The 110,554-nt window shown below is 43.8% G+C and overlaps 1 protein-coding gene across 1 annotated transcript; it reads right to left on the bottom strand.

Annotated features, from left to right (window-relative positions):
• Nucleotides 1–25,752: 25,752 nt before the first annotated feature.
• On the bottom strand, nucleotides 25,753–109,458 carry MUC19 (mucin 19, oligomeric). Its single transcript, XM_043879082.1, is given in 48 exon segments — nucleotides 25,753–26,049; nucleotides 26,162–43,812; nucleotides 55,595–55,660; nucleotides 55,953–56,150; nucleotides 56,639–56,704; nucleotides 57,531–57,719; nucleotides 58,068–58,160; nucleotides 59,924–59,998; nucleotides 60,265–60,363; nucleotides 61,119–61,157; nucleotides 72,543–72,584; nucleotides 72,952–72,984; nucleotides 73,520–73,561; nucleotides 74,525–74,554; nucleotides 75,093–75,124; nucleotides 75,768–75,909; nucleotides 77,493–77,618; nucleotides 78,623–78,779; nucleotides 78,851–79,090; nucleotides 79,930–80,124; nucleotides 80,212–80,316; nucleotides 81,351–81,489; nucleotides 81,784–81,935; nucleotides 82,197–82,297; nucleotides 82,395–82,447; nucleotides 84,461–84,707; nucleotides 87,057–87,183; nucleotides 87,600–87,694; nucleotides 89,597–89,746; nucleotides 91,562–91,699; nucleotides 91,880–91,964; nucleotides 92,586–92,678; nucleotides 93,922–94,057; nucleotides 95,999–96,122; nucleotides 96,519–96,641; nucleotides 97,319–97,529; nucleotides 99,458–99,555; nucleotides 99,769–99,829; nucleotides 100,270–100,387; nucleotides 101,106–101,334; nucleotides 102,027–102,086; nucleotides 103,094–103,144; nucleotides 104,828–104,877; nucleotides 104,965–105,040; nucleotides 105,043–105,128; nucleotides 105,806–106,025; nucleotides 106,701–106,900; nucleotides 109,409–109,458. Coding segments are annotated over 48 exon segments (23,190 nt in total).
• Nucleotides 109,459–110,554: the final 1,096 nt, after the last annotated feature.

Raw genomic sequence — 110,554 nt, forward strand, 5'->3', positions numbered from 1 at the left:
GCCTTGATCCTCTGGCTGATGGCCCAGTTGTTCCAAAGCCTACAAAAGAGATTGTAGTGGTTCCTGTCAGTCCATCTGTTGATCCAGATGTCCCTCTTCCTTCAAGTGAAGATCCACTTGATCCTGATCTTATAAGAGTGGTATCTATTTTGGCAGATAATGGACCAGCTGTTTCTGAACCTACAACAGATGGTCTACTTGCCCCTGATGCTCTAGGTCTAGTGGTTCCTATAGCACTGGCTGAAAATACAGTGGTTGATGAACCTAAATCTCTGGGCTCAGTTGTCCATGATTCTACAGTTGATGGTTCTATTGTTCCTGCATCTACAACAGATACTTTAGTTGTTCCAGTCAGGTCAGCTGATGACCTAATCGTCCCTGATGTTCCAGATGATGGTTCATCTGTTCCTGAAACTACAACAGATGTTCTGGAAGTTATTGTCAGTCTACCTGCTGTTTCAGTTGTCTGTGATCCTTCAATTGAAGATCCACTGGTTGTTTCAGTAACACTGGTCCTTTTTTCTCCAGATGATAGTCCACTTGTCCTTGAAGCTACACCAGATGTTACAGTTGTCCTTGTCATTCCAGATGATGGTGCACTTGTTCCTGAAGCTACACTAGAAATCCTAGTGGTTGTAGTCAGTTCAGCAAGTGATCGAGTTATCCCTGATACTTCACCTGATTTTCCACTTGTTCCTGATCCTATAACAGTGGTCCTTGTTTCTCCAGATAAACGACCAGCTGTTCCTAAATCAACACTAGATATTCTAGTAGCTATTATCATTCCACCTGCTGATCCGGTTGTTCGTGATCCTTCAGCTGATGTTCTATGTGTTCCTGATTCAGTAACAGTGGTCCTTGTTTCTCCAGATAATGGTTTAGATGTTCCTGAGCCTACTACAGAGATTCTAGTGGTTCTTGTCAGTCCATCTGCTGATCCAGTTCTCCCTGATCCTTCACCTAATGATCCATTAGTCCTAGATTCAGTAATAGTGGTTTCTGTTTCTCCAGATGACAGTTCAGTTGTCCCTGAACCTACAACTGAGATGCTAGTGGTTCTTGTCAGTCCATCTGTTGACCCAGATGTCCCTAATCCTTCACTTGGTAATCCACTAGTTCTGGACTCAATAAGAGTTGTCCCGGTTCTTCCAGATGATGGTCCAGTTGTCCTTGAGGCTACACCAGATATTATTGTTCTTGTCACTGCAGATGATAGTGCATTTGTCCCAGAAGCAACAATAGATGTCTTAGTGGTTCTGGTAAGTCCAGTTGTTGATCCAGTTTTCCCTGATCCTTCACCTGATGATCCTCTAGTCCTAGATTCAGTATCAGTGGCCCCTATATCTCCAGATGGTGGTCTAGTTGTCTCTGAATCTGCAGCCAACAGTCTAGTGGTTTTGGTCAATCCAGCTGTTAATCCAGCTGTCCCTGATCCTTCACCTGATGCTGCACTAGTTCCAGATTTGAAAACAGTAGTTACTCTTTCTCCAGATGATGATCTAGTTGTCCCTGAACCTACAACTGAGATTCTAGTGGTTCCGGTCAGTCCAGCTGTTGGTCCAGTTGTCCCTGATCCTTCATCAGATGATCCACTAGTCTTAGATTCAGTAACAGTGGCTCCTGTTTCTCCAGATGATGGTCCAGTTGTCCCTGAAACTACAACAGAGATTCTAGTGGTTCTTGTCAGTGCAGCTGCAGACCCAATAGTTCCCGATCCTTCATCTGATGATCCATTAACTCTAGTTTGAATAATAGTGGTCTCTGTTACTACAGATGATGGTCTAGTTGTTCCTGAACCTACAAGTGAGATTCTAGTGGTTCTTGTTAATCCAGCTGTTGATCCAGTTTTCTCTGATTCTTCATCTGATGATGCACTAGTTCTAGATTCAGTAACACTGGTCCCTGTATCTCCAGATGATGGTCTAGTGGTCCCTAAATCAACAAGAAAGAATCTACTGGTTCCTGTAACTTCAGATGATGCCCCAGTGGTTCCTATATCAACAATGGATGTCTCAGCTCCTCCTGATGGTCCAGATGATGGACTGATTGTCCTAGAATCTACAACAGAGACTTTACTACTTCCTGCTAGTCCATCTGTTGATTTAGATGTCCCGATTCGTTCCGGTGATGATACACTTGATACGGACCCTTTAAAATTGGTCCTTGTTTTTCCGGAAGATGATCCAGGTGTACGTGAAAATACACTAGATGTAATACGTGCTGCACTCACTGTAGATGAAGGGGCATTTGTTGTTAAACTGAGTACAGATGACTTAGAGGTAGGTGTAAGTTCAGGTGTTGATCCAGTTATCTCCGAACGTTCAGGGGATGAAACATTTATTTCCACTCCTTTAAAATTAATCCTGGTTATTCCAGAAAATGGAACAGTTGTTTTGGAAATGACTCCAGGGCTTGCAGGTGCTGATGACCCTCCTGGGGATGACCCAGGGGTCACTGCTCCTCCAGGTGAAGGTACACTGGTTCCAGACCTTAGAAAACTAGGCCCTGTTGCTCCAGACAGTGTGACCGTTGACTCTGAACTTACAGGAGGCCTTCCCGTGGCTTCTGGGCTTACACTGGCTGACGCAGGGGTCACAGGCGCTCCAGATAAAGGTGTGCTGGCTCCTGATCCGATAACATTTGTCCCTGTGGCTCCAGACGATGGGGAAGCTGTCGCTGAACCTTCACCACGTGCTCCAGCTGCTTGCGGACTTCCCGGTGATGACCCAGGGGTCACTGCTGCTCCAGATACAGGTACGCTGGTTCCTGACCCAACACTGGCCCTTGTTTCTCCTGATACCGGGGCAGTAGGCTTTGAGCCTGCACCACTCCCTCCAGTTGCTGCAAATCCTCCTTGGGTGGAGCCAGGCAACCCTGACACTCCAGTTGAAGGTAAACTGGCCTCGGATCCTGTGGCCTTGGTGCTTGTAACCCCAGGCAATAGGGTGGTGGGCTCTGAAACCACACCAGGTGGTTGAATTGTTTCTGATCCCCCGGGCACTGATGAACTGCTCTCCGATGTCTGACCCGGAGGCAGGCCGGTTCCGAATCCGCCAGCAGTCGTCCTCGCAGCGCCCGACGGTGTGGCAGTTTGCTGGGAATCTACACCAGGTGTCCCAGCTACTGCTGACCCTCCTGTGGTGGATCCAGCTGTGGCTGGTATTCCAGATGAGGGGAAACGGGTGCCTGATTGTCCGGCATTAGTCCCTGTTGCTCCAGACGATGGGAGAGTGGGCTGAGACCCTTCACCAGATACTGCAGTTGCGCTTGACCTTCCTGGTGATGATCCAGGGCTCCCTGGTGCTCCAGATGAGGGTAAGCTGGCTCCTGATGCTGTGACATCAGTCCCGCTTGCTCCAGGGACTCGGACAGTTGTTTCTGAGCCTGCCCCAGGGCTTGCAGGTGCTGATGACCCTCCTGGGGATGACCCAGGGGTCACTGCTCCTCCAGGTGAAGGTACACTGGTTCCAGACCTTAGAAAACTAGGCCCTGTTGCTCCAGACAGTGTGACCGTTGACTCTGAACTTACAGGAGGCCTTCCCGTGGCTTCTGGGCTTACACTGGCTGACGCAGGGGTCACAGGCGCTCCAGACAAAGGTGTGCTGGCTCCTGATCCGATAACATTTGTCCCTGTGGCTCCAGACGATGGGGAAGCTGTCGCTGAACCTTCACCACGTGCTCCAGCTGCTTGCGGACTTCCCGGTGATGACCCAGGGGTCACTGCTGCTCCAGATACAGGTACGCTGGTTCCTGACCCAACACTGGCCCTTGTTTCTCCTGATACCGGGGCAGTAGGCTTTGAGCCTGCACCACTCCCTCCAGTTGCTGCAAATCCTCCTTGGGTGGAGCCAGGCAACCCTGACACTCCAGTTGAAGGTAAACTGGCCTCGGATCCTGTGGCCTTGGTGCTTGTAACCCCAGGCAATAGGGTGGTGGGCTCTGAAACCACACCAGGTGGTTGAATTGTTTCTGATCCCCCGGGCACTGATGAACTGCTCTCCGATGTCTGACCCGGAGGCAGGCCGGTTCCGAATCCGCCAGCAGTCGTCCTCGCAGCGCCCGACGGTGTGGCAGTTTGCTGGGAATCTACACCAGGTGTCCCAGCTACTGCTGACCCTCCTGTGGTGGATCCAGCTGTGGCTGGTATTCCAGATGAGGGGAAACGGGTGCCTGATTGTCCGGCATTAGTCCCTGTTGCTCCAGACGATGGGACACTGGGCTGAGACCCTTCACCAGATACTGCAGTTGCGCTTGACCTTCCTGGTGATGATCCAGGGCTCCCCGGTGCTCCAGATGAGGGTAAGCTGGCTCCTGATGCTGTGACATCAGTCCCGCTTGCTCCAGGGACTCGGACAGTTGTTTCTGAGCCTGCCCCAGGGCTTGCAGGTGCTGATGACCCTCCTGGGGATGACCCAGGGGTCACTGCTCCTCCAGGTGAAGGTACACTGGTTCCAGACCTTAGAAAACTAGGCCCTGTTGCTCCAGACAGTGTGACCGTTGACTCTGAACTTACAGGAGGCCTTCCCGTGGCTTCTGGGCTTACACTGGCTGACGCAGGGGTCACAGGCGCTCCAGATAAAGGTGTGCTGGCTCCTGATCCGATAACATTTGTCCCTGTGGCTCCAGACGATGGGGAAGCTGTCGCTGAACCTTCACCACGTGCTCCAGCTGCTTGCGGACTTCCCGGTGATGACCCAGGGGTCACTGCTGCTCCAGATACAGGTACGCTGGTTCCTGACCCAACACTGGCCCTTGTTTCTCCTGATACCGGGGCAGTAGGCTTTGAGCCTGCACCACTCCCTCCAGTTGCTGCAAATCCTCCTTGGGTGGAGCCAGGCAACCCTGACACTCCAGTTGAAGGTAAACTGGCCTCGGATCCTGTGGCCTTGGTGCTTGTAACCCCAGGCAATAGGGTGGTGGGCTCTGAAACCACACCAGGTGGTTGAATTGTTTCTGATCCCCCGGGCACTGATGAACTGCTCTCCGATGTCTGACCCGGAGGCAGGCCGGTTCCGAATCCGCCAGCAGTCGTCCTCGCAGCGCCCGACGGTGTGGCAGTTTGCTGGGAATCTACACCAGGTGTCCCAGCTACTGCTGACCCTCCTGTGGTGGATCCAGCTGTGGCTGGTATTCCAGATGAGGGGAAACGGGTGCCTGATTGTCCGGCATTAGTCCCTGTTGCTCCAGACGATGGGACAGTGGGCTGAGACCCTTCACCAGATACTGCAGTTGCGCTTGACCTTCCTGGTGATGATCCAGGGCTCCCCGGTGCTCCAGATGAGGGTAAGCTGGCTCCTGATGCTGTGACATCAGTCCCGCTTGCTCCAGGGACTCGGACAGTTGTTTCTGAGCCTGCCCCAGGGCTTGCAGGTGCTGATGACCCTCCTGGGGATGACCCAGGGGTCACTGCTCCTCCAGGTGAAGGTACACTGGTTCCAGACCTTAGAAAACTAGGCCCTGTTGCTCCAGACAGTGTGACCGTTGACTCTGAACTTACAGGAGGCCTTCCCGTGGCTTCTGGGCTTACACTGGCTGACGCAGGGGTCACAGGCGCTCCAGACAAAGGTGTGCTGGCTCCTGATCCGATAACATTTGTCCCTGTGGCTCCAGACGATGGGGAAGCTGTCACTGAACCTTCACCACGTGCTCCAGCTGCTTGCGGACTTCCCGGTGATGACCCAGGGGTCACTGCTGCTCCAGATACAGGTACGCTGGTTCCTGACCCAACACTGGCCCTTGTTTCTCCTGATGCCGGGGCAGTAGGCTTTGAGCCTGCACCACTCCCTCCAGTTGCTGCAAATCCTCCTTGGGTGGAGCCAGGCAACCCTGACACTCCAGTTGAAGGTAAACTGGCCTCGGATCCTGTGGCCTTGGTGCTTGTAACCCCAGGCAATAGGGTGGTGGGCTCTGAAACCACACCAGGTGGTTGAATTGTTTCTGATCCCCCGGGCACTGATGAACTGCTCTCCGATGTCTGACCCGGAGGCAGGCCGGTTCCGAATCCGCCAGCAGTCGTCCTCGCAGCGCCCGACGGTGTGGCAGTTTGCTGGGAATCTACACCAGGTGTCCCAGCTACTGCTGACCCTCCTGTGGTGGATCCAGCTGTGGCTGGTATTCCAGATGAGGGGAAACGGGTGCCTGATTGTCCGGCATTAGTCCCTGTTGCTCCAGACGATGGGACAGTGGGCTGAGACCCTTCACCAGATACTGCAGTTGCGCTTGACCTTCCTGGTGATGATCCAGGGCTCCCTGGTGCTCCAGATGAGGGTAAGCTGGCTCCTGATGCTGTGACATCAGTCCCGCTTGCTCCAGGGACTCGGACAGTTGTTTCTGAGCCTGCCCCAGGGCTTGCAGGTGCTGATGACCCTCCTGGGGATGACCCAGGGGTCACTGCTCCTCCAGGTGAAGGTACACTGGTTCCAGACCTTAGAAAACTAGGCCCTGTTGCTCCAGACAGTGTGACCGTTGACTCTGAACTTACAGGAGGCCTTCCCGTGGCTTCTGGGCTTACACTGGCTGACGCAGGGGTCACAGGCGCTCCAGACAAAGGTGTGCTGGCTCCTGATCCGATAACATTTGTCCCTGTGGCTCCAGACGATGGGGAAGCTGTCGCTGAACCTTCACCACGTGCTCCAGCTGCTTGCGGACTTCCCGGTGATGACCCAGGGGTCACTGCTGCTCCAGATACAGGTACGCTGGTTCCTGACCCAACACTGGCCCTTGTTTCTCCTGATACCGGGGCAGTAGGCTTTGAGCCTGCACCACTCCCTCCAGTTGCTGCAAATCCTCCTTGGGTGGAGCCAGGCAACCCTGACACTCCAGTTGAAGGTAAACTGGCCTCGGATCCTGTGGCCTTGGTGCTTGTAACCCCAGGCAATAGGGTGGTGGGCTCTGAAACCACACCAGGTGGTTGAATTGTTTCTGATCCCCCGGGCACTGATGAACTGCTCTCCGATGTCTGACCCGGAGGCAGGCCGGTTCCGAATCCGCCAGCAGTCGTCCTCGCAGCGCCCGACGGTGTGGCAGTTTGCTGGGAATCTACACCAGGTGTCCCAGCTACTGCTGACCCTCCTGTGGTGGATCCAGCTGTGGCTGGTATTCCAGATGAGGGGAAACGGGTGCCTGATTGTCCGGCATTAGTCCCTGTTGCTCCAGACGATGGGACAGTGGGCTGAGACCCTTCACCAGATACTGCAGTTGCGCTTGACCTTCCTGGTGATGATCCAGGGCTCCCTGGTGCTCCAGATGAGGGTAAGCTGGCTCCTGATGCTGTGACATCAGTCCCGCTTGCTCCAGGGACTCGGACAGTTGTTTCTGAGCCTGCCCCAGGGCTTGCAGGTGCTGATGACCCTCCTGGGGATGACCCAGGGGTCACTGCTCCTCCAGGTGAAGGTACACTGGTTCCAGACCTTAGAAAACTAGGCCCTGTTGCTCCAGACAGTGTGACCGTTGACTCTGAACTTACAGGAGGCCTTCCCGTGGCTTCTGGGCTTACACTGGCTGACGCAGGGGTCACAGGCGCTCCAGACAAAGGTGTGCTGGCTCCTGATCCGATAACATTTGTCCCTGTGGCTCCAGACGATGGGGAAGCTGTCGCTGAACCTTCACCACGTGCTCCAGCTGCTTGCGGACTTCCCGGTGATGACCCAGGGGTCACTGCTGCTCCAGATACAGGTACGCTGGTTCCTGACCCAACACTGGCCCTTGTTTCTCCTGATACCGGGGCAGTAGGCTTTGAGCCTGCACCACTCCCTCCAGTTGCTGCAAATCCTCCTTGGGTGGAGCCAGGCAACCCTGACACTCCAGTTGAAGGTAAACTGGCCTCGGATCCTGTGGCCTTGGTGCTTGTAACCCCAGGCAATAGGGTGGTGGGCTCTGAAACCACACCAGGTGGTTGAATTGTTTCTGACCCCCCGGGCACTGATGAACTGCTCTCCGATGTCTGACCCGGAGGCAGGCCGGTTCCGAATCCGCCAGCAGTCGTCCTCGCAGCGCCCGACGGTGTGGCAGTTTGCTGGGAATCTACACCAGGTGTCCCAGCTACTGCTGACCCTCCTGTGGTGGATCCAGCTGTGGCTGGTATTCCAGATGAGGGGAAACGGGTGCCTGATTGTCCGGCATTAGTCCCTGTTGCTCCAGACGATGGGACAGTGGGCTGAGACCCTTCACCAGATACTGCAGTTGCGCTTGACCTTCCTGGTGATGATCCAGGGCTCCCTGGTGCTCCAGATGAGGGTAAGCTGGCTCCTGATGCTGTGACATCAGTCCCGCTTGCTCCAGGGACTCGGACAGTTGTTTCTGAGCCTGCCCCAGGGCTTGCAGGTGCTGATGACCCTCCTGGGGATGACCCAGGGGTCACTGCTCCTCCAGGTGAAGGTACACTGGTTCCAGACCTTAGAAAACTAGGCCCTGTTGCTCCAGACAGTGTGACCGTTGACTCTGAACTTACAGGAGGCCTTCCCGTGGCTTCTGGGCTTACACTGGCTGACGCAGGGGTCACAGGCGCTCCAGATAAAGGTGTGCTGGCTCCTGATCCGATAACATTTGTCCCTGTGGCTCCAGACGATGGGGAAGCTGTCGCTGAACCTTCACCACGTGCTCCAGCTGCTTGCGGACTTCCCGGTGATGACCCAGGGGTCACTGCTGCTCCAGATACAGGTACGCTGGTTCCTGACCCAACACTGGCCCTTGTTTCTCCTGATACCGGGGCAGTAGGCTTTGAGCCTGCACCACTCCCTCCAGTTGCTGCAAATCCTCCTTGGGTGGAGCCAGGCAACCCTGACACTCCAGTTGAAGGTAAACTGGCCTCGGATCCTGTGGCCTTGGTGCTTGTAACCCCAGGCAATAGGGTGGTGGGCTCTGAAACCACACCAGGTGGTTGAATTGTTTCTGATCCCCCGGGCACTGATGAACTGCTCTCCGATGTCTGACCCGGAGGCAGGCCGGTTCCGAATCCGCCAGCAGTCGTCCTCGCAGCGCCCGACGGTGTGGCAGTTTGCTGGGAATCTACACCAGGTGTCCCAGCTACTGCTGACCCTCCTGTGGTGGATCCAGCTGTGGCTGGTATTCCAGATGAGGGGAAACGGGTGCCTGATTGTCCGGCATTAGTCCCTGTTGCTCCAGACGATGGGACAGTGGGCTGAGACCCTTCACCAGATACTGCAGTTGCGCTTGACCTTCCTGGTGATGATCCAGGGCTCCCCGGTGCTCCAGATGAGGGTAAGCTGGCTCCTGATGCTGTGACATCAGTCCCGCTTGCTCCAGGGACTCGGACAGTTGTTTCTGAGCCTGCCCCAGGGCTTGCAGGTGCTGATGACCCTCCTGGGGATGACCCAGGGGTCACTGCTCCTCCAGGTGAAGGTACACTGGTTCCAGACCTTAGAAAACTAGGCCCTGTTGCTCCAGACAGTGTGACCGTTGACTCTGAACTTACAGGAGGCCTTCCCGTGGCTTCTGGGCTTACACTGGCTGACGCAGGGGTCACAGGCGCTCCAGATAAAGGTGTGCTGGCTCCTGATCCGATAACATTTGTCCCTGTGGCTCCAGACGATGGGGAAGCTGTCGCTGAACCTTCACCACGTGCTCCAGCTGCTTGCGGACTTCCCGGTGATGACCCAGGGGTCACTGCTGCTCCAGATACAGGTACGCTGGTTCCTGACCCAACACTGGCCCTTGTTTCTCCTGATACCGGGGCAGTAGGCTTTGAGCCTGCACCACTCCCTCCAGTTGCTGCAAATCCTCCTTGGGTGGAGCCAGGCAACCCTGACACTCCAGTTGAAGGTAAACTGGCCTCGGATCCTGTGGCCTTGGTGCTTGTAACCCCAGGCAATAGGGTGGTGGGCTCTGAAACCACACCAGGTGGTTGAATTGTTTCTGATCCCCCGGGCACTGATGAACTGCTCTCCGATGTCTGACCCGGAGGCAGGCCGGTTCCGAATCCGCCAGCAGTCGTCCTCGCAGCGCCCGACGGTGTGGCAGTTTGCTGGGAATCTACACCAGGTGTCCCAGCTACTGCTGACCCTCCTGTGGTGGATCCAGCTGTGGCTGGTATTCCAGATGAGGGGAAACGGGTGCCTGATTGTCCGGCATTAGTCCCTGTTGCTCCAGACGATGGGACAGTGGGCTGAGACCCTTCACCAGATACTGCAGTTGCGCTTGACCTTCCTGGTGATGATCCAGGGCTCCCCGGTGCTCCAGATGAGGGTAAGCTGGCTCCTGATGCTGTGACATCAGTCCCGCTTGCTCCAGGGACTCGGACAGTTGTTTCTGAGCCTGCCCCAGGGCTTGCAGGTGCTGATGACCCTCCTGGGGATGACCCAGGGGTCACTGCTCCTCCAGGTGAAGGTACACTGGTTCCAGACCTTAGAAAACTAGGCCCTGTTGCTCCAGACAGTGTGACCGTTGACTCTGAACTTACAGGAGGCCTTCCCGTGGCTTCTGGGCTTACACTGGCTGACGCAGGGGTCACAGGCGCTCCAGACAAAGGTGTGCTGGCTCCTGATCCGATAACATTTGTCCCTGTGGCTCCAGACGATGGGGAAGCTGTCGCTGAACCTTCACCACGTGCTCCAGCTGCTTGCGGACTTCCCGGTGATGACCCAGGGGTCACTGCTGCTCCAGATACAGGTACGCTGGTTCCTGACCCAACACTGGCCCTTGTTTCTCCTGATACCGGGGCAGTAGGCTTTGAGCCTGCACCACTCCCTCCAGTTGCTGCAAATCCTCCTTGGGTGGAGCCAGGCAACCCTGACACTCCAGTTGAAGGTAAACTGGCCTCGGATCCTGTGGCCTTGGTGCTTGTAACCCCAGGCAATAGGGTGGTGGGCTCTGAAACCACACCAGGTGGTTGAATTGTTTCTGATCCCCCGGGCACTGATGAACTGCTCTCCGATGTCTGACCCGGAGGCAGGCCGGTTCCGAATCCGCCAGCAGTCGTCCTCGCAGCGCCCGACGGTGTGGCAGTTTGCTGGGAATCTACACCAGGTGTCCCAGCTACTGCTGACCCTCCTGTGGTGGATCCAGCTGTGGCTGGTATTCCAGATGAGGGGAAACGGGTGCCTGATTGTCCGGCATTAGTCCCTGTTGCTCCAGACGATGGGAGAGTGGGCTGAGACCCTTCACCAGATACTGCAGTTGCGCTTGACCTTCCTGGTGATGATCCAGGGCTCCCTGGTGCTCCAGATGAGGGTAAGCTGGCTCCTGATGCTGTGACATCAGTCCCGCTTGCTCCAGGGACTCGGACAGTTGTTTCTGAGCCTGCCCCAGGGCTTGCAGGTGCTGATGACCCTCCTGGGGATGACCCAGGGGTCACTGCTCCTCCAGGTGAAGGTACACTGGTTCCAGACCTTAGAAAACTAGGCCCTGTTGCTCCAGACAGTGTGACCGTTGACTCTGAACTTACAGGAGGCCTTCCCGTGGCTTCTGGGCTTACACTGGCTGACGCAGGGGTCACAGGCGCTCCAGACAAAGGTGTGCTGGCTCCTGATCCGATAACATTTGTCCCTGTGGCTCCAGACGATGGGGAAGCTGTCGCTGAACCTTCACCACGTGCTCCAGCTGCTTGCGGACTTCCCGGTGATGACCCAGGGGTCACTGCTGCTCCAGATACAGGTACGCTGGTTCCTGACCCAACACTGGCCCTTGTTTCTCCTGATACCGGGGCAGTAGGCTTTGAGCCTGCACCACTCCCTCCAGTTGCTGCAAATCCTCCTTGGGTGGAGCCAGGCAACCCTGACACTCCAGTTGAAGGTAAACTGGCCTCGGATCCTGTGGCCTTGGTGCTTGTAACCCCAGGCAATAGGGTGGTGGGCTCTGAAACCACACCAGGTGGTTGAATTGTTTCTGATCCCCCGGGCACTGATGAACTGCTCTCCGATGTCTGACCCGGAGGCAGGCCGGTTCCGAATCCGCCAGCAGTCGTCCTCGCAGCGCCCGACGGTGTGGCAGTTTGCTGGGAATCTACACCAGGTGTCCCAGCTACTGCTGACCCTCCTGTGGTGGATCCAGCTGTGGCTGGTATTCCAGATGAGGGGAAACGGGTGCCTGATTGTCCGGCATTAGTCCCTGTTGCTCCAGACGATGGGACAGTGGGCTGAGACCCTTCACCAGATACTGCAGTTGCGCTTGACCTTCCTGGTGATGATCCAGGGCTCCCTGGTGCTCCAGATGAGGGTAAGCTGGCTCCTGATGCTGTGACATCAGTCCCGCTTGCTCCAGGGACTCGGACAGTTGTTTCTGAGCCTGCCCCAGGGCTTGCAGGTGCTGATGACCCTCCTGGGGATGACCCAGGGGTCACTGCTCCTCCAGGTGAAGGTACACTGGTTCCAGACCTTAGAAAACTAGGCCCTGTTGCTCCAGACAGTGTGACCGTTGACTCTGAACTTACAGGAGGCCTTCCCGTGGCTTCTGGGCTTACACTGGCTGACGCAGGGGTCACAGGCGCTCCAGACAAAGGTGTGCTGGCTCCTGATCCGATAACATTTGTCCCTGTGGCTCCAGACGATGGGGAAGCTGTCGCTGAACCTTCACCACGTGCTCCAGCTGCTTGCGGACTTCCCGGTGATGACCCAGGGGTCACTGCTGCTCCAGATACAGGTACGCTGGTTCCTGACCCAACACTGGCCCTTGTTTCTCCTGATACCGGGGCAGTAGGCTTTGAGCCTGCACCACTCCCTCCAGTTGCTGCAAATCCTCCTTGGGTGGAGCCAGGCAACCCTGACACTCCAGTTGAAGGTAAACTGGCCTCGGATCCTGTGGCCTTGGTGCTTGTAACCCCAGGCAATAGGGTGGTGGGCTCTGAAACCACACCAGGTGGTTGAATTGTTTCTGACCCCCCGGGCACTGATGAACTGCTCTCCGATGTCTGACCCGGAGGCAGGCCGGTTCCGAATCCGCCAGCAGTCGTCCTCGCAGCGCCCGACGGTGTGGCAGTTTGCTGGGAATCTACACCAGGTGTCCCAGCTACTGCTGACCCTCCTGTGGTGGATCCAGCTGTGGCTGGTATTCCAGATGAGGGGAAACGGGTGCCTGATTGTCCGGCATTAGTCCCTGTTGCTCCAGACGATGGGACAGTGGGCTGAGACCCTTCACCAGATACTGCAGTTGCGCTTGACCTTCCTGGTGATGATCCAGGGCTCCCTGGTGCTCCAGATGAGGGTAAGCTGGCTCCTGATGCTGTGACATCAGTCCCGCTTGCTCCAGGGACTCGGACAGTTGTTTCTGAGCCTGCCCCAGGGCTTGCAGGTGCTGATGACCCTCCTGGGGATGACCCAGGGGTCACTGCTCCTCCAGGTGAAGGTACACTGGTTCCAGACCTTAGAAAACTAGGCCCTGTTGCTCCAGACAGTGTGACCGTTGACTCTGAACTTACAGGAGGCCTTCCCGTGGCTTCTGGGCTTACACTGGCTGACGCAGGGGTCACAGGCGCTCCAGATAAAGGTGTGCTGGCTCCTGATCCGATAACATTTGTCCCTGTGGCTCCAGACGATGGGGAAGCTGTCGCTGAACCTTCACCACGTGCTCCAGCTGCTTGCGGACTTCCCGGTGATGACCCAGGGGTCACTGCTGCTCCAGATACAGGTACGCTGGTTCCTGACCCAACACTGGCCCTTGTTTCTCCTGATACCGGGGCAGTAGGCTTTGAGCCTGCACCACTCCCTCCAGTTGCTGCAAATCCTCCTTGGGTGGAGCCAGGCAACCCTGACACTCCAGTTGAAGGTAAACTGGCCTCGGATCCTGTGGCCTTGGTGCTTGTAACCCCAGGCAATAGGGTGGTGGGCTCTGAAACCACACCAGGTGGTTGAATTGTTTCTGACCCCCCGGGCACTGATGAACTGCTCTCCGATGTCTGACCCGGAGGCAGGCCGGTTCCGAATCCGCCAGCAGTCGTCCTCGCAGCGCCCGACGGTGTGGCAGTTTGCTGGGAATCTACACCAGGTGTCCCAGCTACTGCTGACCCTCCTGTGGTGGATCCAGCTGTGGCTGGTATTCCAGATGAGGGGAAACGGGTGCCTGATTGTCCGGCATTAGTCCCTGTTGCTCCAGACGATGGGACAGTGGGCTGAGACCCTTCACCAGATACTGCAGTTGCGCTTGACCTTCCTGGTGATGATCCAGGGCTCCCTGGTGCTCCAGATGCGGGTAAGCTGGCTCCTGATGCTGTGACATCAGTCCCGCTTGCTCCAGGGACTCGGACAGTTGTTTCTGAGCCTGCCCCAGGGCTTGCAGGTGCTGATGACCCTCCTGGGGATGACCCAGGGGTCACTGCTCCTCCAGGTGAAGGTACACTGGTTCCAGACCTTAGAAAACTAGGCCCTGTTGCTCCAGACAGTGTGACCGTTGACTCTGAACTTACAGGAGGCCTTCCCGTGGCTTCTGGGCTTACACTGGCTGACGCAGGGGTCACAGGCGCTCCAGATAAAGGTGTGCTGGCTCCTGATCCGATAACATTTGTCCCTGTGGCTCCAGACGATGGGGAAGCTGTCGCTGAACCTTCACCACGTGCTCCAGCTGCTTGCGGACTTCCCGGTGATGACCCAGGGGTCACTGCTGCTCCAGATACAGGTACGCTGGTTCCTGACCCAACACTGGCACTTCTTTCTCCTGATACCGGGGCAGTAGGCTTTGAGCCTGCACCACTCCCTCCAGTTGCTGCAAATCCTCCTTGGGTGGAGCCAGGCAACCCTGACACTCCAGTTGAAGGTAAACTGGCCTCGGATCCTGTGGCCTTGGTGCTTGTAACCCCAGGCAATAGGGTGGTGGGCTCTGAAACCACACCAGGTGGTTGAATTGTTTCTGACCCCCCGGGCACTGATGAACTGCTCTCCGATGTCTGACCCGGAGGCAGGCCGGTTCCGAATCCGCCAGCAGTCGTCCTCGCAGCGCCCGACGGTGTGGCAGTTTGCTGGGAATCTACACCAGGTGTCCCAGCTACTGCTGACCCTCCTGTGGTGGATCCAGCTGTGGCTGGTATTCCAGATGAGGGGAAACGGGTGCCTGATTGTCCGGCATTAGTCCCTGTTGCTCCAGACGATGGGACAGTGGGCTGAGACCCTTCACCAGATACTGCAGTTGCGCTTGACCTTCCTGGTGATGATCCAGGGCTCCCCGGTGCTCCAGATGAGGGTAAGCTGGCTCCTGATGCTGTGACATCAGTCCCGCTTGCTCCAGGGACTCGGACAGTTGTTTCTGAGCCTGCCCCAGGGCTTGCAGGTGCTGATGACCCTCCTGGGGATGACCCAGGGGTCACTGCTCCTCCAGGTGAAGGTACACTGGTTCCAGACCTTAGAAAACTAGGCCCTGTTGCTCCAGACAGTGTGACCGTTGACTCTGAACTTACAGGAGGCCTTCCCGTGGCTTCTGGGCTTACACTGGCTGATGCAGGGGTCACAGGCGCTCCAGACAAAGGTGTGCTGGCTCCTGATCCGATAACATTTGTCCCTGTGGCTCCAGACGATGGGGAAGCTGTCGCTGAACCTTCACCACGTGCTCCAGCTGCTTGCGGACTTCCCGGTGATGACCCAGGGGTCACTGCTGCTCCAGATACAGGTACGCTGGTTCCTGACCCAACACTGGCCCTTGTTTCTCCTGATACCGGGGCAGTAGGCTTTGAGCCTGCACCACTCCCTCCAGTTGCTGCAAATCCTCCTTGGGTGGAGCCAGGCAACCCTGACACTCCAGTTGAAGGTAAACTGGCCTCGGATCCTGTGGCCTTGGTGCTTGTAACCCCAGGCAATAGGGTGGTGGGCTCTGAAACCACACCAGGTGGTTGAATTGTTTCTGATCCCCCGGGCACTGATGAACTGCTCTCCGATGTCTGACCCGGAGGCAGGCCGGTTCCGAATCCGCCAGCAGTCGTCCTCGCAGCGCCCGACGGTGTGGCAGTTTGCTGGGAATCTACACCAGGTGTCCCAGCTACTGCTGACCCTCCTGTGGTGGATCCAGCTGTGGCTGGTATTCCAGATGAGGGGAAACGGGTGCCTGATTGTCCGGCATTAGTCCCTGTTGCTCCAGACGATGGGACAGTGGGCTGAGACCCTTCACCAGATACTGCAGTTGCGCTTGACCTTCCTGGTGATGATCCAGGGCTCCCTGGTGCTCCAGATGAGGGTAAGCTGGCTCCTGATGCTGTGACATCAGTCCCGCTTGCTCCAGGGACTCGGACAGTTGTTTCTGAGCCTGCCCCAGGGCTTGCAGGTGCTGATGACCCTCCTGGGGATGACCCAGGGGTCACTGCTCCTCCAGGTGAAGGTACACTGGTTCCAGACCTTAGAAAACTAGGCCCTGTTGCTCCAGACAGTGTGACCGTTGACTCTGAACTTACAGGAGGCCTTCCCGTGGCTTCTGGGCTTACACTGGCTGACGCAGGGGTCACAGGCGCTCCAGACAAAGGTGTGCTGGCTCCTGATCCGATAACATTTGTCCCTGTGGCTCCAGACGATGGGGAAGCTGTCGCTGAACCTTCACCACGTGCTCCAGCTGCTTGCGGACTTCCCGGTGATGACCCAGGGGTCACTGCTGCTCCAGATACAGGTACGCTGGTTCCTGACCCAACACTGGCCCTTGTTTCTCCTGATACCGGGGCAGTAGGCTTTGAGCCTGCACCACTCCCTCCAGTTGCTGCAAATCCTCCTTGGGTGGAGCCAGGCAACCCTGACACTCCAGTTGAAGGTAAACTGGCCTCGGATCCTGTGGCCTTGGTGCTTGTAACCCCAGGCAATAGGGTGGTGGGCTCTGAAACCACACCAGGTGGTTGAATTGTTTCTGATCCCCCGGGCACTGATGAACTGCTCTCCGATGTCTGACCCGGAGGCAGGCCGGTTCCGAATCCGCCAGCAGTCGTCCTCGCAGCGCCCGACGGTGTGGCAGTTTGCTGGGAATCTACACCAGGTGTCCCAGCTACTGCTGACCCTCCTGTGGTGGATCCAGCTGTGGCTGGTATTCCAGATGAGGGGAAACGGGTGCCTGATTGTCCGGCATTAGTCCCTGTTGCTCCAGACGATGGGACAGTGGGCTGAGACCCTTCACCAGATACTGCAGTTGCGCTTGACCTTCCTGGTGATGATCCAGGGCTCCCCGGTGCTCCAGATGAGGGTAAGCTGGCTCCTGATGCTGTGACATCAGTCCCGCTTGCTCCAGGGACTCGGACAGTTGTTTCTGAGCCTGCCCCAGGGCTTGCAGGTGCTGATGACCCTCCTGGGGATGACCCAGGGGTCACTGCTCCTCCAGGTGAAGGTACACTGGTTCCAGACCTTAGAAAACTAGGCCCTGTTGCTCCAGACAGTGTGACCGTTGACTCTGAACTTACAGGAGGCCTTCCCGTGGCTTCTGGGCTTACACTGGCTGATGCAGGGGTCACAGGCGCTCCAGACAAAGGTGTGCTGGCTCCTGATCCGATAACATTTGTCCCTGTGGCTCCAGACGATGGGGAAGCTGTCGCTGAACCTTCACCACGTGCTCCAGCTGCTTGCGGACTTCCCGGTGATGACCCAGCGGTCACTGCTGCTCCAGATACAGGTACGCTGGTTCCTGACCCAACACTGGCCCTTGTTTCTCCTGATACCGGGGCAGTAGGCTTTGAGCCTGCACCACTCCCTCCAGTTGCTGCAAATCCTCCTTGGGTGGAGCCAGGCAACCCTGACACTCCAGTTGAAGGTAAACTGGCCTCGGATCCTGTGGCCTTGGTGCTTGTAACCCCAGGCAATAGGGTGGTGGGCTCTGAAACCACACCAGGTGGTTGAATTGTTTCTGATCCCCCGGGCACTGATGAACTGCTCTCCGATGTCTGACCCGGAGGCAGGCCGGTTCCGAATCCGCCAGCAGTCGTCCTCGCAGCGCCCGACGGTGTGGCAGTTTGCTGGGAATCTACACCAGGTGTCCCAGCTACTGCTGACCCTCCTGTGGTGGATCCAGCTGTGGCTGGTATTCCAGATGAGGGGAAACGGGTGCCTGATTGTCCGGCATTAGTCCCTGTTGCTCCAGACGATGGGACAGTGGGCTGAGACCCTTCACCAGATACTGCAGTTGCGCTTGACCTTCCTGGTGATGATCCAGGGCTCCCTGGTGCTCCAGATGAGGGTAAGCTGGCTCCTGATGCTGTGACATCAGTCCCGCTTGCTCCAGGGACTCGGACAGTTGTTTCTGAGCCTGCCCCAGGGCTTGCAGGTGCTGATGACCCTCCTGGGGATGACCCAGGGGTCACTGCTCCTCCAGGTGAAGGTACACTGGTTCCAGACCTTAGAAAACTAGGCCCTGTTGCTCCAGACAGTGTGACCGTTGACTCTGAACTTACAGGAGGCCTTCCCGTGGCTTCTGGGCTTACACTGGCTGACGCAGGGGTCACAGGCGCTCCAGACAAAGGTGTGCTGGCTCCTGATCCGATAACATTTGTCCCTGTGGCTCCAGACGATGGGGAAGCTGTCGCTGAACCTTCACCACGTGCTCCAGCTGCTTGCGGACTTCCCGGTGATGACCCAGGGGTCACTGCTGCTCCAGATACAGGTACGCTGGTTCCTGACCCAACACTGGCCCTTGTTTCTCCTGATACCGGGGCAGTAGGCTTTGAGCCTGCACCACTCCCTCCAGTTGCTGCAAATCCTCCTTGGGTGGAGCCAGGCAACCCTGACACTCCAGTTGAAGGTAAACTGGCCTCGGATCCTGTGGCCTTGGTGCTTGTAACCCCAGGCAATAGGGTGGTGGGCTCTGAAACCACACCAGGTGGTTGAATTGTTTCTGACCCCCCGGGCACTGATGAACTGCTCTCCGATGTCTGACCCGGAGGCAGGCCGGTTCCGAATCCGCCAGCAGTCGTCCTCGCAGCGCCCGACGGTGTGGCAGTTTGCTGGGAATCTACACCAGGTGTCCCAGCTACTGCTGACCCTCCTGTGGTGGATCCAGCTGTGGCTGGTATTCCAGATGAGGGGAAACGGGTGCCTGATTGTCCGGCATTAGTCCCTGTTGCTCCAGACGATGGGACAGTGGGCTGAGACCCTTCACCAGATACTGCAGTTGCGCTTGACCTTCCTGGTGATGATCCAGGGCTCCCTGGTGCTCCAGATGCGGGTAAGCTGGCTCCTGATGCTGTGACATCAGTCCCGCTTGCTCCAGGGACTCGGACAGTTGTTTCTGAGCCTGCCCCAGGGCTTGCAGGTGCTGATGACCCTCCTGGGGATGACCCAGGGGTCACTGCTCCTCCAGGTGAAGGTACACTGGTTCCAGACCTTAGAAAACTAGGCCCTGTTGCTCCAGACAGTGTGACCGTTGACTCTGAACTTACAGGAGGCCTTCCCGTGGCTTCTGGGCTTACACTGGCTGACGCAGGGGTCACAGGCGCTCCAGATAAAGGTGTGCTGGCTCCTGATCCGATAACATTTGTCCCTGTGGCTCCAGACGATGGGGAAGCTGTCGCTGAACCTTCACCACGTGCTCCAGCTGCTTGCGGACTTCCCGGTGATGACCCAGGGGTCACTGCTGCTCCAGATACAGGTACGCTGGTTCCTGACCCAACACTGGCCCTTGTTTCTCCTGATACCGGGGCAGTAGGCTTTGAGCCTGCACCACTCCCTCCAGTTGCTGCAAATCCTCCTTGGGTGGAGCCAGGCAACCCTGACACTCCAGTTGAAGGTAAACTGGCCTCGGATCCTGTGGCCTTGGTGCTTGTAACCCCAGGCAATAGGGTGGTGGGCTCTGAAACCACACCAGGTGGTTGAATTGCTTCTGACCCCCCGGGCACTGATGAACTGCTCTCCGATGTCTGACCCGGAGGCAGGCCGGTTCCGAATCCGCCAGCAGTCGTCCTCGCAGCGCCCGACGGTGTGGCAGTTTGCTGGGAATCTACACCAGGTGTCCCAGCTACTGCTGACCCTCCTGTGGTGGATCCAGCTGTGGCTGGTATTCCAGATGAGGGGAAACGGGTGCCTGATTGTCCGGCATTAGTCCCTGTTGCTCCAGACGATGGGACAGTGGGCTGAGACCCTTCACCAGATACTGCAGTTGCGCTTGACCTTCCTGGTGATGATCCAGGGCTCCCTGGTGCTCCAGATGAGGGTAAGCTGGCTCCTGATGCTGTGACATCAGTCCCGCTTGCTCCAGGGACTCGGACAGTTGTTTCTGAGCCTGCCCCAGGGCTTGCAGGTGCTGATGACCCTCCTGGGGATGACCCAGGGGTCACTGCTCCTCCAGGTGAAGGTACACTGGTTCCAGACCTTAGAAAACTAGGCCCTGTTGCTCCAGACAGTGTGACCGTTGACTCTGAACTTACAGGAGGCCTTCCCGTGGCTTCTGGGCTTACACTGGCTGACGCAGGGGTCACAGGCGCTCCAGACAAAGGTGTGCTGGCTCCTGATCCGATAACATTTGTCCCTGTGGCTCCAGACGATGGGGAAGCTGTCGCTGAACCTTCACCACGTGCTCCAGCTGCTTGCGGACTTCCCGGTGATGACCCAGGGGTCACTGCTGCTCCAGATACAGGTACGCTGGTTCCTGACCCAACACTGGCCCTTGTTTCTCCTGATACCCAGGCAGTAGGCTTTGAGCCTGCACCACTCCCTCCAGTTGCTGCAAATCCTCCTTGGGTGGAGCCAGGCAACCCTGACACTCCAGTTGAAGGTAAACTGGCCTCGGATCCTGTGGCCTTGGTGCTTGTAACCCCAGGCAATAGGGTGGTGGGCTCTGAAACCACACCAGGTGGTTGAATTGTTTCTGACCCCCCGGGCACTGATGAACTGCTCTCCGATGTCTGACCCGGAGGCAGGCCGGTTCCGAATCCGCCAGCAGTCGTCCTCGCAGCGCCCGACGGTGTGGCAGTTTGCTGGGAATCTACACCAGGTGTCCCAGCTACTGCTGACCCTCCTGTGGTGGATCCAGCTGTGGCTGGTATTCCAGATGAGGGGAAACGGGTGCCTGATTGTCCGGCATTAGTCCCTGTTGCTCCAGACGATGGGACAGTGGGCTGAGACCCTTCACCAGATACTGCAGTTGCGCTTGACCTTCCTGGTGATGATCCAGGGCTCCCTGGTGCTCCAGATGCGGGTAAGCTGGCTCCTGATGCTGTGACATCAGTCCCGCTTGCTCCAGGGACTCGGACAGTTGTTTCTGAGCCTGCCCCAGGGCTTGCAGGTGCTGATGACCCTCCTGGGGATGACCCAGGGGTCACTGCTCCTCCAGGTGAAGGTACACTGGTTCCAGACCTTAGAAAACTAGGCCCTGTTGCTCCAGACAGTGTGACCGTTGACTCTGAACTTACAGGAGGCCTTCCCGTGGCTTCTGGGCTTACACTGGCTGACGCAGGGGTCACAGGCGCTCCAGATAAAGGTGTGCTGGCTCCTGATCCGATAACATTTGTCCCTGTGGCTCCAGACGATGGGGAAGCTGTCGCTGAACCTTCACCACGTGCTCCAGCTGCTTGCGGACTTCCCGGTGATGACCCAGGGGTCACTGCTGCTCCAGATACAGGTACGCTGGTTCCTGACCCAACACTGGCCCTTGTTTCTCCTGATACCGGGGCAGTAGGCTTTGAGCCTGCACCACTCCCTCCAGTTGCTGCAAATCCTCCTTGGGTGGAGCCAGGCAACCCTGACACTCCAGTTGAAGGTAAACTGGCCTCGGATCCTGTGGCCTTGGTGCTTGTAACCCCAGGCAATAGGGTGGTGGGCTCTGAAACCACACCAGGTGGTTGAATTGTTTCTGATCCCCCGGGCACTGATGAACTGCTCTCCGATGTCTGACCCGGAGGCAGGCCGGTTCCGAATCCGCCAGCAGTCGTCCTCGCAGCGCCCGACGGTGTGGCAGTTTGCTGGGAATCTACACCAGGTGTCCCAGCTACTGCTGACCCTCCTGTGGTGGATCCAGCTGTGGCTGGTATTCCAGATGAGGGGAAACGGGTGCCTGATTGTCCGGCATTAGTCCCTGTTGCTCCAGACGATGGGACAGTGGGCTGAGACCCTTCACCAGATACTGCAGTTGCGCTTGACCTTCCTGGTGATGATCCAGGGCTCCCTGGTGCTCCAGATGAGGGTAAGCTGGCTCCTGATGCTGTGACATCAGTCCCGCTTGCTCCAGGGACTCGGACAGTTGTTTCTGAGCCTGCCCCAGGGCTTGCAGGTGCTGATGACCCTCCTGGGGATGACCCAGGGGTCACTGCTCCTCCAGGTGAAGGTACACTGGTTCCAGACCTTAGAAAACTAGGCCCTGTTGCTCCAGACAGTGTGACCGTTGACTCTGAACTTACAGGAGGCCTTCCCGTGGCTTCTGGGCTTACACTGGCTGACGCAGGGGTCACAGGCGCTCCAGACAAAGGTGTGCTGGCTCCTGATCCGATAACATTTGTCCCTGTGGCTCCAGACGATGGGGAAGCTGTCGCTGAACCTTCACCACGTGCTCCAGCTGCTTGCGGACTTCCCGGTGATGACCCAGCGGTCACTGCTGCTCCAGATACAGGTACGCTGGTTCCTGACCCAACACTGGCCCTTGTTTCTCCTGATACCCGGGCAGTAGGCTTTGAGCCTGCACCACTCCCTCCAGTTGCTGCAAATCCTCCTTGGGTGGAGCCAGGCAACCCTGACACTCCAGTTGAAGGTAAACTGGCCTCGGATCCTGTGGCCTTGGTGCTTGTAACCCCAGGCAATAGGGTGGTGGGCTCTGAAACCACACCAGGTGGTTGAATTGTTTCTGATCCCCCGGGCACTGATGAACTGCTCTCCGATGTCTGACCCGGAGGCAGGCCGGTTCCGAATCCGCCAGCAGTCGTCCTCGCAGCGCCCGACGGTGTGGCAGTTTGCTGGGAATCTACACCAGGTGTCCCAGCTACTGCTGACCCTCCTGTGGTGGATCCAGCTGTGGCTGGTATTCCAGATGAGGGGAAACGGGTGCCTGATTGTCCGGCATTAGTCCCTGTTGCTCCAGATGATGGGACAGTGGGCTGAGACCCTTCACCAGATACTGCAGTTGCGCTTGACCTTCCTGGTGATGATCCAGGGCTCCCTGGTGCTCCAGATGAGGGTAAGCTGGCTCCTGATGCTGTGACATCAGTCCCGCTTGCTCCAGGGACTCGGACAGTTGTTTCTGAGCCTGCCCCAGGGCTTGCAGGTGCTGATGACCCTCCTGGGGATGACCCAGGGGTCACTGCTCCTCCAGGTGAAGGTACACTGGTTCCAGACCTTAGAAAACTAGGCCCTGTTGCTCCAGACAGTGTGACCGTTGACTCTGAACTTACAGGAGGCCTTCCCGTGGCTTCTGGGCTTACACTGGCTGACGCAGGGGTCACAGGCGCTCCAGATAAAGGTGTGCTGGCTCCTGATCCGATAACATTTGTCCCTGTGGCTCCAGACGACGGGGAAGCTGTCGCTGAACCTTCACCACGTGCTCCAGCTGCTTGCGGACTTCCCGGTGATGACCCAGGGGTCACTGCTGCTCCAGATACAGGTACGCTGGTTCCTGACCCAACACTGGCCCTTGTTTCTCCTGATACCGGGGCAGTAGGCTTTGAGCCTGCACCACTCCCTCCAGTTGCTGCAAATCCTCCTTGGGTGGAGCCAGGCAACCCTGACACTCCAGTTGAAGGTAAACTGGCCTCGGATCCTGTGGCCTTGGTGCTTGCAACCCCAGGCAATAGGGTGGTGGGCTCTGAAACCACACCAGGTGGTTGAATTGTTTCTGACCCCCCGGGCACTGATGAACTGCTCTCCGATGTCTGACCCGGAGGCAGGCCGGTTCCGAATCCGCCAGCAGTCGTCCTCGCAGCGCCCGACGGTGTGGCAGTTTGCTGGGAATCTACACCAGGTGTCCCAGCTACTGCTGACCCTCCTGTGGTGGATCCAGCTGTGGCTGGTATTCCAGATGAGGGGAAACGGGTGCCTGATTGTCCGGCATTAGTCCCTGTTGCTCCAGACGATGGGACAGTGGGCTGAGACCCTTCACCAGATACTGCAGTTGCGCTTGACCTTCCTGGTGATGATCCAGGGCTCCCTGGTGCTCCAGATGAGGGTAAGCTGGCTCCTGATGCTGTGACATCAGTCCCGCTTGCTCCAGGGACTCGGACAGTTGTTTCTGAGCCTGCCCCAGGGCTTGCAGGTGCTGATGACCCTCCTGGGGATGACCCAGGGGTCACTGCTCCTCCAGGTGAAGGTACACTGGTTCCAGACCTTAGAAAACTAGGCCCTGTTGCTCCAGACAGTGTGACCGTTGACTCTGAACTTACAGGAGGCCTTCCCGTGGCTTCTGGGCTTACACTGGCTGACGCAGGGGTCACAGGCGCTCCAGACAAAGGTGTGCTGGCTCCTGATCCGATAACATTTGTCCCTGTGGCTCCAGACGATGGGGAAGCTGTCGCTGAACCTTCACCACGTGCTCCAGCTGCTTGCGGACTTCCCGGTGATGACCCAGGGGTCACTGCTGCTCCAGATACAGGTACGCTGGTTCCTGACCCAACACTGGCCCTTGTTTCTCCTGATACCGGGGCAGTAGGCTTTGAGCCTGCACCACTCCCTCCAGTTGCTGCAAATCCTCCTTGGGTGGAGCCAGGCAACCCTGACACTCCAGTTGAAGGTAAACTGGCCTCGGATCCTGTGGCCTTGGTGCTTGTAACCCCAGGCAATAGGGTGGTGGGCTCTGAAACCACACCAGGTGGTTGAATTGTTTCTGATCCCCCGGGCACTGATGAACTGCTCTCTGATGTCTGACCCGGAGGCAGGCCGGTTCCGAATCCGCCAGCAGTCGTCCTCGCAGCGCCCGACGGTGTGGCAGTTTGCTGGGAATCTACACCAGGTGTCCCAGCTACTGCTGACCCTCCTGTGGTGGATCCAGCTGTGGCTGGTATTCCAGATGAGGGGAAACGGGTGCCTGATTGTCCGGCATTAGTCCCTGTTGCTCCAGACGATGGGACAGTGGGCTGAGACCCTTCACCAGATACTGCAGTTGCGCTTGACCTTCCTGGTGATGATCCAGGGCTCCCTGGTGCTCCAGATGAGGGTAAGCTGGCTCCTGATGCTGTGACATCAGTCCCGCTTGCTCCAGGGACTCGGACAGTTGTTTCTGAGCCTGCCCCAGGGCTTGCAGGTGCTGATGACCCTCCTGGGGATGACCCAGGGGTCACTGCTCCTCCAGGTGAAGGTACACTGGTTCCAGACCTTAGAAAACTAGGCCCTGTTGCTCCAGACAGTGTGACCGTTGACTCTGAACTTACAGGAGGCCTTCCCGTGGCTTCTGGGCTTACACTGGCTGACGCAGGGGTCACAGGCGCTCCAGATAAAGGTGTGCTGGCTCCTGATCCGATAACATTTGTCCCTGTGGCTCCAGACGATGGGGAAGCTGTCGCTGAACCTTCACCACGTGCTCCAGCTGCTTGCGGACTTCCCGGTGATGACCCAGGGGTCACTGCTGCTCCAGATACAGGTACGCTGGTTCCTGACCCAACACTGGCCCTTGTTTCTCCTGATACCGGGGCAGTAGGCTTTGAGCCTGCACCACTCCCTCCAGTTGCTGCAAATCCTCCTTGGGTGGAGCCAGGCAACCCTGACACTCCAGTTGAAGGTAAACTGGCCTCGGATCCTGTGGCCTTGGTGCTTGTAACCCCAGGCAATAGGGTGGTGGGCTCTGAAACCACACCAGGTGGTTGAATTGTTTCTGATCCCCCGGGCACTGATGAACTGCTCTCCGATGTCTGACCCGGAGGCAGGCCGGTTCCGAATCCGCCAGCAGTCGTCCTCGCAGCGCCCGACGGTGTGACAGTTTGCTGGGAATCTACACCAGGTGTCCCAGCTACTGCTGACCCTCCTGTGGTGGATCCAGCTGTGGCTGGTATTCCAGATGAGGGGAAACGGGTGCCTGATTGTCCGGCATTAGTCCCTGTTGCTCCAGACGATGGGACAGTGGGCTGAGACCCTTCACCAGATACTGCAGTTGCGCTTGACCTTCCTGGTGATGATCCAGGGCTCCCTGGTGCTCCAGATGAGGGTAAGCTGGCTCCTGATGCTGTGACATCAGTCCCGCTTGCTCCAGGGACTCGGACAGTTGTTTCTGAGCCTGCCCCAGGGCTTGCAGGTGCTGATGACCCTCCTGGGGATGACCCAGGGGTCACTGCTCCTCCAGGTGAAGGTACACTGGTTCCAGACCTTAGAAAGCTAGGCCCTGTTGCTCCAGACAGTGTGACCGTTGACTCTGAACTTACAGGAGGCCTTCCCGTGGCTTCTGGGCTTACACTGGCTGACGCAGGGGTCACAGGCACTCCAGATAAAGGTGTGCTGGCTCCTGATCCGATAACATTTGTCCCTGTGGCTCCAGACGATGGGACAGTGGGCTGAGACCCTTCACCAGATACTGCAGTTGCGCTTGACCTTCCTGGTGATGATCCAGGGCTCCCTGGTGCTCCAGATGAGGGTAAGCTGGCTCCTGATGCTGTGACATCAGTCCCGCTTGCTCCAGGGACTCGGACAGTTGTTTCTGAGCCTGCCCCAGGGCTTGCAGGTGCTGATGACCCTCCTGGGGATGACCCAGGGGTCACTGCTCCTCCAGGTGAAGGTACACTGGTTCCAGACCTTAGAAAACTAGGCCCTGTTGCTCCAGACAGTGTGACCGTTGACTCTGAACTTACAGGAGGCCTTCCCGTGGCTTCTGGGCTTACACTGGCTGACGCAGGGGTCACAGGCGCTCCAGATAAAGGTGTGCTGGCTCCTGATCCGATAACATTTGTCCCTGTGGCTCCAGACGATGGGGAAGCTGTCGCTGAACCTTCACCACGTGCTCCAGCTGCTTGCGGACTTCCCGGTGATGACCCAGCGGTCACTGCTGCTCCAGATACAGGTACGCTGGTTCCTGACCCAACACTGGCCCTTGTTTCTCCTGATACCCGGGCAGTAGGCTTTGAGCCTGCACCACTCCCTCCAGTTGCTGCAAATCCTCCTTGGGTGGAGCCAGGCAACCCTGACACTCCAGTTGAAGGTAAACTGGCCTCGGATCCTGTGGCCTTGGTGCTTGTAACCCCAGGCAATAGGGTGGTGGGCTCTGAAACCACACCAGGTGGTTGAATTGTTTCTGATCCCCCGGGCACTGATGAACTGCTCTCCGATGTCTGACCCGGAGGCAGGCCGGTTCCGAATCCGCCAGCAGTCGTCCTCGCAGCGCCCGACGGTGTGGCAGTTTGCTGGGAATCTACACCAGGTGTCCCAGCTACTGCTGACCCTCCTGTGGTGGATCCAGCTGTGGCTGGTATTCCAGATGAGGGGAAACGGGTGCCTGATTGTCCGGCATTAGTCCCTGTTGCTCCAGACGATGGGACAGTGGGCTGAGACCCTTCACCAGATACTGCAGTTGCGCTTGACCTTCCTGGTGATGATCCAGGGCTCCCTGGTGCTCCAGATGAGGGTAAGCTGGCTCCTGATGCTGTGACATCAGTCCCGCTTGCTCCAGGGACTCGGACAGTTGTTTCTGAGCCTGCCCCAGGGCTTGCAGGTGCTGATGACCCTCCTGGGGATGACCCAGGGGTCACTGCTCCTCCAGGTGAAGGTACACTGGTTCCAGACCTTAGAAAACTAGGCCCTGTTGCTCCAGACAGTGTGACCGTTGACTCTGAACTTACAGGAGGCCTTCCCGTGGCTTCTGGGCTTACACTGGCTGACGCAGGGGTCACAGGCGCTCCAGATAAAGGTGTGCTGGCTCCTGATCCGATAACATTTGTCCCTGTGGCTCCAGACGATGGGGAAGCTGTCGCTGAACCTTCACCACGTGCTCCAGCTGCTTGCGGACTTCCCGGTGATGACCCAGGGGTCACTGCTGCTCCAGATACAGGTACGCTGGTTCCTGACCCAACACTGGCCCTTGTTTCTCCTGATACCCGGGCAGTAGGCTTTGAGCCTGCACCACTCCCTCCAGTTGCTGCAAATCCTCCTTGGGTGGAGCCAGGCAACCCTGACACTCCAGATGAAGGTAAACTGGCCTCGGATCCTGTGGCCTTGGTGCTTGTAACCCCAGGCAATAGGGTGGTGGGCTCTGCAACCACACCAGGTGGTTGAATTGTTTCTGATCCCCCGGGCACTGATGAACTGCTCTCCGATGTCTGACCCGGAGGCAGGCCGGTTCCGAATCCGCCAGCAGTCGTCCTCGCAGCGCCCGACGGTGTGGCAGTTTGCTGGGAATCTACACCAGGTGTCCCAGCTACTGCTGACCCTCCTGTGGTGGATCCAGCTGTGGCTGGTATTCCAGATGAGGGGAAACGGGTGCCTGATTGTCCGGCATTAGTCCCTGTTGCTCCAGACAATGGGACAGTGGGCTGAGACCCTTCACCAGATACTGCAGTTGCGCTTGACCTTCCTGGTGATGATCCAGGGCTCCCTGGTGCTCCAGATGAGGGTAAGCTGGCTCCTGATGCTGTGACATCAGTCCCGCTTGCTCCAGGGACTCGGACAGTTGTTTCTGAGCCTGCCCCAGGGCTTGCAGGTGCTGATGACCCTCCTGGGGATGACCCAGGGGTCACTGCTCCTCCAGGTGAAGGTACACTGGTTCCAGACCTTAGAAAGCTAGGCCCTGTTGCTCCAGACAGTGTGACCGTTGACTCTGAACTTACAGGAGGCCTTCCCGTGGCTTCTGGGCTTACACTGGCTGACGCAGGGGTCACAGGCACTCCAGATAAAGGTGTGCTGGCTCCTGATCCGATAACATTTGTCCCTGTGGCTCCAGACGATGGGGAAGCTGTCGCTGAACCTTCACCACGTGCTCCAGCTGCTTGCGGACTTCCCGGTGATGACCCAGGGGTCACTGCTGCTCCAGATACAGGTACGCTGGTTCCTGACCCAACACTGGCCCTTGTTTCTCCTGATACCCGGGCAGTAGGCTTTGAGCCTGCACCACTCCCTCCAGTTGCTGCAAATCCTCCTTGGGTGGAGCCAGGCAACCCTGACACTCCAGTTGAAGGTAAACTGGCCTCGGATCCTGTGGCCTTGGTGCTTGTAACCCCAGGCAATAGGGTGGTGGGCTCTGAAACCACACCAGGTGGTTGAATTGTTTCTGATCCCCCGGGCACTGATGAACTGCTCTCCGATGTCTGACCCGGAGGCAGGCCGGTTCCGAATCCGCCAGCAGTCGTCCTCGCAGCGCCCGACGGTGTGGCAGTTTGCTGGGAATCTACACCAGGTGTCCCAGCTACTGCTGACCCTCCTGTGGTGGATCCAGCTGTGGCTGGTATTCCAGATGAGGGGAAACGGGTGCCTGATTGTCCGGCATTAGTCCCTGTTGCTCCAGACGATGGGACAGTGGGCTGAGACCCTTCACCAGATACTGCAGTTGCGCTTGACCTTCCTGGTGATGATCCAGGGCTCCCCGGTCTTCCAGATGAGGGTAAGCTGGCTCCTGATGCTGTGACATCAGTCCCGCTTGCTCCAGGGACTCGGACAGTTGTTTCTGAGCCTGCCCCAGGGCTTGCAGGTGCTGATGACCCTCCTGGGGATGACCCAGGGGTCACTGCTCCTCCAGGTGAAGGTACACTGGTTCCAGACCTTAGAAAGCTAGGCCCTGTTGCTCCAGACAGTGTGACCGTTGACTCTGAACTTACAGGAGGCCTTCCCGTGGCTTCTGGGCTTACACTGGCTGACGCAGGGGTCACAGGCGCTCCAGATAAAGGTGTGCTGGCTCCTGATCCGATAACATTTGTCCCTGTGACTCCAGACGATGGGGAAGCTGTCGCTGAACCTTCACCACGTGCTCCAGCTGCTTGCGGACTTCCCGGTGATGACCCAGGGGTCACTGCTGCTCCAGATACAGGTACGCTGGTTCCTGACCCAACACTGGCCCTTGTTTCTCCTGATACCCGGGCAGTAGGCTTTGAGCCTGCACCACTCCCTCCAGTTGCTGCAAATCCTCCTTGGGTGGAGCCAGGCAACCCTGACACTCCAGTTGAAGGTAAACTGGCCTCGGATCCTGTGGCCTTGGTGCTTGTAACCCCAGGCAATAGGGTGGTGGGCTCTGAAACCACACCAGGTGGTTGAATTGTTTCTGATCCCCCGGGCACTGATGAACTGCTCTCCGATGTCTGACCCGGAGGCAGGCCGGTTCCGAATCCGCCAGCAGTCGTCCTCGCAGCGCCCGACGGTGTGGCAGTTTGCTGGGAATCTACACCAGGTGTCCCAGCTACTGCTGACCCTCCTGTGGTGGATCCAGCTGTGGCTGGTATTCCAGATGAGGGGAAACGGGTGCCTGATTGTCCGGCATTAGTCCCTGTTGCTCCAGACGATGGGACAGTGGGCTGAGACCCTTCACCAGATACTGCAGTTGCGCTTGACCTTCCTGGTGATGATCCAGGGCTCCCTGGTGCTCCAGATGAGGGTAAGCTGGCTCCTGATGCTGTGACATCAGTCCCGCTTGCTCCAGGGACTCGGACAGTTGTTTCTGAGCCTGCCCCAGGGCTTGCAGGTGCTGATGACCCTCCTGGGGATGACCCAGGGGTCACTGCTCCTCCAGGTGAAGGTACACTGGTTCCAGACCTTAGAAAACTAGGCCCTGTTGCTCCAGACAGTGTGACCGTTGACTCTGAACTTACAGGAGGCCTTCCCGTGGCTTCTGGGCTTACACTGGCTGACCCAGGGGTCACAGACGCTCCAGACAAAGGTGTGCTGGCTCCTGATCCGATAACATTTGTCCCTGTGGCTCCAGACGATGGGGAAGCTGTCGCTGAACCTTCACCACGTGCTCCAGCTGCTTGCGGACTTCCCGGTGATGACCCAGCGGTCACTGCTGCTCCAGATACAGGTACGCTGGTTCCTGACCCAACACTGGCCCTTGTTTCTCCTGATACCCGGGCAGTAGGCTTTGAGCCTGCACCACTCCCTCCAGTTGCTGCAAATCCTCCTTGGGTGGAGCCAGGCAACCCTGACACTCCAGTTGAAGGTAAACTGGCCTCGGATCCTGTGGCCTTGGTGCTTGTAACCCCAGGCAATAGGGTGGTGGGCTCTGAAACCACACCAGGTGGTTGAATTGTTTCTGATCCCCCGGGCACTGATGAACTGCTCTCCGATGTCTGACCCGGAGGCAGGCCGGTTCCGAATCCGCCAGCAGTCGTCCTCGCAGCGCCCGACGGTGTGGCAGTTTGCTGGGAATCTACACCAGGTGTCCCAGCTACTGCTGACCCTCCTGTGGTGGATCCAGCTGTGGCTGGTATTCCAGATGAGGGGAAACGGGTGCCTGATTGTCCGGCATTAGTCCCTGTTGCTCCAGACGATGGGACAGTGGGCTGAGACCCTTCACCAGATACTGCAGTTGCGCTTGACCTTCCTGGTGATGATCCAGGGCTCCCTGGTGCTCCAGATGAGGGTAAGCTGGCTCCTGATGCTGTGACATCAGTCCCGCTTGCTCCAGGGACTCGGACAGTTGTTTCTGAGCCTGCCCCAGGGCTTGCAGGTGCTGATGACCCTCCTGGGGATGACCCAGGGGTCACTGCTCCTCCAGGTGAAGGTACACTGGTTCCAGACCTTAGAAAGCTAGGCCCTGTTGCTCCAGACAGTGTGACCGTTGACTCTGAACTTACAGGAGGCCTTCCCGTGGCTTCTGGGCTTACACTGGCTGACGCAGGGGTCACAGGCGCTCCAGACAAAGGTGTGCTGGCTCCTGATCCGATAACATTTGTCCCTGTGGCTCCAGACGATGGGGAAGCTGTCGCTGAACCTTCACCACGTGCTCCAGCTGCTTGCGGACTTCCCGGTGATGACCCAGCGGTCACTGCTGCTCCAGATACAGGTACGCTGGTTCCTGACCCAACACTGGCCCTTGTTTCTCCTGATACCCGGGCAGTAGGCTTTGAGCCTGCACCACTCCCTCCAGTTGCTGCAAATCCTCCTTGGGTGGAGCCAGGCAACCCTGACACTCCAGTTGAAGGTAAACTGGCCTCGGATCCTGTGGCCTTGGTGCTTGTAACCCCAGGCAATAGGGTGGTGGGCTCTGAAACCACACCAGGTGGTTGAATTGTTTCTGATCCCCCGGGCACTGATGAACTGCTCTCCGATGTCTGACCCGGAGGCAGGCCGGTTCCGAATCCGCCAGCAGTCGTCCTCGCAGCGCCCGACGGTGTGGCAGTTTGCTGGGAATCTACACCAGGTGTCCCAGCTACTGCTGACCCTCCTGTGGTGGATCCAGCTGTGGCTGGTATTCCAGATGAGGGGAAACGGGTGCCTGATTGTCCGGCATTAGTCCCTGTTGCTCCAGACGATGGGACAGTGGGCTGAGACCCTTCACCAGATACTGCAGTTGCGCTTGACCTTCCTGGTGATGATCCAGGGCTCCCTGGTGCTCCAGATGAGGGTAAGCTGGCTCCTGATGCTGTGACATCAGTCCCGCTTGCTCCAGGGACTCGGACAGTTGTTTCTGAGCCTGCCCCAGGGCTTGCAGGTGCTGATGACCCTCCTGGGGATGACCCAGGGGTCACTGCTCCTCCAGGTGAAGGTACACTGGTTCCAGACCTTAGAAAGCTAGGCCCTGTTGCTCCAGACAGTGTGACCGTTGACTCTGAACTTACAGGAGGCCTTCCCGTGGCTTCTGGGCTTACACTGGCTGACGCAGGGGTCACAGGCACTCCAGATAAAGGTGTGCTGGCTCCTGATCCGATAACATTTGTCCCTGTGACTCCAGACGATGGGGAAGCTGTCGCTGAACCTTCACCACGTGCTCCAGCTGCTTGCGGACTTCCCGGTGATGACCCAGGGGTCACTGCTGCTCCAGATACAGGTACGCTGGTTCCTGACCCAACACTGGCCCTTGTTTCTCCTGATACCCGGGCAGTAGGCTTTGAGCCTGCACCACTCCCTCCAGTTGCTGCAAATCCTCCTTGGGTGGAGCCAGGCAACCCTGACACTCCAGTTGAAGGTAAACTGGCCTCGGATCCTGTGGCCTTGGTGCTTGTAACCCCAGGCAATAGGGTGGTGGGCTCTGAAACCACACCAGGTGGTTGAATTGTTTCTGATCCCCCGGGCACTGATGAACTGCTCTCCGATGTCTGACCCGGAGGCAGGCCGGTTCCGAATCCGCCAGCAGTCGTCCTCGCAGCGCCCGACGGTGTGGCAGTTTGCTGGGAATCTACACCAGGTGTCCCAGCTACTGCTGACCCTCCTGTGGTGGATCCAGCTGTGGCTGGTATTCCAGATGAGGGGAAACGGGTGCCTGATTGTCCGGCATTAGTCCCTGTTGCTCCAGACGATGGGACAGTGGGCTGAGACCCTTCACCAGATACTGCAGTTGCGCTTGACCTTCCTGGTGATGATCCAGGGCTCCCCGGTCTTCCAGATGAGGGTAAGCTGGCTCCTGATGCTGTGACATCAGTCCCGCTTGCTCCAGGGACTCGGACAGTTGTTTCTGAGCCTGCCCCAGGGCTTGCAGGTGCTGATGACCCTCCTGGGGATGACCCAGGGGTCACTGCTCCTCCAGGTGAAGGTACACTGGTTCCAGACCTTAGAAAGCTAGGCTCTGTTGCTCCAGACAGTGTGACCGTTGACTCTGAACTTACAGGAGGCCTTCCCGTGGCTTCTGGGCTTACACTGGCTGACGCAGGGGTCACAGGCGCTCCAGACAAAGGTGTGCTGGCTCCTGATCCGATAACATTTGTCCCTGTGGCTCCAGACGATGGGGAAGCTGTCGCTGAACCTTCACCACGTGCTCCAGCTGCTTGCGGACTTCCCGGTGATGACCCAGGGGTCACTGCTGCTCCAGATACAGGTACGCTGGTTCCTGACCCAACACTGGCCCTTGTTTCTCCTGATACCCGGGCAGTAGGCTTTGAGCCTGCACCACTCCCTCCAGTTGCTGCAAATCCTCCTTGGGTGGAGCCAGGCAACCCTGACACTCCAGTTGAAGGTAAACTGGCCTCGGATCCTGTGGCCTTGGTGCTTGTAACCCCAGGCAATAGGGTGGTGGGCTCTGAAACCACACCAGGTGGTTGAATTGTTTCTGATCCCCCGGGCACTGATGAACTGCTCTCCGATGTCTGACCCGGAGGCAGGCCGGTTCCGAATCCGCCAGCAGTCGTCCTCGCAGCGCCCGACGGTGTGGCAGTTTGCTGGGAATCTACACCAGGTGTCCCAGCTACTGCTGACCCTCCTGTGGTGGATCCAGCTGTGGCTGGTATTCCAGATGAGGGGAAACGGGTGCCTGATTGTCCGGCATTAGTCCCTGTTGCTCCAGACGATGGGACAGTGGGCTGAGACCCTTCACCAGATACTGCAGTTGCGCTTGACCTTCCTGGTGATGATCCAGGGCTCCCCGGTCTTCCAGATGAGGGTAAGCTGGCTCCTGATGCTGTGACATCAGTCCCGCTTGCTCCAGGGACTCGGACAGTTGTTTCTGAGCCTGCCCCAGGGCTTGCAGGTGCTGATGACCCTCCTGGGGATGACCCAGGGGTCACTGCTCCTCCAGGTGAAGGTACACTGGTTCCAGACCTTAGAAAACTAGGCCCTGTTGCTCCAGACAGTGTGACCGTTGACTCTGAACTTACAGGAGGCCTTCCCGTGGCTTCTGGGCTTACACTGGCTGACGCAGGGGTCACAGGCGCTCCAGACAAAGGTGTGCTGGCTCCTGATCCGATAACATTTGTCCCTGTGGCTCCAGACGATGGGGAAGCTGTCGCTGAACCTTCACCACGTGCTCCAGCTGCTTGCGGACTTCCCGGTGATGACCCAGCGGTCACTGCTGCTCCAGATACAGGTACGCTGGTTCCTGACCCAACACTGGCCCTTGTTTCTCCTGATACCCGGGCAGTAGGCTTTGAGCCTGCACCACTCCCTCCAGTTGCTGCAAATCCTCCTTGGGTGGAGCCAGGCAACCCTGACACTCCAGTTGAAGGTAAACTGGCCTCGGATCCTGTGGCCTTGGTGCTTGTAACCCCAGGCAATAGGGTGGTGGGCTCTGAAACCACACCAGGTGGTTGAATTGTTTCTGATCCCCCGGGCACTGATGAACTGCTCTCCGATGTCTGACCCGGAGGCAGGCCGGTTCCGAATCCGCCAGCAGTCGTCCTCGCAGCGCCCGACGGTGTGGCAGTTTGCTGGGAATCTACACCAGGTGTCCCAGCTACTGCTGACCCTCCTGTGGTGGATCCAGCTGTGGCTGGTATTCCAGATGAGGGGAAACGGGTGCCTGATTGTCCGGCATTAGTCCCTGTTGCTCCAGACGATGGGACAGTGGGCTGAGACCCTTCACCAGATACTGCAGTTGCGCTTGACCTTCCTGGTGATGATCCAGGGCTCCCCGGTCTTCCAGATGAGGGTAAGCTGGCTCCTGATGCTGTGACATCAGTCCCGCTTGCTCCAGGGACTCGGACAGTTGTTTCTGAGCCTGCCCCAGGGCTTGCAGGTGCTGATGACCCTCCTGGGGATGACCCAGGGGTCACTGCTCCTCCAGGTGAAGGTACACTGGTTCCAGACCTTAGAAAACTAGGCCCTGTTGCTCCAGACAGTGTGACCGTTGACTCTGAACTTACAGGAGGCCTTCCCGTGGCTTCTGGGCTTACACTGGCTGACGCAGGGGTCACAGGCGCTCCAGATAAAGGTGTGCTGGCTCCTGATCCGATAACATTTGTCCCTGTGACTCCAGACGATGGGGAAGCTGTCGCTGAACCTTCACCACGTGCTCCAGCTGCTTGCGGACTTCCCGGTGATGACCCAGGGGTCACTGCTGCTCCAGATACAGGTACGCTGGTTCCTGACCCAACACTGGCCCTTGTTTCTCCTGATACCGGGGCAGTAGGCTTTGAGCCTGCACCACTCCCTCCAGTTGCTGCAAATCCTCCTTGGGTGGAGCCAGGCAACCCTGACACTCCAGTTGAAGGTAAACTGGCCTCGGATCCTGTGGCCTTGGTGCTTGTAACCCCAGGCAATAGGGTGGTGGGCTCTGAAACCACACCAGGTGGTTGAATTGTTTCTGATCCCCCGGGCACTGATGAACTGCTCTCCGATGTCTGACCCGGAGGCAGGCCGGTTCCGAATCCGCCAGCAGTCGTCCTCGCAGCGCCCGACGGTGTGGCAGTTTGCTGGGAATCTACACCAGGTGTCCCAGCTACTGCTGACCCTCCTGTGGTGGATCCAGCTGTGGCTGGTATTCCAGATGAGGGGAAACGGGTGCCTGATTGTCCGGCATTAGTCCCTGTTGCTCCAGACAATGGGACAGTGGGCTGAGACCCTTCACCAGATACTGCAGTTGCGCTTGACCTTCCTGGTGATGATCCAGGGCTCCCTGGTGCTCCAGATGAGGGTAAGCTGGCTCCTGATGCTGTGACATCAGTCCCGCTTGCTCCAGGGACTCGGACAGTTGTTTCTGAGCCTGCCCCAGGGCTTGCAGGTGCTGATGACCCTCCTGGGGATGACCCAGGGGTCACTGCTCCTCCAGGTGAAGGTACACTGGTTCCAGACCTTAGAAAGCTAGGCCCTGTTGCTCCAGACAGTGTGACCGTTGACTCTGAACTTACAGGAGGCCTTCCCGTGGCTTCTGGGCTTACACTGGCTGACGCAGGGGTCACAGGCACTCCAGATAAAGGTGTGCTGGCTCCTGATCCGATAACATTTGTCCCTGTGGCTCCAGACGATGGGGAAGCTGTCGCTGAACCTTCACCACGTGCTCCAGCTGCTTGCGGACTTCCCGGTGATGACCCAGGGGTCACTGCTGCTCCAGATACAGGTACGCTGGTTCCTGACCCAACACTGGCCCTTGTTTCTCCTGATACCCGGGCAGTAGGCTTTGAGCCTGCACCACTCCCTCCAGTTGCTGCAAATCCTCCTTGGGTGGAGCCAGGCAACCCTGACACTCCAGTTGAAGGTAAACTGGCCTCGGATCCTGTGGCCTTGGTGCTTGTAACCCCAGGCAATAGGGTGGTGGGCTCTGAAACCACACCAGGTGGTTGAATTGTTTCTGATCCCCCGGGCACTGATGAACTGCTCTCCGATGTCTGACCCGGAGGCAGGCCGGTTCCGAATCCGCCAGCAGTCGTCCTCGCAGCGCCCGACGGTGTGGCAGTTTGCTGGGAATCTACACCAGGTGTCCCAGCTACTGCTGACCCTCCTGTGGTGGATCCAGCTGTGGCTGGTATTCCAGATGAGGGGAAACGGGTGCCTGATTGTCCGGCATTAGTCCCTGTTGCTCCAGACGATGGGACAGTGGGCTGAGACCCTTCACCAGATACTGCAGTTGCGCTTGACCTTCCTGGTGATGATCCAGGGCTCCCCGGTCTTCCAGATGAGGGTAAGCTGGCTCCTGATGCTGTGACATCAGTCCCGCTTGCTCCAGGGACTCGGACAGTTGTTTCTGAGCCTGCCCCAGGGCTTGCAGGTGCTGATGACCCTCCTGGGGATGACCCAGGGGTCACTGCTCCTCCAGGTGAAGGTACACTGGTTCCAGACCTTAGAAAGCTAGGCCCTGTTGCTCCAGACAGTGTGACCGTTGACTCTGAACTTACAGGAGGCCTTCCCGTGGCTTCTGGGCTTACACTGGCTGACGCAGGGGTCACAGGCGCTCCAGATAAAGGTGTGCTGGCTCCTGATCCGATAACATTTGTCCCTGTGACTCCAGACGATGGGGAAGCTGTCGCTGAACCTTCACCACGTGCTCCAGCTGCTTGCGGACTTCCCGGTGATGACCCAGGGGTCACTGCTGCTCCAGATACAGGTACGCTGGTTCCTGACCCAACACTGGCCCTTGTTTCTCCTGATACCCGGGCAGTAGGCTTTGAGCCTGCACCACTCCCTCCAGTTGCTGCAAATCCTCCTTGGGTGGAGCCAGGCAACCCTGACACTCCAGTTGAAGGTAAACTGGCCTCGGATCCTGTGGCCTTGGTGCTTGTAACCCCAGGCAATAGGGTGGTGGGCTCTGAAACCACACCAGGTGGTTGAATTGTTTCTGATCCCCCGGGCACTGATGAACTGCTCTCCGATGTCTGACCCGGAGGCAGGCCGGTTCCGAATCCGCCAGCAGTCGTCCTCGCAGCGCCCGACGGTGTGGCAGTTTGCTGGGAATCTACACCAGGTGTCCCAGCTACTGCTGACCCTCCTGTGGTGGATCCAGCTGTGGCTGGTATTCCAGATGAGGGGAAACGGGTGCCTGATTGTCCGGCATTAGTCCCTGTTGCTCCAGACGATGGGACAGTGGGCTGAGACCCTTCACCAGATACTGCAGTTGCGCTTGACCTTCCTGGTGATGATCCAGGGCTCCCCGGTCTTCCAGATGAGGGTAAGCTGGCTCCTGATGCTGTGACATCAGTCCCGCTTGCTCCAGGGACTTGGACAGTTGTTTCTGAGCCTGCCCCAGGGCTTGCAGGTGCTGATGACCCTCCTGGGGATGACCCAGGGGTCACTGCTCCTCCAGGTGAAGGTACACTGGTTCCAGACCTTAGAAAACTAGGCCCTGTTGCTCCAGACAGTGTGACCGTTGACTCTGAACTTACAGGAGGCCTTCCCATGGCTTCTGGGCTTACACTGGCTGACGCAGGGGTCACAGGCGCTCCAGATAAAGGTGTGCTGGCTCCTGATCCGATAACATTTGTCCCTGTGGCTCCAGACGATGGGGAAGCTGTCGCTGAACCTTCACCACGTGCTCCAGCTGCTTGCGGACTTCCCGGTGATGACCCAGGGGTCACTGCTGCTCCAGATACAGGTACGCTGGTTCCTGACCCAACACTGGCCCTTGTTTCTCCTGATACCGGGGCAGTAGGCTTTGAGCCTGCACCACTCCCTCCAGTTGCTGCAAATCCTCCTTGGGTGGAGCCAGGCAACCCTGACACTCCAGTTGAAGGTAAACTGGCCTCGGATCCTGTGGCCTTGGTGCTTGTAACCCCAGGCAATAGGGTGGTGGGCTCTGAAACCACACCAGGTGGTTGAATTGTTTCTGATCCCCCGGGCACTGATGAACTGCTCTCCGATGTCTGACCCGGAGGCAGGCCGGTTCCGAATCCGCCAGCAGTCGTCCTCGCAGCGCCCGACGGTGTGGCAGTTTGCTGGGAATCTACACCAGGTGTCCCAGCTACTGCTGACCCTCCTGTGGTGGATCCAGCTGTGGCTGGTATTCCAGATGAGGGGAAACGGGTGCCTGATTGTCCGGCATTAGTCCCTGTTGCTCCAGACGATGGGACAGTGGGCTGAGACCCTTCACCAGATACTGCAGTTGCGCTTGACCTTCCTGGTGATGATCCAGGGCTCCCTGGTGCTCCAGATGAGGGTAAGCTGGCTCCTGATGCTGTGACATCAGTCCCGCTTGCTCCAGGGACTCGGACAGTTGTTTCTGAGCCTGCCCCAGGGCTTGCAGGTGCTGATGACCCTCCTGGGGATGACCCAGGGGTCACTGCTCCTCCAGGTGAAGGTACACTGGTTCCAGACCTTAGAAAACTAGGCCCTGTTGCTCCAGACAGTGTGACCGTTGACTCTGAACTTACAGGAGGCCTTCCCGTGGCTTCTGGGCTTACACTGGCTGACGCAGGGGTCACAGGCGCTCCAGATAAAGGTGTGCTGGCTCCTGATCCGATAACATTTGTCCCTGTGGCTCCAGACGATGGGGAAGCTGTCGCTGAACCTTCACCACGTGCTCCAGCTGCTTGCGGACTTCCCGGTGATGACCCAGGGGTCACTGCTGCTCCAGATACAGGTACGCTGGTTCCTGACCCAACACTGGCCCTTGTTTCTCCTGATACCGGGGCAGTAGGCTTTGAGCCTGCACCACTCCCTCCAGTTGCTGCAAATCCTCCTTGGGTGGAGCCAGGCAACCCTGACACTCCAGTTGAAGGTAAACTGGCCTCGGATCCTGTGGCCTTGGTGCTTGTAACCCCAGGCAATAGGGTGGTGGGCTCTGAAACCACACCAGGTGGTTGAATTGTTTCTGATCCCCCGGGCACTGATGAACTGCTCTCCGATGTCTGACCCGGAGGCAGGCCGGTTCCGAATCCGCCAGCAGTCGTCCTCGCAGCGCCCGACGGTGTGGCAGTTTGCTGGGAATCTACACCAGGTGTCCCAGCTACTGCTGACCCTCCTGTGGTGGATCCAGCTGTGGCTGGTATTCCAGATGAGGGGAAACGGGTGCCTGATTGTCCGGCATTAGTCCCTGTTGCTCCAGACGATGGGACAGTGGGCTGAGACCCTTCACCAGATACTGCAGTTGCGCTTGACCTTCCTGGTGATGATCCAGGGCTCCCCGGTGCTCCAGATGAGGGTAAGCTGGCTCCTGATGCTGTGACATCAGTCCCGCTTGCTCCAGGGACTCGGACAGTTGTTTCTGAGCCTGCCCCAGGGCTTGCAGGTGCTGATGACCCTCCTGGGGATGACCCAGGGGTCACTGCTCCTCCAGGTGAAGGTACACTGGTTCCAGACCTTAGAAAACTAGGCCCTGTTGCTCCAGACAGTGTGACCGTTGACTCTGAACTTACAGGAGGCCTTCCCGTGGCTTCTGGGCTTACACTGGCTGACGCAGGGGTCACAGGCGCTCCAGATAAAGGTGTGCTGGCTCCTGATCCGATAACATTTGTCCCTGTGGCTCCAGACGATGGGGAAGCTGTCGCTGAACCTTCACCACGTGCTCCAGCTGCTTGCGGACTTCCCGGTGATGACCCAGGGGTCACTGCTGCTCCAGATACAGGTACGCTGGTTCCTGACCCAACACTGGCCCTTGTTTCTCCTGATACCGGGGCAGTAGGCTTTGAGCCTGCACCACTCCCTCCAGTTGCTGCAAATCCTCCTTGGGTGGAGCCAGGCAACCCTGACACTCCAGTTGAAGGTAAACTGGCCTCGGATCCTGTGGCCTTGGTGCTTGTAACCCCAGGCAATAGGGTGGTGGGCTCTGAAACCACACCAGGTGGTTGAATTGTTTCTGATCCCCCGGGCACTGATGAACTGCTCTCCGATGTCTGACCCGGAGGCAGGCCGGTTCCGAATCCGCCAGCAGTCGTCCTCGCAGCGCCCGACGGTGTGGCAGTTTGCTGGGAATCTACACCAGGTGTCCCAGCTACTGCTGACCCTCCTGTGGTGGATCCAGCTGTGGCTGGTATTCCAGATGAGGGGAAACGGGTGCCTGATTGTCCGGCATTAGTCCCTGTTGCTCCAGACGATGGGACAGTGGGCTGAGACCCTTCACCAGATACTGCAGTTGCGCTTGACCTTCCTGGTGATGATCCAGGGCTCCCCGGTGCTCCAGATGAGGGTAAGCTGGCTCCTGATGCTGTGACATCAGTCCCGCTTGCTCCAGGGACTCGGACAGTTGTTTCTGAGCCTGCCCCAGGGCTTGCAGGTGCTGATGACCCTCCTGGGGATGACCCAGGGGTCACTGCTCCTCCAGGTGAAGGTACACTGGTTCCAGACCTTAGAAAACTAGGCCCTGTTGCTCCAGACAGTGTGACCGTTGACTCTGAACTTACAGGAGGCCTTCCCGTGGCTTCTGGGCTTACACTGGCTGACGCAGGGGTCACAGGCGCTCCAGATAAAGGTGTGCTGGCTCCTGATCCGATAACATTTGTCCCTGTGGCTCCAGACGATGGGGAAGCTGTCGCTGAACCTTCACCACGTGCTCCAGCTGCTTGCGGACTTCCCGGTGATGACCCAGGGGTCACTGCTGCTCCAGATACAGGTACGCTGGTTCCTGACCCAACACTGGCCCTTGTTTCTCCTGATACCGGGGCAGTAGGCTTTGAGCCTGCACCACTCCCTCCAGTTGCTGCAAATCCTCCTTGGGTGGAGCCAGGCAACCCTGACACTCCAGTTGAAGGTAAACTGGCCTCGGATCCTGTGGCCTTGGTGCTTGTAACCCCAGGCAATAGGGTGGTGGGCTCTGCAACCACACCAGGTGGTTGAATTGTTTCTGATCCCCCGGGCACTGATGAACTGCTCTCCGATGTCTGACCCGGAGGCAGGCCGGTTCCGAATCCGCCAGCAGTCGTCCTCGCAGCGCCCGACGGTGTGGCAGTTTGCTGGGAATCTACACCAGGTGTCCCAGCTACTGCTGACCCTCCTGTGGTGGATCCAGCTGTGGCTGGTATTCCAGATGAGGGGAAACGGGTGCCTGATTGTCCGGCATTAGTCCCTGTTGCTCCAGACAATGGGACAGTGGGCTGAGACCCTTCACCAGATACTGCAGTTGCGCTTGACCTTCCTGGTGATGATCCAGGGCTCCCTGGTGCTCCAGATGAGGGTAAGCTGGCTCCTGATGCTGTGACATCAGTCCCGCTTGCTCCAGGGACTCGGACAGTTGTTTCTGAGCCTGCCCCAGGGCTTGCAGGTGCTGATGACCCTCCTGGGGATGACCCAGGGGTCACTGCTCCTCCAGGTGAAGGTACACTGGTTCCAGACCTTAGAAAGCTAGGCCCTGTTGCTCCAGACAGTGTGACCGTTGACTCTGAACTTACAGGAGGCCTTCCCGTGGCTTCTGGGCTTACACTGGCTGACGCAGGGGTCACAGGCGCTCCAGATAAAGGTGTGCTGGCTCCTGATCCGATAACATTTGTCCCTGTGGCTCCAGACGATGGGGAAGCTGTCGCTGAACCTTCACCACGTGCTCCAGCTGCTTGGGGACTTCCCGGTGATGACCCAGCGGTCACTGCTGCTCCAGATACAGGTACGCTGGTTCCTGACCCAACACTGGCCCTTGTTTCTCCTGATACCGGGGCAGTAGGCTTTGAGCCTGCACCACTCCCTCCAGTTGCTGCAAATCCTCCTTGGGTGGAGCCAGGCAACCCTGACACTCCAGATGAAGGTAAACTGGCCTCGGATCCTGTGGCCTTGGTGCTTGTAACCCCAGGCAATAGGGTGGTGGGCTCTGAAACCACACCAGGTGGTTGAATTGTTTCTGATCCCCCGGGCACTGATGAACTGCTCTCCGATGTCTGATCCGGAGGCAGGCCGGTTCCGAATCTGCCAGCAGTCGTCCTCGCAGCGCCCGACGGTGTGGCAGTTTGCTGGGAATCTACACCAGGTGTCCCAGCTACTGCTGACCCTCCTGTGGTGGATCCAGCTGTGGCTGGTATTCCAGATGAGGGGAAACGGGTGCCTGATTGTCCGGCATTAGTCCCTGTTGCTCCAGACGATGGGACAGTGGGCTGAGACCCTTCACCAGATACTGCAGTTGCGCTTGACCTTCCTGGTGATGATCCAGGGCTCCCCGGTGCTCCAGATGAGGGTAAGCTGGCTCCTGATGCTGTGACATCAGTCCCGCTTGCTCCAGGGACTCGGACAGTTGTTTCTGAGCCTGCCCCAGGGCTTGCAGGTGCTGATGACCCTCCTGGGGATGACCCAGGGGTCACTGCTCCTCCAGGTGAAGGTACACTGGTTCCAGACCTTAGAAAACTAGGCCCTGTTGCTCCAGACAGTGTGACCGTTGACTCTGAACTTACAGGAGGCCTTCCCGTGGCTTCTGGGCTTACACTGGCTGACGCAGGGGTCACAGGCGCTCCAGACAAAGGTGTGCTGGCTCCTGATCCGATAACATTTGTCCCTGTGGCTCCAGATGATGGGGAAGCTGTCGCTGAACCTTCACCACGTGCTCTAGCTGCTTGCGGACTTCCCGGTGATGACCCAGGGGTCACTGCTGCTCCAGATACAGGTACGCTGGTTCCTGACCCAACACTGGCCCTTGTTTCTCCTGATACCGGGGCAGTAGGCTTTGAGCCTGCACCACTCCCTCCAGTTGCTGCAAATCCTCCTTGGGTGGAGCCAGGCAACCCTGACACTCCAGTTGAAGGTAAACTGGCCTCGGATCCTGTGGCCTTGGTGCTTGTAACCCCAGGCAATAGGGTGGTGGGCTCTGAAACCACACCAGGTGGTTGAATTGTTTCTGATCCTCTGGGTACTGTTGAACTGCTGTCTGTTGTTTTAAGAGATTTTCCAGTTATCCCTGTTGAACAATGAGGAACAATGTCAGTATTGTTTTTTAGCTCTCTTGGCCCACAGGAAATCAATTATCTTTTTTCTTTCTCTCTGCCCTACATAGTTTTCATGCCCCTTCAACGCCATATCAACTACCATATTCTCCTACCTTTCATCTTCTGCAACCTATTTTCTTCGTATTATTCATTATTATCCTGCTTCTTTTATCCCATCAAAAGTCATTTATTGAATATTTTCTGTATCATGTAAACTCTCCACAATTTTTCATTTATACTCTTTTTACATGAGAACAATACTGTGACACATATATTAAGTGTTTTTGTAAGATCATATAGCTATTAAATAGATTTGCCTAAGAGTGTCCTGCATAACACAAGTGAATTTCCTATCCAACCAATTTAACTTTCACAAACAAGTAATATATCAAATCCTTAAGATGAATGAAGTGATATCTAGCATCAAGAGTTCAATTTTACACTGCCTGTCTAGCAAATCCTCTCTGAAAAGATGCTATTAATTTTGAGATGTGGCAAGAAGCACACAGCTCCATGAAACTCTAGTGAAATATCTTTCCAAACAGTTGGATCAGACAATGCAAAAGACAGACATAGCCACTTCTGCTAGAGAAGCAGAACTAGATAAATATATATGGATTATGGGGGGTTAGGAGGAGATGAGGACATGTTTGTGCAAGTTAATGTAAATCAGGGGAGGAAAACTGGACATATTTCTAAATCCAATGGGATATAATTTTATGCCAGGAAGTGATATATTTATATATATTAAAAATCCCTCTTTCTACTCTGTACAGAGTATAAGGTAAGTGTGTACAATAATAGCTGGTAGACCCGCATGAGGTGATTTCAGTAATTCAGATGATATATAAGTGCCTAGGGCTAGAGTGGTGATAAAGGAGATTGAGAATAGTGGATGAATTTAGAATATGTTTTAAAAGTAGCATTAATAGGTCTTGCTTTAACTGAGAAGTGCAAAATTGAAAAAGAGAGGCATCAGGATAACTTAAAGTTTTTTCCTGATTAAACTGAGTCAATAATGGTATTGTTTTTTGATATGGGGAAGACTGAATATGTGTGGGTATGAGAGAAAATCAAGAATTCTGTTTAGCACATATTAAATCTGAGATATCTATTAGACATAAAAATGAAAATGTCAAGTTATCAATTCAGTATGAATCTGGAGTTCCAGAGAAGCCAAGACGGGTGATATACATGTGGAAATCTACATCTAAAATATCTTCAAGTGTTTCCCATACTTAACTTCCTATGGATTACACAATCACAACCAAAAGGCCTGTCTTTGACTACCAGAAGCTTCTTTTTGAGCTTAATTTAAGGGAACTTCCCGCCCACCAAGTTATGCTTCTGCATTTTTCTACAGACTAGTTTGCTATCTACCAGCTAACACTGTTATTGCCTCTGAAACCTTCACTTTATTCTTATTCATGTGACTCTAAGTTAGTATTCTGTTTGAGGTCTTGAGGTGGCTTCCCTGTTGGCTCAGATGGTAAAGAATCCATCTGCAATGAGGGAGACCTGGATTCTATCCTTAGGTCAGAAAGATCCCCTGGAAAAGGAAATGGCTACCCATTCTCCAGTATCCTTGCCTGGAGAATTCCATGGACGAAGAACCTGGTGGGCTACAGTCCATGGGATCACAAAAAGTTGGGCACAACTGAGAGACTAAGCACCTTGAGGTGTTGAAGCAATGAATTCCACCATACCTCATATCTTCTCACTCTGACACTGAGTAAGCCTACATTTTGGTTTCCTCTATCATCTGTGGCATTCTAAAGTCATGTTGGACTTTGCCACTATTATTCTAAACTCTTACTTCCTCCAAAGCCCGTTCTCTATCATAGTTATTTTTATCCTGTTCTCTGGAATTCACACTCAATGATTTTATGTTGTTTTTTTTTTTTTTAATAAGTTTTTCAGCTGGAGGAAAATTGCTTTACACTATATGTGTTGGTTTCTTCCATATGATAACTCAAAGCAGTCATAATTATGTAACTGTTTTACAAAATTTCTACTTCTTCCTGGCCTTAACCTAATGGAATTAATTCTACAACACACTAACATAACTCAGAATGCTCCAAATTTTTATGTGAATAATTCTATTAATGGATCAGATGAGGAAAAAAGCCTTGGAGTTGCAGAGACATGTAATTATTGATACATAGTGGGGTGTGTGTGTGTGTGTGTGTGGATGTGGGTATGTTTCCAGCAAAACTTCACTATTTGTGATAGAGGAGCAAGTGCTGAAAACAACAACAAAGCCTACTCCCTCCTACATCTCCAAATCTTCTATAAGACTCTCTTTCACACAGTCTGTTATTTTTAATTCATTTATAAGAATAAAGCTTCTTGATCCTTTATCAGACTGGGAGTTTTTATTTACCAGGTATCCACCAGATATTTATCAAGCCATGCGTTCAGCTAGTTACTGGGAACACAGCTGAAAACAAGAACAGGCAAGGCGACAGGATCTTTCTTTACTTTCAACAGAAATTTATCATGCTGGTTGTCTATGTAGTAATGGTGAATAACTGGATGAAGAATCAATAGTCTAGGCCCTGTTTTGGCTTCACAACATACTCATCCTGTGACTGAAGTAAACACATTGATTGTTTTCATAAATAAAATATAAATAATTACTAATATATTATCAGTTGCTCAGGGTAGTTATATGATTCAAATAGGTAAGTATATGTGAAAATATTTTGCCCATTTTACACTTCCAGTGTGTTTTTTATGGTTATCATTTTTTATTGTTGTTAAAACAGTTTAAGATGACTCATAAATGATCTTGTACAGTGGTTAATGATTGCCTTATATTTTTTTATCCACTAAATTGTATTCAATATATTGGGTAAAAATCAAGATATAAAAACAATATTATTTTATTCTACCAATTATATTTTTCAAACACATTTTCCTATTTCATGAGAAATAGTCACTAATCTTATTTGTTTTTAGTCTCTATCTTTAGTTCTTTGAAACATGTTAAGAATTATGAGGCACAAACATTAGGTATGGGTTGAGCTTTGAGCAAATGAGTTATTGTCATTTCCTGTTCGCAAATTCTAGAAAATAAGATATTTTTAAACAAATGTGTAGAGATTTTAAAGAATAAATTATTTTCTGAATTTTAAGACAATGCAGAAGGCCATGTTATTTATTAGTCTCAGAAATTATTCTAAGAAAAGTGTTCATCAAGGTTCTAGACCACTTGTCAATAAAAAAATTATGAAAATATTAATATTTTAAACTACAATGTTTTCTATTATTATCAAAAGTAATGAACACTGTTTTGTAATTATTTGGTACTTTCACTCTATATTTAATTTTACTGTTTTGTAATTATTTGGTACTTTCAATCTATATTTATTTTTGCTTGTTGTCGAAGTGATTTTGTGTACTGCAATGCAGACCTTAGATAAAGAAACATAACTAACTTGATGGGAAGCACATCCTAAGTCTGAAACTCAAAAATAACATTTAAGGACCAAATAGAAGATAATCACAATTACATTTTTAAATAAATCCACTCTGGTTGTATTAAATAACATTCCAGTGATTTCAAAATTGACCATAAAAGAATATCAGATTTTAAGCGCCACATTAATCTTGCTTGGGCTTCACTGGTGGCTGAGAGAGTAAAGAATCTGCCTGCAATGAAGGAGACCCGGGTAGAACCCCTAGAGGGGGGAATGGCTACCCCCTCCAGTATTCCTGCCTGGAGAGAGCAGCCTGGTGGCCTACAGTCCATGGGTCCCCAAAGAGTCTAACATGGCTGAGCAACCAACACTTTCACTTTGATCTTGTTTAGTTGTGGAGAAACCTGAACTGTCAGATCACTGTCAAACTCTGTGACACTAGTTGCATCACCTGACTTCCAGGTGTACTCCTTATTAGGGAAAAAAATGGAAAACTCTCATTCACAGAATTTCTTAATCATCTATGAGTAACCCCATAGTACTATAAGTAACCACACAAGAGACTGAGCCAGATTTGCCTGTGAGTGTCCAAGAGCCTCCAATAGAGGTGTGGGTCAACAGCAACCTGCTGTGGGGTCAGGGGCACTGAATACAGCAATCTTGGGAGCCATAGTGTGCTGGCTATGTCCTTTTAAAGGAGGTCACCATAACTCCTACCATAGTTTGGCCTTAGGTCAAACTATAGGAGGGAACACAACCACACCCATCACCAGAAAATTGGATTAAAGATTTCTGAGCATGGCCCCACCCACCAGAGCAAGACCCAGTTTTCCCTAGAGCCAGTCCCTCCCATCAGGAAGCTTCCACAAGCCTCTTATCCTCATCCATCAGAGGGAAGACAAAATGAAAACCACAGTCACAGAAAACTAACAAACTGATCAAATGGATCACAGCTTTGTCTAACTCAATGAAACTATGAGCCATGCCATGTAGGGCCACCCAATATGGTTCATGGTGGAGAGTTCTGACAAAATATGGTCCACTAAGGAAGGAAATGGCAAACTACTTCAGTATTCTTGCCCTGGGAACCCCATGAATAGTATGAAAAGGCAGAAGGATATGACACTGAAAGATGAACTCCCCAGGTGGGTAGGTGCCCAATACACTACTGGAGAAGAGTGGAGAAATAGCTCCAGCCAGCAGGAATGAAGAGGCTGAGCCAAAGGGGAAACAATGCCCAGCTGTGGGTGTGTCTAGTGGTGAAAGTAAAGTCCAATGCTGTAAAGAGCAATATTGCATAGAAACCTGGAATGCTAGGTCCATGAATCAAGGTAAATTGGAAATGGTCAAATAGGAGAAGGCAAGAGTTAACATCAACATTTTAGGAATTAGTGTACTAAAATGGACTGGAATGGACGAATTTAATTCAGATGACCATTATACCTACTACTATGGGTAAGAATCCCTTAGAAGAAATAGAGTATCCCTCATGGTCAACAAAAGAGTCCAAAATGCCCATATTTGGGTGCAATCTCAAAAACAACAGAATGATCTCTGATCATTTCCAAGGCAAAAAATTCAGTATTACAGTAATTCAGGTCTATGCCGCAACCACTAATGTCGAAGAAGCTGAAGGTAAATGGTTCTATGAAGACCTACAAGACCTTCTAGAACTAACACTGAAAAAAGATGTCCTTTACATCGTAGGGGACTGAAAAGCAAAAGTAAGAAGTCAAGAGATACCTGGAGTAACAGGCAAGTTTGGCTTTAGAGCACAAAATGAAGCAGAGCAAAGGTTAACCGAGGTTTGCCAAGAGAAAGTACTAGTCATAGCAAACACTCTGTTCCAACAGAAGAGACTACTCTACAAAAGGACTTCACCAGATGGTCAATACCAAAATCAGATTGACTCTATTCTTTGAGCCAAAGATGGAAAAGCTCTATACAGTCAGCATAAACAAGACCAGGAGCTGACTGTGGCTCAGATCATGAATTCCTTATTGCCAAATTCAGACTTAAATTGAAGAAAGTAAGGAAAACCACTAGACCATTCAGGTATGACCTAAATCATATCCCTTATGATTATATAGTGGAAGTAACAAATAGATTCACAAGATTAGATCTGATAGATTGCCTGAAGAACTATGAACAGAGGTTCATGACATTGTACAAGAGGCAGTGATCAAGACCATCCCCAAGAAAAAGACTGGAATGCAAAAGTAGGAAGTCAAGAGATACCTGGAGTAACAGGCAAGTTTGGCCTTGGAGTACAGAATGAAGCAGAGCAAAGACTAACAAAGCTTTGCCAAGAGAATGGACTGGTCACAGCAAACACCCTTGTCCAACAACACAAGAGATGACTCTAGACATGGACATCACCACATAGTCAATACTGTAATCAGATTGATTATATTCTTTGCAGATGAAGATGGAGAAGTCCCAGTCCATGGGGTCACAAAGGTCAGACACAACTGAGTGACTGAACAACAGCAGTGAGATAACCAATTCCAATTTAACTTCAAGTAGATTACAGCAGGGCCTACTTTTCCATATTATTAATAATTTTTACCTTTTTTACTTTTCAAAAAATGTGCTTTGGCATACATTTATTTGTTATTTCATTTTGATCCTCATCACAATCCCACTCAATAGATTACATTGCTCAGTTTTTACAGATAAGAAAACTAAAGTAACAGAAAGTGAAACTGAAGTCACTTAGTCTTGTCTTACTCTTTTCGACACCACACTCCTTCATCCATGGGATTTTCCAGGCAAGAGTACTGGAGTGGGTTGCCATTTCCTTCTCCAGAGGATCTTCCCAACACAGGGATCGAACCCGGCTCTCCCGCATTGTAGGCAGCTGCTTTACCGTCTGAGCCACCAGGGAAGTCTAAACTAATAGAGGATAAGTGATTCATTCACTCAATTACATGATATTGATTCTAGGAGTACGTGGACACTGCTTGGGAAAGTTATTTATTTTTGGATTTTTTCACATCAGCACTGGTTATCGGATATTTATAAAATACCTTTTTTAGTCTCTATGTAGAAAACTAGTGTTCTTGCCTGGAGATTCCCAGGGACGCAGGAGCCTGGTGGGCTGCCCTCTACAGGGTTGCACAGAATTGGACACTACTGAAGCGACTTAGCAGCAGCAGCAATAGCAGAAAACTAGTAGCTTTTATTTCTTTTAGAGCTATTAGTATGAAGTACTCTTTTAACAGATTTTGTAATTTTGAAAAGCTTTCATTAAAAATTAACAGAAAATATTATTAAACATTATTTTAACATGCTTTTGGATTCTAATTTCAGCCATTTGTTTTTGCTTTGTAAACTCTTTAGTTGCTCTTTCTTTCTGCTTTTTTATTTCTCTTTTGATAGTTAGAAAGGTTATCTTTTATAGTGCTATTTTTATATAATCCCATTAGCACCCTCTGAATTTTCTTTCAGATAGTGCCTATTGGTTATTCCCTGTAAGCACCAATAAAATTAACATAATTTATTCTCTCCTTCTTCTCTTTCTCTTCTGTACTTTCCAATTTAAGTAAATACTATTTTCTCTATTAATGCTTATCTTTTTCTTGGTCATTTATACTTTTCTTGGACATTTTTATTTGGTCAAATATGTAACATTTTTCTTCTACCTTTCTTTCAACTTTTGTCATAGTGTTAGTGTTACAGTTAAAAATACTGCTAAAATCTTTTAGTTTGTCTTCAAAGCATCTTTTTGCTGCTTAACACTCCTCCAGTGATTATATTATGAAGGGCTCATGGCTACATAATTCCCTGTAATTTTAATATTCCTATAGCCTTAATACTTGAATTACATTTAACTGGCTATGAAACCCTTGGCCCACATTCTCTTTCTTTGTGTATCGAAATGCTACTCTACTCTTAAGTCTAATGCTAATCTAATTTTATTTACTTTTTAATAGCTGTCTTTTTCTTCAACATGGAGAAAAATTCTTTTTCTTTCAAGTCTAACATTTTTCTAACGACACAGAACTGATTCTTCCTGGTATAAGGTAATCATTTCAACATGTAGATGTGAATTTTTTTAATTACAGGAAATGTGATCCAATTTACAATTCTAAGTATTAGTTTGAGTTCATTGCTTTTTCTTCTCTAGAAACTGTAATTATATATATATATATGATATTTTGTCTATTTCCTGTAATTATGTCCTACTCCAATCTTCTTCACCTTTTCCTGCAATTTTTTGAGGAGGTGATTTTTCCAATTTTACCCTCTAATCCCTTTGCCATATTTCCAGTCTTTATTTATTCTCTGTTAGGTACCTTGTTATTTGGCCTTTACTTTTGAGATAATTTTCTTTTCTTTTTTTTTAATATCTCTCCTTCAGTTTCAATTTAACATCCTCCTACTATTTATCTATTTTTACCCTGAGTTTTCTTAATTTCTAATTTTGATGTCTCTTTATATCTTCAGTTGTTTTTTTTTTAAATTGTAAATTGTATTAATGTTATGTTTGAAATCAAGCAGAACCCAAAGGACTCCCTCAAGTACAAAGGTCCCTGCACGTCCCCTGTCTTTTGTTTGTAGGAAAGTTGAAATCTCCCAGGCCTCCCAGAATCACAAAAGAGCACATTCAAGCAGTTAATGATTAGGAAAACAGAGTCACAGAAACTTTCAGCGTCTGCTGCACATTCCTGAGCTGTTCTGTAGATAACTATAACTGCCACCAGAGGGGGAAAGCTAACTTCATGACGACCAGACTGCAGCCATGACATAATCTTCTCCATCTATGGCTAGCACGGTTCCAAGTACCAGCCTCAAGGGAATGGGATTAGAATTATTGCACATAATAATCTATATCTTTGTGAGCATCAAAACATTATGTTTTGCTCTGCTTGCATATATAAGCAGGCATCTAAAATTACCAGCAAAGAGATGTTACAGATCCATGTGAACATCTTCCACTTTAAGAATATGGTGCCATATGTCAACATGAAGAAGTTACAGAAGATGTGCCTTCACCCCTAATCCCATTAAAATAAAATGATTTCTGACAGTGGGGGTTTGTAAGCAACAACTTTCCTCTTGCTCATTTCTGTTTCCCTCAAACCTTGTAGAAATGAGATCACTAAGCAACATTTAACCTAACTCCTAATTAAGCTCTACTAAATCCACACAACACCTTGCCTAACCTGTTTCTTCTTTCCCTAGATTGAAAGAAGGAGAAATGAAGAATTAAGCAGTTAAAGAGTGATTATCTCTCTACCCTAACTTCCCCCTTAGCAATTCTTCAGGCAGACCATGTAACCAAGAGAACATCTGAAGAAAGATCATGAGGAGTCAGTCAGCCTGCACACAGTGGATATGAGGCAGAACCTAACATTTTGCCTCAGTAATTCACTGAGATTGTTTCTGCCTTTTCCCGTTAAAAACTCATGGCTGAGTCGAACCGCTGAAGTTGGTTCTGGAACATGAGTCCATCTTCTTCCCAGATTGCAGGCCTTCTGATTAAAGCAAACTTTCCTTTCTACCAACACTTGCCTGTCAAGTGTAGGCTTTTGAGAAGCGAGCAAGGCTGAGTTCAATAACATTTTAGTATCCCTCTGCTTTATGACTAGGTTTTTAGAGTTTTCTTGCTATTGCTGAAAATTTCTGAAAATGTATACAAAAGAATAGTTTTATATAGATATTGGAATTTAATTTTTCTCTCTCTCTCTTTTTTTTTTTTTTTTTTTGCACTGTAGTTTTCTAAAACAACAATAGCAGGAGATCCTATGCATTGAGGGCAGAGAGGCTTTTGTGAGGCTCATCAGATTTCTCAGATCAAGGGCTTCCTCTTGTTACACTGAAGGGAAGATTCTTTTGTAAGTGGAGTCTTTCCTTTGACTTCTAATTTTTAATTATTATCCTGTTTTCTAGAAAGCCTGAGATTTAAGTTCTTCTTTCTTTTTTTTCCCTAACATTCAGGTTCCCAGGATTCCTTAGCCTTCCAATATGCCTCCTCCTTTACAAGCAGTTGAATGCCTTCCCAAGATTGCCAGTTCTCATTCCGTGAACTCTCCACTCTTTTCTTTCAACCCAGCATTCACAAATGCTCTGACTTGCCAGGTCCTAGATCTCTCAGTATTCTCTAATCAAGGTGAGGGCCTTTCCTTCTGGAGGTGAATCCTAGTTGATGCTATTTGTATTCCACCATTATTAAAGCCTCTCTATACTTCCCTTTCTTCTGATGACCTGACCTGAATCTTGGCTCCTCTATGAGTCATAAAGCCATCTTTCCCAGTCTTGAGGTTTCATTCTCTGTTCCCTCTAAACATTCTAGATGTGGACTCGATATTTCCGGTTGGTGGCTGGAGGTATGTGTAGATTCTAATATCTACAGCCACCATTTTCCTCTTTAAATTTTTTTTCATAGATACCTTGAGTTTAAATGCTACTCAATTCTAAGAGCATCAAAGCAAATTAGGGATCAGGTCCTTAGTCCATTTTACACATTGATGAGGGAGGTGTTGTGAACTGCTGAAAACATCAGGTCCAGATTTGCCTGATTTCCCATGACTTGTGGCTCTAGCGCCTAGTTCTCCAGAGGAATTACCACCTACAGCTCTGAAGGTTGCTCCAGGCAATACCCTTGGCATGGCTTAATTTTATAAAGGGAGAGAAAGGCTAATTAAAATATAAAACTGATCCTTTTATGAGGATGGCCTGTGTAAGAAAAAATAAAAATTTTTAATATTAGGCTTAATTCTCTTTACTGAACATAAGGGAAGAGACTTCCCCTTTCTGTAGAGTATTTACTTTAGAATATTTGTAAAGGTAAGTTCTTTCCAGTGTATTTGAAATGCATGTAAATCTTTAAAAAAACTAAATAAGCCTCTTGCCAGCTTAATGACCCAGAAATGTCTTTCTCAAGGACTTGGGTGCTATTTCTTTGAAAAGTAAACATTTCAGGAGACAGTGTTCCTTCTCCCTCTAGCTACAAAATTTCCCCCTATCATCAAAATAAAAGTTTCCTTTTCCATTTTATAAAACCAAGTATTAATTAACCAGATGATCACCCACCTGACAGGTGAATTTAGGATGAACTATGTGTAAAAAATGGTGCTCTCAAATTCGCTTACTTTTACTTAAGAACTAGTTATTTTCTTGAGAATGAGTGTAACAGATTGTATCAGGTTGGTGAGGTTTCTTTCTGTCTTTACAAACCTTTAGTAAATTGACTATAATTTGTATCACATTCTGGTTTAAAGCTTATTCAATAATAAAATTGTTTTCTTTCTCTTCCACCTTTGTGGAGAGAGTCTCTGGGTTGGGAAAAGGTTTTGTTTTCAATTCTGTTTCCCCAGAACCTGAATTATGATTGCTATTTATTTCCCTGAAATTGAAAACATCCTTAAAATTTCATTCTGCTTACTTATGTTTTGTGTCTTTGCTCATTAAAGTATATAGATACAGTTATAGGTAAAGAATGTTTCCTGCCATTTCAGTAAACAAAGAATATTGCCTGCCATCATGCCATCAGCCACAGTAGCCTCTCCCATGGGCAGAGCACCCTGTGGGCAATTCAAGATGAAGAGAAAAAGGATAGTGGCCCTGGATAAAAAGAGGTACGACCTAAGGAATTATTTCAATGAGGCTAGACTCTTGCATTTTCCCATACACAGAAAAGTACTAAAATCATTACTTAAGATGTCTGGCTTTTTTTTTATGATCAGGACTAATATTTTGATGTACTATACGTATTTTTTTCAGCAAAAACTCCTATGTATCCTAACTCCTCCTTTACCTCTTTTGAAGAGTTTCTCAGGTTATATGAGAAGCTGTCTTGCAGGTTATAGTCCTCAATGAGGTCCCCAGATAAAACATAACTCACAACTTTTAGGTTGTGTGTCTTTTTTTCAGTCAACAGAGTCATAGTGTACTGATCATAATATCATATTCTTTTCAAAATAGAATAATTCTGTTGTCTTCCACCCCAACTAATCATCTCTCTTACTAGGTCCTCTTGAGTTCCCACTTCAACACTTGTCATTGAACATTTCTTTGATTTAGATTATCTTCTATCATGCATGATTTTGCCTTTGTGTATATATAAATATCCATTTCTCCAGCTCAAAAGTCAAGTTCTAAGAGAATAAATACCTTACTCTATTCCCCTCCTGGTTTCTCTAGGGCACCCAGTATGATGTGGACACACACAAATAAATAGCTCAGTTTATTTCTGATCTCCTTCAGTTTTGAGATCACACAAATAATAATAATTAAATTTCCCAGGAAAACTGTCTCTGACCGAATTTTAAGTAAAGAAATCACATTTGTATTGTCTGATTTTATTCTGATTATATTCTTTCAGTACCTGTTCCTCCAGAAGTATTATCACGAGCAGCTTCAGTGGTGGCAGCATTTTCACCTCCAGTTGTACCTACTTGAAAAGAATGATGTTCTCATTGGACACTGGGGTTGCTAGATTAAGGATATCAAAATACAGGACTCACAGTTGCGCTTGAATTCCAGATAAAGAACAGTCACATCCCAATTATTGCATGGGGCATACTTGCACCCCCCAAAATTTCTTATTTATGTGAAATTCAAATCTAAATGGCATCCTGTATTTTATCTGTCAACTCTACCCTACATAAATGGTTGTGATGAAAATGCTCTAACTACCCATTCATTTGTCCTAAAATTATAACCTTTAAAGCCAAAGCCATTACTCAATTCACATAAATTCCTTCTGAGGAAGGAATCAGCTGAGAGTCTCAGCGAAGCTCTTGATGGAGCACCACCAAAGTGTCCGGGTGTCCTGCACCTTGCCTCTGAACTGCCAGCTGGGCTGGAACCAGAGAAAGATGGTTTAGCTGTGATGCCACTGCTAGTTCAAGTGGTAGTCCCAACAAATTCTACTGTTACTCCTGATAAACAGTATTGGGGGAGTGTATATATTACTGTGTTTCCCAGGTGGCATTACTGGTAAAGAACTTGCCTGCCTATGCAGGAGACTTAAGAGATATGGATTTGATCCCTAGGTTGGGAAGATTCCCTGGGTGAGGTCATGGCAACCTATTCCAGTATTCTTGCCTGAAGATTCCCACGGGCAGAGAAGCCTGGCAAGTTATAGTCCATAGCATTGCATAGCATCAGACATGACTGAAGCAACTTAGCACCCATGCATACATTAATGTGACAGTCCTGTACTGTAACACGTTTGAAGAGAAGACTTGGAGAAACTAGGAAAAAAGTCTTCATGAAAAACATTATTCATGCTTATCCCATTCTCCATCTTTTCTTGGATGGTATATTAATAAGTAATACTAAGCAAAATCTGTAGTATTCTGAAAAAAAGAATGTCCTTTTGACAAAAGTCATGATCTCAATGACATCCTCTACTCACCTAACTTACCTTCAGATGCTGTCACTTCACTGCTTGGTTCTCCAGTTGTTTGACCAGCTGATGATCTGGTAGTCTCTTTCAAAATAAACAATATATATGAAATTATATATATAAATGTCTTTAGTTAAACAGAACAGAGTATGCTGTTCTCTGCTTTCAAAATACTGGGACTTCCCTCGTGGTCCATTGGCTAAGACTCCACGTTCTCAATGCAGGGGCCCTGGATTCGATCCCTGGTCAGGGAACTAGATCCTACATGCTACAACTAAAGAGCTCACAGGCCTCAACTAAAACTGAATGCAGCCAAATAAATTAAATAAATATTTTTTGAAAATACCTGTCACACTTATACATTTCCAGTTCACTCTTTCCAAAAATTGATCATAAGAATCACCTGGGTTGATTGTTAAATATATAGATAGACTAGCCCAGAGAGTCTCAGCCCAGGTCATACATTGGAACAACCTGCAAAGCCTTTTTTTAATTTTAAATTTATTTATTTTTTAATTGAAGGATAATTGCTTTACAGAATTGTGTTGGTTTCTGCCAAACATCAACATGAATCAGCCATAGGTATACATATGTCCCCTCCCTCTTACTTCTAAAAAATCACTCATGCCTCGGCACTTCCTCTCAGAGTTCTGATTCAATTACTCTGTAAAAGGCTCTTCAGTATGTATTTTCAAAAATATTTCTAGTCAGTTTTAATGTGTAGCCAAAATTGTAAACCATGACCTTAGCCCAGCTTCACATTCCCAGCCTTAGAAGTCCTAAGGCAGGAGTCTTAGAATTTGAAATACAACATGCTTTGGTATAGATCACTTCTGAAGTGATATTAGAGAATCACTGGCATTAATCCCATAAATGTAGGAATAATGAGGTCATGAATATGTACATTTACTAGTAAGGAATAATTCAGAAGTGCTGGTGACTTCCTTAAGGTCAGTAAGAAGACGCCTCAGATGACTGTCAATGTTGCCCATTTCCATACCTGGTTGGCCTCCAGGGGTTGTGTCTGGGATAGGTAAGTCTACATTTGTGCTCTTGCTCCCAGGTGTGGTTGTGAAGATTTCTGAAGTTCTTGGGGTCCCTGACACAACAAAGAAGAAGCATTACTTCCACTGTGGCAGAACTCTACATATCACTCCTCTCTCAAAATCAAAGTTTATCATAAAAAAGAAATCTTCAAATGACCCCTATGATTTCTATGGCTAGATGGCCTCACAACAGTTGTTCAGTTGTTCAGTTGCTAAGTCACGTCCAGCTCTTCACGACCCCACGGACTGCAGCACACCTGGCCTCCCTCTCCTTCACTGCCTCCCAGAGTTTGAACTCACGTCCATTGAGTCGATGACGCCATGTAGAGTTTAATCTTTTGTTCAGTCTGTAATGTGTTCAGTACTATGTGGCAGAGGCCAAGGTTCACATTCTGACTTGCCTGATTCTCCCGGGCTTGTCGCTCCTGTGATTGGTTGCCCAGGCGTGCCATCTTCCTCACCTCTTATTGGTGCAGTAGGACCTCCTGTTCCTCCTGATAAAAAAGAAAACAGCAATTTGAAAAACACCCTAGACACAAATCAACTCATTTAGCCCTATAAAAGTCCTCTGAGGCAATTTATATTACTAGTCCCACTCCACAGACATTGTCACCAGGCAACATATACCTAAATTCACACTGCACCCAGTGCTTCTCAGAAGATCTGTGGTAAAAGAAAACTTCTGTACATTTTTCAGTCTGCTGTAAAATTTTGGAAAAGTGCCATGAAAGTAGATAAATTTAAAAAATAAAACCATACAAAACATAAGCTTTTATCCAACAAAAATAAAATTGCTGTGTCAAATTGCCGTGTTTCTAAATACTCATATTCTGTTTCAGTTTTTCTCACGGTATGGACTGGTAACAAAGAATTCTGGATTGCACCCGCTCACAAACCAAACTTTGAGAAACCATGCTTAAGAGTGCTGTTCTCACCGTCTGATAACCAAAGGAGATAGCTGACTGACTTGTCATTATCACTACATAATTCCAATTCAAATTCTAGAAAATATACACTCAGTAGTCACCACCCTAAAATGTAAGTCAATTCGCTGATCTAATTGGAATTAAGTCATTTCTTAATTTGTGCTACTATAGCTTGTTTCTTTCAAAAAATAATTTTTATGCAAGCAATATTTTATTCCAAAAAATGTTTAAGACACAAATTTTAAATTGAGAAATTTGCCAAAGGAAAATAAATGAAGGAAAAATGAAGTCAGGCCACAGATTAGTTAATAAATACATAAAGAGAAGTTCTATGCATACATTAAAGAAATGTATTTTCATGGTATATAATGGTTTTGATTTATCCCAAAAGCAATCTGAAAAATTAAAAGATTTTAAGTAAGACAATGATGTGAAGACAGCTGAGGTTTTGTAAGTTCATTCTGGTAAGGTATTGACTAAAGTGTAGACTGGGAAGCAAATTGGGAAGAGTGGGAACATTGTCAACATTGACAAGTATCAGTTGTTTGCCTGGCTCAACGCTAAGAGCTTCTGATTCTAGGCAAGTGTGCCCCCAAATTTTGTGTTTCAAAAGTGTCCCAGGAGATGTGAATGCTGTTGGTCTGGAAACTGCACTTTGAGCACCACTGTGTTAGAGGAAGGTGAGTGAGGTAGATGAACATGAAGACTAGATAGAAGATGTTTGACATCTGAGCAAAAGCAAAGGCAAATGCGATGCAAAGAGGACATTAAAAAGGTACTTAAACTCATTCACTGACTGCATAAGGGATGGAGTGAATTTAAGCTTGTTCGTTTTTAATCAAAATCATCAATAATATTTTACTCTGAAACCAACAGTAGTTGAAGTTTAGTCAGTGATGCACAAGGACAATTGTACCCTCACTGACTTCTCTTGGATGTTCGCTCTTTAGGTACAGATTGCAGAATTGTGCAGCCACAGACAAAGGAGACTAAGGGTTCGGCTTCTAATCCTGCCTCTGCCAGTTTTGAGAACTTTCATTATTTTCTTTCTCATGGGAAAAAAGACACTTAACTACCATGGTGTTGATGTGGATTAAATTACATATTACATATTTTAGCATCATTCAGAAGTTTTAATGTGCCACAGAAATATGTCACTAATATTCTGTTAACATATAAATGTTAATTTTTCAGTTTTTCTCAAAGTCACCCAGATAACTTACTGCTGATGCCACATCTCTGTTATCTAATATGCTCAGATTACAGTTGGTCCTGATGCAAGACGAAGGGCTGCTGTGGAAAGAAGTGAAGAACTCATTTCTTTGTCTCACCTATTCTGAAGTCCGTGTCACCTGTGCTTCTATCTTCAGTTTCTGTGATCGCACTTACTGACACTCCAGTTGACCCTGATAAAGGTAAAGAAAAAGCAAAGACTTGTGAAAAAGCTGCATGCTGTCAATTCTCAAGGTGTATATGACTATAACATGATGTACAATAAGACTGCAATTTGTGCAAAAATTAAAGAGCCTACATTTTAATTACATACCAAAAACATCCAAAGTTGATATTACACATAAGTCAGATACTTTTATGTAAAATATTGTTCTGAGCAGTATTGCCTGAAACCAGTTGTTTAGCCGTGCTGGTATATATTGTCCTGAACTTAATTTACCTGATATGCGCCCAGAACTGGTGAAGGGGGGGCCCACTGGTTCTGTGGTGCCCACACTTCCAGCTGTGGAGGTGATGGGAACTGGAGTTCTTGTAACACCTGAGAAAAACATCAAGAGAACTTCTCAGCTCATGTTTACTCGGCCTTTAACACCAGTGGCTGATCTAACTATTCAGTCAATTCCTACCATAGAAAATAGAATCATGAATCCAGTGACTCTGCACAGACACCCTAAGATTTCTGTTCCATTATTACTTTCCTACCAAGATTTTGGTTTAGTCCTTACCATATTTTTTTTAACAAAGTCATGTCATCTGCATCTTAAATTGTATCATATCAGGTCTTTATACATTTATCTCACAAGATTGCTTTCAAATAAACAGAACCTTATGCCCTAATCACATTGTCACTTAGAGATAACAGTAACAATCATGAAAATCATCATGAAACTTTTAGCATCATCGAGTTGCTAAAAGTAACAACTTTTAATTGCTACTTTTATATTTAAAATACCTAATAAGCAAAATGTATCATGAGCTCCCCATGTTTTCTCTCATCCTATATTTTTTTTAATTTGAAGCTTGATATAACTTAAAGTTATATATGCTATAGTAATATTAGCAATAAACTGAAGGCCGTATTATAGCCAGTTAATATAAACACATCAAAACTGAGTCAAGTTCAGGGTTTTTTTTCTAGTTTAAAAACAGTGGGGAAAGCCCAGTAAACTATTATTAAAAATATTTTTTCAAAAGCCAAACATGTATAATTTCTTTCTTAAAAACATAAAGGTACTAATGATTTATACTGTCAGATATTTTTTCACATATAAAACCAGGAATTAATAGACTAACCTGTGGTAAAAGTTTCACTGAGGAAACTCAGAGTTGTTCCTGATAAGAAAAAGAGAAATGATGTGAATTTTTCTGACCTCAAGAGAAAATATTAGAAAGACTGCTCACTTGTTAGTTTTCAATAAATTTAGTGGCTTGCAATAAACTCAGTGTTGAGAGTTAGTAACACATTTTTATTTCATTTTTAAAATAGTGACATTATAATGTTACTCTTCTCAATGCAAGTGCGTATGTGTGTATGTGTGGGTGTTTGTATGCTATACACATCTGCATATACTGAAGTCTAGCAAATACAGTGTAAATGGAATAAATATATATCAACAAGGAAAAGTTAGTTCTCTGCTAAGCAGAGGCTGATTTCTTTGATTTCATTCTGTTTTTGATTGTCAGCACCTTCAATATTTTTCTACTAAGAAACATATAGTCTACAAGAGTTTGGGGGCAAATTGAAGGAGAAATACTTTTTAGGGTTTATTTTTATGATTTGATATAGTGGGTTCATGGAGATAAACTTGAAGTCACCAGTAAACTCCTGTAGGTCAGAGGTATATTTTATCCTCATTCCCATTGCCAGGAAATGTGGTAAAAGTTTCTTAAAAGTTTGTTGTGATGTGGTCTATGGGCCTAAATATTTGCCTTTTTAAATTTCCAGCTTTTATAAATACTGAAAATAGCTATTTTCAGTATTTCAGTCTTAATTTCTATTGTAAAAAAATCCCTGGGAATCTATTATGTGTGTTTATATCACTCTAAAAGTTTATAACTTAAAAAAGAAGAAAATACTTCTCACACAATTCATTTGATCCTCACTCTTTATCCAGCCATACTTTCATTCTTTCTATCTGCCATTCCCTTTACTTGGAAAACAGTTCCCGCTCTCTTCTTATTAGAACTTCATTGTCATTTCTCAACTAAATCATCTTTTCTTCAATTCCTGAGCATCCTGATTTGATCAAATCCCCTCTCCATCTATCCTACCCCCATTTTAAGCACTTCATAGTTCTTGCAAATTATTGCTACTTTCCATTCATTTTAATCACTTGACTGACATCCATCTTTCTGACCGGACTATTGCTTCATGAATGCACAGATCATATCTATTGCAACTTATCATTAAACTCCTAATGATATGAGTCCCTAATACATAACAGGGACTTGAAAAATATTTGTCAATAGAATACATGAATGAATCAGTCAACGAAGTGAAAGTATTACACCTATTCTATGTATGAAGAATTGAGCTCAGAAAAAGTAAGTGATTTGTTTAAAATCACTAGTGGTCAATGACAAAGCTAGGACTAAAATCTAAGTCACTCTGAACCTAGCTGTATGTATGTGATGCATACAGCTTTTTATATGACGCTACCTCTATGCATAAGACATTACTCGTAGTTTATAAGTTTTTTGTTACCAATTCACCATATTAATGGAAATACTACAAATTAGACTAGAAATTATAGAATAAAATGTCAAATAAAAAATAAAACAGCCTGTCTCCCCTGATTACTTCACAAAAATGGATATAGTATAAATATATTAAGTAGTTTGAGAGAAGGTTTGTGTGAATATTCTCAGAATTAATGTTAAGCTTTAGCTGGGAAAAATTTTCAAATCAATATCAAGCAGACGCCACCAACAGACCTCTTCAAATCTTGATATCTTTTCTCACTAACAAACACAACTGGACATTTGAATTAAAGTGAGTTGCGATATGGATGTAAGAATAACATAGGAAGACTGTTATGCCACTGTCCACAGAGACTGTCAGGATTATAACGATGTAGAGCAGGACAGACCTCAATACTTCAAGAGACTGTAGGGCAGATTCCATTTCCCAGTATAGATTTTTCAGCCTTTCAGAAATTCCCCTGATCCTAATTTGAACTCATTCAAACTGAAGGCAATTAATGAAATCATTAAAAGCAACATTATCACATGGAGAAGAATTGATCTTCACCAAAATTTCTACACCTGAATACGTAGGGCCCAACACGGAGCTGAGGGGAACACAGCCACACGACAGAGATGGCACGGCAGCCACCGCGAAGATTTATGCGTGTGAACGAGAAACACGCTCACAGGCCTTTCTGTGCAATTAGTGTGGCTGAGGAGGCCACATGCTCCAGTGGATCTCAAGGTCCCATATCTTATCAGGGCCATGAGAGTTCTCTAAAGCAGCCTCAGGTTGGAGTCCATACCACCTTGACTACTGTGATAGAGCTCTCTTTCCCCACAAAATAACCTGGGAGGAAGTAAGTCTGAAATTACTGATACAACAATAAAAAGTATGGACAAGATTCTACTAACAGGAATAAATGAGAATTCACATTCACTTTTATTCATGGTTTAATTACCAAAACTGATAGAGAAAGCAATTATGTTCCCATTAATTTTGACATCCTTAACTATTACAATTTCAATTGATTTTTCCATTGCTTGCAAATGAACATATATGCTAAAGTACTTGCTATTATGAATTACTGTATATCAGACTCTTTGTTGCCATGACATAAATGATAATAGAAAGAGCTTCCTCTACCAAAATATTGATATGTCTATATGTTACAAAGTGGTAATCCACCCTAACAATTTTCAAAGTGATTGTGTCCATTTATTTTTACCACATGATCAATATGATAGTTCATTTTATTATTTTAACTTCATTTTCTCCTCATGATAAACTTAATAATTGAAATAAAATCACATAATTAATTTCCCAGCTACTACTAAGTTTTTTATTACATCTAAGAACCATTTAAAGTTTTATAATATTTATAAAATCTTTTATAATATTTATAAAATCTTTTATAAATGATTATTTTCCCATTTTCCTTCAGTGAATTCAATTTTACTTATAAATTTCTGAAAGATAATCTTAAGGAGTATTTATAACATTTTCTCTCATAAACAACAAATTAAGTACTGCAAAGTTTATATTTTGCAAAGTACCTTATTTCTGAAAAAAGGTAAAAATTCATAAAATTGGTTTTAATTGAATAAGCAGTATGTTTGTGATTAATTATTAAAAATTACTATTCTGCTAAAATCTAAGTTCATTTACATAATGGATTGTTCTCTATAAAACTGTTACTAGGAATAAATTTGACTTCACTGAGTACTTATGTGTTACACTAAGCTGCCCTCACATCCAACAATGTAGATATTCTATTTATCCTACTTAAAAAATGAGAAAACTAATGTTCAGTATATTTGAAGGACTGAAACTAGGGTCATACAGCTAGTAAGTAGAAGAGAAGAGATTCTGGTTCTTATTTTTCTGTTTCTGCTTCCCACTGCACTCAACTGGCTCTCTATAATATCCTGATGCAAGTACTTTCTAAGATTGATACAATTTTAGAATAAGTGATTACACAAGCAAATAAAACGTATACACAATCTATAATTGTAAAATTCTGATATTTTAACTTTTTAAGAAAAGAAAAATGCATTTTAAGATGTTAAACTGTTATGTAACAGATACCTACTTTTTAAATTATATGAATCAGTATTCCATTTAGTCAACGAGCTATTTTTTGTTTTAATAGAAAACTTAAATAAATTATGCATTTTAGCACAAATCAAAATTTGAAATTGAATTCTGCAATTATATGCTACTATTTCAATAACATTTAAGTTTATTTTAACTTTATTTTCTTTCTTAAATGTCAAAACACAAAAGCGTTAAGATTGAATGTAGAAAAATATGTTCTGGATTTTAATCCTATCTTTGCTAATTACCAAGTGACCGTGAACACATAACTTAACCTTTTGTGTTTCCATTTCCTCATTTGTAAATTGAGAAAATAATGGCACCCCCTTCATAGAGTTCTGTATCAAATGAGGTAATATGTGTCAAATGTTTAGAATAGTGCTCAGTAAATGTTAGCTCTGTGTCGAGATCTGTCAGTCTGAACAAGAAAAAAAAAATGATTGCGTAATTTTTCTTCTAAAAATAACATATTTATTGGAGTGGTTGGCTAAGCATTTCTCAGGGCATTTTAATTCTTTGAAAGCATTTACTGCATAGAAAAGAAAATAGATTTACAAAGCATGGAAAAAAGTGTAAGCTTGGCATATTACTTCCTTTGTGCTTTCAAAGTTTTAAAGTCAAATACTTCATCATTCCTCTTCTGAAGACCTTGGCCTTTCTCTTTCTACCTGGCAGGAAGAAATACTTTCAATCCATCTGAGAAGGTCATTTAAATTTATGAAAGGAGTTAAAATAATTTGCACAATCGTTTCAAGGAATAGGTTAAAAAAAGATAGAAAGAAAAACAACTAAAAGCCAGTGAAAAGTGCTTGATACAAGGAAGTATTTGATCTAGCACTTGATCAAAAATATTTCACTCAGGGAACAAGACAATGGCAAAAAGGTGCCCTTCTCCACAGTCTCTTTTTTGAAATAAATCTTACCTATTCAAGAATCATAGGATTTTTTTTTAATACCAAATTTATATCTTAAGACAATGCAGAAAATAAAAATAAAACAGCTTTGGCTAAATTAAATTAACCCACTAAGCATATTGATTCAACTCAAAAGGACTATATACTATCCAGAATGAAAGTACATTTAGAACACTGTAAGCCAAAATTCTGAGTAAAATGGGTTCTCATGTCTAAAAAAGAAGTCCTTCCACCTATTGCAAATAGTTCATGGAGAGGCAATATATATTCAAAATGATATGTCTTCCTAGTTATATTATATCTGGTCAGCATCTATTTAAATGCTTTTGTTGAGACATGCTATATTTAGAAACGAACGAGAAACTTGTTAATGATGATGACTAAATCCTTATTTAGGGATCCATTTTTCTCATCTCTGATCAAGAGAGGTTCACCACTAGAAGGCTAAAAAACAAAAATCATTATGTAGTTATGAATTCATCACAATTCATCAAATGCCGTTCAACTTCTAAATCATTGATGTCAGTAAAAGAGATGAGATGTGACATTCAGCCTATAATTTGTGCAAGGCAATTGCTCCACAAAAAGAATCCTTAATTCCCTTAAAAGTGTTCTAAAAGCAAACACTTTAAACTGATTTATTTTTACTATGGTGTGATGCTTATTGGATGAATTTATAAAACCAGTTTTTTTTAAAGTATGTTGGTATGCCTTAAAATTAAATGTTTATTCTTATGTGAAAATGAAAATCAATAGTTGATTAAATTTGGCTTTTTTTAAAAGAGCTTCAAAAGAGGATTACCACAAACATTCTAGTACTTCTGAGATTCTTCTGACTGCCATCCTCACTTTAAGTAGATTGCTATGATTCTCCAGTCACCAGTAAATGGACATACTATCTCTTATGATTATTAAAATTCAGACATGTCAAATTTTATTCTGAATATTTTGTATTCAGACCAGGAACCTACAGCACAACTTGAAGTATTCAATTTATGGTTATGTAGTTAGTCTACTCAACAAAGATAACCAAGTGATATGATCTGAGCCCCCAAGTCACAGATTTTTGAGGAAACTAAATCAACTATTATTTGAATACTTTCTAAATCCCCACCTGTTATATATGGTATGGGCATAGTCTCAGAAAAGAAGAGGTAGAGTGGTAGTAGGGTCTAAGGATTAAACCACTAATAATGATTTTTAAATTGAAAATTAATTACTATCTAAAATTTTATATGGGAAATAGCCACTTACTAATTTATTCCAGCAACAAGATAAAGCTACATCTACATTATCAAAAATGCTGGAAAGGTACCACTGGTTTGATAACTTGAAAATCAATATTTTCTCTATATTTGGGATTATTTGACTAAATCTATTTAAAATTTATGATTTGTGGCACATTTGCACAATTTTAACATGAAAAAATAAACTTCTAAAAACTAATTTTGTCTCCCGATTTCAGATTAACACTGGGGGAGCCTTACTGATTCACATCTGTGAAATTATAATTTCTGACTTTCAAAGATAAAAAGGAAAAGAAAAACAACCTTGATTTCTCTCTACATCATACCAGAAAATCTATTTTTCTTCTGACATTTGTAATACTGGAAAAATATTTAAGCTGTTTGCATCTCCTCCCCTGTAAAATATGAGGGGGAGGGTGTTGTGAGGAATAACAATTGGGAGATTATTGAGATTTAATGAGAAATTGAACAAAAAATACTTGGTATCATGACTCAAATGTAGTAAACTCTCATTAAAAGATATTATTAATATTAGGTGGATCTTATATTAATAATACAGTACTAAGATGGCATTTTAGTAAACTATTAATATTATACCTAGAGATCATGAAATGTCAACTGGAGTTTCTGTGAAAAATAAAACTATAAGATTTGGTAAGATTAAGCATTAAAAGTCATAAATAACAACAAATGAATTCAGAAAAAAAAGCACCTAGCTAATTTTCCCTATAATAAAACTCTACATTAGGTGTGTAATTTTTAAATGCTACAGTAGAAGCAATTGATGAGATTTTTGTAGTATTTTAAGGTTATTATCGCACCTAAAACTTCATAAGTTGCTCACTAAAGCTCTAGGTAATCTACTTATGGCCTTCTGTTTTATATGAAAAGTTTTCTGCTACAGTACAAAATCTGACAGAATTATATTGCCAGGATATTATGTTCAAAATCAAATGCTTGGGGGAGAAAAAAGCAGCAAAAGAAAATATATGTATGAATTAGAAAATATCAAAATGGTTTTCTTGGTTCTGATTGCCTACTTTTTATACAGGATGAATATATCAGCATTATATTGAAATAATCCACATTGCTTGTGATTCATTGGAGGAGAAAATGGCAACCCACTCTAGTATTCATGCCTGGAGAACCCCATGAACAGTATGAAAAAGTTAAAAGATGTGACACTGGAAGATGAGCCCCCTCAGTTGGAAAATGTCCAAACTGGGGAAGAGCAGAGGGCAACTATGAATAGCTCCAAAAAGAATGAAGCATCTAGGCCAAAGCAGAAATGATACTCAGTAGTGGATGTGTTTGGTGATGAAAATAAAGTTCGATGCTATAAAGAAAAATATTGCATAGGAACCTAGAATATTAGGACCATGGATCAAAGTAAATGGGATATGATCAAGCAGGAAATGACAAGACTGAACATCGACATCTCAGGAAACAGTGAATTAAAATGGACTGGAATGGGTGAATTTAATTGAGGTGACCATGATATCTACTACTGTGGGCAAGAATCCCTTAGAAGAAATGGAGTAGCCTTCATAATCAACAAGAGTCCAAAATGTGGTACTTGAGTACAATCTCAAAAATGACAGAATGATCTCTGTTCATTTCCAAGGCAAGCCATTCAACATCACAGTAATCCAAGTCTATGATCCCAACCACTGATGCTGAAGAATTTGAAGCTGATTGGTTCTATGAAGACCTAGAAGACCTCCTAGAAGTAACACCAAAAAATAATAATAATATCATTTCAATCATAGGGGATTGGAATGCAAACGTAGGAAATCAAGAGATACCCAGAGTAACAGGCAAGTTTGGCCTTGGAGTACAAAATGAAGCAGGCAAGGGCCAACATGGTTATGTCAGGAGGACAAGTTGGTCACGGCAAGCTCTTTTCCAACAATACAAGAGACAACTCTACATATGGACATCACCAGATGGTCAATACTGAAATCAGACTGTGGCTCAGATTATGAGCTCCGTACTGCAAAATTTAGGCTTAAATCAAAGGAAGTAGAGAAAAACCACAAGGCCATTCAGGTATGACCTAAATCGAATCCCTTATGATTATACAGTGATGGTGAAGAATAGAGTCAAGGGATTAGATCTTGTAGACAGTGCCTGAAGAACTAAGGATGGAGGTTCATAACACTGAACAGGAGGCAGTGACCAAAACCATCCCCATGTAAAAGAAATGTAAGAAGGCAAAGGGGTTGTTGAGGAGGCTTTACATATAGCTGAGGAAAGAAGAGAAGCAAAAGGCAAGGGAGAAAGGAAAAGATGCACCCAACTGAATTCAGAGTTCCAGAGAATAGAAAGGAGAGATAAGAAGGCCTTCTTAAATGAACAGTACAAAGATATAGAGGAAAACAATAGAATAGGAAAGATTAGCGATCTCTTCAATAAAATTGGAGATACTAAGGGAACATTTCATACAAAGATAGGCAAAATAAAGGACAGATACAGTAGAATCTAATATAAGCAGAAGATATTAAGAAGAGGTAGCAAGAATACAGAAGAACTATACAGGAAAGGTTTGGATAATTAATGACCTGGTTGATTACAATGGTGTGGTTACTCACCTACAGCCAGACATCCTGGAGTGTGATGTCAAGTGGGCCTTAGGAAGCATCACTACGAACAAAGCTAATGGAGGTGATGAAATTTCTGCCTAGTTATTTCAAATCCTAAAAGTTAGTGCTGTTAAAATTCTGCACTCAATATATCAGCAAATTTGGAAAACTCAGCAGTGGCCACAGGACTGGAAAAGGTCAATTTTCATTCCAATCCCAAAGAAGGGCAATGCCAAAGAATGTTCAAAGCACCATACATCCCATTTATTTCACATGCTTGCAAGATTATGCGCAAAATCCTTCAAATTAGGTTTCAGCAGTATGTGAACTGAGAAATTCCAGAAGTAGAAGCTGGATTTAGAAAAGCAGAGGAACCAGAGATCAAATTGCCAACATTCGCTGGATCATAGAGAAAGCAAAGGAATTCCGGAAAAAACATCTCTACTTCTGCTTCACTGACTATGAGAAAGCCTTTTGACTGTATAGATAACAAGAAACTGGAAAATCCTTAAAGGGACAAGAGTACCAGGCCACCTTACCTGTTTTCTAAGAACCCTGTATGCAGGTCAAGAAGCAACAGTTAGAACTAGACATTGAACTACTGACTGGTTTAAAATTGGTAAAGGAGTATAACAGGGCTGTATATTGTCACCCTGCTCATTTAACTTATATGCAGAGTACATCATGCCAAATGCTGGGCTGGATAAATCACATGCTGGAATCGAGATTGCCAGGAGAAATAGCTACAGTCTCAGATATGTAGATGATAACCACTCTAGAGGCAGAAAGTGAAGAGGAACTAAAGAGCCTCTTGATGAGGATGAAAGAGGAAAAAGAAAAAGCTGGCTTGAAACTCAAAATTAAAAAAAAAAAAGATCATGCCATCTAGACTTCTCAATTCATGGCAAAATAGATGGGGGAAAAGTGGAAGCTGTGACGGATACTCTTTTCCGAGGCTCTAAATTCACTGTAGATGTTGACTGCAGCTATGAAATAAAAAGACGCTTGCTCCTTGGAAAAAAAGCTATGGCAAACCTAGACAGCTTAGTAAAAAAGAGGAAACATCACTTTGCTGACAAAATCCATATAGTCAAAGCTATGTTTTTTCCTGTAGTCATGTATCGATGTGAAAGTTGGATCATAAAGAAGGTTGAACACCAAAGAACTATTGCTTTCAAGTTGTGGTGCTGGAGAAGACTCTTGGGAGTTCCATGGACTACAGAGAGATCAAACCAGTCAATCCTAAAGAAAATCAACCCTGAATATTCATTTGAAGGACTGTTGCTGAAGCTGAAGCTCCAATACTTTGGCCACCTGATACGAAAAAGCAACTTACTGGAAAAGACCCTGATACTGGGAAAGACTGAAGGCAAAAATGATGGGGGCAACAGAGGATGAGATGGTTAGATATCACTGTAGACTCAATGGACAGGAATTTGAGCAAACTCCAGGAGATAGTGGAGAACAGAAGAGCCTGTCCCGCTGCAGTCCTTGGGTCAGAAGGAGTTGACACCACTTATTGACTGAACAACAACGTACATGAGTGTGTGTGCTAAGTTGTTTCACTTGTCTGACTCTTTACGACCCTGTGGATCATAGCCTGCCAGGCTCTTCTGTCCATGGATTCTCCAGGCAAGAATACTGGAGTGTGTTGCCATGCTCTCCTCCAGGGTACATGAATATACAACTTATCAAATCAATAGAATTTGATTTGAATTAAGAATACTTTATTCTTTATTAAGAATACTTTAAATGGTTTCAAGATTCAAAAGTTTTGGTAGTTGAATGAATGGTTATATTTTAACTGAAAGAGACCTATATAACTGAACTAAATCGCTTATCTTCAAATGAGAATCAAACTGAGAATTAGGAGTTCAGACTATTGTTTATGGCTGAGATATTATGTTGCTAGAAAACTTTTCTGCAATGTATTTAAATAACTCAGGATGAAATCATTAGTAGGCCATCAGAAATAGATTTACAACTGTAGAATAAAGAAAAATATTTCTGTAATGGGTCACTCTCTAAATTTACACTGAAAGAGCCACAGCTACTAATGATATTCAATGTAAGAGAAAGTTTGATATAAATTAAACATGTCAGTTGGCCACTTTTATGATATTCCACACTATGATGGTGATACTTTGACATGTTTGCCCTTAGAATATAAGGGACATGGTATGGAGTAGCAAATAATTAACACCACCAAAATTACAAAGATGCTCCAAATTAGTTCTAATTCTATATCAAAATATAAAATTATAAACCAAAAATAATCTTGATCTTACACAATACCCTGTTTTCCAGAGAAGAGATATTAGCTATAATGAATGAAATGTATAAACTATAAGCTTCATCAGCATAAATAACATCTAATCATTGGTCTAATGACTAGACTAGAAATTCTGTGACAAAAGAAAAAACATAATTTAAAAATTAGGGATAGGGAAAAAGAAGAAACATCCATTCATTCTACAAATATTTGTTGAATACTTGTAGTTGGGGACTAAGTGCAGTTAAGAATGCTGCTAAGTCGCTTCAGTCGTGTCTGACTCTGTGCAACCCCATAGAAGGCAACTCACCAGGCTCCCCCGTCCCTGGGATTGTCCAGACAAGAATACTGGAGTGGGTTGCCATTTCCTTCTCCAATGCATAAAATCGAAAAATGAAAGTGAAGTCTCTCAGTCATGTCCGACTCTTAGCAACCCCATGGACTGCAGCCTACCAGGCTCCTCTGTCCATGGGATTTTCCAGGCAAGAGTATTGGAGTGGGGTGCCATTGCCTTCTCCCTTACAAGGATGCAAACCATTATCTGTGACTTTAAGGATATTACCTATATAAAATGTGATCATTTTGCAAAATATGCAAATACCAAGTCATTATGTTGAACACCTGAAACTAATAGAATGTTATATGCCAATCATTCCTTAATAAAAATGTCATGTTTTAAAATATATATGTATATACAGAGACAGACAAAGTAATAAATAACTAGAGAAAGTAATAAATATCAGGAGAAAGAAAAACAGTGTTCAGTTAGGTGAAGAAAAAGGTCCTAAAAAAAAAAAAAGAAAAATAAAGAGTCCTAAGTATAGGAGAATGGCTCTCTTGATTCTAATATATTAAAAAAACAATTTTAATATACATAAAAACCTTTTTTGTCATTTCATAAGTTTTCTGATTCACCTACCTGTTATTTCACTGCTTGATGTAATCCCTGGAATGGAAGCTACTGAATTGGAGAAAATAATAGGAAAAAATGTTTTATATGGAAGGAAAATTATGTTTCTGATAACATCTATGATCATATATAAAATGGATCAACTTGAAATTAATGTTTCAGAGAAATCTGATTAAATAGTTAAATAGATGTCAAAACATAAAAATAAAGTTTAAAATCTATAGACCACAAGTAAAATGTCAAAGACTTTTATCAGTTTGTATAACACTTTTTTCTAAAATCTTAAAAACAAAACAAAAACAGAAAAAAAAAATCTTCCCCAAAAAATGTAATTGCAAAGGTATAAATAATACTGCAAAAGGAAGTTTTGGATTATTTTTAAGTTCCTCTTAAGTTGTGGTTGATGATTATTGCTTACCTGTGCCTGAGCTATTGGTGACCAGTGTAATTGCTGTACAAAGGAGGAGACAAATATTTGGAAATGTATGTTCAGATGGTTTTGAAAGACAAGATAATAAAGTATTTATTTAGACACTATTAGATATCTCTAGAATGCAAATAAATGATGAAATGCAACAGTTAAGTTCATTTACCAGATGCTTACACATTTTAATATGCTCTTGTACTTCTTTGACCACTGCTTTAATTACAAGTGATTCAGTTAAAGTTAAAATTCTTTGGTGTAAGTTGAAAAGAAAATATAATTTATTTTCAAGGAATTTAGCATAGAATTTTATTCTGTAGCCTTTTTTTTTTTTTTTTTTTCAAATTAGTAACATGCAGAATGTTCTTTTTAGGACATATGGTCTCTAAATAGGGAAGAGGTTCTTCAATATCACAATTGGATGTAGACCTTACTATTTGGCATTTAAGAAATAAATAAAGAGAAAATGACAACTTTGGGGAAAAGGGCCAAAATGCCTGAGTTGCAAACTCATCCATAGCTTATTTAGATGCTAAAAAACAAATAAGCATTTTTTTTTTACCTGCTTCGGTGCTTAGTATGGAGGTAGCTGTTGTAGTAGAAACTGTTTGGGGAAGACAATATTTATGAAAATAAATTACTTAAATAATTTTTCTGGCAAATTTATTTCAAGAAACCAGTTGCCAAAGACTCAATAAAAATTTCTGAAATTGTATGCGGAGGTTAATTGACAAAACAATCTTTCATTCAGATCAATATCAATAACTCTTACTGTATGTCCAACAAAAATGATTAATTATTTTCTATTATTACCACTTAACCAAAATCTCACAGGAACTTTATTAAATCTATTTATGGGCCAAGATGAACTCTGCACTTAGCTTTAGGAAAGTAACCTATGATAACTAAAATAAATATCACTTCACTGATGATCACATACTAAATACATTATCACAACCTAAGGCTTCCAATTTACAATACTATCTCTTAATTGACATAACCTCCAAATATTGATCAATGAGAAATAAGAGTATGTAAGTGTACTGCAGTAACTCTAAGTACACTTACCACCAGTAAATTTAAAGTTCCAAAGCCAAAGTTAAACTGCATTTTTCCCAGTACTCTCTTGAATGGATATAACTAAAGTAGCCTTATAGCTTGCAAGAAATACACAAGTTAAGAAAAATAAATTAATTTTTACTTCTGTGTTTTCACCTCCCGGTATAATCATGATTTCAAAATATTTACTTCACAGGAGATCACATTTACTTTTTCATTCCATTTGTTCAAATTATCATCTAAAAATGTCAAGCTTTGGATGATGATGTTCAACTAATAATAAGCATGTAATACCTATTTTATGTTCTAATCACATTACTAACTTAACTCACAGGAGTATAATGAAATTATATTTTGACATATTTTCTAGAACTTAATTTTAATTTGAAATTTTATATCAGTATATTTATCAGCATATCTTTTACTGGCACAGACTCATGTGAAACTACAAATGATTATCACAAAAAGAAATCAGAAATACACATTTAAACCATAATGATGATTTTACCTGTATATGTTGAATTTGTAGGAGCAGTTTCTGAAATAATCACAAATTACTATTACTGACAGAAATGAAAAGTTGTGAAAAAAATTCTAAAACTCAAGTTGCCTATGAATTATCTTTCTTTTTTATTTCACTTCTTGCAATTTTGAATACACAAAAAGAATCATTTATATATTCCTTTGAAGTTTATTGAAAGTTCTTTTTAAGATATATGTTGCATATGAGTAATCCTTCAAGTAGTTAATTCTACCTATATAGCTATCATGTTCCATTCCATCCCTTTATTAAACTGTTTTAACTGATGTCTCACTTCCTTAGTTCCCAGAGCCTACAGACAGGCAGGAGTAGAGTAAGAGAACTGCCCCATCTGCCAGTGGTTTCAAGTGCCTTGGCAGCATTGATTTTGAACTGATCCAACATAAACAAACACACTGAAACGGGATTGTGTCAATCCACTGAGGACAGTATAAAGCATTAACTACATACTCCTCTGCTGTTGATGGTCTAAAAAGACTCCAAACTCTTTATCTCATCTTTCCTAAATCAATTAGAGTAAAATATAGTGACTCACCACTGCACTCCAATTCTCCTGCGATGCAATAGCTGAAAGTTAAATTATAAACAAAAACAGAAACAATCAAAAAGAGAAAGAACTTGAAAGTTTTAACTCCTAATTATATACATTTCCTAAATTTAAAGCAACAAATTGTCTAACAGTGAAGATCAAAACAGAACCAAATAAGAGAAAAATAAATAATTGTTTCCCCAAGAGCATGCTATGGGTTCAAATTGGTTTTGTTTTTGTTTTTTTGTTTTTCCCTGTATTGTTTCCTAATCTTTTCACTGAGGTATCCTTGGGACCTAAAAGAATGTTTGGAATCAAGCTGTAAAGTTAGTTCTTACATTTTAAGTTTCAAACATGATGTTTTTTGATGGACTTGTTGCTCTAGTACAGACCTCCCTTTGAAAGCCTATAAATATGATCTTACATTTATGGAATGAAAACTTTCTTTTTACCCAAAACAACATAGTGACACTTTCTGTACTGTCTTTTCCACTAAGATTTAACAAATCATTAGTCCATACATGGATTTAATGAAAACCCAAAATAAGTAACATAAAACTGAACCTAAAGCTGACCTCCTCATATAGAAGTAACAGAGTTAACAATACATTCATTGATTTTTTTCTTGTTTTCTAAATAAAAATGTAAGGAACAGAACTATCAGACAGTTAGAGAATATACCATGTTCTCCCACAGTTATCTTGAATCACTCCACCGGCTGGTACGATGTCATTATAGAAGCAGCTGCACTCAGACAAACTGACGCACTTCATAGTATTCTCATCCAGGTAGGGAGCACTGTCCGGGCATTTGGCATAACAGCCTGTGTGTAAAAACGGCCCTCAGTTCATCTCTATTTGCTGAAACTCCCCATACTGCATTATATATTTGTACACTTACTTCAATGATTCCAAGAACTGAAGTAGATAACAGCATACTTTTAGTGAAAAACATAAAATTGAACAGGATTCAGATTCTTTGGCAATGAAATATCAACCTGAGAACTTAGAAATTTCAGCTGACTTAATTTTTTCTAAAATATTTCCTAAATATTTTAAGAGGTTTACTACTGTAATGACAGCCACGATGTTGAACATAACACAAGACTTGGATAAGTATGTGTCTTGAAACGTGAATGCCAATTCTAAACACTTTCATGAATACCAATTCTAAATACTATTTCATTATCTATTCGTCTGCTGATGGACATCTAGGTTGCTTCCATGTCCTGGCTATTATAAACAGTGCTGCGATGAACATTGGGGTGCACGTGTCTCTTTCAGATCTGGTTTCCTCGGTGTGTATGCCCAGAAGTGGGATTGCTGGGTCATATGGCAGTTCTATTTCCAGTTTTTAAAGAAATGCTGTGGTACATATACACCATGGAATATTACTCAGCCATTAAAAAGAATTCATTTGAATCAGTTCTAATGAGATGAATGAAACTGGAGCCAATTATACAGAGTGAAGTAAGCCAGAAAGATAAAGACAAATACAGTATACTAATGCATATATATGGAATTTAGAAAGATGGTAACGATAACCCTATATGCAAAACAGAAAAAGAGACACAGATGTACAGAACAGACTTTTGGACTCTGTGGGAGAAGGCGAGGGTGGGATGTTTCGAGAGAACAGCATCGAAACATGTATATTATCAAGGGTGAAACAGATCACCAGCCCAGGCTGGATGCATGAGACAAGTGCTTGGGCCTGGTGCACTGGGAAGACCCAGAGGGAGCGAGTGGAGAGGGAGGTGGGCGGAGGGATCGGGATGGGGAATACATGTAAATCCATGGCTGATTCGTGTCAATGTATGGCAAAAACCACTACAATATTGTAAAGTAATTAGCCTCCAACTAATAAAAATAAATGGAAAATAAATAAATAGATACTATTTCATCAGATAGATGAAGATAGCAGAAATCATAATAAAATGGGCTCAAAATATCCCAAAGCCTGGGATTTAACATAGATGTGACTGTCAGAAAGCTTTTGTATCATCTTGTTTTTTTGCCACTTCTTTATTTTTATCTAAGATATGTAATGCTAAGAGTAAAGTACTTTTTAACTGTGGGTATAGTTAACTGGCCTCCATTCAAGTGAGACTATATTATATGTTGCATTCTGCAATGATAATTTCAACAAATGCCTTGTCTAATGAAACGTATGAAGATTGCTAGTAGGATGAGACCACTATGTTCTCTCTCTCTCCTGTTAAATAGATAATTTATGCCTAGAGAAAATGTTTCTAATGTAGAAATACTAATGTCATAATAAAGATAAATAGATATTCATTAAATTACAAAATGTAAGATACTGAACTGCCAGAAACTAACATTTCCCAGTTTTAAGATATCAGTATAATCTGCACCTTTTCGTGGGTATTATTAAAATATGTCTTACCTTCTAAAAGTGCAGAAAATTTCTGGCCAATTACTCGATCTTTGCATGTTTTGGCAGTCACTGTGCCACAGGGTTCATAATGCCAGCTGAATTCCCCAGGTGCATTATAATAATCACAGTAGACAGCTAAGATTGAATTATAACAAATTACTTGCATTCATTATGACAATTTTCAACTTCAATTTTCCAAAGCATTTTTATGAGAGATTTTGAATGATACTAACAATAAACAGACCTAAAGTATATCATTCTGTCTTATTAAGTCCTTTGGCTGTATCCAAATTGCCATACAAGCCAAAACAGTTTTTTTAAAAGGGAGGGAAACTTATAGAATCAAAATAGCATTTAAAAAAAAATCTCACAATAAGATTGATTTTAAGAAGAAGAGTAAACATTAACTTTTCCAATTTTTGAGCTATTTTTGATCATACTCTATATTCATGGTTTTAATGTTTAGCCTTAAGCGAGGAAAATAAATCTCTAGGAAAACTGGTCTTTTTAAGTGTAAATAACAGTTCCCAAATGAGGTAACTAAAGATTTCAATATAATATTCAATATAATATTTCAATATGTAAAGCTGTACATAATAGACCGAATAAAATGCAAATTCAATTTCAACATTTGTCACATTTTCTCTTACAATACCTTCCTTTGGAAGAAAAAGAGTTGACTAATTTCTACTAAAGTTACCATATTTCACACATATCAAAATTCTGTTTATATTCATATTATAGTTTATCTTGACTAGAGCACTATAAACATTTTCAAGATGATGTGTAAGGACTTCAAACAAAAGTGAAATGTGAGGTAAATATTTAAGAATATGTAATATACTAAGATAGGTAGGCAGTTCATTGCTCATCTAAGTATGAATAAGAAATATTTTCCATCAATATTCAATCTTCCTCTGTGAACATAACTTTTGAAACTAAAATTGAATTTGGTGCACCATGGCAAGTGCTATATTAAATAGGTATTTTTTTCCATCACGAACAAACATATTAATATGTTTTTAAGCCTGTTTATGCCCAAGAATGTGTATTTTCTAGGAAATATGAGAAGGCTGATTGCCTTAACAAAACGATTCTAGTTATGGCTTAAAGAAGAGCAACACATGGACGTCACTTACGACAGAGGTCTGGTTTTCTCCACGTGACACAGACTCCAACTGCGCTGCAGGCCTCTGCGTACATCGCCACCGCCGTGCAGAATCCCAGGTACTTCCCCTCCATGTCACAGGCGCAGGCCTCCTCAATACACGCATCATAGTACTCACTGGGGTCCACCTGGGGACAGCACAGCGCATCAGTCTCTGAGGGCAAAGCCTGAGGCTGCCCTTGCTCTCAGGGCCCCCTACCTTATTGTGGCACTCTCTGAAGGTGCTGTCCCGAATGATCTCACACTTCCGCACGGCCCAGGCTTTACAGTATGGATTTGAGTCACATGGGAAGGTTTGAGCAACTGTGTCTGAACATTCTTGACTTGTTTTCCAACTATTTCCAAACTCCAGTGTTCCAGCAGCTACTGAGGAGTATCTTGTGGTGAAATCATCCTTCAGATCACCATTGTTATTTCCACAGAGACCGCACACCTGACCCTACATAGATCAGAAAGAGTGCCGAAAACGTGAGTTATGCTAGAGATACATAGACAGATAGATAGATTTAGATAGATATATGATAGAGATATTAAGATTGTATACAAGTTTATTTTGAATTCCAAATTTTGGCAGAAAACCAGAATCTGTAGATAAGCTTCTCCTCCCGTTTAATCCAAGGTGTCCTATATTGCAAAATGATCTAGTACTGATCAAGATAAATGCCTTAAGAATTAAAAAATAATTACATTCACTAGCTTCAAATTTGACAGAACTGTACTCTTAGGTTCTTAGAATATTTGCTCTGAGAACTACATTAATTCTATCTATACACCAAGCAACCAAATATGGCTAAAATAGAATTCATCAGGTTTACTGCATTTATTGTCCATCAAATTCTATCATCTTTGATTACATTTAATATTACATGTGAGGTTGACCAGACAAGAAGCATTGCTCTATGATAAATATTGCCATTCTCCCACTTTCTACCTTTGAATCTGTCCTCTAACTCTTAGTAGCAAAAATGATTTCACTTCTACTATGCTATTTGCAGACTTCCCCAGTGGTTCAGTGGTAAAGAATCCACCTGCAATGCAGGAGAGTCACAGGAGTCATCGGTTCAATCCCTGGGTCAGGAAGATCCCCTGGAGGAGGGCATGGCAACCCTCTGCAGTATTCTTGCCTGGAGAATCCCATGAACAGAGGAGCCTGGTGGGCTACAGTCCATGGGGTCGCAAAGAGTCGGACATGACTGAAGTATACTATCTGTATCTGTTTGCTATTTGCTCTGTTATAGTATGTTGAGATATATATATTTATGAAAGTGATATACATACATTCCAGCGTGGATCCAGTATAACAGAAATTCTTGTATTTTTGTCCCAAATTACGGTTATTCCGTTTAAAAATTTCAGAATCAAGTACAGGCCAACGGTATGAACAGAGTATGAATTTCCATTGAGTTCACATTCCTTACTTTCTGTAGTTTTGACTGCTGTAACTTTACCATCATGCAACACAATATTTTGATCCTGTAAGTTAAAAGACAGACTTACTTACAGTAACGTCAATCTTATTTGGCAGTTCATAATCTGAGGGGGAAAAAAATAGTACTGTACCTGAAAAGCAACTATAATTTTTCTCGAGCATGTAAGTCCATCCTCACAGCACGGGACGCTTTCAGTTAAAATACGGAATGTGCCATTTTCACGACCACAATAATCCTTTAAAAATTAAATTTTAATAATAGTTTATATCAGGAACATGGAACTCAATTACAATATTCGTATCAGACAAATATTTCTTAGACAGTGACACCTTATACTTAATAAATTACCATATGTTACATTATGGAATTTCCAAAAGACAATGGTTATCTGTGTTGCAAATCTGTAGTCTTGGCTGAGTCCAAACTAACTTGTTTGACTCAGTTCTTTTCCCATTACTTCCATACAAGCTTAGAATTATACCATAGATGTGAGTGTAAATTTATAATCTTATAAATTATAAGATTATGTAAGTTTATAATCTTAAATTTATTTCTAGATTGTTCAGACAGCTAGATAAAGATGTCTTTTTCTTCAGTGATTTATATGAAACTTGATATTCACTCAAAACTCATGCAAAACAATCCATATTTCACCCATTACATGTTACTTAGCAAGCAGTTTAAGTATATGGAGCAAGCATGGACTCCAGAATCTGACAGATCTAGGTTTGAATATGGGCATTTTCTACCTAGTAGTTCAGGTTGCTTAACCTCTGTAAACCTCAACTTCTTCATCTCCTTCATGGGGATAATAATACAAGCGTTTTATATTATAAATGATTAAATGTATAGATTCACTTGGAAAAGAAGCAGTCATAAAATGGTAACTGTCATCGTTGCTGATAGTACTGTTGCTAAAATAATGACACCCAACATTTATTGAGCACTTATTATGTGCTCCAATATTTTCTCTAATTTGGTTTCAAGTAGGGGCTATTTCCATTATACAGTTAAGGAAACTGAGACACAGAGAAATTAAGGTATGTGCCCAAAGTCACACATCTGAGAAATGGCAGAGGCAGGAGTGAAATTTAGGCCTATCGGCTCCAGAACCATCATTACATTATATTACATTTTACTGCCTTCAAGAAACATATATGTGGCATGTTTTTTTTTTTTTAATTCACATTTTTGAGAATAAAATTCTCCAGAGTTCATCTAATAATTATGAAGTAAAGAAAAATTGTTTAAAAACACACTTGTAATTACCTCGATAAGTGCATACTGGCAAAGACCATCAAAGCTGTAACTTTTTCCATCAAAAGTTCTAACATGACCGTCCCCATAGATATGACAGGTGGTTTGACATTCATTTTGTGTACAGTTCCAAGATCCTTTTATGCAAGTACTAGAAGAAAACAATGATACAGTGTGGTAATTGTATCACGCCAAGATTATGACTGAGCTCATATTGCTTTTGTAAAGAATCACAAGACATATCAGTTTAAATTTTGCAGTTGTCCATTACATGATGTTCAAATTTTAATGCTATATAAAATTTGTTTTAAAAATAGTTTTTCTAACTACATCTGACCATTATTTTCCCAAATACCCCAAAGTATGACTCCTTTCCCATAAAAATAAGAGCAGATTGTATGCTTTCTAATATCCAAAACAAAGACAATAATTCTTTATTATATACCATTTGTTGCAGCCGACTGAGGTGACACTTCCTTGGTCATACTCTCGTCCACCAAAAGAGCATGGGCAGTCATCAGGAAAGACACAGTTCCCTTTAGAATTTCGAACCATTCCTTCAGGACAGTAGCACCCACGTTTGCAAGGCAAGTTGTCCTATAGAAGTAAATATAAAATATACACCATGAGGCACTAGTCTAAATTCTTTGCATTATCAGTTGTATTAATACTTGACAATGCATAAATAAACCAAGTATACAGTTAGAATCAGCATTTGACAATTCAAAATGACACACAAAAATAATATGACCTTCTAATTATTTTTCTTTGATGTCTTAATTTTCATCTTCACTGAAACAAAAGTTTTTTTGAAATAAAAGTTTTTAAAAATCTAAACTCTAATACCATGTTACTTACATCAAAAGTAGGTATGTTCCGAGTGCTACATGTACTATCAACTCTCCTCTGTGCCTTAGGATTCCTACAGTCAACATATTCAGCCCCTCCAGAACAATTCTCTGTGAGGCAAAGGAAGTTGTTAGTCAAGGGCCTCCTGATCTGCTTATTTTAACCAAAGTAGATATCTTAAGCTTGCATCGTGATTTCAAAACTTACGTAGTGTTAAATCAATGGGAGTCTGGCAAAGAAGAATCCCATCTCTACAGACACTGGAAAGAAAAAAAATTATAAATTTAAATAAAATTTCAATGACAGCTTAATACACTGTTATACCAACTTTCATCCCTCATTCATAAACCCCCTGCTATATCATGAATAATAAGGTCAATGAGATACAGTCCCCCAAAAGATGCATGTGCATGTGCTCAATCACGTCCGATTCTTTGCAAACCACCAGGCTCCTCTGTCCATGTGATTTCCCAGGCAAGAATACTGGAGTGGGTTGCCATTTCCTCCTCCAGGGGATCTTCCCAACCCAAGGATCAAACCAGTGTCTCCTGTGGCTCCAGCACTGGTAGGTGGATTCTTTACCCTGAGCCACCTTGGAAGCAGAAGAAAGATGCATAAAATGTAACAAATTATAAGATACAACTTGTATGCATTATAGGAATGTACAAATAAGGTTCTTAGGGACATGTAGAAAACTAAATGGAAAAGATGGCTGGATTTTGATGGATAAGTAAGTTTCAACAGATGTTGCTGATAAGATGCAAAGCTGTGACAAAGGAAAGAACAAGGCATGTTCTGCTGACTTGTTTGGATAGAAGGTAGGATACCTAGGGAGAAGTGGTAGAAGTAAGTTATAACCAGATTTCAGATGGTCTCAAATGACATGCAAGTTTGTTTCTATTCTTTAGGCAACTGTCACCCTAAAATCGCTTTTTGAGCAGCTAAGTGGCACAATCAGAACAATGCTTTAGATATGACATCCCAGTGACAGTACCGGAGACATGACAGAGAGCAAGCAAAGAACAGTCAAGTTCACACAGTAGTACAAAGAAGAGGTTTTACAGATTGAAAACAGGAAAATGCTAACACCATCCATAATTTGGAGGTGCTAGCCTAAGTTTTATTAAACAGGTAATCTACCGATTCTCCAGCATTTACTGGGAAAGTAATCGTTAATTAAATCCCAACCAAATGTTCTGTGTACTTTGTTGATTAAAAGGAGTTGTTACATATGCTTTCCTTTAAAATGACCAAATTATTATTATTCATTGCTAAATGATATCTTTTTAAAATTAATTTATTTTAATTGGAGGCTAATTACAATCTTGTGGTGGTTTTTGCCATACATCGACATGGAACTAAAGAAAAGAGAGAAGGTGCATCCAAAGATTTTTGGAATGACTGCTTCACTTTTGCAGTTATGTCTTTAAGAATTGCTATTTCTGTTCATGAAATTAGAAATGTAGATAAATTACTTTGCCCAAACTGCAGGAATCACAACCTCCTTATCCATCACAAAAAGTTATAGTTCTTTGATACCTCCTACCACCCTGGAACAAAGTTTAAATTCTGGAATATGACCTGGTTAGTTTCTTCTTTTCCAGCACAATCTTGTGTAACAACAACCGACATGTACAATACTATTTTAAGCATTTCCTACATTACTGCATTCTGTTTCCTTGACTGGAAGTCACTCTTCACACTCCAATTTTGTCAGGAAAAAGATTCGTCCCTGAGGAAAACTGAAATGCTGGTCTCTTCTGAGAAGTTGTGTTTTTCTTTTTTTTCTTTTTTAAATCTCCTGAGGTAGCAACTGGCCCTTGCTAGTACCATATGATAGTATATAAACCTCTTTGCAATAGTCTGCATGCTTACTCTGAGCCCAAGACAACAACCACTCATCTTTGCAACTCCAGTGCTTAGCACAAAGCCTGACACATGGTGGGCATTTATTGAATAACTGTTGGTTGAATGATAAATGCTGAGAGACAACTAGGAATTGCCTGAGTATGAAATTGCTTTGCATTCTCTGTACATAGCAGCTACTAGAATATTTTGCTACTGTCATTTAAAACCAAACATGAGTGGGCTATATCAGCAATGGCCATTACAGTGAAATGTACACTCCAGGTAATATTAAACTTTAATGAGAAATACAAAATTTAAAATGTGGCAGGTCTAAAGAAGATTTCATCCAAGCAAAAGACGATTTCTTTGAACAGCAAAGTCTCTTGATTTTAAAGTCATAACAAGTATATGTGGAATTTCCATACCATTTGTTGTCATCAATATGGATGAGTTTGCCTGGTTGCACGACCTCATCATTTATGTAGCAGTCACACTGAGATTTTGAAACACAATTTCCTTCATTATTCTTGTACATTTCATCAGGGCAAGTGCATCCATCAACTGGAATGCCTTCCATATCACAGCTCTTATCTCTCTCTGACAATGATCGGCAAGAACTATTGCAGGTTTTTACATTGTACTTGAAAACTAGGCCACTAGGACAAGATTGATCTGTTGGTATAGGGAAAATATGGTCAGCATGTAAATATCCAGGGTAATTAGTAATCTTAATTCAACTTGATGTTTACAGTATTATAGTGAATTGACCATAATTGAGTTATGAATAATAAAGGAAAAGGTACTTGTCCTTTTTTTCTGTCAGTATTGAGACACTGCTCTAATGTCGACACATTCTGCTGGAGATAAAGCCCATACACAAGATAGATAGGTCATTGCTCTCAGGCAGCTTATATTCCTTGGGAAAAGACAATCGTGGTACGTGCTAAAAAGCAAAATAGGAAGCTCTGAATGTGTATAGCTGGGAACCTGCCCTTGGTGAAGAGGAGGGACAGATAGACAGCCTGAAGATGGGAATTCTATATCTGGAGAACAACTTATGGTAGAAGAGAGGGGAATTCTTTCAAAGAGCAAGTAAGAGAATAGAAACTATAAACCTTGTAAGCAGTTTGGTCTTTAGCCTGAAAGCCATAAAATGCCACTGACTTGTTTTAGACTGAAATATCACATGATCAGGGTAGTTTTATTTGGTTTTACTTTAAAGATTATACTGATTTCTCTGTAGAAATTGAATTAGAGGGAACCAAGACTGGATATTGAAAGAAGCTACTACAATCATCCAATAGGAAAAATGGCTCTTGAACTAGGTTGGTGGCAACAGAGATGAAAATATATGAATGGATTTGAGAGTAATTTTGGAGGTGAACTTAGACCTTACTGATTGACTAGAAGTTGGCTATACAGTATTAAGTATGATCTAGAGAGATGCATTTCCCAAAAGCTTTTCTGAAGTCACATTTGAAGAATGCAGTAGTTTTCTTTTTTATTCAATGAAGTATTTATCAGCCTTCTAAGATTTTTTCACTTTTTTCTTTCACTGATTATAGTCAATTTACAATATTATATTAGTTTCAGGTGTATAACTCAGTGATTCAAAAATTTTATAGGTTATATTCTGGTTTATAGTTATAAAATATTTGATATATATCCTGTATTGTACAATATATACTTGTAGCTTATTTATTTTATATACAATAGTTTGTACCTGTTAATCCCTATATTTTTCCTCCACCCTTCCCACTGGTAACCACTGGTTTGTTCTCTATATATGTTCATTTATTTCTTTATTGTTACATTCACTAGTTTGTTTTATCTTTCAAATTCCACTTAAAAGTGATAACATACCATGTTCTTCTTTCTCTGTCTGACTTTAGGGTAAAAATTTTTTAAAACAAAGCAAGATTTTTTTCTGGTCTCATGGCATGTGGGATCTTAGTTCCATAACTAAAGATCCAACCTGTGCACCCTGAATCAGAAGCACAAAGTTTTAATCTCTGGACCACTTGGGAAGTCCCCAAAGGATGAACGCAGTAATTGATTCCCTAATTTACTAATTTATTTCTTCAAAATAAGTTACTAATACTTGACTATCAGTTAAAATGCAGTAGAAGTCAAAACATTATTTAAATTTCAGCATATAAAATTGAACAAAAATATATATTTAAATATAAATGCACATATATTCTGGTCTTATTAAAATATAAATGTATTTAATCAAGATATAAGAAATAAATCAAGAAATCAATATGCAAGGATTAAACAAACATGTTGTTGTTTAGTCAGTAAGTCATGTCTGACGCTGTAACACAGGACTGTGGCCTGCCAGGCTCCTCTGTCCACGGGATTTCCCAGGCAAGAACACTGGAGTGGGTTGCCATTATTTAAAAATAAAGAAAATCATCTTTGAAAGAACCAAATACAAATTTGTAAATACACACACCTAAACTACACATTAAATTAAACTACATACTAAATTAAACTACATATGGATGTGAGAGTTGGACTATAAAGAAGGTTGAGTACCAAAGCATTGATGCTTTTGAAATGTGGTATTGGAGAAGTCTCTTGAGAGTGCTTTGGACTACAAGGATATCAAACCAATCCATCCTAAAGGAAATCAACCCTGAATATTCACTGGAAGGACTGATGCGGAAGCTGAAGCTCCAATACTTTGGCCACCTGATGTGAAGAGCCAACTCACTAGAAAAGACCCTGATGCTGGGAAAGATTGAAGGCAGGAGGAGAAGGGGACAACAGAGGATGAGATGGTTGGATGGCATCACCAACTCAATGGAAATGAGTTTGAGCAAGCTCCAGGAGATGGTGAAGGACAGGGAAGCCTGGCATGCTGCAGTCCCTGAGGTTGGTTGCAAAGAGTCAGACACAACCGAGCGACTGAACAACAGCAACAAACTACACATAAACACACACACACACACACACACACCCCTGTTGTAAAGCTGAGAAGAAAGGAGAGCTATCTAAAGCCTCTATTCTGCTTACCACATAGCCCAGTTCTCCATCCTACCATGGAAGTTTCCTTCTCAGCACATGCTTTCACATAGTTGCCTAAAATTGTACACAGGCAATCTTGGCTATTTTCACAAGTACAAGTGTATTTTTTGCATTCCTTTAAAATAAGAAACAAATTTATATTATGAAAATATTCAGAACAGATAAACTGGTATAACAAAACAGTTTATAACCACTCCTCTTCTGGAAAATATTTTGTCCTTGAAACTTTTGGAATTATTTTATGTCTCAAAATATGCAAATTAGAAAATCAAATATTAACTGAGTTTTCCAAGAACTTAGAGAAACTTATTCAAGATTTTCCTCATGTGGGATTATTTTCCACTCCCTCTTTTTTGAGTTGGTATATCTAACAATTGAATAAAGTAATATAATCCAATTTAAACTTAAATGTATGTCTTAATCTACTGAAAATGACTGCTATTTGAACATTTTTAACATCTAATGCTTCCTTCCTTTAGTATTATAAAAATGTTTCTCAAAAAGGGCTGTTAATGTTAGATCTTCACATACCTCATGATATGGTTTAGGGTCCACAATTGAATGGCAAGAAGCAAAAGGACCAGTCAAATCAAGAAGAATTCCACAGTGCCTTTCAGCAAACCGTTCTGAAAGAAAATTAATGCACCCAACACTAGATTAAATATCATAAATTTTTAATTAAAAGAGAAAGTGTAAATTTTTTAAACTATCCTCTGATTTGTGTCTTTATTAAAACAATTGGTTTTTAAAGTGTTATGCTATAATTTGCTATCACTGTATGCAAAAAAGCATGATATAATAAGAAACAAATCTTTATTAGCTTTGGACTTTTATATTAAATCAGTGAACCTTTTTCTGAAGTGCAATTTCTATATAAAATATGAATAAGGGAACCAGATTATTTAGGTAACTTTAGTTTGCAATACATATTTATGTTAAATTATGAAAGGTCGGTACTGTCACCCCAGAAGGTCAAATCAGTGTTTCTGAAGGTCATAAATTGACAATCATTATCAATAATTAAAATACAATAACTTCATTTAGCTGCTTAGTTGATACTAGGTAGATTTATCAATAGTCTTCTGTTAAATTAATTGAAGAGAAAATTCACAAAACAATTCATTAAACATTTAAGTCAAAAATGTTTTGCTCGGTGATTTGCAAATTCTCAAGGATGATGACCATGCCTAGCACAAGCATTGCTAGAATTTTTTTTAACTATTTGCTGATTGACTTTTAAAAGTGACCGTCACCAAAAAGCAATAAAGGACAATGACCGAACCTATTAAAAGGACATTGAGGCCAATTATTCTTAAAATTTGGACAAACTTGCAACCAGGTATCAATGCTTTTATGTAAATATTACTAGCATGTTATTATTGTTTAATTTTCTGTATTTTATGTTATTAAGTTATATTTAAAGCACTGAAAATTGAAATAGTCATATCTCTCAAAAGTATTAACATATAGTCTGCTTAACATAAATTGGCTTGGTTTCTTATGAGATATATATATTTTTTTACCTATTCTCATTTTATTTTCATTGCAACACCCACAAAATAAAATAATGACAAAACCTTGAAATGTGCATTACCATACTGATGTTAATGCATTTATCAACTCATCTTTTAAATCAAAACAAATAAATGAAACTTCAAAAGGAGTCACTTCAGTAGTTTATAAACTGATCAGACATTTGTTTCAAGTAAGCAGATTAATTAAGAAATAACAAATTAGTATTTCATTATAATATATTTTAACTTACCTTCCACTGCATTCCATCATTTATGAAAGAAGCAACATAAAATGAAGCATATGTTAAAATCAATGATACTAGAGGAACAATTAGAGAAAGACTGGGACTCAGAACACTTGGATTATACCTTATTGAGAACACCCTATCTAAATCTCCATTATCACCATCTACATGAATGGGAATAATAACCTCATCCACATCCTTCACCACTCTTTGTAGAAATAAATTGAATTATCAATAATATGTATGAAAGTCCTTGGTAAGCTGAATCATATAAGTGTACAGTTTTTCCACCAAAATCTCTATTTGGAGGTTGGTATAACTAATATACATGATGGCAGTGGTTAGGAGACCTGGATCTAACTACAGCTGTACCGTGAAGTGTCTCAGGAATTTGGGTGAGTGTCGCTATTCAAAGAAATGATCCTTTATACAACTATATAAAATAGAAATAATAATAACAGAAGTGATGAGTGAAGTCTCTTCTAACCCTATAATTTTAAAACTATGGAGAAAACTGTATACGGAGGAAAAGAATGGGTAGAGAAGACAACAGTGTCTCTTCCTCCATCTATTCCCGAATGAGAAGCTTGTTTTCTAAGAGTCATCAGCCAGTCAAATTGTTTCTCCACTGTTCCCTCTAAAACTGAAAAAGTTCACAAACACTAGCTGAAAACCGGATTATCTAGTAGTCTCATATTATTACCAGAATAAGTTTATAAATCCAGTGACAAATATCTAATTACAGAGTTTGAGGTTCAATAAACATTACCTTTTTCTATACTGATGCATGAAGCAGTGCTAGCTTTAGGACAGGGCATCATTTCCCAAGAACTAGCAAATGCCTGAGAGGTCTTTTCTAATATGTTCTGACTTGACATGAAATCATCCTCTGCTCTGTTGTTGTGGGAACCACAGAGCCCTGCAGAAAGCACAGAACAAATGTTAGCATCGTCTCACCTTTGGATTCACATTCAGTTCTTTGCTCAAATCAAATCATGCATGAGCCACATGAGAGTATGTCTTGGTTAGTCTTTATACATATGAGTAAAATTTCATGACACATCAAGTTAATACTGCCATTTATAATTCCAGGAGCACTGAAACACCATTTGAAATGAATATTATTTTCTTCCTGTTTGTTGCTGTAACTTAACCTCCTTGGACAAGGCTTTAGAAAGCATGCCTAAAGTAGAAAGCTTATGACTGCACATTTTCAGTTTCATTGTGAAAAGCTGAATCATGTTAAGAGCTATCTGCCTTTCTTATCTGGACCCTTCTGACCCTTGAATTACATTTTTTTGCCTATGTATAAATAAGTCAAAAATGTTCACTTGTTAAGCAAAAGTAGCTTGCAAAAACTTAGATGGTTTTAAATGAGTAAATGTGGAATTTGCCAAGGTTTCTCTGTTTTGTTTGATATTTGTGACAGTATGTAAAAACTGATTTCTGTAATAGAATACCTCAGTAAAATAGAAAACCTCAGTAAAAGAAAGATTATCTATGAGCAGAAAGACAAGTTGTAGAACAACTTGTATTTGGAAATTGATTTTCAAGAGATTTATAATATTTGCATTTATTCTTCCACAAGTTAGTTTTAGTAACATATTAGCAAACTGATATATAGCATATATTATCAAATCTCACAATAAATCCTTAATTTAAAAACCTTAAGATGTTTAAATTGTTGAAAACCATTAGGAAATAGATTTAGTAATAAATAAAGCTATCTACACTGTATGTTCACTTATTTTACTGCAACATGGAAGGAAAGATTAAGTTAAAATGCTTTACAGTCTAATGTTAATGGAGACAACTGAAAATTACAACAGATGGTTACACTAGTGCTTTGGAAATAAAAACATATCTATGAGGTACCATCTCATGCCAGTCAGAATGGCTGCTATCAAAAAGTCTCCAAACAATAAATTCTGGAGAGGGTGTGGAGAAAAGGGAACCCTCTTACACTGTTGGTGGGAATGCAAACTAGTACAGCCACTATAGAGAACAGTGTGGAGATTCCTTAAAAAACTGGAAATAGAACTGCCATACGACCCAACAATCCCACTGCTGGGCATATACACCAAGGAAACCAGAATTTAAAGAGACACATGTACCCCAGTGTTCATCGCAGCATTGTTTACAATAGCCAGGACATGGAAGCAACCTAGATGTCCATCGGCAGACGAATCGATGAGAAAGCTGTGGTACATATACACAATGGAATATTACTCAGCTATTAAAAAGAACACCTTTGAGTCAGTTCTAATGAGGTGAAGGAAACTGGAGCCTATTATACAGAGTGAAGTAAGTCAGAAAGAAAAACACCAATGCAGTATATTAATGGACATATATGGAATTTAGAAAGGTAATAATGACCCTGTATGCAAGACAGCAAAAGAGACACAGATATAAAGAACAGACGTTTGGACTCTGGGAGAAGGCGAGGGTGGGATGATTTGAGAGATTAGCATTGAAATGTGTATATGACCATATGTGAAATAGACGACCAGTCCAAGTCTGATGCACGAAACTGGGCGCTCAAAGCCAGTGCGCTGGGACAACCCAGAGGGATGGGATGGGGAGGGAGGTGGGACAGGGGTTTGACACGGGGGAACACATGTACACCCGTGGCCAATTCATGTCAATGCATGGCAAAAACCACCACAATATTGTAAAGTAATTAGCCTCCAGTTAAAACAAATAAATTAATGTAAAAAATATCTATAGGACTTACCTACAGTATCTGTGAATTGGTTAGGTGGCACAGAAACATACAATTGCATCACAGGAAAAATTTGAATTTGCATTTTTCCATGAAAGTATGTTTCTGCTTGAAGGTATGAGGAAGATGCATTGAAGATCTGTATTTGGTCTGTTAAAGTAATAATTTATATTAATAGCAATAATTAATATGTTAAACAGTTTTTATTTCTAAAAATGCCTGTATACTGAATATATTTTTAAAAACAGAAACATTTATAACATAGCTAAAAATGGAATCAAGTAATGCATTTTATGTTTACAATATTTTAAATGATATCATTAAACTTACCTGAATAATAATAACCTTGATTTCCAAACTTGTCATTTGTGACTGTTCCATCTCTATTGAACACGTATTTGTCAACTTGAGCAGACTAATATTTAAAGCATATTGTTAGTTCATCTTAATTTTCAATATGAATATATCTAAGTATAATATTAATAAATGAACCTGAGATTTTTCCCATAAAGCTTCACTGTAATAGACTAACTTATAAATGTCTAAAATATTAAACATATTTAAAGCATTTCTTATATCAATTCTTAAAGGAGGATTATAAAGGACTTTTCAGCCCTGATCTGTAGATGAGGAAGCTAAAACCCAAGAAGATAACTTGGATTTCCAAAGGTCAACCCACTTGTAAGTAGCAAAGATCAAGCTAGGTACTCTCCCTCCCTATGTAGGTCATCTCCAGTTAAAGTGGTAGTCCCAAATACATGAAATTCTAAGCAAATATAACTGTCTTCTTAAAAGGGCCATAGATTTTAATAATCTAGTAAGTGTAAAAGATTGACCTGTAATTAGCACCTTAGTTATGTGCCTATGTTAATTTTGATATTCGTAAGGATCCTTAGAACTATACAGGTCTCCCAGAGACTTTATCAATCTCATTTATGGTTTTAATTTCACAGTAAAGTCTCTCTTTTTCAACCTCCAAAATTCTGAATTTGTAGAGTAATTGACTCAAGTTTGCTTTAGGAAGCTGATTACTTACCGAATTCAAGAGGAGTGTAACACTATTTAAGCATGTTCCTGACTGACCACTTGGACATGGACGAAGCTCAACACTAATAGACCAATCTTTATCCTGTTAAAAAATACATTTATTAAATGTTTATTAAAATGTCATTGAATATATGTTATTACTATGTGAGTCATTCATAATACATATTTGCATTTTTAATATGCAAAAGACTTACATTCAATCAGTCTGCTCCGAAACTAGAAACCTAGTTCAAGTTCATGGGACAGTCTAGGACTGGCCAAGAGTTTTACAGATGGTCCAAGTGTTTTGCATAAGATATAGACTATCTAAATAGTCTGTGATCTGTGGATTCTCTCATTAACCTTTTTTTTCTTTAAGCTTTACTTTTTGTCTAGTCTCTACGGGAATTGTGCTGCATTATTGAGCCTCATAGGACTTAAAGGTAACACAGCTTGTTTATTCTCTGGAAAATCCATGATGTCAACTTAAATCCAATGAGAGAAGCATTTAATTTGTAAACCCATAATATAAGTCATGTCAAATATTGACTTCCAGTTCTTATTTCAAGATTTAGGAATCTCTAATCTATATGAAGCAAATATTCTGTATATTTTTATTTATTTCCCTCTCACTTTGCCCATCCCCTAGCTTCATGGATTATAAGAAGAGTATGCAAAAAAGGAAAGGAGATTTGGAAAACTGACTTTTAATAACAGTAACTACATTTTTCAGACACTGGTCCCCATCTCTCACTTCAGGAGTCACAAATTCTACTCATCTTTGTTTCTGACCAGGAAGATTAAGTAAAATTGCTTATTCTCATGCCAGTTAAAGGCACAACCTACAAAATGGAATCTCTCTTTTATTGAAATTTTACTTAAAATTTTAATACTGAAAAGAGTTTAAATGTAAGGATAACCTCTATCATACTGTTATATTATAAAACTAAATAACACATTATGAAAACTAAAAATAAATGTAAAGGAATAATGAAAAAAGAGGAAAATACTTTATGGAGTGTAAAAGATAGTTTCATCTGAGGCACTAGTGAACACATACAAAGAAAAGTAGAAAAAGAAAATCTTTTCCTGATATGTTTAGAAAATTAATAGTAATAAAGATTTTGATTGTTTTTGCTTAGCAAAGAATTTCTAAGGAACACAGGTAATAACGATTGTCAATGTCGACATGTGACACAAAGCAGATACTGAAATATACAACCAATGATAGAATGGCTGTTTGTTATTTTTTAGTAGTAAATAAAGATGAAGATTGTGTTTAAAACTAGTAAGAAAAAATTTGGAGTCTGTATCAGTTTTCTCAAGTGTTGCAGACTATTACATACATGGATGGCCAAAAAGTGACAGTTTCCAGGATGGTTGTATTTAACGCCATCAAAGGTGGTAATCAAACTTCCTTCTATCTTACATCTCCCAGGACATAATGTTTTAGTGCAAGACCACTTTGCTTCTTGGCATGTGCTGTTAAAATGTAATGGTTATGAAAAGGTCATCAATTACATTTTCTTTATAATAAATAATAACAACATGAAAAAAATCACCACTTAAACATCTCGTTAAGTTTTATTATACCATCATCATTCCCCTCCCAACATCTCAGCCTTGATAAAATGTCTTTCAGACAATGGTATCCTAGTAATTTGTTTTGTACTATTTTTTAGTCTCTCAGTCATGTTTGACTCTTTGTGACCCCACAGACTGTAGCCTGCCAGGCTCCTCTATCCACGGGATTTTACCAGGCAAGATTATTGGAGTGGGTTGCTGTTTCCTCCTTCAGGAGACCTTTGTAACCCAAGGATTGAATCCATGTCTCCACACCTCCTGCATTGCAGGCGATTCTTTACCGCTGAGTCACCAGGGAAGTTCTAATTCCATTGAACAAAATAACTTCTGCCTGCTCTGCCCGGTATAATATGGTCTCCCACATTGCAGACAGATTCTCTACCATCTGAGCTACCAGGGAAGTCATAAAGAGACATATAGCTGTTGATTACATGAAATGTGGCTTGTCAGGCCAGAATGAGATCTTCTGTAAATGTAAAATACACATAGACTTGTAAGAACTAATACTGAAAAAGATGGTAAATCCTCTCAACATTTCATAATAATTTTATGCTGAAATGATAATATTAATATTTTGCATATGTAAAGTTGTGTTGTTTAGTTGCTAAGTCATGTCTGACTCTCTTGCAACCTCGTGGGCTGTATCCCACCAGGCTCATCTGTCCATAGGATTTCCCAGGCTGGATTGTAGTTTCCTTCTCCAGGGACTCTTCCTGACCCAGGGATCAAACCTGAGTCTCTTACATTGGCAGATGGGTTCTTTATAACTGAGCCACAAGGGAAGCCCATATGTAAAGCACATGACTATGATTAATTCCACTTGTTTGTTTCTTTGTGCTTTTTAAAAATAATCAACTGAAAATGTTAAATTATATATGCAGATCATATTTGTGATTCACATTATATTTCTCTTGAACAGCATAGCTATATACATTCAATAAATTATAGCTCTTGTTTTCCATAATATATTATTAATACATCATTATTCCCATAATTATTAATATTATTAATATAAAATATTTGTAATATTTATTATAAATTATATAATTATATATTATATAGTATCATATTATAGATCATATAAATAAATATTAAAATATTTATAATATAAAATAATTAATAATATATTAGTATATTATTAATATATACATAATACATTGCCTATTTGCTGAGAAAATATTACAATAAAAATGATACATTAATTTTCATTGAGTCAAATTATTTCCCCACAAGGACAAAGTACATTTCTAGAAAGTCCCTTGAATTCCTGCAGATATTTTGAGTTCCAGAGAAAAGTCATAATGAGGGATAGGGAAAGCTCTCTGGTCAGCATTTTGTCCTGAACTTAAAAGTAAGAATCAAGTTATTCAACTAAAAGAGAAATAATCTACACTATCTCTGACACATTAAAATCCACTCTCAATCAAATATAGCTTCACCTATGTAACCTCATATAAAAATTATTTGAAAAGGGTTGTTTGTAATTGTATGTTTTAAAAATATTCTTGAAAATTAGCATAATTATTGTTTCATTATTATAACTATAATTTTGTAGTATTCTTCCTCTGTTTTGCAACCACCAATTGGTTTACTATTCAAAACATTATTTCAGCTCCTTAAAAACATTATCTTTTAAAGATACACAGAAATCTAATATATTTACATGAAACACACAAATATTCCTCAAAAAATGAAAGAACATAAACACAGAAAATGCCAAGAGGTTGAATTTTGTTTCTGAAAAGTGTAAGTGTGGATTTAGGGAATTATTTCAAGTTATGCTAGAATATTAGTATTATTTCACTATCAATAAAATATAGACAAAAGGCACACACATACCACAGAGAACCACAAGAACCTTCGCGGACTTCTCCTGACTGATATACCTTTCCACCAGATTCACAGGGACAGTCAGACTTCAACACACATCTCCCTTTCTCTCCAATATCATCCAATAGATAACCTAGAGTACATTATATAAGATTAATCTCCAATACTATACAAACATCAGTAAATTCTCAAGCAGTGTATTGAGAAATCACTTTTGAGGTTGTTCTTTCAAGTGTAGACATACACTTAAAATGATAATTTCTATTTAAGAAATTTGAAAACTGGCAAGGGTATAGTTAACTTTCAGAGCCACACAGTAGTCCTATTGGGCCCAGCATAGGACTAGGAGATCATCTGTGTAGTATTATAGAGATAGAAATGCACATTAACTTTAAAAGTATCTCTATCCCTCCCTTCCTGTATGTTAGAAGGATAGATTATGAATAGGTGATAATTTATTCAATAAATATCTTGTTAGAAACAAGATCTCATTTTCAAATGTTTGTAACTTCATTTTCAAATGTTTTACCTTCTGGGCAGGTGCAACCACTCACACATTCAATGTCTTGAAAAGGAGCCACATTAGAACAAGTTGCAGGATTTGAGGGACCACATTCTTTGTAGATATGTCTTTCTGGGCAAATAGGTTTTTCTGGAGAAATATAGAAATATGCATACATAGAAATCAGAGGAAAATAAATGTGATAAATATATAACATTCTAATGAGGATCTTTTAGAGTAGGCATCTAAATTTCAAGATATGGGTCAATTTTTAAAGATACTCAGTAACTAAATTATGCCAATTTTCCATGCATTACTTTATGATACAATATTTAATTTGAAGAAAATGTACATTACATAGTATCATTTTACCTTACTTTGACATTGATATTCTATTTATGTTTTAACTTAAAATATTGAACTAAGTATAAATGAAAAGTATATTCAGATTTATATGAAACTCATTTAGATTTTCTAATTTTCTGAAAGAAAATACTTACCAGTCAACATACTTTTGATAACTTTCTACTTATTTTTATGGAGATTTTACAGAGTTTCACAAAACTATTTTTCCCAGTGACTTTTACTAATTATAAAGCCTATAAAGTCCCCAATTATATCTTAACACAAAGCACTTATGACAAGTCACTCCACAAAAGGGACCTCAATTTCTTCACAAGTACATGTCAGAGACAAGACCTTTCTTTCACCCATGAGGTTCCTTCCAGGAGTTACAGGTATTTGAGAAAATTACTTTGAGACACAGCTCAACTTTCAATGTTATAGAATCTTCTTGATTTGGAGTCTACAATACATTCAAAACCTACCACAAACCACATCAGGATCATTTCTCCAGGATTCAAAGATGCCAGGACCATCCGAGGCGCAGAGGCGGGACAATTCTGAGAAAGTGTCACATGTGGATGTTTTGTCTCTACTTTGGCAATACTCATCAATGCAGATCATTTTGTAGTCACTGGATAAAGTGCTAACCTTTCCACATTTCTCAAAATAGGTTCCAATAATTTTGTTACAGTACTGCAAGATAAAGCATGAAATGTTATTAAAACAACAGAAAAATGAGGAATCAAAGGAGTATTTAGGGAAAGGTAAGTTCAGAGCGGGGCGTTTGTACAATATTCTATAGCTTCGACAGGGGAAGTTTTTGAACACTGATTGAAACGGGGAGTTTTGAATTATGACAGTTCCTATAGTGACTGCTAACTGAAAACTTCACCTCTGATAATGTGTAGTGACTTCAAAAATTGTACCTAATTTCATCCAAAATTTCTCTAAAGGTGACATGAAGTTCAGAACTCAAGAAAATGGAAAATATGAGAAAAGAAAAGATTGTCCATGCCAGAGACTGGGATAGTGGATGACTGAAACCACAACAGACAGAAGGGTATTAACCCTTTAGCTGTCAGTCTGCTTATATAATATTTGATGAGCAAACAAATAAAATAGATTAATGCTGGGCTTTCTTGGTGGGGATCATGTAAGCTGCTCTGGAAACAGCATATTTGTTCTCATGTTGGTTAAGTAAATAAAGACATTACTGTCAAGCAAAGAAGTTTTTAAAAATTTTTTTAAATTTTAACATGCTTTAATCAACATGTAGCTGTTTTCTATTTTAATTATGTTTGTTTTCAGAGAAATACAAAAGCTACTAGCAAAGCAGATACACAATTTCCACCAAGTAACCCCCAGGACAACTGATAGCATTCTCCAAAGTGATGTATAAAATTAAAAGAAATGAAATCTCAAAGACTTTTTTTTTAATCAATGAACTTTGGTTGGCTAAAAAGTTTGTTTGAGTTTTTCTGTAAGGTGTTACAGAAAAATCCAAATGGGCTTTTTGGCAAACTCAGTATTATTCTTTGTGTATCTTTCTCACTAGGTAACAGGCTCCTTTAGAGCAAAAACTAGAACTTTGTGATCTCTAGGCTTAACACAATGCCTCATACATAGTCTTTAATATAACTTTATATACTTATTCAGCTAACACATTTGAGCAACCAGGAGTAAGCTCTCACACACTGCGTAACTACCACAACATTAAAACATAATATTACTACAGAGCTCATAATCTCATAAGAAACGTGTAAGAAAAGCATGAGGCATTTTTATAGATCATAAATTCTAATGACTGGCATAGGGTAAAAGAGAAAAGAGAAAGTAATTCTAACTGCAAAGATCAAGGAGCACTTCACAAGTAAGATAGCAGATGATCTTATACAACATTATGGTTTAATTTGTTTTGATAGAAGTTGACAAGATGTTATAAATACAACATCCGTTGTCAATAAAACATGTTTCTTCTACCTATACAATTCATACATATCTTGATCTAGAGAATTTTACTCTAGATTGAAATAAGTATATGTGAAAATTCCTTCAGTCATCAAATGAATGCAATCTACCAAAATCAACATTCAGAGAATCATGGTAAGTGCAGAAAATTCAAAGCAAATGATGAATATTTTCAAGTGGTGTAGTCAAAAAATGATCTGTAACTTTTTCAAAAAGAAGATAAAGTATACTGGAGGTGACAATTCAGACTGGCTGTCTGAAACAAAAGTAGGTAGAGAGAGCAGAAAAGTAGTTCTTAGGAACACACTACAGAATTTCTAAACTGTAAAAGTCAAGCTAGTCCCCACTGAGATAATTATGGAGAGGTGAAGCATGTCAGTTTACAGGCCAACTAAAACACTGTTCAAAGAATATTAGAATTATTATACTAATATATAGTAAGTATCATAATGTTTTAGGGAAAAAGTACTTATTTAAGCATCTACAGCTAGACTATAAAGCTGAGAAACAGATCATATGGACATTGGAGAAGAAGCAGTTGCAGAATTCTAAAAATAAGGTCTTTGTGTTAAGAAGAGAATGTTGGCTATTTAAACTGAAACCAAAGGGACTATTGCTGAAGTCTGCTATTAGATGAAATATGAATTTATTACCTGTACTCCATCTTCACAAACTTCATAGCTTTTACTAACAGCTTTGGAACAATCACCAGGAATTTTACTATCGGCAATGTGCTCACTGATATCATCTCCTTAAAAAGAAAGCAATGTTAACTTCAAGATATTAATTATATATGTGCATTGTTTTCAAGATAAATATAGACTTGACAATATAAACATATATTTTAACAATTAATCATTCTTTATCCAAAGGCAAATTGTTAGCTTTAGATTTATCCAAAATCAAATATTTGTAATTTCCTTTTGGGAGGGAATTTTCTTACATAAATGCATTGAAATCCTACCTGGAGTGCTGTTGAAGTTACCACAAAGACCACAAGTTGGATACTGCTTGTGAAGAGTGAGCTTTAAAAAAATTACATGTATGTTTATAAAATATTGAAAATATCTCAAGACAAAATTTAAGCAAATGGAAAGACAGAGCCTCTTCATGTTCAATTTTACCTAAGCTGGTTACTTAGTAATATATCACAGAGTCTTTTCTAAATGATCTGAATTTAGAATTTGCAAAGATCTGACTTCACCTCTTACTGACTATGTCTTTGCTTAGATTATTTAACTTTTATTATCCTGAATTTCCTGAGTCCCATTATCTGTAAAATAAGATTACTAATATTATGTACTTCAAGATATTTTCGATATTAGATTATGCTTAGACCAGTCCTTGATACATAAAGATTTCTCAGTAAACCTTATCTCTTATTTTCCTTGTATTATATTATTTTTATAACTGAAAGTAAAGAACAAAATGAACAGGACTATAAGAAAATCATAGGTGGACTTACTGAGAGTTTGTTGTTTTTGTCCCACATTAAAGACAGGATTCCTCTACGACTATTCAGAACATTATGTTCTCCATATTTTTTTATGTGAATCAACTTATTGTTATATGGTATCTGCACACTGAAAAGTATAAAATACAGTTACATACAAAAGATAACAGTATTATTGCATCAAAAGTTTTCTGATAATTCATGTTTCTATATTTAGTATCATAAATAATACTGCTGGTAAACATTAAAGGTTTTTCTAGTCATTTCAGAAGGGACACAATGACTTTTTTCTGATTTTGGAAAGACTTTTAAGAAACAATGAATAAATCTTTGGGGCTCTGGAGAAATGAACAAGAAGAAACTGGTTCGTTATAAGAATAAAATGATTAAATAATTTGAAATGTTCATAAGTAGCCTATCATATCTCATTTTCTTATCCTGAAAAGCATTCAAATACGTCATCCCTTCCAAACATAAATTGCTACTTCTAAAAATAACGGCCTAAGTTTCAGTGTATTGTGAAACCTCAAATTTTTATTTAGCATTAAACATACAAATGAAAGTTGAAATATTCTATTAATAGTTTCGTTGAATATGTGTGTTGCCCCAAATCTAGACTCAAAACAGTCAAACAGAACTACTCTTTTTTCTACCACCTTGTTTTAGGAATAAATCCCATGTACAGCAAAGTCTTACATATGTAACAAGATTTTTTTCTAAATGTCAATATGAGCACCAAAATAGGAAAAGAGTAGTATATCTTCACCAATCAACCTTTTTTCCCCCTTTTTTGCTCAGGTTACTTCAAAATATTCTACATACTTTATTCAAAACACTATGACATTTACCTTTCACCATTAACTAAAAGTATATCACCAAAGATAGAGACATCATTGTTGTCAATTATAACTGTTATTTTTTCAATCTCACTGTCATTGTTTCGTTTGATCTCAATATTGAAATCTCCTCCCGATTCAACACAGTGACGGCAGAAAGTATATGTGCATGAAGACTCAAAGGAAAAAACACGACCGTTGAAAGCTTTATATGCTCCTTTGCCCCAAGTAGAAGCTTCACCTACAAAATATTTAGGGTAAAATATTCATTATTATTTAGAACAATTACTGTAGCTTAGTTTTTATTTTTTAAGTGTTTATGTAGCAAGAAAAATATTCACTGAAAGGTACCAGTCTCACATGCATCTTAAATCTTTAATTTTCTTTCCTACATACTGCAAAATGTGTTAAAAGTAATACCTGAATTCTTGGAAATACCCAAAGGTGGCTATTCCTGCTAAAACAAAAGAAGAAAAGCATCTTGTTTCCCCGCAGGAAAGGGAAACTGTCTCTACTGTGGGAGAGGATATATGGAGGGAAGCTAGCTCTGTTTGCTTCTTTGTTTCACTTTTCATAGAGATAATCTTTCTAATGTTGTCTGAGTGGGTTACCATTAATATTGGATGTATCACAACTAAAAAATAAACTTTAAAAATTAATTAAAATGTGAAAAAAATATTAAATAAGTGTAAATAAGTATATTCTTTCTATACATATATATGTGTATGTGTATATATATATATATATATGTGTGTGTGTGTGTGTGTGTATGTTTATCTGTATGTATGGTGTATCTAAGTGTATAAAACAGATAGATGACGGGAAAATTTTTTAAACTGGTTTCAAATTTTCTTTACTTTGAAACCTCATTACGTACTGGCTGATGGGCATATAAATACATATATACAAATTAGAAATAAATCTATTACTTACCAATAATTGCGTTTGTTTCTGAGTATTTCGGCGTTGCTTCTGGAATATGGGATCCTTTTTCTATTCAACAAAATGAACAGATTACTTAAATTTCTAATATGAATTGGCTTTAAATATATAGGATATTTGGTCTTCTATGTAGGAATTTAAAAATTGGTTTTGAAGACCATCCAATGGGTTTTTTATCCTAAATATATAATTTCATTTTGTGATGCTATGATTTGCCAAAGTCATATGAATGAGTATCTCTGAAGCCGATATTTTTTATTTAGCAATCAGCTACAGTATGTTCAGACATCATTAACAGTTTATTCATTTTGGGTCATGAACAGTTAATAACATATGCTGCATTCCTTACAGAATTATTTTTTAGACTTCAAAAGTAGAACTTGGTGGCCTATTTTTATTGGAAGATACTACCCAAACAGGTCCAAGATAGATTTATTAAACCAATCTACTGTCTAATACTAGTAGCTCAATTATCCATATATTAAAAAATCAATTATCCTGATCAAAGGGAAAAATTCATAACCTTGAAACTTGGTTTCCCATAATCCTTTATTTCCAATGCACTGACTCTTTTATATGTGACCAAGTAAACACATGAAATCTTAGAGCAAAGTCTAAAAGCAAGCAACATAATGCAGCAACAATTTTAAAAAGGGAATACTTTGATAGAACTTTTAAATATTTTTCACAATACCACTTATTGTATATCTTGAGGCCACTTCTCTTTATTACAGGCTGTCTTACCGAAGTTAGGCGAAAATAGATTGAATTCTGAATTTATTTATAAAATCAACCTTTAAATACTATATCTAAAATGATAAATGGGAGGTTGTATTGTTTTATTTAGGATCTGTTAAGATACATTTGAATGTTTCTTATTCAAAACTTGTTTCAAATATCCAATTGGTCATCTGAATTATGGTATTCAAAGAGAATAAGCACTTAGAAGTTCAATATTGCATGAGAAACATATAATAATATCAAGTTCCAGCAAATCAATAATCAAGAGAACATCTTATAAATACATTTTAAAAACTGAACATTAAAAATCAAACTACCTGGAGTGCTGAGTGATCCAGACGTACTGTAGTCAGATGAACTTGTGGTACCTAATTAATACAAAATGATTAGGCCATTTCTGTTTTTAATTTTATTTGGTAAAAATATGAAAAGTATATTTTAAAATCTGATATATATATATATATATATATATATATATATATATCAAAGATCTAAATTCATCAATGGTGATGATAGCAGACTTAGAACCACATGATGCTATATAAGAAAAATTTTTTATCAACTCAACAACCTGCTGGAGTAACAAAATTATAAGCCTCACTACTAAATGAACTGATACCCAATCAATTTATTCCAGATCAATTGCTTAAAGTTTGTTCAGGGAAAGAGAAAAGGGTTGTATAGACAGAGTTCCAGGTCTGCTTTTCCAGTTTCAACCAAACTTACTCTCACTATGAATTCTAGGTACTGTTTCAGAACGTCAAGTGCATAAAGGATTCCGCATTCATAGAAACTGGAAATATTAAAATTATTAATCTAGATGAACTGAGATGTTCAATCTCAAGATGTCTAATGTCAAGTGATCCAGAATCTGCCATTTCAAAAGCACTAGATTTACTAGCAGCAGATATGCTACTGGGGAGACTATTAATTAATAAAAGTCTATCACCTAATTTGGAAAATTGAAAGCAGTTGAAAACTGACATCCAAATAGCAGAAAAATCTCAAATGGGCAACCACTCCACAATAGAAAGATAAGAGATAATAACCTCTTAGTACATTTCTCAGGAACAAAACCTAATAAATTTGAATACCTAGACCAATAACAGCAGGTCTGGGGTTCAGAATTTCAGTGTCTTTCTAACCATTTGTATCAACTGTACTTAAGCAAAATCAGTGACAATAAATAATGAAAGATTTCAAATATCTGAGTTTCACTGAAGTTTTGACCCCAAAATGTGTGTCCAAAGATTAAGAACAACCCAAAATAAAATTATTATTTCTGTATGACCAAATTCATTAATAGTCAGCTCTGAGGCCAACCATTACTACACCACACTTTATTTTTTGCTAATTATATTTCATTTTTTTAAAAGGTATTAATCCTAAATTTGAGTTCTAAGTATGAATTGTATTTTTCAGATACTCACTGCTAACTTCATCAAAATAGTTCCCATAGCACATTAAGTGTTACTTTAACAATGTGCAACACAAATTTCAATACTATTTAATCTCATGCTTCCATTAAGTGGAAATAATAAGTTTTATGAGATTTTAAAAAAGGATGGATCTTATTTACTCTTCTCAGGAATGGACCTGTTAAAAAATACTTTAGCCATCAAGGCCAGATACAAAATACAAAGTTCAAGCCCAACAAATCAACTGCCATTCTTCCACTTACGCAACTCCAAATCAATTTCACATAAAGACAACAAAAACTATCCCGCACCAATATATTCACAACCACAAAACTAGTTCCACATTCTACACCAACATATTAATTTCATCTGATATCATCTAAAGATATTTCATCATTTTAGCACTTTCCATTGCTTTTTATATTTTATTAAGAAAAGTTATGACTTTCACTATTTTTTTATAATTTATGTTAGAATTCTGACTTTTTAATTAACAGAAATAAACCTCAATTCTCAAATCAGGGGAACCAAATCCAATATCATCTTTTCCAACATCACAGGTACCTGTACCACTAACGCCAGTTTCATCAGATATGTTTGGTCCAGAGGTACCAACACCAAGTCCAGCTGCACCCTTGTTTCCTTCACCACTTCCAGAATTAGAAGACCAAACGTTTCCTCCTAATGGAAAATCAAGATGTGATTAAAGAAATAAAGAAGGAAGCAATTAATTTGGATTTCTTGGGAGCAGAATCCAGGTTAAGATATCTGAGCCAATGACTTCAGATCCAGGACTCAAGTATTCAGCCCCAGCAGATCCACCACTACTCTTTCCATTCCCACCAATTTACTGACTCCAAATCCCTACTGGTCAGATGACTCCAAACCAAATCCTGAATCTTCAGAAATGCCACTAAAATATTCAGCCCCAATGCTTGCATTCTTTCCAAATAGAAAATGATGGTCAAGAGAATTATTTCAAAGCATATCGTGATTTAGAAGTCTATGCAAAGACCATCAAAACCCATAGCACTAGAACTAGAGCCCAAAGAACCACCTACTCCATTTCTATCCGTCTATACCACTACGATCACTGTCACCAAATCAATCTGAACCAGAATCTCCAAAACCTTGAGTTTAGCCCTTCTTTTCTCCATTTATAAAGCTAGAAGTCCTTCCCTCTAGTGGAAAAATTAAAATGTTATTTTTAAAAATAATGAAAATTTGAAATGCATTTCAATTTTACTGAAAGAATCCAGGTTAGCAGAATGCCTGAGTCATGGGCATTGGTCCTGAGATTCATGGATCCAGGCCCAGCGGACATTTCCACCCCATTCTATCAATCTGCTGCCTCCAAATTCCTTTTCACCAAAAGGTCAAGCATCAATCCTAAATTTCCAAAATTATCACTGCTTGTTAATCCCTACTTCTTACACCAGTACTCCTACCAGAATATCAAAACTTTGTCACCAGAATATATTTAATAAATGTTATGGGTCAGAAACTTTTTTTCCAAAACTCTTTATTTCAAGTCCAAAATAAAAAGATTCAGGCTTTCGAGCTAGCAGAAAAATCAAAATATTATTAAACAAAATAATAACTATTTAGAACTCAACTGGATTTCTCAGGAAGGAGGCTGAGAGGATACCTGAACTACTGGCATCAGAGCCAAAGCCTTTGCGTTCGTCCTCAACAGATGCATTGCCACTCAAGCCATCCCCTCCAAGTTCACTGATTTCCAATCCCTGTTGACCAGAAGACCCTAAAGTGGATTCCAGATTTTCAGAGCTATCACCAACATAGGTACTAGCACTTCTCAAACTGGTGTCACCTGCAGAATATAAAATGGTTGTCACAGAGTTTATAGAGAATATTTTATGATTCAGAAATGTATACGTGCAAAAATGAGATATCAATACCTAGATCACTGGAAGTGGATCCTTCAGATCTAACCACTCGATTTCCTTCAGCTGTTTTGCTACTAAAGTCACTGTCACCAAATGAACTTGAACCGGAAGCTCCAAAACCAAATGCATCATTGACCCTTCCAGCTCCAACTTCCCAACCAAAAGACTCTGTTTCAATTGATGAAAAAACAAATCAAGATGTTATTAAAATTTAATCTTTAATGATTAATTTGTTTTAAGGTATTATTTAAATGAAAGTGTTTCTGTGTTTCCACCACTTAATTTAATTAACTTAAAATTTTCCAGAATAAGTCTTGATTGGAATACCTGAGCTACTAGCATCAGATCCAAGATCTTTAAATCCAGCCCCAACAGATGCACTGCCACTCAAGCTATCCCTTTCAAGTTCATCGATTTTCAATCCCTGCTGACCAGAAGACCCTAAACCAGGTTCCAAATTTCCAGAGCTATCACCAACAAAGGTATCACCACTTCTCAAACTGGTGTCACCTGTGGAATACAAAATGATTGTCATAGAGCATACTGAAAACATTCCGTGATTCAGAAACTTGGCATGCACAAAGATGATATATCAATACCTAGATCACTGGAAATGGATCTTCCAGACCTAGCCACTTGATCACCTTCAACTGTTTTGCTACTAAAGCTGCTGTCACCAAATGAACTCGAACCAGGTGGTCCAAAAGCAGATGCAGCATTGTCTCTTCCAGCTCCAACTTCCCAACCAAAAGACCCTGTTCCAACTGATGAAAAAATCAAAATGTTATGAAAATTTAATCTTTGTTAATTAAGTTGTGAAATGTTATTTAAAGAAAAGTGTTTCCACTACTGAATTGAATTAACCTAAAATTTTCCAGAATGAGTCTTTATTGGTATACCTGAGCTAATGACAACAGACCCAAAGCCTTTAATCCAGCCCCAATAGATGTACTGTCACTCAGACTACCCCCCCAAGTTCATTGATTCCAAAACCCTGTTGACCTAAACTGGAATCCAAATTTCCAGAGTTATCACCAACAGAGGTATTCAAAAGCATTTTAACCAATTAATTAATTTAATTAATTTAAAATTTTTCTGGAAAGAGTCTCAGTTGGAATACCTAAGTCACAGGCATCCAAAATCTATGGATTTACCCCCAGCAGATCCCCTACTGCTAATATCACTCCAGTCAGCTCTGATTTCCAATTCCTTTTGACCAGATGTCCCCAAACCAAATGCTAAATTTCCAGAGGCATGGCTACTAAATTTAGCCCCTCTTCCTATGCTAGTGCTGTCTGCTGAAGTTAAAAAAAGAGACTGTCACCAGGGAATATTTAAATACAACTTATGAATCAATACTTTTTATGCACAAAACCTAAATAGTAATATTTAGATCACCAGAACTTGATTTTCCAATGCTCCTTATTTTTTTTCAAGACCACTGACACCTACTCCACATGAACCAGAATCATCAAGACTAAATCCAATTTAACCCTCTTTTTTACCATCAAGTCCAAAATCAAAAGGCAAATGGAAACCTAAATGGAAACTTAAACTGTTATCAAGAACAATAAACAAAGGATGTAAATCATTTATGTTTTTTCTTAATAGAGTCTGAATCAGAATTCATAAGTTACTAAAGAGAGAGCCAAAGCCCATGGATTTATGAACAAACTTCTTGCCATTCATTCTATTTCCATCAATTTCCACATCTTTTAAGATAAATTGCTCTGACACAAAAAATACCTCTATTTACCATACTTTAATGAACCTCAGTTATGTCACTGACTTTAATTTCCAAATATAAATTGCTATTTATCTACAACTTTTGATTATTGAAAATATAAAACAATATTGAAGACCATTTTGAAATAAAAATTACTGTAACAAAATTTAACACTTTTGTTTTGCTTATCACCTCCTAATTCTTGACCATAGATATACACATTTGACAGTTTCAAACATTCTTACATTTCTTTTCAGGACAATCAGTTCAAATATGAGTAATAGAACTTAAGAATTCCAAAAATCATACAGAAACATGAGACCAAAAAGTTTTTGTTTCTTATGACAAAACTTGGAAACAAGAGAGTTTAAATGGCTTTCCCAAAGTCCACAAAAGGTTCATAGGAAAGACTATATAGAAACTGAATTTCTTCATTCCAGGTCCAAGCCCCTTCATAAAAGCATTCATTCCACTTGCCTCTTCACTAAAATGTTTAAGTTGATTTCTGTTGATGAAAGCACAGATCCTTTAAGAATCAAACATAGTTTACAAATCTCTCCCATGAATTCCTCTGACACTAAATCTGATTTGGTCAAAAATAACCATCAATTCCTGCTTTGCTAATTGACTGGTTTTTCTGTCGAAAGAAGAAACTAAGAAACAACCTAGAATATCTGTTTCACTTGCAGCAAAATTAGAGCCAGCTAATCCATTTACTGAATTCACACAAAATCCATTTTGGCCAGATGCACCCCAACAAATTCTATTTTTATTTGAAGCAGTGCCACCAAATTCTGTACCTCCAGAGACACTGTTTGCAAGACTATATGCTAAACTGGTTTTCTTTACCATACAAAAATAATCATTACAGAGAAAAATTGCATTCATTCATATTGTAAAATAAATTAGTCTATACTCACTGCTTGAACTAGGCCTTCATTATAGTTTTGAATGTATCATCCCTTCCCCTCCACATATCTTTCCATATATAATTCCACACAGTATAATCAGAGGTGGGCATGGCAGCCAATTTACATGAGGTTTGAGAGAATTCCATTAGAAAAGTGATGAACTGGGTTCAGAGTTCATTTAAGATAAAGTTTCAATGTGTTCTATAGAACCTGAGCAAACAATTCACACCTCGGTGTTGTAAACAAGAGCAAATTTTTCTGTGTTGACTTATTAGTCATATTGAGTTTGTCAATCCCAAAACAGATGACTGGACAGACAGGAAATGTTTGTGTCTTCCCTTTGGATATTTCAACCACAACCCCACACCTAAAACTGCTGCTCCCTTTTCAATTATCACCACCCGGACTCAAATATTAAATTTTTAACCTAAAATATTGAAGTTATTTTCTTCACTGGATCTCTTTCTTTGTGTCTTTTGCAGAGATACAAACTATAGAAACTTTAGGGGCCAGGTAAGTAAAATAAAAGTTCGAATCAGCCAAAAGGAAGAAGTGTATTAAATCAGAAAAGAGGGGGAGGAGCCAAGATGGCGGAGGAGTAGGACGGGGAGACCACTTTCTCTCCTACAAATTCATCAAAATAACTGAAGCAGAGCAAACTTCGCAAAACGGCTTCTGATCGCTACCTGAGGTCGTCGGGCGCCCAGAAAAGCAGCCCATTGTCCTCGAAAGGAGGTAGGACAAAATATAAAAGATAAAAAGTGAGACAAAAGAGCTAAGGATGGAGACCCGTCCTGGGAAGGGAGTCTTAGGCGGCATTGCTTGGGGTAGGGTCCGGGCCTGAGTGCCCTGAGGACAATCGGAGGGAGCTTCTGTGAGTTGCCAACTTGAACTGTGGGAGGCCAAAAGAGAGAGAGAAAATTAACCGGCCCGAACACACTACCGGCTGTTCGCAGAACAAAGAGACCGAGAAAGTCCAGAGAAGAGCTCGCAGGCTGCGGACCGGCCCAGCCCCGCCGGAGGCAGGAGGCAGGGGGGAGGGGAAGGTCACGGCGAGACACAGGGCGCAGGCACCCGACTGGCGCGGGCGGGGACTGGGGCTGGGGACGCAGAGGGCGGAAGGCGCGCGCACCCGACTGGCGCCAGCGGAAACTGAGACTGGGTCCGCGGAAGGGAGTGGGTGCGCCACACCTGGGGAGAGTGCGCCCACCAAGCCCCTGGCTGCCTGGACCGCTCTGACGGAAAGGCACAGAGAGCAGGCGCAGCTTTTCGCTCCGCGCTTTTGTGGAACACCCGAGGGCTGGAACCTCGCGCAGCGCGGGCCGCACTCCATATAGAAGAGCCGGGAGCCTGAGCAGCGCAGACGGAGAAAGCAGCGTCAGCCCCTCCCGGCAGCGCCAGTCCGTCCCCGCGGCGCAAGCCCGCCCTCACAGCGCCAGCCCCTCCCCGCAGCGCCAGCCCCTCCCTGCCCCGCAGAGCGACGGAACTAGCTACCTGAATAAGAGTACACCTCTGCCCGCCTGTGTCAGGGCGGAAATGAGGCTCTGAAGAGACCGGCAAACAGAAGCCAAATAAACAAAGGGAACCGCTTCAGAAAGGACTGGTGCAACAGATTAAAATCCCTGTAGAAAACACCGACTACACCGGAAGGGGCCTGTAGATATCGAGAAGTGTAAGCTGGACCGAGGAGCTATCTGAAACTGAGCCGAACCCACACTGACCGCAACAGCTCCAGAGAAATTCCTAGATATATTTTTACTTTTTTTTTCTTTTTTTTTCTTTTTCTTTTTTTTTCTTTTTCTTTTTTTTTCTTTTT

This window comes from Cervus elaphus, chromosome 3, assembly GCF_910594005.1.
Source record: "Cervus elaphus chromosome 3, mCerEla1.1, whole genome shotgun sequence".
Taxonomy (NCBI): domain Eukaryota; kingdom Metazoa; phylum Chordata; class Mammalia; order Artiodactyla; family Cervidae; genus Cervus; species Cervus elaphus.